The sequence below is a fragment of the Nelumbo nucifera genome, chromosome 4 (genome assembly GCF_055504915.1).
Source record: "Nelumbo nucifera cultivar China Antique chromosome 4, China Antique-T2T, whole genome shotgun sequence".
Taxonomy (NCBI): Eukaryota; Viridiplantae; Streptophyta; class Magnoliopsida; order Proteales; family Nelumbonaceae; genus Nelumbo; species Nelumbo nucifera.
This window is the reverse complement of record NC_142652.1, coordinates 67,375,763-67,482,074: the sequence shown is the minus strand read 5'-3', so window position 1 is coordinate 67,482,074 and position 106,312 is coordinate 67,375,763. Positions and strand designations below refer to the sequence as shown.

Sequence of the window (106,312 nt, the reverse complement as noted above, 5' to 3'; positions counted from 1 at the left end):
AAAGAAGAACCATCATCAAAAAGAATTTTTCCTTACGCAAAAGATATTTTTAACCTAGATGCAAATTGTATTTGATATCTTGCAATGGATGAAGCATTGGTTTGCACTCTCTAAAGCTTCATTGTACAAAGGGCACATACATGATCAAGCCCCATTCCCCTCTTAATCAGATTTTCGGTAGGTGTTTAGAGATATTATTGGCATTAGGTAACAACCTCTTGAAGTGAATTTATTAAAATCCTCTTACCAGAATCTTCTTCAACTAAAGGAGTTTGAAACTGAAACCATTGTAAGACCATTGAGATCCAATTTACAAGGATGTGAGTTGTTTAAGTTAAAAGCTCAAATGCTTCAATATTGAGACACATTAGAATAATGTAATATTAAAGAATTGCTAAAATGTAATTTTATTTACAGGTTGAAGCTATGGCTATGACTGCAATTATTAAGGAATGAATCCTCATTGATTATCATCAGCCCATGCTAAGAGTTTGCTAGTTAGTGAGTTAAGCGTTCTATATTGTTTAAATCCTTATTAGCCAAACAAAGATCTTTCATTCTCACTTGTATTTGGATTATTTTAGAATTTTGGCTAGTAATTACTGATAAAAAATCTTCCTCTATATGTTGACAAAGGATTTCTTATTTTCCAATATAGAATTTGCTTCTTTAGCTTATTCATTGTTTAGTTTAGGTGTTGGCCACTTCTAAAAGGCTCTCATCATTGTTGGTTGAGGGAGATTTTGCAAAAAGTATAATTTTATATTTTTTACACCTTGATGATTAATATAGTTATATTTTTATTTTACAATCAACCAAAAAAAGTAGTCCTTAAAGGCCATTATAAAAATGATGGTCTAGTTATATGAGGGGTCAGTGGTGGAATCAGGAATACTTTCTCTTGGAGGAGGGGGGAGGGGGGGGGGCAACAAGAAAATGAGGTGGAAGAGGTAGGCTGTAATAGGGAAATGGGGTGGGAAGGTTTGGGTTTGTATATAAATGGGCTGCAACTAGGGTTTCTTGGGTTTCAATTTGTTAAATTTTTAATGGCCTACCCCTGAGCTTGATGTACTTTAAAATCTTCAACTTGGGTGCCCAAGTTGCTGTTAGACAGTGTATGCCCTTAGCTCCAATCAGAATAATGTACCTTATGACATTTAATGTAAATGAATAAATTACATATTTGATTCATGTTATTATGGTGTGTTTCTATGTAATACCCTTAAACTGGACACATATGAGACTCGTGTTAGTTTAGAATCTTCACAGCCGTTGAATAGATCTAGGGAGATTTATCCTGATAAGGCTGATACTGATGTGCCGCCAAGTTGGTTGGGGTAGCTTGTCTCAGTTGCCAGGGTGAGACCCGATGTACATGCAGTGTAGGTTTACTTGAAACCCTGAACCGGACCAGAATTCCAATATTGCCCTGGACCTTGGTGATTAGTGGGCAAAACTGGAATGTTACACCTGACCCCTAGACTCGATTATGATACTGTACTACGTGTCGGATTGGGTTGTCTTTGATATGCCAATCAGTGAGATCCTTAGAGGGGGTCAAAACCTAGGTATGTTGGGACAGTCCGAGAATTCATCTGAGTGGGTGATCATAGTGACAAGATCAGCCCCTTTGTCGGACAAAGGTAATGATCGGGGATGCACTCTCTCTGGTGGAAACCAAAGCTGTCGGCAGCCGATTTCAATCATTGAAATTTGTTTTTGCAAAATATATTTATATAAAGAAATACATATATATTATAGTTTCAAAATGTTTGCAAAAGGTTTTAATTCCCAGGATCCATGTGAGTAGAGAGTGCAGCACTATTCCTTGGAGCCGAGGGAGAGGTCATCTCTTGTCGGGCAGTGTTTGATCATTATGGGCTGAGAGATTAAGTGTAAGACCATTGAGGGTAATGCCTGATGGGCTAATCTTGCATCTGCACACAGTCCTTGGGTTTTTATAAGGTGGCTTGGCCCAAGGATCACTTAGTGTAAGTGTTGGGCCCATTAAGAGCTCATGGTGATGGGCTCAGGGGTTCACTGCCCATAACAGTGAATTCGGCCAGGCCTTGTAACAGAGGCTAGGCTGAACCCATGTGGCTGATGTGTAGATCAATGTTTGGGTTCCACACCATATAAGGAAACCCAACTGGGTAGCAGTCTAGAAGGTTAGTGAGCACTTGGACTTATTGGGCCTAAAGCCCATTTTGAACTGGTCTAATTTATTAGTTAAAGAGGGGCGGATCTGGGATTTGGATCAGCAGATAGGATAAGGGATTATCCTTATCCACTCAGAGAGTCCAGATCCAAATAAGGATTTGGATCAGGAAGCTCTTAATGAGATTATGAGGGCTGATCTAATCTACAGATAAGATAAGGGCTTATCCTTATCACTTAAAGAGAGTCCATATTCAAATAAGGATTTGAATCAGGAAACTCCTAATAGGATTAGGAGCTGATCTCTTTAAGGCTATAAAAGGAGGAGGGGGGTGGACCATTCAATACAACATCTCATTACAACAGATCTCAGATCACAAAAAGAGAGAAGACAACTACAGTAAGACTACGCCATCTTCTGCTCTTGTGCCCTCCTCCTGTTGCCGCCATTGCCAGTTCGATCTCCACTGTAGGAGCGATCAAGAAGTGTTCTTGATATAAGTTTTTGGAGAAAAACTGATTTGAAGTCGTGCTCACATACCCTCCATCGAATTCTTGCTGAAGGATTCGGTTCTTGTGAAGAACCTGCTGATTCTGCTCCACTCTACGCTATGTCATCTTCAGTGGGAGCAATCTTTGGAGTTTTCCTTGGATGTGAACACCTTCGTTGGGAGTTACTGCTACTCCGTATCAGGTACATCCCTCTCCTACCTTTTGGTTTCAGATCTGGTTTGGTTCTTAGTTCAAGATTGATCCTTGAAAATGCAGATTTTCTAAAACAGGGAATGTAATTCCCACATGGGAGAGAGAGAAATTTTTGAAATTTCGCCCTACCTACCTGCAGGGTTCGGCTATCCATATGATGGATCTCTCATCCCTTCAATTACATCCGTAGATATGGACCTAACCTCCAGTATTTTGTGTATGAAGTGACCTTTCTCATATTTGAATCCATGTTATCATACTTGTCAGGCCATAATTATTGACATTAGTTAATAACCTCTTGAAGTGGATTTATTAAAATCTTCTTCAACTAAGAATAAGAAAGGAGTCTGAAACTGGAAGCATCCTAAGACCACTATGATCCAAATTACAAGGTTGTGAATTGTTTAAGTTAAAACCTCAAATATTTCAATATTGAGACTCATTAGAGTAATAGAATATTAAAGAGTTGCTGAAATTTAATTTTATTTACAAGTTGAAACTATGGGCTATGAGTGCATTGTTACTGTTTTAAATAAAAAGTTTGGGTCATGTCTTTTCTCTTTTTACAAGTTACCGAGGAGTTACCGTGGGAGCTGTTTGTCCAAGCAAGCAGGTCCCATTGGTAGGTTCCAGCTTTCCATTATTATAATGTCCACTTGTTTTAGAGATTGTATGTAACATGATGAACACATGGAGATATACTATTGTGTTGACGTTCTCATTAAAAGAATTTTTCCTTATTTACTGAGATCTTGCATTTTCCAACCCCGAATAAATCCTTCCATTGTTCCAGGTTTACAACATACTGCCCCAAAGATATTTTTAACCCAGCTCCAAACAAAACCAGCTATTGATTTTTTTAGTATTTTTGTTATATATCTATAATCATGGTTTTCAAAATCGGACTGGACCAGAAAAATCGGGAACCGGTCATTCTGTTTTTCCTCAAATCCGTTTTTTTCCTAAAACCGTTGATTTTGGTCAGCAAACTGTTGAACTGGCTGGTTAATTTTTCAATTTTTTTAATTTTTTAATTTTTTTAAATTTTTTTATTTTTTTATCAGAACGGGCCGATACTGCCCCAAACATATTTTTAACCCAGCTCCAAACAAAACCAGCTATTGATTTTTTTAGTATTTTTGTTATATATCTATAATCATGGTTTTCAAAATCGGACTGGACTGGAAAAATTGGGAACCGGTCATTCTGTTTTTCCTCAAACCCATTTTTTCCCTAAAACCGTTGATTTTGGTCAGCAAACCGTTGAATTGGCTGGTTAATTTTTTTAAATTTTTTTTATTTTTTTATCAGAATAGGTTCGGGTTGAATGGTCAGACCACTCGAACCAATAACCAGATCTCTGACCAATTCGATCACCGATTCGGTTTTAAAAACCATGTCTATAATCATATTAAAGGAAAAGAAAAACAATCTGGTGTTTATAGTTGCAAACCAAACCACATTAACTCCCCTACTAGTCGAGATTTGGATTTAATATAATTAGATTGGATCTGGTCTGAATTTGACTTGATTATAGCTGTAATTTTACCAAAAACCTTGACATCTCTTCACCAGATAACTTTATCTCCTTAAGTGCATTTTAAATTTGTTTGGGTTTTTAGAGAATTAACATGTTTTATTCATGATAATCTTTTATCTTTCTTTTCTCCAGATAATATATGCACACTACACAAGCATCAAAGTAAGTTGATAAAATTGTTTTGTACTAAATACCTTTTCCCAAATTGTTTTGTATTAAGTAGCTATGTAAGCTCACCAAAACACTACCAAGCATATATGCTGAAAAATTGTATAGTCTTAGATTTTTTCACCAACCATAAATTAAGACTTTCCCTTCCCATAAATAAATAAACTGCATTTTTTTTTCAGACAACAAGAACATGCATGACTAAATAAAAGCGTGAACTTACCAGGTAAGGTAATGTATGAAGCCAATGAGTTTGCTTCGTCCTACCCAACCAATAGTTGTTGAATTGTGCTCTATCACCAACTCCAAATTAACATGTTCCCTTCCAATAAATAAATAAGTAATATTTCACATTATAATTGTCGAACAATGAGGTAAATGGATTACATTAAACTTAGGGGAGCAAATGGATCGGATCATAACCTGAATCTGATCTTATTTTGTCGAATTCGGATCACCCCTGTTTGGATTGGATTCATATCACCCCTATTCGGTTTGATATATATTATATGTTTATAAATATAATATAATATATATATGTTATTTATTTATTTATAAATATATTTTATATTATATTTTTATAAATTTGCTATGTTATTTATTTTTTATAAAAACATGTATATATATTTTATTTAAATTGGTATATTTTATTTTTTAATAATTTATTAATTTGAAAAAAAAAATAAGTCAGATTAGATCAGATTCGAAGATCTGACTTACCGGTAGAATTCGAATATATCCTGATTCGAATCCAATCCGATCTGTTTGCATCTCTAATTATACTGGATTTTTTATTAAAAAGAAAAAGAAAAACATGTGAACTTACCAAGTAATGCATGAAGCCAATGGGTTTGCTTCGTCCTACCCAACCAAGAATCGTTGCACTGTATCCTAACAATGTTAATGGCGCTTAATTATTGTTAACCCACCGAGTAATGGTTGAAGCCAAGTCAATGGGTTTGAATCGTCCTTTCCAACGGACATTGCTCGTCTTCTTACTGTCATCAAACCCAAATCAGTGAACACTTAGCACTTCATCTCTCCCAAATGTCGAAAAAATGCAAAGATTTTTCTTTTGGTCCAATTTAGATCTTCTGCTATACTCTAGTGTTTGGGGGAATAACAAACGGCAACTGACAGGGCGTGTGAGGGGCGTTTTCAAAAGGGCAATCCTAGAAATATAAAATTAGGATGTCTTGAGGATTTTAGCCATTTTAAGAGGATAATCCTGGAAATTTGAAATCAAAGTGTTTGAAGATTCATCCATTTCTCATTTTTATAAATGGGTAAGATATTTATAGTGACAAGGAAACTAGAGATGGCAATTTTCCTCATCCTCAATGGGTATTCAACTTCCTGACCCAATGAATCAGGGATGGGGATTTGATGGTGTGCGATCTAGATACTCCTACCTGGAAGATGATCCGAACTCCAGTTGCGTGGCGAGTTGGACCAAGCTGCAAAATAATAGATTAGAGAACCCAGGGTAGGTAACCCGGCGAGGTCACTCCGATGCTTAAATCAGTTCTATACTATGGATGCGAGCTGAATACTTGAATGCTTGAATGCTAGTGATTAAATAATCACGTGTACCTTTGCCTTGGGGTTTGATGTCATTATATAGTGGAGTAGTCATGGGCCTTATGAAAGAGCTACTGGATCTCCGGGCTGTGCGGATAAGATCCATTCCGTTTTCAAAGGAGAGCATTGCATTAGTTGATAAGGTTTATCGTTTTCCGCTGATTCAGGCGAAGCTAGGATGAGTCTCGTCGTGATCTCGAGAAATTCGGGGTCCGTTGGGGAGGCTTTTGGAGTCGATTACGTGGTATTTTGGTTTTTTTAGCTCCGAACTGGTACTTCAGTTCTTTAATCCCGAACTGGATTGGGTGTTGAGGTGTCTCTACGCCGAGGTGGTTTTTGGGCCGAGGTGACTGAATACCCGAGCTCCGAATGTTGCGAACTAGGCTCGTTTGGCTGAGTTGTCACCCCTCGAGCAGATTGCGTCTACGTGACCCCTTCTTACTAGGTCGTGCCAAATCACCCTTCATCAATTGCCCCCACTCCTCGTGTCAGGGGTCCTAACCCGATGCAGGGAGTTCATGACGAGTCCAAGTGGATTTGGCACGGAGTCTAGGCGACTTGGAGGGCGAACTATTGGTCGGACCTGTTCAATCATCTAGCTCAACCATGAAATGACCCAGATCGCGTCTCGGTCACGTGCGGACGCCACACTATTTATAAATTTCGCGGACGCCAAAGGGCGTGGTCAACCGATTTTGTCCTCGAGTAGCGTGCAACCGGTTTTCATGGGAGCTGTTGGATCGCACAGATCTCAACCATCAATTGCTGGATGTGGAGGACTATAAATGGGGGGGCGAAGGGCCCATTATCCTCGCCATAAATCATGTAACTGAGCTTTCTTGAGGTCGCGTCAGAGTCCTTCAGCTCGCCATTCTCTCCCTTGTGTCCGAGGTCGTTATCGCCTTCTTTGGTGAGTTCGTCTTCTTTCACTAGTTGTTCCCTTTTCCTTTTCTTGTCCAATATGTCTAGTGCTATCATAGATAGGTTACTTAGTGATTCTAGCGAACCCGGGGGTGCCGAGGCGCGGTCCTCAACTCCTGTCGGTGAGGCTAGCTCTTCGCTAGAGACCTCCTCTTTAAACCTTTTAGGAGAAATGCCTTTACCTGACATCGGGCCATCTCGGCTTGAGGGACCCAAACCTCAGGTAGAGTGGTCGACCTTCGAAGAGGGGGTCTCGTCTTCTACTCAAGGTCAGGATCTAGACAACTTTGGCCCTTCCACGATGACCCTGGACAGGTTGTTGTCCTTGATAACTCGTTACCATCTCCTTGACACTCTTGTCTTCAGCATTCCTTTGGGTCAGTACCCTTGGGTTCACAACCATTACAAACTCGCGGTTTTTTAGGAGCAGCTCGTAGTTGGGCTGCGCTTCCCGCTCCACCCCTTCATCATAGAAATCATTAAGTTTTTTAACGTCACTATTGATCAGCTACACACGAACTCCATCCGTACCATTGTTGGTACGATCTCACTCTTCAACAAGTATAACCGACCTCTTACCCTAGACATCTTTAGCTCAACTTGTTCCGTTAAGAAGAATTCTTCTTGCCTGCACGGGGACACTCGGCAGAGCTACTATATCTTACCTCGCCCCGGGTTCAAGGTCCTGTTCGGTAACCCGAACAAGGTATTGGCCTGGAGGAGGACGTAGTTCTTTGTTCAGAACCCTAAATGATGGCCATTCCCGACTCACTGGCAAGTGGCCATTAAGGACGGACATCCTTTCTTAGAGGGACTTCGGCCTTGAGATGAAAGATTTCCTGGCCAAGGAGAAGCTTGTACGAGCTGGGCTGAGTCCTCTTGGTAGGCATCCACCTCGGCACACACATTACTTCTCTTTTTTCCTTTTTGCGCTTACTTCAATTCGCAACTAACATTTTTTTCTTCTCTTTTGCAAAAGCTATGATGGGTGTCGACGCCGCTAACCTTTTAAAGAGTGTTTAGAAGGGGAAGAAGAGAAAGGCCTCGAAGAGGTCCTGTCGAGAGGAGGCCACCTCTTCGGTTCTTATCGAGGAGGTGATTGAGAGTCATTACGCCTATGCCGAGGAGGCGACTAGGACTTATCTACCTATGACGAAGAGGGACTAGGACTTGTCTGCCTATGCTGAAGAGGTGACTAAGACTTATTGTAGTGCCGAAGTCTTTTTGTCAGCTCGGCACTGTAGCCCTTAGGCTTCTGGGAGTGACTCACAGTCCTCTCTCCAATCGGTTATCTTTTTTGACTAGTTCGGTGGTCATATAGACTTGGGAAAATTTTGCCTTGGAGTCACGGGCTCATAAGTAGTACCTTCTTAGGTTATCAATGTTCCATGCTCAAGGTACCTGCTTCATTTCCAAAGTCTCGAGCTCATATATGCCTTCCTCGAATACCCGCTTTACACAGTACGGACCTTCCCAATTCAGTCTGAGCTTACTTACGCCGGGCTCAGGTACCATAACTTTTGAAGAACAAAGTCACCGACACGGAACTGTCGTTTTTTGACCTGGGCGTTATAGTACCAAGCTACTCTCTACTGGTAGGCCGCGGTCCGAATGCAGGCCAGGTCTCGCACCTCCTTTACCAGGTCTAGGTTGGCACGAAGCTCGTCATCGTTTGTTTCCTCATCATAAGCCTCCAATCGTAATGTGGGTACCTCGATTTCTATCGGGATCACCGCCTCTGTGCGGTCTAGGTTGGCACGGAGTTTGTCATCATTTGTTTCCTCATCATAAGCCTCCAATCGTAATGTGAGTACCTCGATCTCTATCGGGATCACAACCTCTGTGCCATACATGAGGTTGAAGGGGGTCTCACCCGTCGTAGCCTTGATAGTAGTTTGGTAGGCCCAAAGGACACTGGGTAGTTCGTCCACCCACAATCCCTTGCTAAGCGAGCTTTCAATCCGTGAAGTATCACCCTATTAGTTACTTCTGCTTGTCCGTTCGCTTAGGGGTGTGCCACCGAGGTAAAGTTTTGTTGAATCCCCATCTCGACACACTAGTTTTGAAACTTAACATCTTCGAACTGCTTCCCATTATCGGATATCAGCACCTGGGGTAGTCCGAAGCGGCATACTATGCTTTTCTAGAAGAAATTCAGTATGCTATGGGTTGTGATCATTACCAGGGGTTCGACTTCCACCCACTTTGTAAAATAATCTACTGCTACAACCAATAACCTCCTTTGCCCTGTTGCTAGCGGGAAAGGACCAAGGATGTCAATTCTCTACTGTGCGAAGGGCCACGGGCTGGTAAGGTATTTCAAAACCAGCAGCAGGTTGGTGGTGGATGTTGGCATGCCTCTAACACTTGTCACACTTTTTGACGACCTCAAATGCATCTGCCTTCATTGTGGACCAATAATAGCCTAGCCTTAACACTTTTTGTGTGAGGGCTGTGCCCCCCAAGTGTTCACCACACAAGCCTTAATGGGTGTCATGAAGTACGTACTCAGCTTCTGAGGGTCGCAGGCAACACAGATAAGGGAGCGTGAAGGATCTTCTATACAACTATCCGTCTATGATAATTTACTTGGCTAATTGACGCTCTACCCTCCGAGGCACATTGCATTCTGCAGGTAGGGTCCTGTGGAGCAGATAACCAGCAAGTGGGTCGATCCAGCACGATTCCACTTGTGACACGAGAGTGACCTCTTCTCCCCCCTGAGAATGCTAGGTTGAGGTAAGTCCTCTATGTACACAGTTCGCATAGTGTTTGTGCTCATGCTCACTAGACGTGACAATGCATCGGCCTCAGCATTCTTGGACCTCAGAATTTGCCTGACAAAGCAAGAGATTAAGCTATGCAGGATCTCTCTGACTTTGGCCAAGTAAGCTACCATAGTTGGGTCACGGGCTTTGTACTCGTCAGTGACTTGGTTGACCACTAGTTATAAGTTGTTGCATACGATGAGGTGCTTTGCTTTCATTTCCCTTGCTAAGGTTAGCCCAGCGATCAACGCTTCATATTCTGCTTCATTGTTCGATGTCTCAAATCTGAACCGAAGAACGTACTCTAGCTTCACCTCGCTTGGGCCATACAATATCAGTCCTGCACCGCTTCCCTACTGGTTGGATGAGCCATCGACGTGGAGGATTCATGGGTCCTCGTCCCAGGTCGGTTCCACTCTGACTAGGGCTAGTGTCGTACTGGTTGATGCTCCCGTCATGTGAAAGAGCTCGGTCAACTCGGGGGTTGTTGCGCCGAACGTGCACTCTACTACGAAGTCTGCCAAGACCTGGGCTTTGATTGCTGATCGTGGCTCATACTAGATATCATATTCGCTCAGCTCGATGATGGACTACTTCATTAATCTTCTGGATACCTCAGGCTTGAGCAGAATCTGCCTCAGGGGTTTGTTGGTGAGAACAACGATAGTGTGGGCCTAGAAGTATGGGCAAAGTTTCTACGCTGCTATGACCAACGCATATGCTAGTTTCTCGATCTCCGGATATCTAGTCTCTGCATCCTACAAAACTTTACTAACATAGTAGATGGGTCATTGAACCCGATCCACTTCTTTGATTAGTACTAAACTAACCACTTCGTCACTCGCAAAGAGGTATAGCTTTAACACGTCCCCTTCTTCGGGTTGAGTTAAAACTAGGGTGGAACTTAAGTACCTTTTCAGGTCGTCAAAAGCAAGTTGGCACTCTTCAGTCCATTCGAAGTTCTTGCTCTTTTCTATAGCTTTAAAAAAGGGTAGGCACTGGTCTGCCAATTTAGACATGAAGCGGCTCAGGGCGGCTATCCGGCCAGTCAGCCTCTAGACTTCTTTTATTTTTCAGGGTGGTCTCATATCTAGGATCACCTTTATTTTGTCTATGCTAGCCTCGATGTCACGTCGGTTGACTATATAGCCTAAGAATTTACCCAAAGTGACTCCAAAGACGCACTTATCCAGATTTAATTTCATGTTATATCTTCATAAAATTTGAAAAGCATCTTTTAAATCATTCAATAAAGAATTTGAAAATTGGGTCTTCACAACCATGTCATCAACATAACATTCTACTTTATTGCCGATCAACGGCTCAAAAACTTTGTTTACAAGGCGCTAGAATGTTGCCCCAGCATTTTTCAATCCGAAGGGCATGACCTTGTAACAATATAACTCGAGCTCAGTTATGAAAGCGGTCTTGTCTTCATCAGCGGGATCCATCCTAATCTGGTTGTAACCGGAATAGGCGTCCAGAAAGCTCAGCAACTCATGCCCTGAGATTGCATCCACTAGGCAGTCGATTTTGGACAACGGGAAGCAGTCTTTAGGGCAGGCTCTGTTCTGGTCGGTGTAGTCGACGCACATGCGCCACTTGCCATTGGCCTTTTTCACTAGAACTGGGTTGGCCACCCAGCTCGGGTAATGGACTTCCCTAATGAAGTCTGCCATGAGGAGCTTCCCGACTTCTTCATCAACTACCCTCCAACGTTCTGGGGCGAGGTTGCATTTTTTATCTTACTGGCCTGACTAAAGGGTCGGTATTAAGTTTGTGAGTTATAATTTTTGGATCAATCCCGAGCATCTTTACCGCAAACCAAGCAAAAATATCTAAATTTTCAAGTAAGAAACTTACTAGCTAGGTTCGAAGTGGTTCACTGATCGAGGCACCGATCTGAAGAATTTTGACTGGTTTGACGGTAGAGACTGGTATGTGGACCGTTTCTTCTTTCAAGGAAGCTCGCTCATCGGTATACTCCACCGGTTGCTCAAGCTCGACGTCCTCTGCCAGTTTTGCTTTTCCTTTCAAAGCAGCCATATAGCACTTGAGGGATTCGAACTGGTCACCTCGACGACTCCCACCTAGTAATCAATTGGGAATTTCATTGCTAAGTAGTAAGTGGACATTATTGCACGTAAAACGTGCGTGATAAGCCGACCTACTATCGCGTTGTAGGGGGAGGGAGTTGTGACTACCAAGAACGTGTGCTCAAATCGCACAATGTTTGGCCACGTGCCGGCTTCCACGGGTACTGTAATTCAACCAAGAGGTCTAACCACCTCGCCACTAAACCCTATCAAAGGCGTATCTACTGGTTTTAGGTCGCTCTACTGTAGTTGTAATTTGCCAAAGGTCTCCTTGAAGAGTATGTCTAGTGAGATGCTTAAGTCTATTAACATGTGTTTCACCTCAAAGTCGTTGATCCATAACTTTACTACTAAAGCATCATCATAAGGGTACTGGATCCCGCGTGCATCGTCCTCTGTGAAGTAGATCAGTTCTTTGAGCCGAGGTCGCTTTGGCGGGTTTTTGTCTTCGTCCTCCAATTTGCGGACCGAGGTCTTCCCAGCTACCGATGTACATCCAACAATGATGGACCCACCGGTGATCATATTGATCACCCCATGGGTTGGTCTTTTCCCTGACAGCTGTCGAGGTGGTTGCTCATTTTGCTTGCTAGCCTCGGGGCCATTCCTTCTCTGGTCCCCCTGTCGATCTGCCTTTCGGTCTGCTTGCCCCCTCTCTTCTCGCAATATGTAATTCTTCAGGTACCCGCGGCGGATGAGTTCCTTGATCTCGTCGCGGAGATTCCTGCAATTCTCCGTATTGTGTCCATGATCTCGGGGGAAATGACAGTACACATTCGGGTTTCTTGTTGTCGGGTCTCCCCTTAACATGGGAAGCCATTTGATGAAGGAGGAATCCTTAATAGCCATTAAGATCTCTCCTCGCTTAGCACTCAAAGGCGTGTAGCTTGTTCTCTACATGAGCGGGATCCTAGAGCGCCAACCTGGCTTGTGCCCGTGCGAAGGGGACTGGCTTCTTGACTTGCTTCTTCCCCTGCTCGGGGACTTGCTCTTCTTTCTTTTCTGCCCACCATTGCTCGTCCCTTCATTCTCTCTCTTCCTCTTTTCCAGTGGTGGATTGTCAATCTTTTGTTTGATCTCCTCCTCGGTACCGATGAACTGATCTGCCAACTTAAGGAACTCAGTGATATCTTTCGGTTTGTTAGCTACCACGTGCCACTTGAACTCCTTATGGGTGATTCCTTTCTTTACCGCAGTGAGTCGCACCGCTGGATCGAGGTCCAGTATCTATAAGCAAGTATTGTTGAAACATTTTATGTAGCTTCTGATTGATTCTCCTTCCCTCTGAACCACGTTCTGAAGGCTTTCTTGCAACTTCGGACACTTCTTGCCGGTAATGAAATGCGTAGTAAACAGGTTGGCAAATTGGGACCAGCTTTTGAGGGATCCTGGTGCGAGGTTCCGATACCAAGTTCAGACTACCCCCCTAAACGTAGTGGAGAACGCCATACACATGCAGGATTTGTCATCCCCAGCTAGGTGCATCTGAGACTGAAAGGAATCCACATGATCGTTGGGGTCAAACGACCCGTCATACTTATCTAACAGGAAAACCATGAAGTCTTTCGGCATCAGAGTTGCTAGGAGCTCGGGAGACAGAGGAGATAACCGACAAAGCAATGGAGGCGCAGTTTTCGTTGCTACCAAGCTCACTTCTTCCTTTTCTTTAGCTTGCTCTACTTGCTAGCTTGACTTCACTGGAAGACTGTTTCTTGCCGAGGAGCGACGTGTCTTGTGACGTCGCCGCTGCGGCTTCTTCACCGGCTCAGCGTTGGTGCTGCTAATTTCGGTCTGATCTGGTATCTCGGCATCACTACAGACATTATCGCGAGATGGATCCTGGTTCCTTCTTGTCGGGTTCTCTTGGTTGTGGAGTTCGCACCGGCTATCACGAGGGACGGAGAGGTCCTGCCTCAAGTTCGCACCTCGAACTTCGGGCTAGTTGTTATCTCCTCGTGAGCCATTATTTTCCTGTTGGGAGTGTCGAGCCGGATTAGCCCTGTTAAGCCTTTTTCTAAAATTTCCTTACGAGACTGGAGGAGTGTGCTGACCATCTCTCCTCCCATGGGGTGAAACCTAACCCCTGGGAGGAACCAACACCTACGAGGTCCCCTCACCCCGATGGGGGGATCAGTTGACGTTTTGGCTAGTTCCAGGCCAATTCGGCTTCTGGCCCTGATGCAACCCTGGGTGCCGGGGTGGAATTGGCTGTTGGTTTAGCTACAATGATGGGAACTACTGTTGATACTACTGGTACAGATAGTACTGTTGGACTTGCTGCATCTGGATCTATATTGTCTGGACACACTGAACGAGGTCATGGAATTGGGAGTGCCTGATTCCATGAGGAACCATAGATGGCTCGGAGAAAGTTACGCCCACTAGGGCAAGTGGGACGCTCACTTGCGTAGTGCCTTGCGGTACGAACAATGATGGGACTCCTGAAGTTGTAAGAGGAATAGTAAACTAGCCAATGCATACCATAGGACCTTGGGGGAAGGTTGATTGCTGATCTTGCCCCCCGATGACGTTCATCTTGATTCTTTTTCTGGTGTTGCCAGAAGAATCCATTGGGATAAATCAAAGCTAAAACTGCAACTAAAATTGGGATGACCTTTCGATCGAATTCCCACAGACGATGCCAATTGATGGTGTGCGATCTAGACACTCCTATCTGGAAGATGATCCGAACTCCAGTTGTGCGGCGAGTTGGACCAAGCTACAAAATAATAGATCAGAGAACCCGGGGGTGGCTAACCTGACGAGGTCACTCCGATGCTTAAGTCAGTTCTATACTGTGGATGCGAGCTGAATACTTGAATGCTTGAATGCTAGTGAGTTAATAATCACACATACCTTTGCCTTGGGGTTTGATGTCCTTATATAGTGGAGTAGTCGTGGGCCTTACGAAAGAGCTCTGGGATCTCTGCGCTGTGCGGATAAGATCTGTTCCATTTTTTAAGGAGAGCAATGCATTAGTTGATAAGGTTTATCGTTTTCCGCCAATTCAGGCGGAGCTAGGATGAGTCTCGTCGTGATCCCGAGAAATTTGAGGTCCGTTGGGGAGGCCTTTGGAGTCGATTACATGGTGTTTCGGTTTTTTAGCTTCGAACTGGTACTTCAGTTCTTTAGTCCCGAACTGGATTGGGTGTTGAGGTGTCTCTACGCCAAGGTGGTTTTTAGGCCGAGATGACTGAATACCCGAGCTCCGAATGTTGTGAACTGGGTTCGTTTGGCTGAGTTGTCACCCCTCGAGCAGATCGCGTCTACATGACCCCTTCTTACTAGGTCGTGCCAAATCACCCTTCATTAGGATTGTTTTGGCAGAGCGGGAACAGGGAGGGGAATTAATAGGGTTAGGATCAAGGATGGGAAATGAGGTCCCTTCCCCACCTCGATCTGACCCCGATTATATATATATATATATATATATATATATATATATATATATATATATATATATATATGATATTATTTATTTTGAGGATCTAGGATCTTGCAAAAGAACCCGTTCTTGTCAAGAATCAAGTATGGAAGACAACTTTTATCCCCGACGGAGATTTATTCAACGTTTGTATTTTTATTTGCTTGTAAAACCGAGAAAAGTAATAATTACAATTGTTTATGACAAGTAGGTGCCATTAGGTATCACATCAGCATAACAGTGAAAAGCATTGGAGAAAGCTTTAAAAAGTAACTTCCCAAACGGTAGACATACACATAAATCGAAATCACCTTTTATGATTTTCTATGCGTACGAAAGAATAAAAAGAAAAATGATGAAGTGGCACCTATGTGGCAGCGTTTATTGAAAAAACGCCCATGCTTTCAAACACACGCGTAACTAATCCAGCATGTGTGTGTTTGTTAAAACTTAAAACTTAAAAGCATTTGATCGGTTGTATTGATTAACAAACGAAGGGAAAGAAAAGAAGAAAATGGCTAACCCACTAACCCTAAGACTAGGAGTTGGTTGCTTGGTTGGGCCGGCGGGTCAGTTTTTGAGGACCGGTCGCTAAAATCGAGGGAAAATGTCCATGCGCATACAGCGCATGTTAGTTAGATAAGAGTAAGCCCACTTCCAGTTCTACCTAATTCCCTATTGGGGTCCTACTCCTACGCTTTATCCTTTTTTCCGTAAGTGCAATCCACCTTCCAGTTCCACTATGGCCTCCGCACTCTCCTTGGAAATGGCGTCTCGTCCTGTCTTGCACCCTAAGGTTTGCCTCTCTCGCTTCTTCTTCTTCTTCTTCTTCTTCTTCTTCTTTCTTCTTCTTCTTCTTCTTCAGAAGCTTTTGAAGCATCCTCGGTATCGGTGTATTACAATCATTCCAGATTGTAATTTTTTTAGCACAACAGGTTGGGGTCTTCCTTAATTCCTGCTTACCTTTTTCCAGAAAAAAATAAAAATAAAAAAACTTCCAGTGCATGATTGTAATCTTATAGCTTGTATTCTCTATCTCTAGTGCATAATTGGGAATACTTTATCGCAGGGAGGCTTTAGCCGTGAAATTTCCAAAGTGTGTAAGCTACAAATGATTTCTCTGCTTCCAACTTCTCTGCCCAAGTGCTCTAAACACCCAATAGTAAGCTGTCCTGCAAGAGGATTGTCATCGCATTCTCTGTATGCATCACCCCTTCCAATTAAACAGAGTTCCAAGGTACCTTCAGTTGGATATCAGAGAATGGTGTGCACAAACTCCGCGGCAAAAGTAAGTGCTCTCTTTTTGGCCCTTAGTTGGAATACAAACTATTTCTCTAGGCAAGAGAACAGATAAGATCAGTAGTTAGTGGCGTCTCATTTTAGGATTTGTGTTGTTTATCTTCAGTCTGTTGTAATTAAGGTCAATGAAGAAATGCACTTTAGGCAGAAAGCAAGATATGTGTCGTCTATACAAAAGTGGCTTCTCAAGATGATATTGATTCTCTGTTTTCTCAAAATATTGGATAAGTAAAACTGAATACAGAATGATTTGATTTTGGCAATCGTTTCCCAAAAATGCACATCAACTTCAAAGTATCCAGTTATCATTTCTTACCTCAAGGTGGAAATTATTAAGCTCCAAAATCCAATTAAGTCTTGCTTTCCTTAATGTTTGATCCATTTGGCAGTTGTCTTGTTGAAATCAAAATATGTTTAGATGGATTTGACACCCACTTATTGGTCAGTATCAGAGAAACTAAGTCGCAAACTCCATACTAGGCTTTATATGGCAATTCCAATCTTTAGACATCGGCTAATTGTTAATTGACCTTTAGCTTCTAGGCAATCTTTAAAGGTGCACGGAAATTGTTTCATGATGATGGCATAAATGTCTAATTCTAAGAATCGTTCAATACCAAGGAAACAACCCACATCTATCATTAAAATCCTGTCTTCAAATGGATCTTATATGTTATTGTTCAACACAAACATAACATATGTGGGTAACTGCCTCAAAAATGTTCCAATGGTCTAAAAACATGAAAGTTAAGAAGAATAACAATTGATGGTGGAAAAAACTGTTACTCTCTTTTTAGCTTTTGCATTATTTTTCTATTATACAGCTATAATGTTGCATTTTTTCTTGGTTAGAATATTGCACTCTTTGTGCATTTTAGGTTTTTTTATTTCCCATGGGAATTTATTTTAGAGTTGGATAGTATATCTCAAGTGTTTTTTTGGGTACATTATATTACCAAACAATATATGGCATATTCTGCCCATCTGAAGTACTACAAGGCATGTAACTATTTTTCTTTTTTATCGCAATGCAGTCAATCTTGATGACTTTTATTCTGGGTGGTGATTTGGGCACATCCTGTTTTTGATAAATTGGGCATACCGACTAAGGGCCATTGCTAAATGGTAGCCCATGCTATGCAAGGTCTTGGGAGGGGTGCACTCAATGTGGACCTTACTTCCAACATTTTTTTTTTTTTGGGGGTTCATCCACTTCTGGACTCAAATCTACATTGTCATTTTACTATTGTGCAAAGCAACGACCACTAAGTTAGACATTACTATCAGTCAAATTCAAAAGATAAAGTACACATACATTATTCTTTATCATACAAATAATGCTACCTTTTGTCTTTTTCCACTGTTTTAGGGTCTAGAGCTGCAAGCGAAAGTAACAACGAAATGCTTCTTTGATGTAGAAATTGGTGGTGAGCCAGTGGGCAGGATTGTAATGGGACTCTTTGGGGAGGTTGTTCCAAAAACTGTTGAAAACTTCCGTGCCTTGTGCACAGGCAAGCCTTGTCCCTTTTTTCAGAATAAATATTTTTGCTTTGTGTTCAGGTAGTGGATATTCTAGTGGATTTATTTTCAGCATTTTTTTCTTGCAGGGGAGAAAGGATATGGCTATAAGGGATGCTCTTTCCACCGCATTATTAAAGATTTCATGATCCAGGGAGGGGACTTTACTGCAGGAAATGTTAGTTTTTCTTCTTCTTCCCATACTGGAAATGGATGGAAGCTTTTATTGTTTGTTGTGAAAACCTAAGATGATAATACCAATCATAGAAAAAGGGGTTTTGCCTCCTAAGAATAATGTTGTGGTTTTGAATGGTTACAGGGAACTGGAGGAATGAGTATATATGGTTCTAACTTTGAAGATGAAAACTTCACCTGTAAGTCCTAACCTTGCACTATCACTCAGCTTGCTAGGAACACCTAGACCTTGAGAAGTAGTCAGTTTTCTGGGTTGATTTACAGAGGTCTTAGTCCAATGCATTATAAAATATGTCTTCCACAATGTTGTTACATTTCCTTTCTATTCAATGGCACCTTTTGCTGGAAAGTACTCTAAATCATCTGTATGATTAGTATGGGATGAAGTTTCTGATTTCCTTGTTTTTACATACCTTTTTGCAGTAATCCACATTGGACCTGGAGTATTAAGCATGGCTAATGCTGGTCCTGATACAAATGGGAGCCAATTCTTCATTTGTACAGTAAAGGTAGCTGCAAACCTCTTTTCCCCTTTCTTGGGTGCTAAAAAATATTGCAACATCCCTTTTTTGGTTAATAATTAAACATTAGTAAGTTTTTCTTTTCTTATCTGTTATATTAACATTAGACAAAACTCTGCTCTTCATGTTGAATTGTTCAGAGATGCAACCTATTTCAACACTAGGTAACCAATTATTGCAGGGGAGCCTGCTCAAAAAACTGTAGTTTGCCTTAGGGTGGGATCATGTTAATCTCTGATGATTGCAACACCCTAAGAACATATGAAAGTACCTTATGATAGGATGGTCAAGATACAGTTGAATTTATGTCCTTGTTCTCTAGTTGTAAAAGATTGATAGACAGCTACTAGTTACCTATGCAAGAAAGTTGGAAATTCTATTTGACAAGTCTCATCTAGATCTTTTGTGCTGCTAAGTCAAACCTTTTTCTGGACTTACTACTTAGTGAATATGTTAAATTCAGAAAATGTGCATAAGTATGATTCTAAAGCCGGATCTAGTTTTGGGTAGGCACCCAAGGAATGGTCTATTGGTCCAGGTCCCATACATGAAAAACTTGTTCATAGCCTTAGTAATGGATGATATGTATGGTTCATATAATGGAATTTTTTATTAATTGGGATTAATAATATTGATTTGCATTTTGTAGACTCCATGGTTGGACAAACGGCATGTGGTGTTTGGACATGTTGTTGAGGGTATGGAAGTTGTGCGGAAGCTTGAATCCCAAGAAACAAGCAGATCAGATGCTCCACGGTTGCCCTGTAGGATTGTCAACTGTGGAGAGCTGCCTGTTGATGGTTGATTTGTAGTTGGTTCACTCTTCATCTATGACCTCAGAGTAGAATTTTGTGTTCAACCTATTTTGGATTTATTTGATTTGTTCAAGTGTCCATTAATGTTCAACATATGAGCACTATATTATCAAAATCTTGGGTGAAGGTGCATAATATGCAGATTGCCAGATTCCATATACAAATCCAGTTATATTTGAAGCACTCCACAGAACTACAATGCTAATGTATCTCTATTGAAGTAATTAATTCATACCAGCTTGAATTAATCTTTTTGAGACAATGAAACTTTGTTTCGCTTAGAAAATAAGAGAAAAATAAGTTGAGGGAAAGTTCTTAAAAGTCCCTCCACTTTTTTTCCTCTTATTTTGTACCAGTGTTTTGAAAACCGGATCGGTCTAGAAAAATTGGTTACCCGACTGGTTCTGTTTCACCCGAAAACCGCTTTTTGGCTAAAAATCGTTAATTTAGTCATTGAACTGCTAACCTGAGTGGTCGAACCATCAATCTAGATAATGGTTTTTGGCCTTTTATGTTTATTTTTTTTTTTTGTGTCAGAGTGGGTCATCCGTTTGGATGGGATGGTCAGACTGTTTGACCTGAGAATCGGACCCAGAACGGTTCCCTGTCTAGTCCAGTTTTAAAAACCTTGTCTTCTACGGTTCTACCAAATCAAACATAGCCTAGAATTGTGGACTGGATTATTCTCTTCCGTTATTTTTCGACCCGAGGTGTTTTTTTAGGAAACGTAAGTGCACTCGGAGTAACTAGTGAATGGTCTCCTAAAGTCCTAAGAGATGGAGAGTGTAATGTTGTGGTCAGGTACTTGGGGCCAGTAGAAGATAACTTATGAGAACCAAGATCATTTCCCTCTTGTTGGGCTGAAACTTGTATTTGCTTTGGGTTGGAATAGGACTACTGTAGAAGGGTACGACTATACGGTGGTGATTGGCTGTATGACTGTATAAGGGGACTATAGGGTAGTAATTTGTTCTGGATCCTAAGATGAGCCAATTACCTTGCTAATTAACTCTCTAGAAGAGTAAATAGGACTTATCTTGAATGGGGTGTAGCGGGTTCTGGGATGCAGCACAGAGGCTAAGGACTCGTGTGTATTGATTTCAGTTCATATATGGTGAGTATTTCTCTCCACGAAACATTCTCATTTCTCAAGTGGAGAGCTCTTTTCTTTCTTTTATGTATTGGATATCCTTGATTTAAGTTATTCTTTATTCTCTGGTATAGGAACAAAATGTACGTATAGCTTGGGATCAAAATGTTTCATGAGTCAGGGGAGTGCTGCACTAGAAAGCATTATATGGTAATAAAATACGTCCATAGTCCATTTGACCTCTGAAAATCATTGAATACCAAATTTCTAACCTCAGGCTCAGAGCGGAAGTTGCTGGGTTTTAGTGCGTTTGTTTAATGAGAAATAGCACAAGGCAAAAGCTTCCTGAAATGGAATAGCTAATGAGGAATTTGGAGTTCGTTTCGTTTGAAATGGCAAGGTTGTCATGTCTGCACGGGTTCATTGAAACCTCTCCTTGCTAGTTGCTATGCATTCATTCAACAATAGCTAAAATCTCTTTGGTAACAATCTGACAGGTGGAGAGTTATAGCGTCTGTGGATTGAGAGCACATACATGAGCAATGTAGAGACCTCCCAATCTGATGGGTGCTCTGGATTGATCACATAAATCCATGTCGCAGAATGGGATTGGTCATCTACATGGGCAATCCAGAGGTCCCCCAATGTTTTTAATTATAATTATCAGGAATTGATAAAAGGGAAAGCTTTGGAAACTAAGTAACTGACAGAGGTTTCACTTCAGACTAGGAATATTCTCCATTCCTTGTGAAATTAGGATATATTTGCATATGAGGTATTAGTACACATATAGAGACTAGGATTAAGTGAGTAATTTAAGCAAGGACAACAGTTTCAACAGCAGTAGATTGAAGGACTTGCTCCAGCTGGTCTCCTTCACCTTCCCATATCTCAGGCAATGCTTCTCTGATGTTGTGGATGCTGTTCAAAGCAAGGTCTGCTCCTGGAACCAATACTGATCTACCAACCTGTATTAAAGGCTCTTATACATCAGAATATTTATATATATTAAATCAAAAGGCCTAAATGTTTCTTTATTAACAAATTTAGGATAGAGAGTCTCGATTTGTAAATTGTAACATACACCTGTGTCTGTGTGTAGTACCACAGCTTAAAAGAAAGTTTGGGTTTGCATTGGGTTAGAAAATTTTCCAATTGATTTCAACCCCTATTTAAATTTTAAAATGGCTTGGTTCATCAGCATGGATAATGCCCAGGCCAAGCATCACCACAATTTGAACCAGGTTGGGATCTCAAGGTGTCATTATTGTTTAAGAGGCCCCTTTTCTCTGATAATTTGAATACTGGTTTTCATGATTCCATCGTTGTTTTGCAAAAGATCATATTAGTTTTCTGAAGATTGAGATAAAATTTTGTTCTTTGATACATATAAATCAATAATTCATGATTACTATCTTACAATAACTGTATGCAGTCCTGCCGCCTTTCCATTCGCAATATTTCGGGCACTATCATCAAAGAAAATCTGCCAATATAATTAAGGCATATTTCCTACCATCAGTTCCATATTGATAAAATAACTGAAGATTATTTTATGATGTACTTACAGTTTTCTTTGGATCAATTTTTGCAATCCGAATGGCAGCTTCCATGGCTTCCAGAGAAGGTTTACAGAGAATGCGTGACTTAGAACCTGAACCATTGCTATTGATATGACCAACAACTTCAGTATCGGATTCACTTTCTGTGGAGAATGCATGTTCATCTGTATCACCCGAGCAATTATCAGGTTCTAAAGGTGGATTAAGAGTTTCGAAGCATATAATGCCATCAAAACAATCTTCCACACCCAACCTTTTAAGAACCTGAGTTGCATGAGCTTTGTCTGCATTGGTAAAGATCTGCAAAAACCAATAGATATCAATACACTCAAACCTTGTATCTATTCCCAATCTCTAGATTTGATGATAAACACATCTTGTTTTTTTTTATTACACAACATACAATTTTACGTTGTGGAATGGAATGTAGAAGGTTCCTCAAAACTGGATCAGGCTTTAGGGTCTCATATGGCAATCTTCCATGAACACAAGCATGAAATTCATCATTGTCAAATTCATAGCCGAGGGCCTGCAAGAGCCAAATATTTATCAAGAAAGAAATATCACCATTACAATAAAGAGGAAAGGAACCTATTGCATTGACACTATGCTTGAAGCCACGTTTTGTGCTACCTTGAGACCAGCCATTGTTGTTCCATACTCCTGGTACAGTTCCCAACACATTCTAGGCACTTCAGATTCTTCAATTTTCAAGTGTTGCAACATATACTCTGCAATTGAAATTACTCAAAATCAGCAATGGCGGCACTTGATATCCTCATTACCTGATTACCATCATCATTATCATTGTAAGATTTACCTTCAATGTTCTTCCGGCATTTTAAGTTGAGACCACTACTCAAGGGATACAAGGTATCATCCATATCTGTAAACCAATCATGGAAACAACCATGAATTACAAAACAAATTTATATAAACTTCTAATTCAACGAAGAGTTGCTCGAATATGATTCAAAGGAAAACCCTAGTTCAGAATGAATCTTCAAACAATAATCAAAGTCTGCACTTCTGTTTCTAAGATCATCTGCTAGGATACAGGGAACCTACCAAACAGCAAGCACTCATACTTGGCTCCACTTGACCTGCCGGAAGCATCCATTTTCGAGAAGAAAACCTGTAAAATTGTGGCTTCAAACTCTAAGTTCTGCTGCTTAGGCTTCCAATTTCTGAATAAATAGAACGTTTAAAAGAACACACACAGAAGATCTCCTAGTAGATTCCGATGTTAATATTCTCACTTTGAAAATCGGTGGTGTATTACATACAGTAGTAAAGAAATTAAAGAGAGACAAGCTTTATGATGTGATCATTGGAGAAACATTTGAAAGAAGAAAATTAGGAAGAAAGAAGAGGCACAAGAATAAGACCATGTAAACCCATAAAGAAATACAAAGGAAATGCTTCCAATAACTACATAGACAGATATGAAATTCCTTCCATTATCCAATTCTCAGATGAAAATTATTAGTGAAACGAATCGGAAAATCTCATTAAATGTAAGAACAATTCAAATTTCCAACACATCAAAAGAAAAACAAAACACAAAAAAAAACCCCATTAAATGAAATAAAAAACAAAATAAAACATGGAGCTTGAAATAAAGAACATACCTTCACAAGACCTCCAAACGTAAACGTAAAACCAGATCTGGATGCACAATCCCATTGTTTGTGAGGAGGGCTATTTATAGGAAGCAGAAGACCCAAATGAAAAATGTTGGGGAGTGACACTTGGATAATCTGAGGTGTTGAGCATATTGTAATTGCCTTTGTTGTAGGATTGTAGGATCATGTATTCCCATTTCCAAATTATTTAAAGTGATATTACCTTTCTGTTACTAGTCGTTTTCTGCGATCATCGATATATTTAATCTTTCTTAAAGATCCCCAAGGCATCCACGGAGTTGGATTCTGTGTTGAAGCTTGAAAACTAAAGGTGTTTGTTTAATGACCACATGCGTGTTTGCCACCTCCATAAACTGTAATCGACTTTTCTTAATTTGGAACATTCGAGTCGAGTGGGACTCACTGAACAAAGTTGTTTCTTCATCTGGGTTTCCACTTTCCACAGTTTAGTTGGGTCCTTGGGTGGATAAAAATAAAATTCGTCTGCATTTTTCCCGGGAATCATTCTAAGCATTTTTTGTTCCTTTCTTTACGTCGAAATCCATGTTCTGTTATAAGTGATTAAGTGGGGAATTTGCAAAGATGAAGTTTATTTATGGTTTATGCTTTTTTTTGAATGGCATGTGGAGTGGAATGGAATAAGGCACGCAGGATGGAATAATAAACACATATCTCTCCATGGTCCACGCATGCAACAGTATTTCCCTTTACGAATTTAGGGTTTAGGAATTACAATCTAATGGGAAGCAATTTTAGGTGCAACAAGTAGATTAAAAAAGTTCGAATCATATCTTCTTCCACTTGTCAATAAAGAAAAAGCATTTTTGCCAAACTAGTGTTAATATTGTAGACAAAATGGGCATCAATTGTTACATGATTTAGGAGAACTCACCCCTAAAAGCTAACTGTTAAGAGGGAGGGAATCCAGACACATATACAACCCACAACAGCATCCCATACTATCAATGTAGGATTAATGGATCATAACATTCCACCACGCTCTGTAATTCGGGCGCTCACGCAGGCTGCCTTTGCATTAGTCCCCCTAGTCCTAACCGAACACTGTAATACCGATGTCATCACCTGTGCCGCATGATTGCAACCAAAAGGCATAGTATAGGCTCTGATACCATCTGTTATGTGACTTAGGAGAACTTACCCCTAAAAGCTAGTCGTTAGAGAGAGGGAACCCAGACACATATACATCCCACAACGGCATCCCATACTACCGATGTGGAACTAATGGATTGTAACATCAATTCTTAATACTCAGTAGTTTAGTAAGAGTACAAATTTATACAGTGCAAATACATATAAAATGTGAAAATAAGGTTTTGCACTCTAAATGTTTGTATTTATGCTCCTTCCAAACTGAGACGGTATTCCTACTGCTGCTGCTCTTTTTTTTCGAATTCTGTTTACAATATCCGAAGGGCTTGCTGTCAACTGTGGTGAGTAATGGCAGCACCTCGAATCTTGATAGCTTTCCTTTTCATTGACCCACCAACACACCAGTCATGAAGGAAACAAGCAACTCAACAAACAATACAAAGATGGCTGCTCAGCAAGGATGAGAACTGAGAAGTGAGAACGTTATTCAAAGATCAAACCATTGACACATGAATTCCATATGTCAGAAACCGGCGAGCCAGCCTCAGCCATCACGTTGAAATTGAATTGAATGACGGATGACCCATTCGCAGCAGTCGTACTGGTATATTCTATTTCTGCCAGCCAGCTGCGAGGATGGTGGATTAACCGTTACCAGTTACAAGTTTACAACCAAGCTTCAACATTTTCAACTTCAGAGAGAAACCACACAGATGGGCGTCAACGGGTCGGGTCCCAATCGAAACACCTTAAAATAGAACTGACCCAATTTTTTCGGATCTTACCTGATACGACGGCATTATAAGTTAATAACTATACCGGGTATTAATGCTTAGACCACTTAATAAAATGCTCCAACTCACCAATATATGGGCGACCCTGAAACAAGGTTCAAAGTATTGATACGTATTGGTTAATATCCATTAACCCGTGTCAGTGGCAGTGGCTTCCTGATACTCTCCTATGTCAGGTCAGCCACTGGTTCAGAAGGTAGTTGGGCATTAAATTGGCCCCTCTGAACTGATTTCAAAAAAAAAGTAAAATAAAAAAAAAAAAAACACCAATACAGCAAGCATATCGGCCAGTATCGGTACTTTGAACCTTGGCATCAACAACCTGCTACTCTCTTTTTTTTCGGTTTGTTATTTGAAATTGGGTTTATTAGGATGCACATGACACAATATTTCCGGTGTCGGTGATGAGTGACCATTGATTCCAATACGATAGAAACGGTGCAATGCAAATACATATCGATGGTTTGGAATGAACCATTTAAGGTTCATCTCTGATATCAAGAACTTGATTTTCTAAACACCATTGAACCTGGCAGTTGAAGCATTCCGCCCAAAAACCGGCCATGCTTCTGGTTTGATTTCAGGCTCAGCTTGCTATTTTGGTAAAATCCATGGTTTTTAAAAATGAACCAGTGATCAAACCGGTCAGGTGTCCGGTTACTGGCTCGAACGGTCCAACCATTCAACCCAAACGACTGGCCCATTCTAACAAAAAAATTAAAAAATTAGAAAATAGTCAAAACCGTTCGAACGGTCAACCAACCGGTTCAGTAGTTTGCTGACCAAAATCAACGGTTTTGAGAGAAAAAAACGATTTGAGAAAAATGGAACCGGTTAGCCTAGTTTTTCTGGTCCGACCATCCGATTTGGTCCGATTCTGAAAACAGTGATAAAATCTATTGATTGGATCAAAGAACTACTGACCCAAATGATTGGACCATTGACCTATTCAAGGTTGACAACGGTTTGTGGACACCCGAATGGCAGTGTGATAAGAGCAGAGCTATGGGGTGTGGTATGAGGATGCAAAAAATATTTAAAAAAAAAAAGGTAAAAGGAGGCTGAGGGGTTTTGTGAGCTTATAATGACATGAGTGCCTCACTGGGTAATACACCGGTTGGTTTAGAAGTTAAAATCGATGCAAATGAAAATCGGGATTATCGATGTAAATGCTTACATCTTTTTTTATCAAAGTTGAAGTTTACATCAATTATTGATGTAAAACTCATTCTGAGTGGAGAAATATTTATATCTCAAACAAACACAGGCTAAGGTAATGATACGCTATAATCGACTTTCAAACCATAAGACAACAAAGACCAAGTGGTCTCCGCTAACGGCTGGAAGCCTTAAATTTAAATTTGATGGTTGCTCTATTGGAAATTCAGGAATCAGTTGTGGGGGTGTACACTGTAGCGAGATAAAAATTGTAATACCTTATCAGTCTTTCAGGCCCAATCAAGGTTATAAATATCTACACCCAATACGTCGGTAGGGGCATATCGAGCAATATCAATCCTTTTTCTTTACTTTTTATAAGACCCTTCCACCCCTTGAACCGGTTAAAACCCCAACACACCCTCTGTAGGGGCGCATCAGGGTGCTCCCGATACAATACATATGGACCAATACATATTGATACTTTAAAGTTGATAAACGTTATCTTCTTATCCTTATCTGCTGATCCATACCCAGATTCGCCCCTATTTAATTAATCCAATTAACCCAGTTCGAAATGAACTTTAACTCCATTAAGCTTTCAGTCACTTCATTTTAATGCTAACTAACTTGGCTCTCTTTGTATAGTGTGGGACCCTATTATTGATCTACACATCAGCCACATGTGTTCGATCCATTCTTAATTACAAGACCTGGCCGAATTCACTGTAAAACACACTAAACCCCTGAGTCCATCACTATAGACACTTAATGGGTCCAACATTTACACTAAATGGTCCTTAAGTTCAACCATCTTATGAAGGCCCAAAGACTATGAATAGATGCAACATTAGACCATCATGCATAACTCTCAATGGTCTTACACTTAACCTCTCAGTCCTTAGGCCCAAGCCCAATGATTATAGACATCTCCATTGGCTACAAGATACAGTGTTGCACTCTACTCACATAGATCCCGAGAATTATAACATTTTGCAAACAAGTTGTGAAAACATAATATATAAATATATTTCTATATAAATATATTTTGCAAAACCAAATTTCAAACACATTTGAAATCCACTGCTGACAATTTAGGTTTCCATCAGAGAGTGCATTCTCCAATCATTCACTTTGTTTGATAAAGGGGTTGATCCTATCACTATGATTAACCACTATGGTGAATTTTCGGACTATCCCAACATACACACGTTTTGACCCCCGCTAAGGATTTCACTGATTGGCATATCAAAGACAGTCCAATCCGACACCTAATGTAGTACCATAATCGAGTCTAGGGATCAGGTATAACATTTCGGTTTCGCCCATCTATCTCCAAGGTACAGAGCAATACTAGAATTTTGTCTGATTCAGAGTTTTAAGAAAACCTACACTACATGTACCACAGGTCTCACCCTAACAGTTGAGACAAACCACCCCAACCAACTTGGCGATACATCAGTGACAGCCTTGACAAAATAAATCTCCCTAAATCTATCCAATGACTATAAATATTCTAAACTAGCACGAGTCTCATTAGTATCTAGTTTAAAGATATCACACAAAAGCACACCATAATAACACGAATTAATTATGCACTTTATTCATTTACAATAAATAACAATAAATGCATCAATCTGATTGGAACTAAGGGCATACACTATCTAACATATCGTTTCTAGAACTCCCCGATATAGGGGTGTATCAGGGTTCTAACTGATTCAGGGGGTGGAGGCTTAAACCAACTCCCTTGAACCGGTTTTGAAAAAATTAAAAAGAAAGTAGCGATATAGCCCGATACACCCCTATCGATATTTTGAGCCTTGTAGCAAACTAATATAAGCCAAAAATTAGTTCTTCAAAAAAGGAAAAAGCAAATTCACCTTTCACCTTAGAGCATGGTTATCTAGACAAACATTATCAAATAAACAAACAAATATATATAATTTATCAAAATAAATTAAACAAATATAACTTAACTTTCTCACTCTACGAAAAATAAAAGAACTAGGCATTTCTAATAACAGAAATGAAAACTAAGTGCAACGCTTTCACTATACACCATACAATATTGTCCCTAGCATAAATATGTGAAAATTTGAAATTAGACATTGAACTGAAACAAAAAAGGTTGGACTGCCGACATGGAATCAACGGGAACATTTTAACTATAGTAGCCAACGAAACAAAACCACCATTACAAAACACTAACCTTAATGTTTCAAATACACAATAAAACTACTTCTTTTTGCCACCACCTGCCTTCGATTTCTTGTTTGTATTTTCCTTTGTCACTGTCTGTTGTGTTTCCTGCCATGATATAACAAGAGAATAACATAAAGCACAAAAAAAGTTGCAATAAACACAAAAATACATCCCTGGGATGTTGAAACAAAATACAAACAGGAAAATGTGAAGGAAAAGGCAATGAATATGAAATGGCCAGCCCTAATTACCGACTTACTCTTTCCATACTCTAAACAAATATCAACAGCTTTCTTAACATCTTTTTTATAACAAACTTTATTGTTATAAAGTCTACCCTGGAAGTGCTCGTGCAATATTGGTATCATCATCATATCATCAAAGCCTTGTCCCAGCTAAGGTAGTATCGATACATATCGCATGGTGTCATACATATTGAATTGGAATCAAAGGTCACAAAAACACAAAATACTAGAGTTGGGGGATATTTATCCTAACAAGCCTATCTGTAAATATCAATCTGATTTTTTATTTTTAATAAGAGTATCCAATGTTCAAAATGCATGATATGCAATTTTTGTGTAATGTACGTATAGATATTTTAAATCTTGGTCCCAACTATATGAGGTCGGCTAAACTCACAGAAATGCCCTTGGGCCAAAAACAAAATAAATGAATATAATACAATGCAATTGTAGTAATAATATTATTACAGGATAACTGTCTAATTGCCCCTTTCAGCTTTCATACTACCCATCAAAATGATGTGGTAAGTTGGAAAAAACATCAGTTTGTCAACTATGTAGTCATGGCAAGCCCAGGTAAATACACCAATGATTTGGGCAAAAGAAACTGAGGAAGACTGATAGCACTTTAAAGAATAACATAGCCAATAAAGTGGCAGTCAACCTCCATGTATTTGTTGCACTTGTGGAATATTAGATTTGAAGCAGTGAGAATAACATTCATTTTATCAGCATAAAGAGGTCAGAGATCGAAACTCAAAACCAAAGTCCTGAAAAAGACCACAACCATTCTCATAAAAAGCCAATGGCCATTCAGCTTCAAAAACAAAAAAGACTTGGGCATGGTTCTTGTTTGTACTTCAAAAAGGTGAGGGAGACACTGAGATACACTATCTTCTCATAGAGCATTAACTAGCCGAGAACAGTGATTTAAAAGGTGTGCCTAGGCACACAATCTAGGCGCATTTCATGTTTTTCACCTTGTCTAGGCCCAAGTGCAGTCCATTTGAAAAGGCACACACCTAGTGCCTGGTGCAGCTTGCACCTTAGCTTAGGCATGTGCCTCAGTTAAACTTTGTGATCTTTGAAGCATTGTGACTAGGCATGGTGCTCAGGCATGTGCCTCACTCGCTCACCTAAGCTTTGGGAACCCCCTGTTTTCTAATGTTGTTTCTTCATTCTTCTTAGCACAAAACAATTTTTAGAAGTGTTTAGATGGTTCAGTCAATTCCAGTTCAGAGAAAAGGGAAAGAAAGAAGAGAAGAGAAAACCATCAAACTGAGAAGAAAAACCTCTCCCAGCCGACCACAAATATATACACTTATCTATTCAGATTACAATGTCCAATATGCCCCTACTTAAGTATGGGACATTTCACTTAAAACAAAACTAAACTGACAAAGCACAACTCAAGATATGAGAAAAAGACAGAACTGCCCCTACTCAGTGGACTCTAACAATAAGGAACTATAATTAAAATTATAAAACCATTATCTTCTTACAGATTAAGAATTTAAGACTCTAACATGGACTTGTTTGAGCTTGTCTCAAGGAATTGGGTACAAAGGGCTTGTAGAATTAGGAATGAAAGATGTTTAATATCACATTAGCCATTTGAAATAATGTGTTTGGGAAAGAAATAAAGAGATTGAAAATTTGACAATGCTTGAATTGTTGAGTGCTTGAATATGTTTTATATGTTATGTTTGGTTTTATTTTTTGCATTTCCACTTTGAATATGTTTTATATGTTATGTTTATGAATTTTAATTTGAAATAATAAGATTTTTAAAACATTAGTTTAAAATTAAATTGTACATTTTTAATTAATACTATTTTTTAATATTTTCTTGATTTATTTTGAAATTTTTATATTTTTGAATTATTTTGCATTTTTTATTTTTTTAAAATTTGCACCTTGCACCTCAAGTACAAAAAAGCCCGTTGTGTTTTTAAAACACCGGAAAAGAAAGATTAACCATCTTTCGCTAGTACCCTAATCCACTAACAAGGTAAGAGGTGGCATTGAAATTTGTCTCACTGCTTTATACAACATAATAATAACAAGGCATGCCGCATTGAGATAAAGATAGACAACTCTAGCCTTCTCTAAAGCATTCCCTTACAACTGAGCCCAAAACAATTGATCCCTATTAACCCCTCATTTGGCCAAAGCATCACCTATATTATTTTCTGATCTTGGAACCCATTGAAACTTAACTAATGCTTCTAATGGTGAACTTAAACTTCTTGATCTCGTTTATGTATGTCCAAAGGACCCTCTCCTTGTTCAGTATCCAAGCAATTACCACCTTAGAATCCCCCTCTATAATTAACTTGTTGAGCTGCATTTCATTTGCCTTCTGTACACCCTGCAACACCACCAACAACTCAGCCCTTAATGTGGCACTTCCAATTGGTCACAAAAACAAAGTCATTACATGACCCCCCTTCATCTCTATAGACTCCCCCTACCCTGAAGGCCCAGGGTTCCTAACACTGCTACAATCAAAGTTTTGCCTTACAAATCCCTTCTCTGAGGTGTCCATGATTTGTAAATCTTGTCAACCACTGCTCCCCACTTTTGGATGATATCCTCAATTGTGAAAAGTGAGAAGCTATCTAATGATATCCTCACTTCCAACACAGTCCAAAAAACTACCAAAGAGCAAAGGGGAGAGATATTCTCTCTTAATCTCCCACAGAAATTACTCAAAATTACAACAAAGCCCAAAAACATTGATCTTACCACCCCCTTTTTAGCTAATACATCAGCAAAGACTCGGCACTTCTTTTTACTCATTGCAGTCTTACTTCCATTTGGAGATAAGGACCAATTTGGTCTTCTCTTTTGAAGCAAATCACAAGTATTGATCTTCCCATGAAAGGCGTAGCAAAAATATCCCACTTTGAGGGGACCAAGTTTATTCAAAATCTCTTACATTGGAAACAGCTGCAAGGTGGAGAAATGAGACAAAACCTGATAGAAAGAGGCACAAGATAACGTACCCAAAGGATTGGGTGTCCATATACACCCATCAGTTTTAAGAGGGTCAAGGGAAACCTCTTAAAGAATTCAACAGATCAATAACCAAAGGGAATTCTGAATCATAAATGCCTATTTTGAAGCCGAAATCACAAACAAACCTGGAAGCAGAGAAGGAAGGAGCTATGAATGGGGATGCCAATTTCCACCCTACCCGGCAGGTACCCATCCCTACCATCCCTGATGGGGCGGGTTTTTTTGGTTGATGAATGGGTTTTGGGGTGGGGACATGTTTTTTGATTTTACAACCCATACGGGTAGGGTAGGGTGGGTTACAGTATTAGGCTAAACCCAACCCTCCTCAACCCGCACATTGCAATTACTAAAATATCCCTAATGCTTAAAATTAAATTACTGTTGTAAGGCACTCAAACTTTGTATAAATTAATATTGCTTTGAATGTTATGTGAAGGAGATAATCAATAACTTACATGTTTCAATCAAATAATTGGAAATTTTGATATTTGTTAATGTTAATTTTCTACTTTATTACTTACATATAACAGGAAATAACAGAAAATTAGATGTCGGTTTTAGACCCAACCACCCCACCCTCAAATGTGGGGAGGGTAGGATCGGGGAGTGTTTTTGCATTTTTTATGTGTGGGGAGGGTTTGGATTTTGAAAATCCAACCCACTGCAGGTTTGGGGAGGATATGAATTGTGATGTTTGGGGATGTGGGGAGGGTCTAGAATTTACAAAACGCTCCCTAAACCCGCCTTGTTTCCACCCCTAGAAACAAAGCTAGAAATAGGCTTCAATATGAAAGAGGACAAAGAGTACAAGGAAGGGGACCTTCCAAAACTTAGTTTTGTTGCCAGAGCAAAGATCATACCTTATACACTAACTGAAGATAGAGAGAATATCATGCATTGCCTTCCAAGGAGCAGCCCCAAGTCACCCTAGAAATTAAGCCAACATCCCATGATCCCAACCATTGTCCTTCAGCCCATGAACTCTAACCAACACACTACACCATGTTTCTCCTCAAGAGGTGATATCCATAACCATTATCCTAAAAGTCCCTTATTTCTTTTACCCACATCTCCTGCCCAACCCACCCCCATCCTTGGCATACATTTTGCCAACAGGGCTTGACTGCTTCTAGAGATAGAAAGGAGAGTGAAAGAAGAGAAGGGGAGAGAAACAAATGAGAGAAAAGGAGAGAGTAGAATTGATCTCCTCCAGTTGGCCAGATCTATTTATATACTTACCTAATCTACATACAAAGACAATACTGCCCCTAACTAAATGCTGCAACAGTAACTTAAACTTGGACAGACCTGTAAATACATAATTAAAATAAAACAAAGTAAACAGACCAAAATATCCCTAACTAGTTGACCAATAGAGCTACGACAATCTTTAGTGCAGTTTTTTTTAATAGAAACGAATGTATTGTCATAAAACTCACAAGGTAAACATGTTCAAGTATGGCCTCATAGCGTTCAGGCCCGTAGAGTTAGGCACTAGCCACACTACACAGCAAACGATCCTATATAATAGGGATTTATCCTCAAAAAACAGACAAAACCTACACTACACATGCTTACTACCATCAACCAATGCACCTTTGGGTAGACGAACCAAATCAAGACCTGCATTTCAGTATCTACTACTTCTTTCCAGGGTTTCCTAATAAATGCCACATTGACAAATTGGTGCTAAGATCAGTGCTTGTAAAAGTTCTAGGACTAGTTTGAGTGCCATGAGCAGCATGATAAAATATAATTCAATCATATAGATATGAAGATGAACAAAGGTTAGTGTTCTCAACAACAAACACTTTTGGAAATTAACAAGTTAAAGAGGAAGTTTCCTTCTTTCTCATGCCTATGTTTTATAAAGATACCTGCACCATTAGAATCTACTTTCATATTAAGCTTCAATAAGCATGTTTTCCTGAATGCCCTTTCCATTTGTATTCTATGATACAAACAAGATTCTGTGGTCTCAAAAAATTGTAAAGTGATCATACACCTGATGAGATCAAAGGAACAGTTTTCATGTATGTCCACCAAAAAAAAGCAAAGCACCTTTTATATCAATACATGTATTGAGATGGAAACAGATATTGGTTTAAGAAGAGGTTCACCAAGGTTCTCAGCATAAGGAGCTGAAGCAGACACATCTGGAGAATGGCCCCGGTTGCTTAGAAACCAGATCCAGAGTCAGCAGGTTCATGCCGCGAATGACTTTGGGGCTCAAGTGGGCATGAACTTGGAGAGAGAACATCTTAGGCTTGAGTATTGGTCTAGGAGTTCCAAGCATGCATTTGTTTTCCTGTCACCGAATGTACCAAAAATCAACTACATCTTTTTCCCAAAAGACCTGAATAAGATTTCAACTGCAGATTCTTTCCAATGTTTTAACACAGGACGAGATCCTATACTGCCTTAGTCCAACCATGGAGCTGATTAAGTTAAAGATAGCAAACCACGTGAAACATCTAGTTTGTCCATGGTTCAACAGATACCATTCTTAGTAATTCTCCAACTCTAATTTTGTTATATTGCTCTTACTACCCTTTATTTGAAAGATAGGTATTCTATAAAGGAATAGATATAGATACATTATCCTGAAATGATTTTTCCTTGGTTGTTCACCTATATCATGCCCCACATCAACGATATGCTGTAGAAAGGATTGCATGATTGAACAGGTCTCAGTTTTGGTTCATTGGCCAACTCTAGTACCAATTCATTGCTCTTCCACCCCTTTATTTGGAAGATAAATAATGTATAACAGAACCAAATTCACACAAAGTGAATGAGGGAAGAGACTCTAAAAAGCAACACCACAAAAAACACATAAGGAAAAAAAAAAAACTGAAACAAGCACCCTCACAGCACACACAACACCCTCCAACAACAAAGGCAAAAATTTACAAGTGAGGGTAATGACCACATCCAATCAGTGCAAGATCCACAATCTGGAGGAGTTTGTGATTTAAAAAGGTGTGCCTCACAGGCGAGGCACATTTTAGGGTATGTGCCTCTTTTAGGTCCTAGGCACAGCATTTTCAAAAGGCACACCTGGTGCGCCTAGGTGTGCGCCTTTTAAAATTTTTACGCTTTTTTTGTTTTTTAACCTAGTGGCTGGGTCGGGGGCTCTGCCCCCAGACACCCTATTTGTTAATGTTGTTCATTCTTTCATCCTAATAAAATATCTTCTTAAAAGGCAATTAAAATTATCTAATTTTATTTTTTGTGTGAGTATTAAGAACTTAAGACCCTAACATAGACTTGTTTAGGCTTTCCTTGAGGAGCATGGTAGAAAGGCCGCTCATAGAATCAGGAATGCAATATGTTTTACATCACATTAGCTACTTGAAGTAATGCATTTGAGGAAAGCATGCAAAATATATTGACAGTCAAAAGGCATATTGAGCTTTTGCATGAAGACCTGAGCAGCCCGAAGCACGTACTTCCATGCGTCTTTCCGTGTCTTTCCGCACGAGAATAAAATGCGAAAGACACAAAAAGCTTCATTTGGAGCTCCCCAAAATGGGCTTTTCACGCCTTTTCGGTGCTCCAGCTTTTGGCGGCTAGATCTTCCACAAGCCAAACAGAAATAGACCGAAAATCAGTCTGCCCGGCTTGTAAACAGCCGAAAGACCACGCGGAAAGACGCACCAAATGGGCCCTTAATTTTGATTTAAGCAGCTTGGGAAATCCCGAAATTTTAGAAATTGAAGGGGTGTGTATGGATGATGAGGACAAGTTGGTTACATTATATGCAGGCTCAATTGGTGTAGGGGATTCTTTTAAGGGCTGAAGTTATGACAATGCTCGAGGGAGTACAAAAGGCAAGAAATTTGAACATTAGGAAACTAATCACTAAAGGAGACTCCAAGGTGGTTGTGGGTTGGTTACAAAGTAAAGAGGCAAAGTTGTGGAATTACAAGAATGAAAAAAGAAATTCAGATGCCTGACAAAAAAACATGGAAGTGAGGCTGCATTGGATCAGAAGAAGTGCCAACTCCTTGACCATTGCTTTAGCCAAACAAGGGGTGAGGAGAGATCAACTTTTTTAGGACATAGTTGTAAGCAAAAAGAAAGAATTCGTGGGGGAGAGACATGACAGTTTATCTCTCTATGACTGTATTCTCAAGTTTTACGTACTCGATTCATTTTTCTATTAATGAAATTCACTGTTACTGATAAAAAATGTTAAAAGTATGACGCAATACAGGTTCAAAACTTGTTCAAAATTCAAATTAGTACTGATGGATGGATAAAAATATATAGATATAAACAATACCTTCCGCTTGAGGGGTACAGATGTGCTCACAACTGGCTTAAAGAAGGATTCTAATCTGCAAAAGAAAACAATAACAACTAGGAATGGGCTCAAAAAGGAGAATTTCTGTGCAATAATTTTTTTGTTTCTAATTTCCGTGCATTAATTTTCATTCAATCAAGAATACTTACCGGCCCTGGGATGACTTGTTCTTGGCAGCTTTTATTTTCTCTATTGCCTATTCAAAATATAAACAAATGTAAATGATGGATCATTTGTTTTTGATCTACAATAGGACCTGACAGAAAATATAGTTAAGAAACGTGTAACCAATGAAGAGCTTACCTTTGTGACTCGATCATTATTGAACCCATTTTCATTCACCAGAAAGTTTATGAGCCCCTAAAGATGGGTAAAAAATGATAATCTTCTAAGAATACAAAATGTTGAAAATCATTAAAATCAATAGAAAAAACCCTAGCACTCACCTCTTCGTCCGGAGGAGTCCATTTAAGTTCTAATTGCTCACCATCAGCGGATACTAAAGGTTCTTTAAAAAGACGTCGAGCCTCTAGATAAGGCCAATTCTCAGGTATTTGATACCTACATATTCAGGCAAAAGTGACTGGCGTTAGCAAAGAATGAAAGACATGGAAAAGTGAGGAAAAATACAAAACAAAAATATCTAGAGGTAATTTTTTATTTTTTAATTTTCCTTTGCAAAGCATCACCTAGACATCAACTAGGCAGCCACCTAGGCATTTTTGAAGCTTACCACTTATGTGGCCAACCAGGGATGCAGATATAAACATCTAAGTTGGGGAAAATAAGTAATCGTGTCCCGTTTTATAATTGATACGTGTGCAATCCATTTGGATCATCATAAGTGTATGCAGAGCTAAAGATTAGGTTCTTAATCCCTGTGCATCAGGATGCTATTCAAAGCTTGTCATTTCTTCTGAAGCTAAGATGCAATTTTCCATTAAACCATTTACAAAATTTAGTTTTTGTAGTTAAGTAGATTATAATTGAGGGTGGGCCTCAGCACAACGGTTGGATTCCTCCATTGCGACCTGGGTGACAATGGTTCAAATATTGGAAACAGCCTCTCTGTATGTGCAGGGGTAAAGCAGCGTACATCTACCCCTCACCAGATCCCGCATTGGCGGGAGCCTCATGCACTGGGCTGCCCTTCAGTTAAGTAGTTTATAAATAACATGTATTTACATAATACTTTTCTCATGTTTGGATATGTCTTCAAAACCCAAGAGTTTTTTTAACTCACACCAATTTTCTGCAAACATCCTGAGAACTAGTTCTTAACCTTTAATCAAACCCGTAATTCCTAAATTTCAACCAAAACCTCAGTTACCTTTTAGCATAGCGCCTTACTATCCTTCATCTGCAACTCAATCCCTAAACAACTAGCAAATTCTTTAGTTTTCACCTGATTCTTTAACCAATAAGCAAATCATTTAGCCATCCACACCAAGAACTATCCAATTTGTAGGTGTTGATATGGCAAAAGTGTGATTCATGGAAATTTAGGCTGAATTGACCCCACAGTATATTGGTAATTTTATTTGTAGCAAGTAGAGTCTGGCCTAAAGAGTCATGTCACTATAGTCTTAATAATGTTTAAATTTTAATAGCTATTGGATAAGTAGAACAGTAGTTATAGTGTCCTTTTGGCCAAAGGAAACTAATGGTAGAATTGCAATTGTGAGTTTTCCTAGTCCTAACCTATGTTGAAAGACTAGGACCAGACCAAATGGTCGGACCATTCAACCCAGGAACCAGAAGGAATTCCGGTTTTCATTTTTCTGAAAAACCAGAGGAAACCATTGAAAACCAGCTGAGTTTCAACAACCTAGCCAGTTTTCTACAACCTGCCCAGGTCGTCACCAAGTCATTATGAACTTTAAAATGCAAATAGAAAGATTTGAACTAAAGACCTCCTAATTACATGTGTTAGCATGCAAGTTTATCTATCATGTTTTGTGTGCTAATTTATGTATCTTTAATGTATATTATTGATTAAATACACACACACATATATAAGGAATAAAAGGCAAGTAACAAGACTTGAACCCTGGTCATTTATATCACAAAGCAATATCATAACCATCTAGCCACCACTTATGCTTACACCATAAATTTCAAAACCTATTAAATATGGTTTTTATGCAACTCGCAGTCAAACCTTTTGACCCATGACCCGGCAAGCATTCCAGTTTTGTGTCCAGTCTGAGTATTAAAACATCGGTCATAAGTCCATGGTCTGGCCAACCTTAAAGCCTAGAGCTATGTTTTTAATAACAGAAAGGGAGTATGATGTTTTTAGTAAAACCCGTGCTTGTGTTTGTGGTAAGATATTCCTATAAACTATAGAGTGATTATAGGTTCCTGTGTTTAAATGCTTGTCAACCTAATATTTTTTTATCAGCAAAGAGAAGTTACTTATCTTTCTTAACTAAAGAAAATAACTTAGATCAATATTTAATATTTAACCATTGCATGGAGAAATGGCCCCTTCTGGAAAAGTACATGTGGTATACAAGAAAATGAAAAGATGACAAGAAACCAATTACAAAACAACCCCTTTTTAACACCCAACCATCAAAAACACATCCATCATAGTTCTCAAAACTTGAGCATCTGTACATACACCAAACCATAAATCTCAAAGAATAGAATATTTCAAACTAAACCATAAGAAATACATGTAGAATATTTTAAACAAATAAATTTTGAATTAAAGGATGAGAAGCACCTCTCTTTGTTAATGTTCTCTATTATATTCTCTATAGAACCATGTTGACGAATGAGCTTCAAAGCAGTCTGTCCCCCGATACCTGGTTGATGTACAGGTTTAACAAAAATGTGATATTTCACAAACAAAGTAAATTGCAATAACTTCAGATGAACCATTTGTATATGGTAGAAGGAAATTGAAGTACCAGAGAGATAGCTCATGTCTTTATGATGGAAATGCTATAAACACAACCAAACAACTGAAAATTCTAAAAAGTAATCAGATAACTAGATTATTAAAACTTGCTAGTAGGATGTGAAAAATGCATAATCTACAATTATTATCCCTATCGAAGTTTATTTCTTTTTTATGCATTTTGTCATGCAACCTCTGTTCCATTTTTTGTCAATAATCTGCAATTATACATATTTTTTTGGGTACAATACATGGTAAAACAAGTAAAATGTTGATAAACTAAAATAGTGTAAGTAATTTGCAGACAACATTACAAAGTAAATTTGACCATCTACATGTCAGAAAGCATGTATCCATGTTTGCATTTGTATAATTGGACATATTTTTATCAGAAACAACACTGAGAACCATATTGGTTAAGCTTGAAGGCCTGTTCTTTTACACTGTAAAAGGGAGGGGGAAGTTGGTCAATGGAGAAGTTGACCAAGCTCCCCACGTTTTTTTGCAGGGACTGTAGGGCCCACAAAAATTTTCCCTCAGGTAAATTTTTGGGCCCATTTGACCCAAACAGTTGAATCGCTGACCTGCAATACAGATGGAAAAACAGTTCTGTCTCCAGATTGGTTTTTAAAACATTGGATCAATGGGCCTTCAACTCTTGTTAAGATGCACCCAACCACCACATGGTTATCCCCCTTCATGAGCAACCCTTTCCAAGCCAAGGCATGTGCCAGCTTTAAGTCTTGGACTAATGCAATATGCAAGAAGTTGTACCTTCACTGATGCTTTTTTTGCCTGCCGTCCTCAGAAAACCAAGTACAATGTCACCAAAGAGGTCCCTAAAACTCCACCTACACATAACAGACCTTGATTTCCAAGACAGCGTCCATCAAAAGTATTATTTTTTTGGTGCCCATTGCAGCCTATGCCACAACTGCCAGCAATTCCCTAGGAGCAAAATCTGACAAGTCCGAAGCCCTTTCCCAAAAAACTAGGTCTTCCGTCCCCAAAAGACTAAGTACAATGTCACCAAAGTGGTCCCTAAAACTCCACCTACACATAACAGACCTAGAATTTTTTTGATAAAACATAAGAACTTTTTTATAATGGGAAGATCTTCCAGGGATGCAACAAGAGACTCAAAAGAGTTTTTTTTTTTTGAGAAGAAAGACTCAAAGAGATTGCATTAGCTTAATTTATGTCCTATTGGATTTATCTATTGAGTTTGTGCAGATATGAAGGCCATACTTCAGGGCCCCTTATTGATGGTTTCCATTGGATCATAGCTGGTGAAGGTGGGGTGGGAATTCTTTTATTTAATCAATAACAGTAAATTTTCATTAAAAATAAATAAAAGATACAAGAGAACACAAAGGTGAGGTAAACTCTCTTAACTCTCTCCGAGATGATAACTGATTAAACTAAATACAACACAGCCCAGAAAAGTTGCTCTCTTCCCACCCCTTTTTTTGCCAAAAGGATCAGCAAAAGAATTAGCACCTCTTTTCTTCTCTCATTAACATGGTTCCACCAACCAATCTCCTCCTTTTGCAGCCAGCCCACTACCAACTTTGAATCACCTTCATTGATCAGCCTCCTGATATTCAATTCCTTTGCTCTTTGGATAGTCCATGGTCTAAAGGTGGCAAACAAGAACCTGGGCACTTTTGCATCATGCTCAAGGCAAAGGCCCTGGCTTCCAAAGTGAAGATCTCATTTAGATGGATCTCAAGATCAACCAACACTTTGGCAGAGAACTTGTGTTGCAGCCACTTCAGCCTACCATGCCCAAGCCCAAGAGCCCCCAATAATCCAGTTACAAAGCCACCCATTTCGCAACAGTTCGTTATAAGACAGAGGGGACCAGCAGCCATGGCAGCAGATCTAATCCCAGAGTTAGTTACCTCTGCACATGGGAATATCTGATTCTCACATTGAGCCACCTGAGCCAGTATAAAAGGCTCCCAATTTTGTAATAAAGACATGAATAGAAACCTTTCTTCTTCCTCTATCTTCTTTGCTCTCAAGAGGCAAGTCTCCCTCGAAGAGGCTACCGTGGTAGGCGGTTCCTACCAGTTGGTATCAGAGGCAGGCTACCGCTTCCAATGCCACCGACATGAACTACTATAGACAACGAGTGGGTCAATCAGATTGAATTGGATTTGCACCAGGTGGTCACTGAGCTGAAGGAACTTCAGGACCCCCATGTCTGCCATGGCCTACCAACAACAGAGGAGGGAGTCCAGTCATTGAGATGGTGAGATGGAAAACTGGAACTACCACGAGGGGAGGGGCGGCGCACCACTTCCAAGCAAGGTAACCCAAATAGATTTTCCAAAGTATTTAGGCGAGATCCCATCCCCTGGATCTTCAAGGCCAATTAGTATTTTGAATACCGCAAAATCCCTTCACACCAGTGAGTGTCACTCGCTTCCATCCATTTAGACGGTGATGTGATCCTCTAGTTTCAATGGTAACGCCACTCCCTGAAGGCATGGGAGATCCATCATATGGATGGTCGAACCATGCAGGGTGGCTGGGCGAAATTTCAAAAATTTCTTTCTCCCATCTGGGTCCCTAATTTAGAAAAATTGCATTTTTCAAGGTTCATTCTTGAAACAAACCGGACCAGATCTGAAACCAAAAGAGGGAAATGGGTATACCCGATACGAAATCAACGTAAGTAACTCCCAATGTAGGTGTTCACGCCCAAAGAAGTCACCAAAACCCACCTCCACTAAATATGACAGCTTATGGTGAGGCAGGATCATCAAGGAGGTTCTTCAGCAAGAACCCCAAATCTTCAACAAGAATCACGTAGGGTGTGAGCACGACTTCAGATTGTTTCTTCTAGCAAGAAATAATATCAAGATCTAACCTTGATCAATTCCAAGAATGGAGATCGAACTGGGTAGGGGCGGCAAGAGCTAAGGGAGAAAACTGTAGAATGTTGAATTTGCTTAAACTGAGGAATTCGCCCACTTATTTATAACCTTCTTTGGATCAACTAACTTGATCCAAATCTGATATTTGGATCTGGACTCTTATGTGGATAAGACATATCTTATCCTCTTGCTGATCCTAATTAGATTATAAACCTAATTCACCCCATTTAATTAAATCACTTAAACCCAGTTCAAAATGGGCTTTAAGCCCATTAAGTCAAATGTCTCACTTTCCCTTTTAAATACTGGCTAGTTTGGCTCTCTTTGTATGGCGTGGGACCCTAGCATTGATCTCCACAAAAGCCATTGGGTTCAACCTAGCCTTTGTTACAAGGCCTGGCCGAATTCACTACTGAAGACAGTGAACCCCTGAGCCCATCAGTATGGGCTCTTACCAGGCCCCACATTTACACTAAATGGTCCCTGAGTCCAGCCACCTTATGAAGGCCCAAGGACTATGGACTTATGTGAGATTAGCCCATCAGGTAAAAAACCTAAATGGTCTTACACTTAACCTCTCAGCCCATAATTATCAAATATTGCCCGACAAGAGAGGACCTCTCTCTCAGCTACAAGGTACAGTGTTGCACTCTCTACTCACATGGATCCCGGGAATTAAAACCTTATACAAACATTTTGTGAAACCATAATATATATGTATATCTCTATATAAATATATTTTGCAAAAACAAATCTCAACAAGTTTGAAATCAACTGAGGGTAGTTTAGGTTTCCATTAGAGAGAGTGCATTCCCCAGCCATTCACTTTGTCTGACAAAGGGGTTGATTCTGTCACTATGATCACACACTCAGGTGAATTCTCAGACTGCCCCAACATACCCAGGTTTTGACCCCTGCTAAGGATCTCACTGATTGGCATATTAAAGACAGTTCAATCCAACACCTAGTGTAGTACCATAATCGAGTCTAGGGGTTAGGTGTAACTTTCCAGTTTTGCCCATCTGTCTCCAAGGCCCAGGGCATAACTGGAAAATGGTCCGGTTCGGAGTTTCAATCAAACCCACACTACATGCACTTCAGGTCTCACCCTGGCAGTTGAGACAAGCCACCCCAACCTTCTTGGCAGCACTTTAGTGTCAGCCTTGGTAGGATAAACCTCTCCAAGTCTATCCAACGGCTGTGAAGATTCTAAACTAACACGAGTCTCATTAGTGTCCAATTTAAGGGTATTACACAAAAACACACCATAATAACATGAATCAATTATGTACTTCATTCATTTACAATAATGGTCAATAAGTACATCAATCTGATTGGAGCTAAGGGCATAACTGTCTAACACTCCCAACCGCAGGTGGGCCAGAGTTCATTGAGGCCCTACTACATTTGTGAACTATAACGAGCAACTTACCAAGCTGAAACAAACTGGAAGAGTGATGGAGTATCAACTGGAATTTGAATGTCTATCTTCTCATGTTTTCAGGTGGCTAGAAACAGTACTGGTGGGTTGTTTCATTAGGGAATTAAGAGATGATATATGCTTGGAGGTTAAGGCGTTACAACTGTTGACAGTCATGGCAGCAGTGGGCATGGCCAAACTACAAGAACGGTTAGACCAAATGAGGAGGATTGACTACTCCATCAGCCCAATCTTGAAGAACCCTCCTAAGGCTGAACTGGTGGTCCATAAGCCTGTGTTTGAGCCCACAAGGCCCGCTTACCTCGTCCCATTGTACCTTTTAAGAGCCTTTCATGGGTCGAAGCCTAATGCGAAAAAGGTCTATGCTACAATTGCAATGATAAGCTTGGGTTGGGCCACAAGTGCAAGGCCCAATACCACTTGTAACTAGATGATGAAACCCCTGATGTGGACCCCTTCATACCCACAGATGGGGAAGTCAATCCGGTGGGCCCTAACCAAGAAGTTGATATCTCCCTCCATGCTCTGATAGGAATAGGTTCTATGCAAGCCATGCGAGTCATAGGCAATTTGCTAGGAAGGCCCATAGCTATTCTCATTGAGAGTGGGTCAACAATGAACTTCATCACCTGCCTCATGGCCAAAGAACTTGGTATGATACTCCAACCCACTTCCTCTTTTTTAGTTCATGTGGCCAATGGACAAAAAATTACATGTGACAGTATCTGCAAGAACGAATGCCTCTCCATCCAAGGACAAAAATTCTAGGTAGACTTGCACCCTTTAGAATGCCCATAGCTATTCTCATCGAGAGTAGGTCAACATTGAACTTCATCACCCCCTGGAATTCTATGGTCTTGATTTTATCTTAGGGGCAAGGTTCTAAATATTGATACGCCTGATACGCTGGTAGGGGCGTATTGGGCAGCAATATTGGTACTTTTTTTAACTTTTTTTTTTCAAATCCGGTTCAAGGGGCGGTTTATGGTTCCTCCACCCCCTAAACCGGTCAAAACCTCGATACACCCTCTATAGGGGCATATCGAGGTGCTCCCAATACGATACGTATCGGCCGATACGTGTTGATTTTTTGAACCTTGCTTAGGTGTGCAATGGCTATGTAGCCTTGGTCTAGTGCTATGTGATTGGAATAATATGACCATGGATTTCACCAAGATTTCACCAACAATGAGGTACCTTGCCACTTACAGGTCTGCATCCGGCACCCCTAAACACCCTAGCTTAGGCCTCTAAATCCTCATGCCAGCCCCTATTTATGTACTTGGACTTATAACCCACTTCCCCCACTCTTGATAACCTCGATGAAGCCTTCCCCCACTTCACCCACCAATAGGCTCTCTAAGATTTGCTGACCCAATTCAAGGACATTTTTGGAGAGTGCATCGCACTACCCCTACCCAAGCCCAAGACCACCAAATTCCCCTCACAACTAATGCCTAACACTATAGATACACCTACTTTCAAAAAATGGAAATTGAGAAGGCTGTTACCGAACTCCTGCACAAGGGCTACATTCAAACCAGCACCAATCCCTTCTCCTCTCCCGTCCTATTAGTCAAAAAGAAGGATGGACGAGTATCCCATCCCCATTATTGATGAACTCTTGGACGAGTTGGGGTCTGCAAGAGTGTATTCCAAACAGGACTTACATTCAGGGTATCATCAGATATGGTTGTACCCAGAGGACATACCCAAAACTGCTTTTCAAACCCATGATGGCCACTATGAATTCTTGGTCATGCCACTTAGGCTTATGAATGCCCCCTCCACCTTCCAATTTATCATGAATAACCTGTTTAGACCATACTTGAGACGGTTTGTGCTGGCATTTTTCGATGACATCCACATCTATAGCCCAGATTGGCAGGCCCACACCCACCTAGAGCACTTGCAACAGGTATTATCAGTTCTGCGCGGAAACCATCTGTATGCAAAGCTCTCTAAGTGCTCTTTTGGCCAGAGCAGAATCCACTATTTGGGGCACAAAGTACATGAGGGGAGGGTCACAACTGACCAAGAGAAAGTGGTGGTCATCCAAGATTGGCCAAGGCCCACTTCGGTGATGGCCTTGTGAGGCTTTCCAGGACTCACGAGCTACTACAGGCGGTACATTCAAGGTTACGGGCTCATAGCCACACCCCTTACCCGCCTCTTAAAGAAAGATTCATTCATGTGGGATGAGGAAGCTTAGAAGGCTTTTGGTGCACTCAAGGCTACGATCACTACACCTGTTTTGACCCTCCCAGACTTCTCCCAACCTTTTGAACTTGAATTTGACGCCTCTGGTATGGGTGTGGGGGCAGTACTAATATGGCAGGGAAGGCCCTTGGCCTATTTCAGTAAGGCCTTATCTTCTACTCACCAGGCCCAGTCTACATATGTGAAGGAGCTGGTGGCCATTGCGTTAGTCATCCAAAAGTGGAGGGCCTATTTGCTAACCTGGCAATTTGTCATCAAAACTGACCAAAGGAGCCTCAAATACCTCCTAGAGCAATGGGTTCACACTCCGAAGCAGCAGAAGTGGCTCAGCAAGTTAATGGGCTTTGATTATCGAATTGAGTACAAACCAAGCATCACTAACCAAGTGGCCAATGCTCTCTCCTGGGTGAAAGAACTGGCCCAGCTCACTTGCTCAGAACCAACCTACCCTTTGTTTGAAGCCATCCGGCAAAGAGTCGAGGAAAGATCCCATACTCCAGTTGATTAGAAACCAGGTTCAAGAAAAACCGGCCAAGATAAGCGTGTACACTGCTATTGGGCCAGACTTGTTATTCAAGGGGTGTTTCATGATTTCCTCCAATTCAGCCCATATCCCCGATCTGATGAAGCTTTTTCATGATTCCAGTCTGGGGGACACTCAAGAGTTTTGCGCACTCTTAAGCGCTTAGGAAGCCATTATTAGTTTATTACTGGCCAGGTATGTGTTGGGATGTCCAACAGCATATTGCTGAATGTGGGGTATGCCAACAGTAGAAATACCAAGCCCAATCGCCTGTTAGGATTTTGCAACCGCTCAGAATTCCAGATTTGGTATGGGAAGAAATCTCCATGGACTTCATTACATGTCTACCTCGTTCAGCTGGAAAATTAGTGATTCTGGTGGTGGTTGACCGGATAATGAAGTATGAACACTTTTCAACTCTGCCTCACCCATACACTGCTGCCATGGTGGTTGAAGTGTCTGTAAAGGACATGGCCAAGCTGCATGGGACCCCCAAGTCCATTGTTTCTAATTGAGACCCCTCCTTCCACAGCCACTTCTGGAGGGAATATTTCCTGCTGCATGGTACCAAGTTGTTCCATCCACCAATTATCACCCGCAAACTGATGTGCAGACAGAGGTTCTCAAATGTCCGGAAGCTTATTTGCATTGCTTTGCAGGGGAACAGCCCAAGTAGTGGGCTCACCGGCTCCCAAGGGCTGAGCATTGGTGCAACACGACCAATCAGTCAGCCACCGGCATGACTCCATTCAAAGCATTGTATGGACATGATCCACCCCCTATACTCCCCTATGAGTTGGGAGCCACTAAAGCTGCTGAAATAGAAGCCACACTAACTGCCCAAGATGAGATCCAGAAAATTCTCAAGGCCAATCTATCTAGGCCCAGTCAAGGATGAAGGCCCATTATGATACTCATCACCAACACGTAGGAGTTTTTTTGAAGAATAAAAGAAAAAAAAAATTATTGATAAAATAAAAAGCAGATTACAGCACTAACAAAAAGAAATACTGAGAACCCCCCCCCCTCCATACAGCAATGCTTTCAAAGAGACAAAACTAACAAAAAGAAAGATTGAGAACCCCCTGCCTCATACATTGGTTAGTCTTCAGGATCAAATGACTCGTCCTACTACCCGCCATCTTCCTCATCCCAAACTTTTTCTTCTTTTCACCACAGCATCTTCTTCAATTTCTCTTTCCTTTTACTCATTTCAAATTTTTCTAAAGCTCTTCTAGTGAACTCTTCACCTCCCCAAAAGAATAGCCTTAAACTCCTGCCAACTCTAACCTCCCTGTCCACCAAGGTCTTAATCTCCACTTTCTCCCCATCTTTATCAACTTGTTGAGACAAAGTAAGGCTACTCTCATCGACTTGATCTCCCTCTTCCTTCTTATCCCCTGACCCCGGTCTAACCTCTGGCCCTTCTTTTGTCAGGGTCGACTTTATCTCCCCTACGACAACTTGAAGCCCCCCCCCAACTTAACCTCTTCCTTTTGTACACTCTCTTATATTTGTTGGAAGGACCTGCCCAATCAAATCGTCTTTAAGCCTCGAGAAAACCTTAGACACATGGACAAGGCGACACTTGCTTGTCTCTCTGGCTTTTTTCGCTCCTTCAATAGGTCCTACAGCACCTTCCTTGTTCACAACTCTTCTCCACCCTAGATGTACTCCAATCCTACCAACTGAAATTTCAAACTTTTGGTAATACTCGCAGTCTAGAGATGAGTTAGTTTTGTCATTCTTGTCCGAAGCCTCTCACACAACCTCATCGCCGTGTTCAGTAGTCACACTCTTAGCGTTGTCCCCTCCACAGCCAGACCTACCTAACATTGCTTCCTTGTCCTCCCCTTCCCACCTCGCTAACTCCTTCGCTACTTCCCTAGAAACCACCTCCCTTCCTTCCTTCTGACCTTCTGAATCTTCTGAACAAACAACCACTTGGACCTCCTCCAGATTCCAATGTCTGTGACAACGAAATCACCAAAAGAAATAAACTTCCCAGCTTGCTGATTAGGACTTGTCTTCTCCTTTTTCCTTTCATCGCAGTGTTCTCTTAGATTAAGAAGTTCAATGAATCTTCCACATTGATTACTCTTCTGAAATACTTCACGAGCAATCTCAGCTCTCAAACTCCAAAGCCCCTTCCCAAAGCTTTCAAACTGAAATGTGCACCTAAAACTTCGAGATTGCTTGAATTTTCTCTTGTTTGAAGCCCTTAATTTGAAACGATGCTTCATAGAGAATTCTCCAGCATTATTGATGAACTTTGTCTTCGAAGCATGGCCCACAATCTGAGTCAATAGTTGACATCATTTATACCTAAGGTGACCAACATTATACCATAGATGTTGACAATAACTGCCTTTATATCGTTAAAAACATTGATTTTTTTCCTCTTTCCAATTTCTAGATCAGTAACCATCAAAATGGTTTATTAGAATGTTTAGAAAGAATTCATTATCATAAATGTATGCCTAGTACCGCTTTTTTCCATTAGCCTTAGCCCTTCATACAATTTAAACAACCCTTTCCTAGGGTACTAACCCAGTACAACCGGCTTCTTGTTACTCCCTATTTAGCCAACACATAAGCCAAGAAATTGGCAGATCTCAAAATCCACTTATAAACAATCAAACTTTACCTTTTTTCAAAAAATAAAATCCACTTATAAACAAAACGCAGCTCTTCTACCAGTTCATTGATTTTTCTCATAATACTCCTATATTTCCAAGAATCTATCCAATCTCTTATGAGCTGCCACACAATTACAATCAAGTCTCCTTCCACCATGAAATTAATATAGCTAGATAGCCAGTCTTGGCCCATGACTAACTGCGAAAAGTTCAGCTCAAATTGAGCCACCATGACCTTATAGGTCCTGAAAATAGGGCTAGCATGTCGCCTAATAGCATCTTTGAATGAACCACCTAATCCTAAAGTTCTTATATTTTCTAAACTAGCATCTCTCAAAATATAATTTGGAAATGCACCTATTAAAATTTAGGGTAAATAACAAACACCCACCCTGTACTTAAAGGGTTGTGAGATTTAGCCCCCCAAACTTTGTTTTGCAACAAAGAGCCTCCCCGATACTTCTAGAATCCCACACTTTGCCCCTGATTAGTTAATGGGATTAACAGTGAAACTGCAATCACCAAATTGTGCATTGGACCAAAAGTAACAATAAAGAAAATTACAAAACCACCCATTGTAAAGAACAAAGTTTAATGATCAAATGCTCATTCAAGGGATTAAAGATGAACTGCTTGTTCATCAGAACTTCCATGAAAGGCATGAGTTACCACCAAGGCCCCGTTCGCTTTTTGGTAAGTTACTTACCCGGGTAAATGCAATTACCTGGGTAAGTTTTTCCTGGGAAACACTTACCTGGGTAAGTGCATTTACCCATGTTCTTTTATTTCTCATGTAAATAAGGCAATGACCATTTTAGCCGTAAAAATCTATTATTAAAAAGGGCATTTTTGTCCCATTCAAGTGTTGGCAACTTTCCCCCTAGGTGGGAAAGTTATTTACCCACCTAGGAGATGGGTATCACTTACCCGATAAGTGATACCTAGGAAAATAAACTTTCCCTGGTCCCCACATAAATCTGAAAAAAGAACATGGGATTCTTGGTCAATGGGAACCAAAATCCCATTGACCAACTTTCCCCCCTCTCTCAAAATCCGAAAAACACCCCCCGAGTACCAGCCTTTGTTGAGAGAAGCATGTAAACATTAGTGTTTTAGAAAAATTAAGTTAAAAGGGAAAAAGAGTCTTAAAAAATAAAATCAAGGCAGTTTGGGGTTTTAAAAATGTATAAACCTCTACATGACAGTCACATGGGTCCATGTATATAACTGAGAATGGTAATGGCAAGGGGCTAAGTACTGAAACCCAAAAGTACAGGAGGCCTTTGTTGCAAAACAAGTAAACAAGTGCAGGGAGTATGTCACAACCCCCTAGATAAAGAGTAGGTGTCTATCCAGTTTTTACCTCAATTTATTTTCATGGATTTAAGGGCTGGACGCAACCAAGGGATAGTAGTGATGTTCGCTCTTGTGGATAAGGATGTCACCAACTGCCAATTCCTGATAATATTGTCAATATAAAAAAAAAAAGTCGTTGAAGCACAACAATTGTTGTTCCCTCTTTCCTTAATAGTGAAATTTAATTTCATTTTCAAGGAATTTTTTTCACTGATTGATCACACATAAAAAGTCCATCACACATCAATTATTGTCACAGTAATGATACATGAACTCGTGATAACCATAAACAGAACCATAGAGGTGAAAACCTGAAAACTAACATCCCTTCGCCAACTGATATACTGAGGTAAGAGGGGTAGAGGTCCTACAAATTCCAGATCTGGCGGTGGGCTTTGTGGGTTAAGGGGGGCTTTGGTAGATTAAGGATGAAGAAAATAGATGAAAGAACAAGTAGACAGCTTGCTGTCTAAGAATAAGCAAGAAATTATAAGAAAGAGAAGAACTATTGTTGTTATGGTAACTACTAAATAGCAAAGAGATAGATCAATTGAAAGAAGTGCTAGAGAGAGAGAGGAGGGAAAAAAAAGAGAATTTCCTAGCAACAACCAAAATTATAATGATTCTATCTATAGACTCGACTTAGACTACAATTTAGGCGGTGTTTGACAACATGGTTGCTTTTGTTTTTGAAAACAAACAACTGCCATACCAGTAAAAATAATATAATTTTGCTCATGTGGCAGTTGTTATTGTTTTCAAAAACAAAACAAACCATGTTGCCAAACAACCCTTTAGATTACAAAACTGACCCAAATCAACCTCTACTTGCTTCAAAACTAAGACAAATCCACTGGTGACCTATAGGGACACTTAAACAAAGACTAACTCCTGAAGGACCTAAACAACTCTAACAACACTTTCCTAATCCTAGTAAAACTGGTTTAATGTAAAGACACCAGAATTTACTAAAAATAGTAAATCACGAGTTTACTAAGCATAGTAATTATGAGAATTGCTATGAACAGTAAGTCCAAAAGTTACCATAAATAGTAATTTCGAAATAACAGTAAATTTATGGAAAACTTAAAACCCCATTCTTAAAGACACAAGCAACTAGAAAATAAATACAAAAAAAAAACAAACAATACCAATATCAACCAAAAATTCTGAAATTAGTGTAGGAATTTTTATGATCAGTAAATTAGTGTAGGAATTGGAAAACTGATTTAGTTCCTATTGGTTCTTTCCTTTTTTTAGTATATGCATCATATGCATAAACTCAATTACTGTCAGAGTAATAACCATACATGCACCCTTGATAACCACAAACAGAACCATAGAGGTGATAAACAGAAAATTAGCATCATTTTACCAACTTATAAGCATAAGAATCACATCATACCTCGAATACTGTCACAATAATCACACCCACAAAGAATGCACAAATCAATAAATTGGTCCATAGAGAGGTTTAGCTCCTCCAAAATCTGAAACAAAAGCAGAACAAGAGGCAATCAATTTAAATTTTAACCAATCAGTGATATTTTTCTATGTTGTATGCACCTTTGAAACCTCAAATTGCATCACAGGTGTTTTTCTTGAGCTTGGATCCATTAAATGACGAAGAAACCTGGGAGCTCCAAAAGTTAGGGAATCCATGTCTTCAGAAGCCACAGCATAGACCTAAAACATCAAAAGATCTAACATAAACTCCTACTATATCAAATACCATAAGTAAATCCAAAATTGTGATAATCATATAGGATGCATGCCTTCCCATTTTTGCAAAGTGCAGCACACTCGGCCTCTGCTTCCGATGGTGCCTAGAGAACACAAAAAGAAATGAAACATTATGTTATGGAGCAAAGATGAATGCTCAACATATACAATTAAAAACAAAAATGAATTAAAAAAAGAAAACTCATCAACAAGAAGGAACATTTTTGCATACAAGCACCACTGACAAACCCAACAAGGGCAATTAGGTTATGTGGTGATGATTGATGAATAAGCACAATAGTTCTTGGGACAACATGGAAAGATTGGAGTAGCAAAATTCTTAATGGAAATACACATTCTAAAAAACGAGCAATCATTGAAAGCATCTCAATGAAAGTGCTACATTTTTTATCCATTTTCTAAGGATGACATCCTTAGAAATTGCTAATGGGTAGCCTCCTCGTCAATAGCATGACATCCAAATCCACAATCTCTTTGCATTTTGCAATGATGCCGGTTAGCAATTTACTCAGGACCCATAGGCTATGGGAACTCTACAATACAAGAGCTGAGATACTAGTAGTGTTACAAGGACTCTGGCTGGAAAGATCACTGAAAGTAAGAGATGATAGAATGGTAGTGGGTCAGTTAAAGAACGACAGTCAAGGATCACGACGATATAGGTGCACTGTGAGGGAAATAAGAGCTATGGCAAGAGAAATAGAAAGTAACTTCTCTTGGGTTCATACATAAGCAAACAATTTGGCTGATGCTAACCCAAAAGGAGTAAAATTTGTCTCATCTATTTTAGAGATTATTGGAGAATGAATGTTGAATTGTAAATAGACAAAAAGAGAAGGGTTAGGTGGCAGATACTAGCGTAAAAATTTGGGATGCTTGGCATGATTTACATAAACCATTCTTCATTTTTATCTAAGAAAAAAGCTAACAGTTACCAATAAAAAGGGGCAATGAGTTAATTAAGTACATCACCTCAATTACAGGTACACCCATGAGTCTTAGAAGTTTCTTGCAGTCTTCATTGTGCTGCTTTGTTACCTGCAGAAAACAAACACCACAAGCTCTCATCTGCACAAGTAACCATTTCATTTCTCTAAAATCTATTCAGATCCTTTGTAAAGTTTGTATTGTTCAGACATGCTAACCAAGGAAGAGCACACAGGACCAACATGCATTGGGGGTAACCAAATGGAGACCTTGCCAACTATAATCTTAGCATAAGGGTATATTTGGGTTGGTAGCAGGGGCTACCAGGGATCTTTGGTATACTTACATTCTTTTTTCTATAACTAATAAAATTTAACAGTTAATAATCAAAAAATTTGTATTGCACTCTATCATTATGAGAGAAAAATATCAAATTTGCAGTAGCCACCATGCCTACACGATCATATGAATAGTCGTTGTTTTTCATGGAATGTAGAGTAATTCTTCTCACTACCAATCAAAATCCTGAAATGCAGAAGCAATATCCCCAAAATGGTTACTGCAATAGTCTTAAACATGTGGATGGAAGCGGAATCAGGTGAAGATGGTAAAATTGAGGGGAGGTTAAAACATATAAAAGGAAAAAATATATCCCATTAGAGGAGAATAGAGAGGAGGGGATGGAAGTGGAATCAGGGGAGGAAAGTGAGTCTGAACTGATGATTGATGAGACCCATATAGTAGAAAAGACTTGTGACATCAAGAAAGCAGTGAATATGGGAGTGAAAGTCAGCAAAACTCTGGATCTGTTTTTCCTAGGAGGGGAAGAACTTGCAAAGGAAGCATTCAGGTCTGCGGAGGATACAATCAGGAATAACGAAAATACAGTAGCTCCAGTAGTTAATTGTAATTGCGATAACTCACAATGCAAGAGATGGAAGCGAATGCCGAAAGTTGCAGGGAGATCACCAAGGAGCCAGAAGGAGAGGTTGAGGGGGCGGTGGTTTCAGATAGGGATCAAAAGTCTGTGGGGAAGTCTGAATAAACCGTGGGAACTCTAAATACAGTCAAAAGATTCAAAACTCAAAAGAATAAAAGAACTCAACAGCAGATCCCAATTTCTAAGGTTTTCACGAGGTTAAAAGGTGATCTATTTGGTGTTGGGCCTAACAAGCTCATCAAAAAACCCAAAACAAAATAGTCAAAGACGACAAGAAGATTGTACTCAAAAACTGAGAAGAAGAATTAAGGTGTTTGGAGCTGATCAAAAAAAAAAAAAGAGTTTAAGTGTTTGGAGTTCCAGTATGAAGTTGGGTGTCTTACTGGGGTACTGTGGGCGTTGGGCTGGCTAGGATGTTCTGGGTTTCTTTTGTCGTTTTTTGTCTTGTTTCTATTAATGTTTGTTTAGGGGTTATATCTAGTTCGGTTTAAACTTTGTTTGGCTTTGGTTCTGTTTGTTTGGGTTTGTTTATGCCTCTCTGGGATTTCTCATTGGGTTGGTCTTTCTCTAGAGTGATTGTTTATCACCTTCCTTGTATCTTCTTTTTTATTTCAATAATATTTTTTCCTTTATCTTTTTTTATCAATAACAACAGCTTCATTAATTTAAAAAAAAAAAAAAAGAGGGATTATGGATACAAGAGGGTAGATAAAATATCTTAGCTCCCCAATAACAAAATACAAAGAGAATACAAAGAGAAAAAATTAAAAACTAGCCCAAAAGACAGACTCCCTATTCACCCCTTGCTTGGCCAACCCATCCGCAAATGAGTTGGCACTCCTCTTCACCCAGCTGTATTGTATCTCAATGTCCCTACTCAGCAATAAGAATTGTTTCCTTTCATTGTTATAGTTCCACAATCCACTGTCCTCTTTCTTCAACCAGCTAACCACCACCTTCGAATCACCTTCCAAGATCAAATGGCCAGTATTAAATTCCTTTGCTCTTTGAATTCCTTCAAGCACTGCAAGGATCTCAGCCCTAAGAGTCACCTTCTCCAATAGGGCCAGAGAACAAAGCAATAACATGCCCTTCCTCATTCCTGAAAACTCCTCCAATCCCAAAGGGCCCTGGATTCCTTACACTACTGCCATCAAAATTCAATTTTATAACACCCAAGGGGAGAGAGGACCTAGAGGGACAAAGAGTCCTCTTGCACCTAGCAGTGGAAGCAATCTCTTTCCAATTTCTTAGCAAGTCATCCATAGGAAAGTCTGAAAACAACTCCAAAGATTTTAGCCAGCGGACAGCCCTTAACAGGATTAGGTCTGACAGTTCTTCCAGGGTTTTTTCCTTGTCTGAAAAAATACGTGAATTTCTTTCTTCCCATAGTGACCAGCACACAGCTGCCCTAATACTCCTCCACATAGTCTTCCCTTGCTTCTTAGGCCATCTAAAAAAAGGAGAGAACAAGCTTTGGACACTCTCCGACGGATTCCAAGAACACCCAAAGCGGGAGAAAACCCACTCCCATACAGTTTTAGTAACCTTACAAGAGACCATGAGGTGGTAGCCAGAGTCCCCATCTGCTTTACAAAGAGCACATCTATTAGGAAGTAGACAATAGTTGGGTCTCTTTCTCTAAAGTAAGTCAAATGTGTTTATTCTTTCCAGGAACATTTCCCAACAAAAAAAACAACTCGAGGAGCTCTCCACCCTCGTATCAGATTCCTCGAGTCTGCTCTATGGATCAATCTCCCAAGTACATCAACAATCAGGGTGAAAAGAAAAGGGGAAAGAGGATCTCCTTGTCTTAGACCTCTCAAAGCAGGAAAGTAGTCAACCACAGTTCCATTCACCAAGATAGAATAATGATAAGTCCTGACACAGCCCCAGATCCATTTACACCACCTGTCTCCAAAACCAAAACTCCTCAAAACCTCCAACAAGAAAGACCAATCAACAAGGTCATAAGCCTTCTCCAAATCCAATTTGCAAACCACTCCCTTCTTCTTCAACTTCCTAAAGCTCTCCAAGCTCTCATTTGCAATGACGATCTGATCAGTGATCTGTCTTCCCTTCACAAAAGCACCTTGGTTGGAAGCAATAATAGAGGGAAGCACCTTCTTTATCCTAAGAGACATCACTTTTGCAATAGTTTTGTACAAGCTAGTCACCAGACTGATAGGTCTAAAATCCTTTGGTTGTGATGCCTCTTTCTTCTTTGGGAACAAAGCAATGAAAGTTGAGTTCAAACCCGGATTTATTATTCCCCTTCTGTGGAACTCCTCAAAAACTTATCTAAGATTGTTCTCCAAAATATCCCAACAATCCTGGTAGAAGGCTATTGTGAAGCCATTTGGACCCGGAGCTTTTGTCCTATCCATTAAGAATATTGCTTCCTTTATCTCCTCCATATCAAAACTCTTTTCTAACCATTCTCTCCTCTCTGCACTTAAAGTCGGCCAATCCAAACCCTCCAACCACACTCTCCCATTCAAAGGCCTTCTAAATATAGATTTGAAATGGTTTACTAGGCCTCTATAATTTCTACCGGGTGGGACAAAATTGCTCCATCAACTTCCAATTTAGAGATGAAATTCTTTTTTCTCCTCTCATTTGCCACTGAATGAAAAAACCTTGTGTTTCTATCTCCCTCCTTTAGCCACTTACACCTGGATGTTTGCCACCAACTAATTTCCTCCTTAACCAGAATGTCCTCCAATTGCCTCCTCAAAACTCATCTCAACTTCCTTTCTTCCTCTCCAAAGGAACCTCTCTCTTCCTTCTGGTCCAAATCCTCAATCTACTCCATCAAAACTTGTTTTCTCTCTTCTATTCTTCCAAACTCCAGCCTATTACACTCCTTTAATTGTGATTTTAGGAATTGGAGTTTCTCATGGAACCTCATTCCCTCCCATTCTACTACCAGATTAGATTGCTCCCACCACTCTCTGATCTTCTCAATGAAACCCGTATGAGTCAACCACATGTTTTCAAACTTAAATGGGGTAGAATCATCACCTCTTAAATCCTCCTTACCCAACACTATAGGCCAATGGTCTGAAGTAAGTCTTGGAAGAGCCCTAGAAGTTAGATTACCCCGATGTTCCTCCCAATCTGTTGAGAACAAAAATCTATCTAGCTTAGAGCAAATTGGCCTGGATTGAAGGTTGGACCAAGTGAAGTTATTATTTAGGAATCGAAGTTCTTTTAGTTCAAAAGAGTCCACAAATTGGTTGAACTTCCTCATACTTGTTGTCACTCTCTATCTAGGGTTGTTAGTTTCCTCTATAAATCTCACTACATTAAAATCCCCTCCCACAACCCAAGGTCCTTCCCATAGGCCTCTAATATCACTCAATTCTTCCCATAATTTCTCCCTCTACCTACAATCATTGGGGCCATACACATTTGTTAGTACCCATTCATACCCATCATCCACCTGTCTGAACTCTAGGGAGACAGAATGATCTCCTATTAACTCCTCCACACTTACTAGTAATTCTTCTTTCCACAAAGTCACAATCCCACCTAAGGAACCCCACGAGAGAGCAGCCACCCTCTTTATTCCCATAGATCTCCACACACTCCTTGCCCATCTGCAGTCAAAATCCATTCTTTTGGACTCCTGAAGCATTACCACATCCGGGTTAAACTTCTTAATCACCTCTTTAATTGTTGTTGTCTTCCTAATGTTGCCCAATCCCCTCACATTCCAACTTAGAATTCTCATTTTAAACTTTTAACCTCAACCCTAACTCCTCTAAAATCTATTTATACCCTTTTCTTTTATCCCCCTTTCACCTCAAACTTCTTATCCCCCTCAATATCTCTTTTCAATCTCTCCACTTCATTCAACTTTCTCTTCTTCATCTTGTTGTCCTCTTTTTTTTTGCATATAGGCTTTTAGGTCATTCGGATTTTTCAGCTTGCACCCCAACTTTTTCACAAACTCTACAACCGACTCTTCTCCACGGGTTACCTCTTTTTCTATTATTGCACTCTCCTCACTCCTACAAATCTTCTCATTCCTTCACTCATTACCTCCACCAACAGCCCTTTCTGTCTCCTCTATACTCCCTCTCTGCAATTCCTTCCTCTCCACTTCACCCATTAACTTCTCAATGATTTCCCAAATTTTTGTCTCTCTGCAAGATTTCTCACCCACTTCCTCCCCTTGTAGACTCACTGTGGCTTTCTAATCACAGGCCTCCGACTCTTGGTTAAGAGGAGAATTTGGAACAAGGGATACAGAGCACTCATCAGTAGAAAAAACTGAATTGACAAAGTTGAAGGATTTACCTGAGGCCAACTGAGGGATGTGAGGAGAAGGCAAAGGAGGACAAGTGATTGTCACTTCCTTTTTTTGAAAACTTGGAGCACACCATCTCTCCGGATTGGGGAAAATTAATCCTTGTCGCTAAATCAACACAAAGACCTCTTTTTGAACCCAAGTATGTATTTCTCTGTGCAGTACTCTTGTTCAGCTATGAGAAAGCCCGAGCAACCTCCATTTCAGCCTCTTGCAAAGCACTAAAACTTGGGAGGGGCTCAGCCGAATTTAGGTTAAGATCTTCTTTGTTGCATGAAGGACTTTTATTCATAAGCACCTCCCCCACCTCCTTTTCCTCCCCCAATGAACAAGAGATCCAGGTTGAAAAAATCCCTATTTTGTTCCTCTGAAAGATCTTCGTCTTCCGCACTACCTAAACTCTCACAAGCTTCTGAGTTTTCATCACTATCAGAATTTGAACCGCAACTAATCCATCCTTGGTCAGCCTCTTCCTTCACTTCTACTCTGTTTTGCAAATAGCGCAGGTTTTGGTGATTCGAAAGGTGGTTTTTCTAATCGTCGCCGGTCGGCCGTCGTACCCAACTCAGAGGTCGGCTTCCTTCTGTCATTCTCGCCTTCTAAGCCCCTTCACAGTCGAACCTGCAAGATCAAGCTTACCCCGCCCCACGTGATGACTTAAGTTGTCACGTGGGCCTCTTAATAAGCCACCCGGAGACCTTCAACGCACACCGAATGAACCAGCCGGCTCAGTCTTCATTAAGGCTGGTTCAAAAACAGTCTTCTTAAGGGAGATTCCCTAAACCTTACCCTTCTAGCCACGTCAACATAGGACGGGCCACCCTCTAAAAGCGCCCCAACTTCAAAAAATTTTGAATTAATAGCCTTAATAGGAAGGCTTCGAGACTTGGGGCACCCCTACGATTGTTCCCCTTCCTCTTTCACTCGCCCACGCGCAACTAGCATTACCGCCAATCCCTGAAGGCCACGTGTACACCAACCTACATACTCGTCAGCTTCTTCAACCTCTGTTCGTCTTCCCCAGAGTGACGCTCAGCTTCTGAGGCTAACCAGACCGTGTACCAAGAATCTTTTGAGTGGACTTCAAAGGCACGCGGCAAGTGTTCAGGCTCGATCCCTACAACCTTAAGTTCCACGGCTCGTAGGTTTCACAAGTTAGCCTTGAAGGGATGAGAGATCCATCATAAGGATGGCCGAACCCTGCAGGTAGGTTGGGTAAAAATTCAAAAATTTCTCTCGCCCACGTGGGAATCACATTCCCTATTTTAGAAAACTGCATTTTCAATGATCAATCTTGAAACTAAACCAGACAAGATCTAAAGCCAAAAGGGAGTGGAGGGTTATACCTAATACGAAGTAACAATAACCTCCAATGAAGGTGTTCACGCCCAAGGAAAGATCCAAAAGCTGCTCCCACCGAAGATGACACGGTGCAGGATGAAGCAAAATCAGTAGGATGGCTCTTCAGCAAGAACCTGATTCTTCAGCAAGAATCTAATGGAGGGACAGTGAGTACGACTTCTGATTACCTTTTCTGCCAAAAGGTAATATCAAGAACCCATCTTGATCGCTCCCACAATGGAGATCGAACTGGTATGGCGGCAATAGCAGGAGAGAGCAAGAGCAAAAGATAGAAGCAGTCAAACTGTATGCTATCTACTCTCTTAAATCAGCAGACTGATGGATTAACTGGAGGCTCGCCCTACTCCTCTATTTATAGCCTTAAAGAGAGGTTCTCCTAATCCCATTAGGAGTTTCCAAATCCAAATTTTGTATTTGGATTTGGACTCTCTTTAAGAGATAAGGATAATCCCTTATCTTATCTGCAGATAAAGATCAGCCCTCCTAATCTAATTAGGGACAACCCCTTATCCTATTTGTTGATCTAAATCCCAGAACCGCCCCTCTTTAATTAATCTCATTAAGCCAGTTCGAATTGGGCTTTAGGTTCATTAAGTCCATATTCTCACTTATCCTCCAAATTATTGCCCAATTGGATATCCTTGTATTGTGTGGAACCCAAACATTGATCTACACATCAGCCACATGGGTTCAGCCCAGCCTTTGTTACAAGGCTTGGCCGAATTCACTGTAAGAGACAGTTAACTCCTGAGTCCATCACCATGGGCTCTTATTGGGCCCAACATTTACACTAAATGGTCTCTGGGTCAAGCCACCTTATAAAAACCCAATGACTGTGGGCAGATGCAAGATTAGCCCATCAGGTATTACCCTCAATGGTCTTACACTTAACCTCTCAGCCCATAATGATCAAACACTGCCCAACAAGAGAGGACCTCTCCCTCGGCTGCAAAGTACAGTGCTGCACTCTCTACTCACATGGATCCCGAGAATTAAAACCTTTTGCAAACATTTTGAAACCATAATATATATATGTATATCTCTATATAATTATATTTTGCAAAACAAATTTCAACGGTTGAAATCGACTGCCGGCAGTTTTTGGTTTCTATCAGAGAGTGCATCCCCGATCATTCACTTTGTCCGACAAAGGGGCTGATCCTGTCACTATGATCACCCACTCAGATGAATTCTCGAACTGCCCCAACATACCAGCTTTTGACCCCCTCTAAGGATCTCACTGATTGGCATATCAAAGACAACCCAATCCAACACCTAGTGTAGTATCATAATCGAGTCTAGGGGTCAGGTGCAACATTCCAGTTTTTCCCATCTATCTCTAAGGTCTAGGACAATACTGGAATTTTGGTCCGGTTCAGGGTTTCAAGAAAACCCACACTGCATGTACCTCAGGTCTCACCCTGGCAGTTGAGACAAGCCACCCCAACCAACTTGGCGGCACATCAGTGTCAGCCTTGGCAGGATAAATCTCCCCAGATCTATCCAACGGCTGTGAAGATTCTAAACTAACACGAGTCTCATATGTGTCCAATTTAAGGGTATTACACAGAAACACACCATAATAACATGAATCAAATATGTACTTTATTCATTTACATTAAATGTCATAATGTACATCATTCTGATTGGAACTAAGGGCATACACTGTCTAACAAGCCTCCAACATAACTCCACCGAGAGCACTGACAATTTTCCTTAGGATTTGTTCGTTCAAGAGGTTGAAAGGAAGTCCCAAAAGTTTGATCAAGAAGCTGCCATCTCTTGGCTCTACTTCGTTGCAAAATGGAGCCCAATTCTGAACCTGTATCAATCTTCCCTCTAAAAGGACTGCTGAAATTCAGTTTCTTGTCGCCAATATCTAATATAGCTTTCTTTTCAATAAAGGGCAATAAGACTACATCTTCTTGTAAGCCAGTCTCCCTACAACTACTTCTAAGACCTTTGTCCAGTCTTCTATTGCCTTATCTGCCAATAAAACCATCCTATTCTCCCAACTACCTCTCCCTTCTTCAATAGCTATTCACCGGTGTTCAATCGAGCTAGATACCAAAACTTTAGGGCTTTGCACATTGCAGAGCTCCGGAGTACAGAGCTCCTATCAGGTTCTTCTGCCACTGTCCCTTCGACCTCCAAGAGAAAAGCCTGAAGATTAAAAGCAAAAGAAGCCCACCCTCTCTGCTTCTGGCATTCCGGAATACACAACACTTGCCTTTTGTTATTGTCAAAATACTCTGTTACCATTATAAACCACCCATTTCCATTCCTCTTTAGCACTTATTCGAATCTCTTACTCCCACAAGACATCGAGTTTCTCCATCCTTCTTCCCGTAATGTATTAACAGTTCCGTCCACAAAACCTTTCAACCACAAACACACCTCCTCTGGTAGAAGAATTGTCGCCTTGCTCCATTCTTCGGTTTTCAAGTGAACCTTCCGCTTTGTCCTTCCCTGCTCGAACTAGAAGTTTTTGGCTTCAATGATCAACTCCAAACGCCATTTCCCTGCCAGCTTGAACTTTCTCTCCTCTCCCATGGCTCTATCCCCTAGATTGTGCTAATTATCTTGTCTGTATTCTTTTCTTGTTTGCTTCATGCATTACTTGGATGATCCTTGATTCCTAGGTCATCCGCCCAACTCTTTCTTTCCCCTGAATTCAAAGATTTTAACTCAGTCCCTTGTGATCAACGAGCCAGCATTCCCAAGAACACCAATTTCCCTTGGCAGCTCCTAAAACTAGTTCCATGTCAATGTCGGAACTCTGAATTGCATCCTTTCCCAAGAGCACCAATTTCCCTTGGCAGCTCCTAAAACTAGTTCCATGTCAATGTCGGAACTCTGAATTGCATCTTGGGTTTTCTTAGAAGCCTCAAAAATTGCTGACATCGCAATCTTCAGTGCCTAGTCTCCAACCTTCTACAAGATTGGTAACGTCACATTGACTCCCGGCTTCAGAGTATCAATCACAACCTGAAGAACGTGCTGCGAGAACTCCAGAACTTACCTCCTGTACCTGGTCAATGGGTGATTTGTTTTTGGAAGGCCCTTGGGTGATTACAAGTCCTCTATGAGCTGGAAAAAAAAAATAATTCTCTATGAAGAATCATTAGCCACAACAACTCTTCAAGTCCCAATGCGTCATTGCCCTATATTCCACCTCAACACCAAACCCAATAAATTTTTTTCCTTTATCTTCAAAAAATATAGTCTTAAACAAGTATTTTCTATTCCAAGAAAATATTTCACCAATAACAATTTTCATTAATCTTTTTCTGTTCGGAGACCAACCAACCAAGAAAGCAATATATTACTAAGCTACACAGGTCCAACCAAGAGTCAGAAATTCTTTAAGAGCTTTGATCCCAAAGAAGAAAGATGCCACCCAGCCAGGGGATTTCAGACCCATAAGCCTAGTTACTAGTATCTATAAGATAATTGCCAAGGTACTATCTCTGAGACTTAAAAAGGTACATCCCCCTCTCATCTCCCAGTTCTAAGGGGCCTTTATCCAGGACAAACAAATAGTTAATCAAATTTTAATTGCAAATGAATGTGTGAAGGCTCAAAAAAAGCTAAAGAGGAAAGGAGTGGCAATCAAGTTGGACTTGAAGAAAGCCTATGATCTAGTGGACTTGGAGTATTTGATTAATATCGTGAGGAGGTGTGGTGTTGGGGAATTATGGTGTAAATGGATTAGAGGGTTGTTAGCAAAAAAGCCACTTTTTTGTTATAGTTAATGGTTTGGCAGTTGATTTCATTGAGGGGTTTCAAGGTCTTAGACGAGGTGATCCACTCTTTCCCTTTCTCTTTACATTGGCGGCCAAGGCCTTAAGTAAGCTGATCTCAAAGGCCAACTCTATGCAGTTGTTTAAGGGTTGGATAATAGGAAGAGAAAGAGTTTTGGTCTCACACTCAATGATTTAAAAGGCATGCCTGAGGCGCGCCTAGGCACATAGGCAAGGCACACTTTTAGGGTATATGCCTCGTCTAGGTCCTAGATGCAGCCCTTTCAAAAGGCGCACCTGTGCTTGATGCACATCATGCCTCAGACTAGGTGTGTGCCTTTTGAAAATTTGACGCTTTTTTGCTTTTAAGGAACCTAGCGCCTCCCCCCCCCCTATATACCACGCCCCTCGAGGCAAGCCCAAACAAGTCCATGTTAGGGCCTTAAATTCTTAGTTCTCACACAAAAGATAATGCTAAAGGTGTTTATTCATTCATTCATCCTAATAAAATATCTTCTTAAAAAGCAATTAAAATTATAAAATCATTATTTTTTGTCTAAGAACTAAGAATTTAAAACCCTAACATTGACTTGTTTGGGCTTGCCTCGAGGGGTGTGGTAAAAGGCAGCTCGTAGACTCAGGAATGTAATGTGTTTTATAGGGGTGAGTATTGTTTGGTTAAAACAAAAAAATCGAACCAAAATTTTCAGTTTCAGTTTGTTTGGTTCGGTTTTTTAGGTTCAGTTAATTCAGTTTTAAAAAATTTCGGTTTCAGTTTCGGATTTCAGGATTAGAAATTCGGTTAACAGAATTAACCGAAATTTATTATATACATAATATAACATATTATTATTATGTAAAACATAATATATTATAATATGTATATAATATAATATTATATATAAAATACATTAACATATACATATATTATAATATACATAAATATATTAATATATAATATATTATGCATTAGTATAATATTAATAAAATTCGGTTTTAACTAAAATAACTGAAAAACCAAACCGAAAAATTCGGTTTCAATTTTTTGATAATTCGGTTTCGGTTCGTTTTTATATTTTATAAGCTCGGTTTTTAAAAGTTTGTTTATTCAGTTCGGTTTTTAACCGAATAAACCGAATGCTCACCCCTAGTGTTTTACATCACATTAGCTATGCAATTGAGGAAAAGAGAGATTTTGGGTTTAGATGCTTGAAAATGTTTTTATATGATTGATTTTATTTTTTAATTTTCGTTTGAATACGCTTTACATGTTATGTCTATGTATTTTATTTTTTTTTTATATATTATTGAAGGGCTACACAACGGGGGTAGCCCATCCCAACCCAAGTGCAGGAGGGATTCAATCCCATGTCTCCGCTACAACCAACAGAAGACTTTACCAACCAGCTGGTTGGAACCTTGCTTTATGTATTTTAATTTTAGATAATAGGCTTTTTAAAACATTTATTTTAAAATTTAAGTTTACATTTTTTATTAATATTATTGTTAATTTTTTTTTTGCGTTTTTTTAATTTGCCTTTTTTTATTTTCTAGCATTTTTTTGTATTTTTGTGCCTTGCTTCAAAAAGGCACACACCTCACCTTGCAACTTGGGCACAAATTGGCCCCTACACCTTGCACTTTTAAAACATTGCTCACACTTGTAGTTTGCAAATGACATCCTTGTTTTTTGTGAAGGGGAAGGCAGAGAGGGGGTAGAAAATCTGCAAATAGTAGTGAAAGGATTTCCAATTTGAAAATCAATTGGTCTAAAAGTTGATGGAAAGCTCACAGGACTTTGTGGAGGTGACAAGGTGGAGGAAAGCCCTGAAAGTGGAAGCTAAAGACTTTACATTTGAAGAAATAAGAATCAAAGGGTGTTATAGTGTTGGGATTCTTTGCTGTAAATTAGCTATAATTTAGGCTACAAATCAGGTGTAATTAGCTATATAATTGTTTCCTTATTTAGAATAGATTAGGCAAGATTTTCTCTTTTAAAATAGGAAACAAGTCCTAACATTTAGGACTCCAATTGTATATAAAGACATGTTCTGCTGGAATAAACAAATAGGTTATTCAAACCTAATTATTCACATGGTATCAGAGCAACCCTAGACGCCTCCTGTTCTTCCCACAGCCGTCCTAAGTCAGTTCTCTATCTACTGCTTTTCCATCAGCATTCTACATTGCTTATTCCAGCAATATTCATCAGCCATCCTAGCCTTTATCTCATTCCCGACAGCAACATCAAACACCATCCATGACAAACACCAACGAATCCTCCTCCTCAAACGTCGAAACTGTTATGTTCAACAGAGACTTTACAAACTACTCATTCACACCCATCACCATCTACAAATTGAATCGCCACATCCAATGGTCTCAATCCTTCATGTTTCATATCCGCAGCAAGGAGAAAGAAGATCATCTCACCAGAAATATCACCAAACCAGATGAAAAAGATGCTGGTTATCGGATTTGGAAGAGAGATAACAGCCAAGTTATATCTTGGCTAGTGAATTCCATGGAGCCACACATAGGAGAAAATTTTCTCCTATATGAAACAGCTGCAGAGGTCTGGGAGGCTGCAAAAGACACTTAATCTCATAAAGACAACACCCCCGAACTGGTGACAATTGAGGGCATCTTGCATGATCTCCGACAAGGTGATTTATCTGTGACCGAGTATTACAACAAACTCCATCAAAGCTGGCAGCAACTGGACGCTTTTGAAAAATATTCCTGGGATACTACCACTGATCTCAAACAATACAAGAAGATAATTGAGAATAAGCGGGTCTACAAATTTTGCTTGGGACTAAATTCAAGTCTTGATGCTGTAAGAGGAAGGATATTTAGCACAAAACCGCTGCCAAGCTTACGTGAAGCATTCTCTGAGGTCCGAAGGGAAGAGAGTAGACGCCATTTGATGCTGGGGATGGAAAAATCAGCTGCTGGTGGTGAGTCATCAGCCTTGGCTGCCCCAAACCAGCAGCAGCCACGCAAAGGGGGAAGGCCATGGTGTGAACATTGCCACCGCCCTGGTCATACCAAAGAAACCTGCTGGAAACTCCATGGAAAACCTGCTGATTGGAAGCCAAAGACAACAGCAGAGAAGGAAATTTGAGGCAACATGGCTGGCAGTTCAGAGCAACTTGCAAATTTTAGCAAAGAGGAACCTGATGGACTGAGAAGGCTGCTGCAATCACAGAAAAATCCACCAGTTGTTGGGTCAGGTTCCATAGCTCAAAAAGGTATCTTTCTTAAGGCTTTGACTGTAAAACAAGAGCACTATAAACCTTGGATTGTAGTCTTTGGTGCTTCCGATCACATCACAAAAGATAGGCGAGTTTTCCACACATATTCTCCTTGTAATGAAACTCTCACAATTAGAATTGCAGATGGTTTTTTGGCAAAAGTTGAAGGAATTGGTTCGGCTGTGGTATCCAAGGAGATAACACTCAAATTTGTTCTATATGTTCCTAATCTAACTGCAACCTACTCTCCATAAATAAAATTACCCAAGATCCTAACTGTATAGCTAGTTTTTCTCCTTATGTCTGTGAATTTCAGGATTTGACCTCGGGGAGGATGATTGGCAGTGCTAGGAGTCATGCTGGGCTCTATCATCTTGAGGTTCAACCAGATTTTGTAAGACAATCTCATCTAGGAGTGAGTGAACCTATTTCTTGTCACAATAATTCTTGCGTCTCTGTTAGTGAGTTGAAAAGTGAAAGTGAGAGGTTGGTGATGGTGTGGCATTACAGGTTAGGTCACCCAAGTTTTACGTACTTATCCAAACATTTCCCAAGTTTACTCAGAAATAATAGTGCTACTTCTTTGCAATGTGAAATTTGTCAATTTGCAAAACACTCTCGCATTTCATACCCAATTCAGCCATACAAAGCATCGAAACCTTTTTCTATGATCCATAGTGATGTTTGGGGTCCATCTCAAGTTCCAAATGTCACAGGAGCTCGGTGGTTCATCTCTTTCATAGATGATCACACACGACTCACATGGATTTTTCTCATGAAAAATAAATAAGAAGTTCCTCAAATATTTAACAATTTCAAAACAATGATTAAAAATCAATTTCAAACTTCTATTCAAATACTTAGAACTGACAATGGAAGAGAGTTTTTAAACTCTAATCTTGGCTCATATCTATCAACTGCGGGAATCATACACCAAAGTTCTTGTGTAGATGCCCCTCAGCAAAATGGGATAGCCGAGAGAAAGAATAGACACCTTCTGGACATTGCCAGGTCTCTGTTGTTTTCATCAAATGTTCCAAAACGTTTTGGGGGTGAGGCTATACTTACAGCAGCATATCTAATCAATCGACTTCCATCCAAAGTACTAGATTTTTCCACTCCAAATCAAGTATTTTTACAACACTTTCCTCAAAGTCGGCTGATTTCCTCTCTTTCGCTAAAAATATTTGGGTGTATTGTGCTTGTGCATATCCATCAACAACATCGAACCAAGCTCGACTCTCGATCCACCAAATGTATCTTTATAGGGTACTCTCCCAACCAAAAGGGTTACAAATGCTTTTGTCCTAACAACCAAAAGTTTTATCACACCATGGATGTCACATTTTTTGAAACCAAACCCTATTACCCCAAAACTGATATTCAGGGGGAGAGTTCTAGTCAAAGTCAACCACAAGAATATCAATTTTTCTTTGATAGCATAGATTACACACCAGAAACATCGAAAACACCTGAAACACCATCTCCAAGTGTCCAAATTGAACCTGAACCGGAAACACCTTCTCCAAGTGTCCAAATTGAACCTAAACCGAAGCCAACTGATTCTGAATTTCCCGAGATAATTGTCTATCACAGAAAAAGGGGAGAACCGAAGGAATCAGAGACTTTAGTAGATTCACAGATACTGCAAGCATCTAAAACTGAGGTAAAAATCCCTACATCTGGCTTATAGACTGTGGAGGAAAATTCTACAGATACTAGTTTAAGTGATCATGATAATTCCGATGAGAACCTACCCATTGCACTCAGGAAAGGGGTGAGAGAATGCAGAAGTAGGCCATTGTACCCTATTGGCAACTATGTGAATTATGAGGGACTATCTTCATCTTACCAAGCATTCACCAGCAAAATCAATTCTATCTCCATTCCTGATTCAATCCAAGAAGCCATGGCTATCCCAGAATGGAAGAAGGCAGTTAATGAAGAAGTTAATGCTCTAGTGAAGAATGGTACTTGGGAAATTACTGATTTGCCTCATGGAAAGAATGTGATTGGGTGCAAGTGGATCTTCACTGTAAAAACAAAGGCAGATGATAGTATTGAGAGATACAAGGCTCGGTTGGTAGCTAAGGGATTTACTCAATCCTATGGCATAGATTATGAGGAGACCTTTGCTCCGGTTGCAAAACTCAACACTATTCGGATACTTCTCTCTCTTGCAAGAAATTTGGATTGGCCCCTCCATCAACTAGATGTCAAGAATGTGTTCTTGAACGGGAATCTAGAAGAGGAGGTCTATATGGACATTCCCTAGGGACTACAGAAATCATCAAACATCAACAAAGTTTGTAGACTAAAGAAGTCACTTTATGGTCTCAAACAATCACCCCGAGCTTGGTTTGAGAGATTTACCAGAGTTATGAAGAGTAATGGGTATATACAGGGACAGTCTGATCATACAATGTTTTTCAAACATTCTTCAGAAGGACTGATTTCTGCGTTGATTGTCTATGTTGATGATATTGTTCTAACAGGGGATTATACTGAGAAGTTTCCAAGAGTCAAAGAATTTCTAACTAGAGAGCTTGAGATCAATGACCTAGGTAAACTCACATACTTCTTGGGAATGGAAGTGGCTAGGTCTAAGCGGGGCATTGCAGTTTCTCAAAGAAAGTATGTACTGGATCTTCTTAAAGGAACAGGTATGCTTGGGTGTAAACCTGCAGAGACACCTATGGAAACTTGGTTCAAATAAAGAAAGTGCTCCTGTAGATAAGGGAAGATATCAAAGGCTTGTAGGGAAGTCGACCTATCTCTCACATACTAGGCCTGACATAGCATTCTCAGTAAGTGTTGTTAGTCAGTTCATGAATAACTCTACTGAAGAACACATGACAGCGGTGTACAGAATCTTGAGATACTTGAAAATGACTCCAGGAAAGGGACTGTTATTCAGAAAAAAACTCAAGTAGGGAAGTGGAATTGTATTCTGATGCAGACTGGGCAGGCTCAATCACAGATAGACAATCCACTTCTGGATATTGTACCTATGTTTGGGGAAATTTGACAACATGGAGAAGTAAAAAGCAAGCTGTGGTGGCTAAGAGTAGTGCAGAAGCGGAATTTCGAGCTATGGCTCATGGTATTTGTGAAGGAATTTGGGTGAAAAGAGTATTATCCAAATTGAAGATACCTTCAGAGGGAACAATTCAGCTACTGTGTGATAGTCAATCTGCCATCAATATTGCTAAAAATCCAGTTCACCATGACCAAACCAAGCATGTGGAAATAGATCGGCATTTTATCAGAGAAAAGATAGAAGGGAAAGTAATCAAGCCTGTTTACATTCCTTCTAATCTTCAGACTGCCGATATCCTAACTAAAGCACTTCCAAGGGCGCATTTTGAAGATCTTAGTTGCAAGTTGGGTATGATAAATATTTACAACCCAGCTTGAGGGGGAGTGTTGGGATTCTTTGCTGCAAATTAGCTATAATTTAGGCTACAAATCAGGTGTAATTAGCTATATAATTGTTTCCTTATTTAGAATAGATTAGGCAAGATTTTCTCTTTTAAAATAGGAAACAAGTCCTAACATTTAGGACTTCAATTGTATATAAAGACATGTTCTGTTGGAATAAACAAATAGGTCATTCAAACCTAATTATTCACATATAGCTTGAAGATAAGGGAGTTGAAGAAAGCTACAGTTCTGGTGGAAGGCTTGGAGATAATCGAATGGCTGAAGGTTTTTTTGCAAGAAGCAGCAACAAAAGGAAATCAGACATACTGGAAGGAAAATAACACAAAGTCTGGCAGGAGATATGTGGTGGAAAGTAAACAGAATGCAAAAGGTTTATTCATATCTCTTTCATAGTTCTTTGACAAAGGAAGGAAACAAATGGTCTGCTTCCCTGCTGGAAAAAAATAGTCAAGGATGGCGAGGAGTGACTGAGATCTTGACTGGCATTTTAGATCGAAGGAACCAAGAAACAAAGAAGATAGTGGAAGCTGCAGAAGTAGTTGAGGGAGTATTGGTTGGGAACTCACCATCAATTGAGGGAGTGACTCTTAACCAGGACTTTCTAGCCATGGCAAACAGCAACAGCAATCCAATACTGAATGTAAATTTCAGCAAAAATCACTGGAACAATATGTTAGTGGTTGAAGCTAAAAATCAGATTAAGGATTGGAGGAAGATTGCAGACTTGTTGGTTAGTAAGTTGGGACTGAGGAAGACATTTATTTTAACCCCTTTTGACAGTACAAAGGCAGTGTTTGATCCTCTTCAAAACATGATGATGGAAGTTGAGGCTCTAAGCATTCAAGAGAACAAGGAGATCTGTACTTTGTAAGTTTGTAATAGATGGTTCCCTTCATCCAATTCGAAACCTTTTGCCATCAAAGATGGAGTGGTAGTCAGGGTGATTGGGTTGCCTTTCCACCTGTGGAAACATGATGTAGCAGTTTCCATTGCGTTGTTATGTGGAGCTCGTTTGGTGGGGGAGTTCTGGGAAGATTTGAGATCTGCTGCTTTGCTGTTAAATGGAGTCAAACCAGAGGAGATACCTAGGAAGATTACTCTTCAGGTTGAAGGACTGTCTTTACAGGTTTGGTTAGCTTCCTTAATTGAAGCTTCTCTGTGGTTAGAGGCCAGACAGGAAGAAGATGTATGGGTGGAAGAACAGGCGCTGCACGGCTGCTTACGATTGAGATTCAGAAGATGGAAATTTTCATTAAAATAGGCAAGCAAAACTTCGACTATCCAAAAGATATGGGCAGTGAGGAAGGTCAAATATGTAGGCTACAAGGCAAGGGACTGACAGGAAAAAAAAAAAGATCCTTTGCTGAAGTGTTAGTTTCTGGAGCCAAAAATTCAAACAAGCAACACCATTCATTTCCAAGAGGAAAAACCAGTCTGGCCAAGGATTTCGAACCGTTTATTAAGAGGATTGAGCCGTCGGGTCAAGCTGAAAGGGGTGGCTCTTTAAAAACTCACGTGACTGAACAGTTAAGTGGGGCTAGGCTTAACATTTCGTTTGGGCCTTCTCAAACAGGAAATTTTCTTACTGAACCAACTGTAGCTGGCCCATGTCTTAAGTTATCACATGAGTTTTTAAAACCACACGTGACTGAGGAAGGATTGATGCTAGACAAGTTTAATCATCTAGCATCGTCCTCATTGGGCTCTTCTAAGGCTTTGAAGAAGTCAAACCAGAGAACAGGTTCGCTACAATGGGTTCCTTTGAAAAATCTGTTGCAACTTTCCAAAGATCGTCACAATCCAAGGTCAGTTCGACAGCATGACCTTGACAACGTTGAAGTAGAGCTGTCATCTGAAGCTGAAAGTGATTCTGGTTCAGACACAGACAACACGATCAGTATATAGGAAGTGTAAATCTGCAAGATTCGAAGAACTTGTGGGAGGACGAAAGTTTAAACACTGCTATTCTATTCCCAGAGGAGGAAATATGTGTTTTGGAAGGATGTGGAAAAGGGGAGGAGCAAAATAAGGTGGAAGACAAGGCTGACAAGTTAAAGACTTCAACAACTGATGCGCCACACAAGGATGAGGGGAACTTAGCAGCAGCTTTAAAGGATGATCAGGGTACATCTATTCTTGCAAAAAAAAATCCTTTCCAGAAAACAGGCAGGTAAAGAGTTTCGGTTTGGAGGGGCAGGATTCTTCTCTGAAGGTTTACAAGAAAACACCCAGAAAAGAAAATGCACTAAAGCCTCCTTCGGATGTAGGAATTGATAAGGTTTTGATTGAACCAAGTTTACCCCAACAACCAAATCAAGCAGAGGGAAGGAACTCTGGTCAGAATTCTATTACTGATATCCCAACACAACGCGTTGACCTTTCCCCTCCTATCAGGCCAGGTATGTTTGTCCATTCAGGTTTTGTTAGTAGTCGGGGTTTTGTCCCTGAAACAGGTACCTTGGCATCGCAGTTGGAGAGAACAGCCGGAGATGAAGGAGAAGAAGTTGAAAGGGTGAGGTCAGAAACAGAGGAAGAAGTTTCATTGTTAGAAAAAAGAGAGGTGGAGGAAGTGGAGAGAATTTGGGAGTAAATCTGTGTTTTGTTGGAGGAATATAAACAGACAGAGGAGTTGTTGGAGGCAACGCCAAAAAAAACCAGAACCCCTAGGGTGTTGTGAGAAGAAAGGAAGAGGTAAATCAATGATGTTATGAAAAGAAACAATTAACAAAAGCAAAAAGAAAAAGAAAAGGTCCAAGGTGGAAAGACTAATTTCGGACATAGAAGAAGAATTTAGTGAAAGAGGGAGAGGAGGAAAGGATGGTGTGGAGGGTCTCATTCTACAACCGAGTTGATGAAGATCATTAGCTAGAATGTTAGGGGTCTAGGAAGTGTGAGAAAAAGGAGGGTGATAAAATATCTGTTAAAGAAGGAAAGGCCCGGCATTGTATTGATATAGGAAACCAAACTAGATGATCTAGATAAAAAATGGGTTAGAAGCGTGTGGAAAGCAAGAGGAGTGAGTTGGTGCTCAACTCCCTCCTAGGGAGCCTCTGGGGATGTGGTAGAACTATTAGAGGAGCTGATAGGTAATTTTTCTGTATCATTAAAGTCCAAGATGGTGGAGGATGGTATCATGTGGGTGTTAACCAATGTGTATGGGCCGAATAATTACAGAGAGTGGAATGAACTATGGGAAGAGCTCTATGGAATTCAAGGAGTATGGGAAGGCCCTTGGTGCTTGGGTGGAGATTTCAATGTAATAAGGTTTCTAAATGAGTCAAACAATCCCCAACAGTCTATCACAACTAGCATAAGGAGGTTCAATGAATTTATCAACAGTTGTAATCTGAAGGAGTTCCCTATGCTACAAGCTAACTTCACTTGGTCCAATTTCCAAGAGAATCCATCTTGTTCAAAACTGGATAGATTCCTTTTCAATGAAAGTTGGGAAGCACACTAGAGGGGTTTCGTGGCTAGAGTTACCTCAGATCATTGTCCCATAGAGCTAGGCCAAGAGACCTATGGGATTGGACCTAAACCCTTTAGGTTCGAGAATATGTGGTTGACACACCCGGACTTTGTGCATAAAATGAAGGAGTGGTGGAGAGAAGAGATTAGGGGAGTGAAGTGAAGTGGAAATGGGTTAGATTGCACAAGAAATTAAAGAGTCTGAAATCCAAAACAAAAGATTGGAACAAGGAGGAATTCGAGAAATTGGATGAGTTAAAAGCCAGATTGTCAGCCCAAATTGAGGATTTAGATTCAAAGGAACATCAAAGGACCATGAGTGCACAAGAAAGAGAACTGAGATGGAAGTTGATGAAAGATTTGGAAGAGGTTCAGTTGAGGGAGGAGATATCTTGGAGGCAAAAATCTAGGCATAAATGGATCAAAGAAGGGGATGGGAATACCAAGTTCTTTCACGCTATGGCAAATGAGAGAAGGAGAAAAAATTTTGTGGCCAAGATTGAGGTTGAAGGAGTAGAAATTGAGTCACAAGAAGAGATAGCCAACTGCTTTGCAACTCACTTCAAATCCATTTTGAGTAGGCCACTAGAGAAACGAGTGAGAGTGAAAAATCTAGATTGGCCAAGTCTATCAGCCGTTGAGGCGGATTGGTTGGGAAAAAAAACTTCAAAGAGGAAGAGATAAGACAAGTTGTTTCGCTATGGACAGGTCAAAGGCTCCTAGTCCAGATGGTTTTACCATGGCTTTCTATCAAGAGTGTTGGGACATTATCAAAGAAGATTTGTTTGAGGTGTTTAGGGAGTTTGAAAACAACCATGTGATTAGTCGCAGAGTTAATGCCACATTCTTAGTTCTCATCATGAAGAGATTAGATGCCAAACACTCTAAAGATTTCAGTCTGCTAAGTTTGGTGACTAGCATCTATAAGATTGTGGCAAAAGTGCTTTCTATAAGGATTAAAAAGGTCCTCCCATCTCCCATTACTCAAACCCAAGGAGCCTTTGTACAAGATAGGTAGATTATAGACCAGATCCTTATAGCAAATGAATGTGTGGAGGAAATGAGGAGATCAGGCAATCAAGGTTTTATTTGTAAGCTAGACATTGAGAAGGCCTACGACTAAGTGGATTGGGATTTTCTATTAGAAGTGCTAAGAAAATGTGGATTTGGGGATAAATGGTGCAGGTAGGTGAGTGGATGCATAACATCTTGCCAGTTTCCAGTTCTAGTTAATGGAGGGATCAAGGATTTCTTCCCAGCATGTAGAGGGCTTAGGCAAGGAGATCCTCTTTCACCCTTTTTATTCACACTTGTGATAGATGTGCTCAAAAGAATGATTTCTAAAGCAGATAGGGAAGGGCTAATAAGTGGTTGGAGGATAGGCGGGAATAATGTCCTAGTGACTCATCTTCGATTCGCTGATGATATCATCATTTTTTGTGAAGGGGGAGACTTAGGGAGAGTGAGGAAGCTAAAAGATCATATTAAATCCTTTGAGTCTACTTCAAACCAAACAATTAACTTTGAAAAAAGTTGTGGTGGGAATCAATTTGGAAGTTTGGGAGGTAGAGGCTATAGCAGGTTTTCTAGAGTGTTCCATGTCTAATTGGCCTTTAACCTACTTGGGTCTTCCGTTAGGAGCTAACCCAAAAGAAAGTCGGTTTTGGTATCCAATTGTGGATAAGTTTGAAAAGAGGTTGGCTTCTTGGAAAAAAAGTTACATTTCAATAGGGGGTAGAGTGACCTTGATTAGGGCGACACTTGCTAGTCTTCTGGTTTATTTTCTTTTAGTATTCAAGATACCCTCAAGGGAAGCCAAGAGGCTAGAAAAGGTGATGACGGATTTCTTGTGGGAGCCAGGAGAAGAGAATGATCATTTGATTAGGTGGGAGATAGTCAGCAGGAGTAAGGAAGAAGGGGGATTAGAATTGAGAAACCTAGTTCTTAAGAATGAAGCTCTACTAGGGAAGTGGCTTTGGAGATGGCCATTGGAGAGAGAGAGGTTGTGGCACAAGGTGGTGAATAGTATTCATGGCTGTTCGCAGAACGGTTGGGATGTCGGGGTATCTCGACGGGTGACTTTTGCAACACCCTGGAAGGCTATACACGGAATCCTTCCCCATTTTCTCAATCTGGTCAGGTATGATGTTAATTCTGGAAACAATGTTCTTTTTTGGGAAGACATTTGGGTAGGCAACCAACCTCTTAAAGATCTTTTTCCCTCTCTTTACTCTCCCTTTTATAGGGAAGAGTCGGTTTCCAGTTTTATTTCCTCCTCAACTTCTTTTGTGGTCCTAAACTAGGATTTTGGTTTCCGTAGAGGGTTACATGATGATGAAAGTGCTTGTGTTTCAGAACTGTTGTCTTCACTTGAATCTATTTGTTTAGATCCCCTCAAACCTGACACAAGAATTTGGACCCCTAACCCGAAAGGCTTTTTCACTTGCTCCTCTTTCTTCAAGTCCCTTTGCCTCCATTTCAGCACCCCAGAACTTCCCAGTTAAAGAATTCTGGACTACTCCCACTCCCCCAAAAATTGCTGCTTTTTGTTGGGAAGTTTATTATGGTAAGATTAATACCTTCGAAAACCTGCAAAAGAGGAGACCAAAATGATGTTTATCCCCTAATTGGTGTGTTTTTTGTAAATCTCAAAATGAGGATTGTCACCACTTACTGATCTCTTGCTCCTTTGCTATAGCTTTATGGAATTGGAGTTTTTTGTTGTTTGAGTGTATGTAGAATCTGCCATCTGATACTAGCTTGTTGTTTAGTCCATCTTTGAATGGCACACGAAGAGAGGGAGAATTATGTGGAAGGGCATAAGAGCAGCTTTGTTGTGGACATTTTGGGAAGAAAGGAACACCAGAATTTTTTGTGAAAAAGAAAGGAGCTTCTCAGAAGTTAAAGATGTACTCTAACAAGGGCAATTCAGTGGCTGAAAACTCTAAAGCTCTTTGATGCATACTCTTTTGATGACCCATGGAGAAGCTAGTTGGCAGTGGCTAATACTTCTACCAGGAAGGACAGACATGTGGTTAAATGGATGCCATCATGGGAGGAGTTTATTAACCTGAACTTTGATAGAAGTAGCCGAGGAAATCCAGGACCTTCAGGCATAGGAGGAGTGCTGAGAAACAAAGACAGCAGCATTATATTTTTGAACTCAGGTCCTGAGGATGTGAGAGACTCTTTAAGGGCCGAATTACTTGTTGTTGTACAAGGAATCCAGCTTGCATATCAGCTAGGCATAGAGCATCTGATTATTGAAGGGGATTCCCAGGTGATAGTGGGTTGGCTGAAGGATCCGGACACTGTGATCTGGGGTTTTAGAGATCTTCTCAAAAAGGTTAAATGGATAACAAGGAATATGACAATCAGAGTTCAGTGGGTAGGCAGATCAGCAAACTCAATGGCTAATTCACTTGCAAAACAGGGGGTTCTTCGGGCTACTTTATTTTGGGCTTCTGTGTAATTTCTTTTGTACTTGTAATTCTATAACTAGTTTTAAAAGAAAGGTCGCATCTCGTGCCTTTCCATGGGTTGCATGTAACTCTTATTGGCTAGTTTAATAAAATCTTACTCATTTATCAAAAAAAAAAAAAAGTTTAGTGGCTGGAACCAACTTAGAATATGCTGATTGAGAGCAATGGCAGATTTGTTGGGATGTGAGAAAGGAAATTGGCCCCTGTGTTATTTAGGATTACCGCTTGGTGGCAACCCTAGGTTAATTAGTTTTTGAAAACCAATAGTGGAAAGGTTTGAGAAAAGGCTAGCAAGATAGAAAAGGAATTAAAATTCATTGAGAGGGAAAATTACATCAATCAAGCCCACCCTAGCAAATCTCCAGCGCACTACATGTCAATTTTTAGGAAGCCCCAAGTTGTGGTAAGAAGAGTTGAAAGATCATGAGAGACTTTCTTTGGGATCCTGGGGAAGGGAAGAAAGATCATTTCGTTTAGATGGGACAAGGTGATGCAACCGAAGGCTAAAGGGGAAACTGAGTATCGGAAATGTTAAGTTGAAGAATTCGACTTTGTTAAGTAAATGGCTTTGGAAATTCCCTAAAGAAAATGAGAAGTTTTGGACTAGAGTAATTTCAAGTATCCATGCTGCTTGCAGAAAGCTACTCTGGCTGCTCCCTGAAGGCCATCCATGGCATTCCTCTCGTGTTCCTCACTAACATAAGGTATGACTTGGCTTTGGGCCAAAGAAGTAGGTTTTGGGAGGATATATGGACCGGGGATGCCCCCCTATCTGAGGTTTTTCCTTCTCTCTTTGATCTCTCTTGTTTCAAAGGAAAACCTATTTGTGATTTTATCAGCCCATCCTCCTCCCATTCAGGCCTGAGTTGGAATCTGAGCGTTACTAGAAATCTGAGAGAATCTGAAATTTCTAGTGTCTCTACTGAATTTTTTTTTTTTTTGAGAAAAAGTAAGGTAATTGTATTAATGAGTATAACTGTAAAACATAACAACCTTCGGTCCACAAAAACTCCATGTACAGCCAGCAACTATACAAAAAGTCAACAAAAACTGGTCTCTCCAAAATACATACAAGAGACCTCCAACTAAATCAAGAAAACAAAAAATCCATATTAAAATATTGATGGTGGGGAATATGCTTAAAAGAGTCCTTGGCTGACAGCCAGGAATGTAAAGTAGCCAATGCCCGAACCACCAAAAATCCTACTATTTCTTTCTTTCCACAGGACCCAGCACACTAAATGAGAGATCGTACACCATAACACCTTACCCCTGTTACTTAAGCCCATCAACTTCCAAGAGAAAAGCAGTTCGGCTAAAGACTTGGGGTAGCACCACCTAACATTTAGCAGGGAGTAGAAATGACAGAACAGCAGATGGGCAACCTCACAATGAATAAATAAGTGATCCACAGATTTGTCTTCTCCATTACACATCACACAACTTGTGGGGGGCAACACCAGTCCCCTCCTGATTAACTGCTCCTTGGAGAGACATTTACTATGCACTGCAGTCCAGACCAAGAAGGAGACTTTAATAGGAATGTGAGGAAGCCAAATCTCTTTTCAAGGAAAAGCCTGAGCTGAACCAGCATTCAGATTTGAATAAAAAGACATCACTGAGAAAATCCCATCCTTAGTCCATTTCCAAATTCTGGAATCTTGCTGATTTGGGTTCAGATGATAGTCCTGAAACGCTCGTAACAGCTCTAACAGATCAGAGAATTCCCAATCATTGAGATGCCTCCTAAACTTTGGACACCAGAATCCTGTATTTCCCCGCCACTCAAACTGATCTGCCACCATCACATCCCTGTCTTCTGCTATCAGGAATAGCGACGGGACACTCTCCATTAGGGAGGCACCATTGCACCAGGTGTCTTGCCAGAAACTAATCCTATTGCCATCCCCTAATTTTAGCCTAATCCCTTGGATAAAATGAGGATAAACCTTCTCAATTCCTTTCCAAACTGAGCAACCAGCAGACGAGGGTGCAGGTCCAGGGTCCCATCCATAGTTTCTAGTTCCAAACTCTTCCGCAATTATCTGCCTCCAGAGAGCTTGGGGGTTAGAATTAAAGAGCCACAACCATCTACCTAGGAGAGCAGTATTTACCTTCCTAAAGTTTCTCACTCCTAAACCCCCTGCCATGACAGGTTTGCATATGGATTCCCACTTAACCTGATGGATCTTTTGTTCACCATCCTTCCCACACCATAGGAACTTCCTTTCTAACTTTTCCATCCTTTCAGCCACCTGTGTTGGGATTGGAAACAGAGATAAAAAGTGAATAGGTAGATTTTCTAGGACACTTTTCAACAGAGTGATCTTAGCTCCCTTGGACAAATACCTGGACTTCCAACCCCCCTACTTCATCTCTGTCCTTTCAATCACCGGGTCCCAAATAGACTTGGAGTGACATTTTGCTCCAACTGGAAGACCCAGGAACCTGAAAGGGAGTTTTCCCACTTTACACCCAAGCTCCGCAGCAAGATCCTGGATGTTGTTGACCTCCCCAACTGGAATAATTTCACTTTTCTGGAAATTTACCCATAATCCAGGGATCACCTCGAACCATATCAGAATCATCCGAAGATTACTTAACTGCTCCTTTTCTGCCTAAACAAAGAATAAAGTATCATCTGCATACTGTAGTAAAGGGACCACAGTTCCTTCCTCTGCCACTCTAAAACCTTCCACACAGCCTTCAGCCGCAACTCTTTTAGTTAATCTAGCTAAAGCCTCCACCACACAGATAAACAGCAAGGGAGAGAGGGGGTCTCCCTGTCGAAGACCCCTCGAACTTCTAAACAAACCAGAAGATGGCCCATTCACAAGTATAGAAAACTTAGCAGTAGATATCATACTCTGACCCAATTCCTCCATTTCTGGCCAAAGTTCATTTTCTGCAGCACCAAGTCAAGAAACTTCCAGTTTACATGATCGTATGCCTTTTCTAAATCAAATTTGCATACCACCCCATTGCTGCCACTCCTTAACTTCGAGTCTACCAGTTCATTAGCAATAAGAACACCTTCTAATAATAGTCAACTGGGCAAGAAAGCCCCCTGCACCCCTGAAATGATCTCAGGAAGTACCTTCCTCGTTCTATTAGCAAGGGTTTTCGCCAGAATTCAGTGTCTCTACTGAATTCAGTGGACATGGGGGTGGTGGTTCAGATTCAAGAGTGAAGGCCCTTAAGTATTCAGGGGTTTTTTTCTTGCAAATCCTTTCTGAATTCTCTTGTAGCCACCTCCCCCTCTCCTTCTTTCCCTGTTAAGGAGATCTGGTATCAGCCCATCCCTCCAAAAGTTGGTGCTTTTTTAAGAGTAAGAATAAAATGTTATTAAAACAGAATCAAGGTACAATTAGATCAGGTGTCTAGGTGACACCCCGAGCAAAATACAACATTACAATTTTGAATTTCTAACACTTCTCAGAAGTTATCAGCAAAATCTGAAAATCCGATATATTCAAATTCTGGTAAAGTGATGACCCAGCTTGTGACAAGTTTGCCCACTAAAGCCACAACCTCTTCAGTCCTTTCTTTTCCTTCAAACAGCCTCCTATTTCTTTCCCCCCACAACAACCAACAAACTGCAAAGAGGATACAGCAACTGACAATCTTAGCTCTCAAACTTCCTCTAAACTTCAGCCATGAAGAGAAAATCTCTGTTGAAGTAGATGGATGGAATATAGGCATCCCAAAAAGAAAACAGAAGAAACTCCAGATGCAGTTTGCTAGGTGGCATCAGTAGAATAAGGGGTCTACAGTTTCCTCATCTGATTTAAACATGTAGCAGTAGTTTTCCAAACAAAACCCCCTACTTTTCAGATGATCTATTGTGAGGATGCTGTCCATTGCAGCCAGCCACGCAAAGGCTTCAATTCTTGGAGGAATTGGGTTGCCCCAAATTCCGTGCACCTGATCATTTGTTACACTATCTTCAATGAGTTTCAGATAGAAAGACTTCACCGTAAATCTTCCATCCCTACCCTCCTTCCACCATAGGCCATCTGCACAATCAATGGACACCCAAATCTGCTCCAGCCTTTCCAGCAGTAGAACACATTCCTCCAACTCTTGGTATCTTAAGGGTCTTCTAAACTTAGGACTCCAAACCATCTTGTCGCCACTTTACTTCCAGTGATTTAAAAGGCACACCTCAGGCGCGCCTAGGCGCACAGGCGAGGCGCATTTTGGGGTATGCGCCTCACCCAGGTCCAAGGCGCACCCCTTTCAAAAAGCACACGACTGATGCGCCTTGTGCCTCAGCCCAGTCATGCACCTTTTCAAAATTTTGCGCTTTTTGCATTTTTTTGAGTCTAACGGCTAGTTCAAACCCTAACATAGACTTGTCCGGGCTTGCCTCGAGGGGCACAGTACAAAGGCGACTCATAGAATCAAGAATGCAATATATTTTACATCGTATTAGATACTTGAAGCAATGCAATTAAGGAAAAAAAGAGATTGTGGGTTTTACATGCTTGAAAATGCTTTATATGTTTGCTTTTATTTTTAAATTTTCATTTGAATACACTTTACATGTTATGTTTATGTATTTTAATTTTAGATAATTGGTTTTTTAAAACATTTGTTGTAAAATTTATGTTTATATCTTTTATTAGCATTATGTTTAATATCTTTTGAATTTTTGCATTTTTAAAAATTTTTTGGCATTTTTTTCAAGTTTCCTGACTTTTTTTATTTTTTAGCTTTTTTTGTAGTTTTGCGCCTTTCTTAAAAAGGCGCGCGCCTTGCCGCCTCAGGCGCAAATTGGCCCTTGCGCCTTGCGCTTTTAAAACACTGCTTACTTCATAGCATTGGGCTATAGAGACCTGATGTTCTGTCAGTCTGTATAACATTGGGCATATCTCACAAAATTTCCCAACCCCACTCCAATCATCCTCTCAAAATCTCACGTTGGGAAGTGTTTCATGGCACCAATAACACCTTTGATTTTCTTAAGAGGAAAAGACCAAATTGGTGCTTGTCCCCAAGTTGGTGCTTCTTATGTAAGTTATATGGTGAGATTGCCTTTCATCTTTTAATTTCCTATCCTTTTGCTAACTCTATTTGGGAGTGGTTTGAATCTCTTTTTGACTGTAGATGGGTTCCCCCTGATAATCTGGAAGTATTTTTAGCTCTCACATTTTCAGGTGCTCCAAAAGAAGAGGGATAATGGGGAGATGCACTAGAGCAATAGTGGTCTGGACAAATTGGAAAGAAAGGAACCGAAGAATCTTTGAAGACAAGGAGTAAGGAAGCTTTAACTGAGGTTATAACCTTAAAGGAGGACTAGTTTGGGCTTCGAGAACCCCCTATTTGGTAATGTTGTTCATTCATTCATCTTAATAAAATATCTTCTTAAAAAGCAATAAAAACTATAAAATCATTATCTTTTATGTGAGAACTAAGAATTTAAGACCTAAAGTTGACTTGTTTGGGCTTGCCTCGAGGGGTGTCGGAGTGGTACAAAGGCGGCTTGTAGAATCAGGAATGTAATATGTTTTACATCACATTAGCTATTTGAAGTAATGCAATTGAGAAAAAAGAAAAAAAAGAGATTGTGGGTTTTATATCCTTGAAAATGTTTTATATACTTGATTTTATTTTTAAATTCTCATTTGAATATGCTTTACATGTTATATTTATGTATTCTAATATTAGATAATAGGTTTTTTAAAAGATTTATTTTAAAATTTAAGTTTATATTTTTATTAATATTACGTTTAATAATTTTTTGATTTTTTAAATTTTTGGCTTTTTTATTTTTTTTATTTTTTGTGCCTTGCTTGAAAAGGCGTGCGCCTCACCTTGCGCCTTGCTCTTTTATAACACTGGGTGGCACATTGGGTGAAAACCTTAAAGCTTTATGCTGACTTTAAGGTAGAAGATTTCTTCAGCTCATGGGGAATAATTGCTGGCTCTTTCTCTAGAAAACAAATAGTACATGAGGTCTGGTCTCCTCAATGTGCTTGGTGGAAGAAACAGAACTTTGATAGTAATTGTATGGGAAACCCTGGCCTTTCGGGTATTGGTGGGGTCACAAGGGAAGAAGATGGAAACATTCTAGCCATGTATTCAGGTCCTGTTCAGCATGGAGATTTGATGAGATCAGAACTGATGGCAGCAGTGTATGGAGTAATATGGAAGCTAAGGAATGAGTTCAGGCACTTCAAGCAGATATCGAAAGACATAATGATCCAAATAAAGTGGGTTAGGAGATCCACAAACAGTATGGCTGATGGTTTAGCAAAACAAGGAATTCAGAGACAACCCATGCTCTGGGCTGTTTTGTAAATAGTAGGATAGTTCTTCATGGGTTTCTTGTTTCTGCCCACAACTCCTTGTTGTATATGTTCTTTTTAATCTAATGAATCAAATTTTGTGTTGCTGATAAAAGAATTGAAAAAAAAAAAAAAAAGCTCTTAGCTCTTTATGGACTTGGATTTGCAAGAGAAAGGGAGTGGAAATGATCAATTGTTGGACACTGTCAAGTCACGATTAATCAGTTTCTATTGAAGATTGAAGGACCTTGGTGTTTTAATACGTAAAACCAGAGAAGCTTTGTCATTATCTACCAATCTGAACTAGTAGGATATCTGGGTTTGATAATAGCTTCAAAGATAGCCTAGCTAGATAAGGAGTCAACAAGAGTGTAACGGATTGAGGGAAGCTGGGTTCATGAGTATCATTTGTAATTTTTTTCATTCAAAACAGTTAGCCTTCATTAAAACAACAGTTAAAACATACAATGTCAACCACTCAAAGCATGAGTGTTGACCCCATATTTTATTTCAAGGTTTACAACACAGCCCAAAAGATATTCTCCTTAAGGGTCCCCTGCTTTTCCAAAGTATCAGCCAAACCATTGGCTGACCTCCTTATCCATTTGAAAAGTACGCCAGCTTCCCTTGCTAAGCAAAAATTCTCCCTCATTTGCTGTCTAAAAGTCCAAATCCCCAAGATTTGTTGTATGCGGCCATCCTATTAACAATTTAGAGTCTCCCTCCACCTCAAAATTGTGAAGCCCCATTGCTTCGTCAGCCTCAGACCTTGAAATAAGGCCATAACCTCAGCTCTTAATGGATCACCCACAACTATTGGGACAGAGTATAGTGCAATCAGCCTGTCCTCCCTGTCTCTGAATGCTCCCTCAACTCCAGAGGGATCCAGGTTGCCCAGAGAACTCCCATAAAAATTCGTCATTTGTAATTTATTTGCTAGTTGATCAACTAATGTTTTGTCAGCCTATGGCTGTTGAGTTCCTGAGTTATGGATCACCCACAACTATTGGGACCGAGCATAGTGCAAATCAACCTGCCCTCCCTGTCTCTGAATGCTCCCCCAACTCCAAAGGGATTCAGGTTGCCCAGAGAAGTCCCATAAAAATTCATCATTTGTAATTTATTTGCTAGTTTATCAACTAATGTTTTGTCAGCCTATGGCTGTTGAGGTCCTGAGTTACCTACATAACTCTCTGGAGAGTAGGATATCAGCATATTCTCCTTCTACAATGCAATAAAATAATTGCTAACGATTAAAAAGACAACAATGAAAGGTTTGCACAAACTTACTCAGTTTTGACTAAAGAGAACATACAAACTCAAATAAAGGAACTCTGCACATGAACATCCCATTTTGCATTTAGAATCCCAATCTTAACAATGTAGCAACCTCCAGAAACCCATATCCAGATAAAAAAACAATCCAGGTTAATCAAATTAAGCAAAAAATTGTGAGCATTTAAAATCTTATTTATTTTACCCCAGTCAGGATATTTCAGCCAACATTGGCAAGTCTGCAAAGCCCAGTCAGAGACTAAAAAGGATACAAGAAAGCAAATGAGGAAGTAACACAAGCCACAAGAGCAGATTTCTGTATAAAAAGCTAAATAACTCAAAGGTTCCATATGTCTTCAGAAGTTCAGATTGCAAACTTGTCAAACACAAGAACTTCAAGTGAAAAACCAAACTTTAAAGTCCAATGAAAATCCTAGAAGTTGTCACATTCCAATCACAATGCATTTGAGTAAAAGTAACTTCAACAGCTGACTCAAATATGTTGTATATTCCAAGCATCCAGTTTTCTGGAATAATAAATTGTTGTAATGTACTACAGATGAAAATTGAGTATCGAAGAAGCAAGCTTTAGGAAAGAGGAGGGAAACCTTCACTGTCCGCTTACTGAACTTCTCAATATCCTCCTTGTCTCCAGTCTGCATTATTAAACAAAAAAAAGTAAAAACATTAAAAAAACATAGAAATTTTATACGACACGGATACTTCTACATACTGAACACCCATGTCAGGTGCGATACAGACCCCATAAGAAACAGGATATTGCACAGGCAGCCCTACCATATACTGATATACTTTATAGCATTGTTTATGAGTGCATGTACTTCATAGCATTAACACAACTGAAAGACATAAAATGCACCATGTTGAGTCTTAACAGATCTATTACTAAAGAAATCTGTACATGTTGTACATGCAATTAAATTTGGAAAGATACGACTATATGAGTATTGAGAAACTTAACCTACAAAGTCCCAGGAGAGAGAGAGAGAGAGAGAAATAGAAGCAACATTATATGTTATACTCATACAAATGTTGTGGGGTATCTAACCCCTAACTAACATGATTGATGAAAGGGAAGTTGGTTTTTGATTTAGAATATCAGTCTATTTGAACTTTCCACCATCAAGCATGGAGGACAGACAGACATGGAACCATGATCCTGAAGAAATATAGTTCAATCTCTTCTCAATCCCTTGTTGAGAAATAATAAAGCACCTTCCCAATCAATTTCCACGAGAAGTTATTTCTCCCAACAAATAGATTTTCTTTTCCAAGTGGATGGAAATTCTAATAAAATTTTGATCATGTAATCGTTCCTAACTCCACATCACAAGTCTACAAGCAGAATGTAGAGAGACTGGGCCGAATGGGCCCTAGCCCATTAGTGTCTTTCTTATTAGTTCTTTCATGTTATGTTTTCTTATTGAGCCTTTTCTTTATGGGCCTTTAGTTCATTTTATGTTTTTCTAAGTTTACTGCTGATGTGGACGCCTACTTAAGGGCCTCCTTGTAATTTATGTAAGTTAAGTATGTTTTATAAAAGATAAGAGTAGGGAAAAGATGAGACATTCGAACTCCTTTCTTTCTCCCTTCTTCTGGATGTCTCCTTCTTCTTCTCTGATTTCTTTTACTTTATTCTGAAATATTCTACTGATTTTATTAGTTTTGAATCACATCTCAGAATATGGAAACTTGCACAAACCAAGCCTAAGCTTGATTTTTAGCTCATTCGTCTAAGCAAATGGAGCCAGGTTTGGGCGGTTTTGGCTCAGCTAAATCTTGGCTAACGTAGATAATATAATATATATATATACGATGTATAATAAAAATATTGCATAGAATAGATATAAATGTTATAACTTTTGTTAATTCTATTTTCTTTTAATGTCTAATTTTTAAGGCCTCAAAACATGAGCTCTAAATTTGGGCTGCAATGGTCCCAGTATCAAAATATTACCTAAAATAGTCAAACCTGAGCTCAAGTATTAGTTCACAAACCTGAGCAGAGCTGGGCAAGGCTCAGCACAGCTCATCCCAACTCAACTTGTTTACACCCCTAGGCACCATTAGTTTCAAACCTATTGTTTATATCCTTCAAAAGTCAATGCAGATTTCTTTTTAAATTATTATCATCTCCTATATGTTGGAGTATACAAAAAAAAGGACAAAAGAGAACATTTTTAAGACAAAGCTAACAGAATCAAAGATTTTTCATTTAGTTTCAAACCTATTGTTTATATTCTTGTAATTTATGTAACTTAAGTATGTTTTATAAAATATAAGAGTAGGGGAAAGAGGAGACATTCGAACTCCTCCTTTCTTTCTCCTTTCTTCTCCAATCTTCCTCCTTCTTCTTGCAGTCTCCTTCTTCTTCTCTGATTTCTTTTACTTTGTTCAGAAATATTCTACTGATTTTATTAGTTTTGAATCACATCTTGGTTCTCTCTTCCCTTTCCTTTTTTTTCTTTTTTTTCCCATACATCTTTTTTTCTAATTGAAAGGTGTATGGAGAGATAAATTGCTGATTATTCAGAGATCTTGTTTGCTTAGTTGGTAGAGGGTTTGGAGAGTTAGAATCTGGCTGAAGATTGCCAAGAAAGTGGGACTACAATTTTTTTTCCCAAAACCCTAGCCAACTAGAGAATTTCCAATTACGAGTTGGAGAGGCTGTTTGGATGTGGCGCTCAAAGCTTGGAGGGTTCTTTTTTATCTCCAAAAGTGGGCGGCTGCAAATGGAAGTCGTTTGGATAGCTCTGGTATGAGCGGCTACCTCTTCTCTCTTTCTCCCCGGAAGCCAAGTACGGTGAAACCCTAGTTTTGGGGCTTTTGAGTGCTCGACTGACCTTAGTTAGGTTTATAAAGGTTAAAAACATTGTTTTTTTTATTTTCGTTTGATTGATGGAGCAATCTAGAAGTGAGGTGAAGCAAATCCCGATGTCGGGGGTTGGTCACGAAGATTCCTTTTTTACAGGAATGACTACAATTAAACTTGATGGAACAAATTACCTTGCGTGAGCACAATCCATTAACATCCATGTCTGTAGTAAAGGTAAACTAGGGTTTCTAATGGGTAGTAAGGCGAAGTCGGATGAGTCTGACCCTACATATGAGAAATGGATGCAAGATAACTACACAGTTATTGGGTGGTTGGTAAATTCTATGCAGCCCCATATAGGTCAACACTATCTGTGGATGACTTCAACCAAGGAGATTTGGGATATTGTGACAGAAACATATTCTCAGAAATTAAATGTTGCAAAGGCCTACAAACTAAAGAGTGGTGTGAAAAATTTAAGACAGGGGGAGAAGAGTGTGGCTGTCTATTATTCGATGTTGAAGTCATTATGGCAAGAGATAGATGTTATGGAAGCATTTGTATGGGAAAGCACCAAAGATGCAGAAACTTTCAGAAAATTTGTTGAAAAAAACAAGGTTCTTAGGGTCCTTACAGGACTCAATCTTGAATTTGATATTACAAGGCAGGATATCCTGGCCAAGAATGAAGTGTCACTTGCTTAGGCATACTCTATGGTGAGCAGTGAAGAGAGCATGTGACAAGTACAACAACAGATCCCACCTCCTCCAGAACATTTTGCACGTGCTGGAATAAAACCAAAGGGGCTAAATGAAAAAAAGGAGGTGATATGTGAATATTGCAAGAAGCCGAAACATACTAAGGATTCTTGTTGGAAGTTTCATCCAGATCTTCTTCCTAAGAGGTTTCGAAACAACAACAACTTTAAGAAGGGTGGTCAGTCTAGAAAGCCCGAGAATGCAAATGTTGCTACAGTATCTGAATGTGAAGAAAAATCTGCATGGAACAGCTGGCAGCAGTGAAGGCAGGATTTGAGAGATATGGGAAGTTGATAAACCACTTGGAGTCTACTATTGCATCTTCCTCCTCAGGCACCCCCTCTAAATCTGCTTTTGCCCATTCAAGCATTCGTACTTCTACAAATCATGCTACAACCTCAGGTAGTCGTAGAATTCCTTGGATCATAGATTCTAGTGGGTAGAGAGAAGATTTCTCTTGCCGATGTGCCATTTGCTCCCATCTCTGGCAAGGGGAATATTAAAGCCTTTGACTCACTTGTATTATCCTCTGTCCTTCATGTTCCCAAACTTAGCACTAACCTTTTATCTGTTAGTAGTTTAACAAAATCAATGAACTGCAACATAACCTTCTTTCCTACTTATTGTGTTTTTCAGGACCTGAAGTCTCAGAGGACAATTGGGAGTGGCCATGAGGCCAATGGGATATACTTGTTGGATGTCTCTAATCAAAGTCCTAGGTTACCTGGTGGAGTAGCTTTGGAGTCTGTTTTATCAGAGTCAGTTAATAGAGTCTTGATATGTCATTTCGGATTTGGTCATTTGTCTTTTTCAGCTGAGTCCTTTGTTTCTAGAAATGTTTAATGGAATATCCCTATCGAGTCTTCATTGTGAGTCATGTGAACTTGCAAAACATTGTAGACAATCTTTTTCAATGAGAAATAAAAAATATGTTTTTCCTTTCCATATTGTGCACTCTGATGTGTGGGGTCCATATCATTTACTTGCTATGGGGGGTTACAAATATTTCATTCTTTTCATTGATGATTTCTCTTGTTACACCTGGATTTACCTTATGAAATTCCAGGATGAAGTACCAAATATTATACAAAAATTTCATGAGCTTATACTTACCCAATTTAACACTCGGATCAAAATATTCCAATTTGATAATGCAAATGAATATTTTGAGAAGAGTCTTTCCTCATATTTTGATACCTTCGGAGTTACTCATCAGAGTTCCTGTTCCTACACTCCTCAACAAAATGGAGTGGCGGAAAAGAAGAACAGACACGTGGTTGAGGTTGCGAGGAGCCTCTTTTTTGCTTCCCATGTTCCTATTAAGTTTTGGGGTGATGCTGTCCTTACAGCTACATACTTGATAAACTGAATGCCTTCTCGGGTTCTAGGGTTTAAAACTCCCTTTAGCTTGCTTTGGATGCACTTGCTATGTTCATGTTCACAGTCATCAAAGACATGAGTTTGAGCCTAAAGCACACAAGTGTGTCTTTTTGGGATATGCCTCCACACAGAAGGGGTACTGCTGTTTTGATCCAGTTTGTGGCACTCGCTTTGTTTCTAGAGATGTCACATTTGCAGAGCCAGTCCATTTCTTTGGTACTTCTCTTGAGGGGGAGCACTCAAACGAGTTGTTTGCATTGTCACCATCTATTCCTCTTCCAATTCCCATTGAATCTTCCATAGAGTCTACTCCAATTGAGTCATCTATCCCTACTCCCCCTCCTCCTCATACTCATTCCCCTTCTTTTCTTTCACATCCTATTATCTAGAGGTGGTACCAGAGACAAAGACTTAGAGACATGCAAATTGTTTCCACGCCTTCAGATGTGCCTCTTGCTCCTCCCATCACTACTGAGATAACAGGTCAGCCCTCTTCTACCACTTCAGATACTTCCCCTGACCTTGATCTCCCTATTGCCCTTCGCAAAGGCAAATGGAAATGCACAGCTCATTGTATTTCCAAACACCTGTCCTACAGCCTCCTTTCCCCTTCCTACTATTCCTTCATTGCCTCTATTTCCACACATGTAACTCCCCGGTCTGTCCCATATGCCTTATCCAAACCAGAATGGAGAGATGCTCTGATGACTGAACTAGATGCTTTGCATAAAAACAATACCTGGAAAATTGTGGATTTGCCTAAGGGAAAGGAACCGGTTGGTTGTAAGTGGGTGTTTACTATTAAGCATCATTCTGATGGTAATGTTGAGAATTATAAGGCTGTTTGATTGCTAAAGGGTATACTCAGATGTATGGTATTGACTATTTAGAAACTTTAGCTACTGCTTTTGACTGGCATCTTCATCAGTTTGATGTAAAGAATGCCTTTTTGAATTGAGACCTAAATGAAGAAGTCTATATGTCTTTACCTCCAAGGGGGTATGGGAAGGAGATGCAAGAAAAGGTTTGTAAACTGAAGAAGTCTCTTTATGGCCTTAAGCAGTCAGTCTCCTAGAGCCTAGTTTGACAGATTCTGGGCTGCTCTTGTTGCTTTTGGATACACACAGACTCAGTCGGATCATACTTTATTTGTTAAGAGGAGAGATTCCTTAGTGACCCTCCTGATTGTCTATGTTGATGATATTGTGGTTACATGAAATGATACTCAGGAAATTGTTCATCTCAAGAGTTTTCTTAACACTGAGTTTGAAATTAAAGACTTGGGAGAACTCAGATATTTCTTGGGAATTGAAGTTGCCAGATCTAAAGATGGTATCTTCATTTCTCAATGGAAGTATGTTCTTGATCTCCTTGCAAAGACTGGGAAATTGGGGGCTCGACCTGCTTCTATTCCTATTGATCTAAATCATAAGTTGCCAGCGACTGAAGGTGAACTGTTGCCTGATAAGGGGGTGTTCCAAAGACTGGTAGGGAAGTTACTTTACCTTTACATGACTCGGCTAGATATCTCCTATGCAGTTAGTGTAATCAGCCAATTTATGCATTCTCCCAGAGATAGACATTTAGCAGCGGTTGAGAGAGTTCTGTGCTATCTAAAAGGGACTCCAGGGAAAGGTATCTTATTTGCTAAGCATGGACACATGAAGTTGGAAGCATACACTGATGCTGACTGGGCCGGATGTATTGATGATAGGAGGTCTACTTCAGGTTACTGTGCTATTGTAGCAGGGAACATTGTATCGTGGAGGAGTAAGAAGCAGTTTGTAGTGGCAAGATCTTTAGCTAAAATGGAATACAGGGCAATGACACATATAGTTTCTGAACTTCTGCGGTTGATATCACTTTAACATGAATTGGGTATAGACTGTGAGAAGCCAATGATGTTATATTATGACAACCAAGCTGCTATCAACATTGCACACAATCCTGTTCAACATGACAGAACTAAACACATTGAGGTTGACAAGCATTTTATACGAGAGAGAGCTGCCACAGGAGAGGTCTGTCTACCATTTAATGCTTCTGAATAACAGTTGGCTGATGTTTTGACGAAAGGTGTTCCTAAAGAAAACCTGATTCATAATATAAGCAAGCTAGGCATGATGGATATCTATGCTCAGCTTGAGGGGGAGTGTAGAGAGACTGAGCCGAATGGGCCCTAGCCCATTAGTGTCTTTCTTATTAGTTCTTTCATGTTATGTTTTCTTATTGGGCCTTTTCTTTATGGGCCTCTAATTCTTTTTATGTTTTTCCAAGTTTAGTGCTGATGTGGACGCCTACTTAAGAGCCCTTGTAATTTATGTAAGTTAAGTATGTTTTATAAAAGATAAGAGTAGGGAAAAGATGAGACATTCAAACTCCTCCTTTCTTTCTCCCTTCTTCTAGATGTCTCCTTCTCTGATTTCTTTTACTTTATTCTGAAATATTCTACTGATTTTATTAGTTTTGAATCACATCTCAGAATATGGCAACTTGCACAAACCAAGCCTAAGCCTGATTTTTAGCTCATTCGTCTAAGCAAATGGAGCCAGGTTTGGGCGGTTTTGGCTCAGCAAAATCTTGGCTAACATAGATAATATAATATATATACGATGTATAATAAAAATATTGCATAGAATAGATATAATTGTTATAACTTTTGTTAATTCTATTTTCTTTTAATGTCTAATTTTTAAGGCCTCAAAACATGAGCTCTAAATTTGGGCTGCAATGGTCCCAGTATCAAAATATTACCTAAAATAGTCAAACCTGAGCTCAAGTATTAGTTCAGAAGCCTGAGCAGAGCTGGGCAAGGCTCAGCACAGCTCATCCCAACTCAACTTGTTTACACCCCTAGGCAACATTAGTTTCAAACCTATTGTTTATATCCTTCAAAAGTCAATGCAGATTTCTTTTTAAATTATTATCATCTCCTATATGTTGGAGTATACAAAAAAAAGGACAAAAGAGAGCATTTTTAAGAAAAAGCTAACAGAATCAAAGATTTTTCATTTAATAGAGCCACAAATAAATGTCATTGCAAATATAAGTTATTATCAAGTTTTGAAGTTTTAATTTTGATCCCCCTTAGTAGTTTAGACTGCAAGCTAAGTCTTTATCCGAGGGAAAAGGTATTATCTAAGAAAACTGTGTTTGAGGTTTAGATGTTTCTATAACATGATAAAATTTTACTTTATTTATAAATAAACCAAAAAACTGGCTACAAGAAATGTGTAATTACCTCTATTGCCGTTGCTAAATCCTCGGTGGCATCTGCCCTTCTAGAGTAACTGTGGTATAAGTTCAAAATACAAATATATTAGAGAAAATGATACAGGAATAACAACCATACATTTGATCAAGTGCAGCCCCTCAGTGGCATCTGCCCTTCTAGACTGTGGCATAAGTTCAAAATACAAATATATTAAAGAAAATGATACAGGAATAACAACCATACATTTGATCAAGTGCAGCCTTTGCTTTTAAATCTCAGTCGATTTATGTGAATTCTGTATCTTAAGGGGTACATTACTTGCTCAAAACTTATTCCTTTAAAGAGTCATGTAACTTCAAGCATGGTTTAAAGTTTTGGCTTCATTGGTCATTTCAAATCTGCAAAATCTATAAAACAAAAAAAAAATTAAAAAAAATTAATAAGAAAACCTTTTATCCATAAAACTCTTAGAGATAAGGTAATGCAGGCAGGACCTAAAAAAACAACAACCGGACTGTCTACATAAACAAATCGATAGGAGGTTAAAAATCTTAAATAGGCATCAAGGAGAACATCCATTTTTATCATTAAAACTAAGTGTCCATAAAAAACAAGTAAATCTCTTATCCCGACTCTTTCCCTTTGAGGTTCTTTAAAATCATCTCTATCTTGAATTATGCAGCCAAGGTATAAGCACAGTTGTCAAGGCATCGCCTAGGTGCCAGATGCCCTTGGCTGGGTGCCTTGCCCAAACACCTTGACTTAGGCCATGTTTGGGAGTGCTTATGTTAAAAATAAGTGCTTATTTGAGTGCTTGAAAACAAGTGCTTATTCGAATAAGCACTTATTTGCATTTGGCACCCAACTTTTTCAAGTGCTTATTTAAAAAAATAAGCACTTATTTCATATTGGGTGTTTGGTAGTCTTTTCTCCAACAAGCACTTAAATAAGCATTTATGACTATTTTGTCCTTCACTTTCTTTCAAATTTTCAAAACATACCATTATGAAATAACGTGTATAAAAACACTTTTAAAAAAAGTACTTTTACATGAAAGCACTTTTATAAAAGTACTTTTACAAAAGTACTTTTATGAAAGAACTTTTTACGAAAGCACTTTTAAAAAAGTACTTTTACGGAAGTACTTTTATAAAAGTACTTTAATGAAAGCACTCTTATAAAATTCAACTAGGGATAATTTTATAAGTGGTAATTTAAAATTCAACTAGGGATAATTTTGGAAGAAAAAAATTGAATAAGTGCTTATTGTATAAGCACTTAAAAAAAGCTGGAAATTTGGGCTTAAAAAATAAGCCCTTATTTTTAAAATAAGCACTTAATTCAGGTTTAATTCTCAAACATCAAAAAATGCTTAGTAGTGTGGTTCCGGCCCAAATAAGCAATTATTTTTAAGCACTCCCAATTCCCAAACATGGCAGGCACCTTATTATAATATCATTTATATTGTTGGGTCTTATAAATATGTGTGTTAATACATCCTATTATATACTATATATCACTTATACTTTGTTTTAATGTTTTACTGTTGAAGTATAGAGAGGTTTCTTTTTCTTCTACTCTCTCTCTCTCTTTACTTTCTATCTTGAATTTTATCATATAAAGTTAATAACCTTCTTTATGTTGAGACACAAATAAAGGGAATACAAGTGTACAAGAAAAGGCCACGCTAGCCTTTAAAGAATGTAACTAACAGCAAACCACTAGAACAAACTAACAGCCAACCACTAGAACAAACTAAATAACTAACAGCCAACCACTCTCTCTCTCTCATTCAGGAGGCAGGCTCCCTCGAAAGAGTCCCTAAGTTAGGCAGTTCCTAACAAGTTGGTATCAGAGCCAAGATGCCAAGCACAAGGTCATCCGCAATGGAGAACAGAGTGGACAACATGGAAGGAGAAATGCAAAAAATATCGGCTGACGTCAAAGAAATCAAAGAAAGCTTTGCATCCTTGCTTGAACGACTGGCACAGGCACCACCTTGCGCCGAATCAGGAAGAGTGCAGTGAAACCAGTCATCGAAGCGGATCAAGAACAGCAAGAATCGAGTTTCCCATCTTCGCAGAGGGAGATCCCACATCCTGGGTTCTGCGAACAGAAAGATACTTTGATTACCACGACACACAAGGACCTGATCGTGTTCCATTAGCTTCTGCACACCTGGAAGGAGAGGCGATCGTCTGGTACCAGTGGTATCGGCGACGGCACCCAAGAGCCACATGGGCAGACTCCACTGACGCCTTAACCATGCGATTTGGAGTCTCAGCTTTTGAGAACTATGATGAAAGCCTCGCTAAGCTACGACAGACCGGCTCTGTCCAAGATTATCAGATGACGTTCAAAAGATTAGCTATGCGCGTGCAAGGCTGGCCAGAAAATGCGCTTGTCGACAGTTTTGTTGGTGGACTCATGGAAGAATTGCGGCTAGAGGTAAAAGCCATGCAGCCCACCACCGTTCTTGAAGCAGCAGCATTAGCTCGACTACATGAAGACAAACTGAATCGGGCAAGAAGGATTAATCGACCTCTGGGAGCTGCGATCAGACCAGGTATACCAAACCCAGAACCAAGCATCTTGGGTAAACCAGAGCCCAGATCAGAAGTAGGAATCACAGGCAAGGACGCCAACTCTGGTTCAGGCCCCGGCTCAGCCAAGAGGTTAACCTGGGCTGATATGCAAGCCCGACGGGAAAAGGGCTTTTGTTATGCATGTGGAGACAAATTCAGGTCGGGCCATCGCTGTAAGATCCCTCAAGTTTTCTTCCTTCAACCTGAAATCGAATATGTCGAGCAATCAACAGACATTGAAGAGCCAATGGACAACCAAGAATGAGGGCAATAAACAAAGGAATACCCGGAAGTATCCCTACAAGCCTTGACCGGTCTTGCTTCTTCTCAAACTATGAGAGTAACCGGACTGGTAGAAGGGTGCCATGTGTCAGTTCTGATAGACAGTGGCAGCACCCTCAATTTCATTACCCAAACATTGGTCAGACAACTAGGGATTCCGGTCCAACCATGTACAGCCTTCCGGGTGCACGTAGCTAATGGGAGCAACCTGGTGTGCGACAGTACGTGCATAGAATTAAAGATGAAGATACAAGGACATGAGTTCGAGGTAGATTTGCACCCCCTGGAAATCAGTGGAGCAGATGTAGTTCTTGGAGTCCAATGGTTAAGGCAACTAGGGCCAGTGATATGTGATTAGGCCCGTCTCACCGTGGATTTTCAAGTGGGCAGCTCACAGGTGCATATTCAAGGGCAGCTGTCCAAGGGTCTAGGCCCTATTAGTCTCGCCTCCCTAAGGAAACAGGCAGCAGACCCAGCCGACATCGTTTTAATGCAGATAGACTCCCACGGGAATAGCCCCATTCTAGCCCAAGGAAGCAGATCCGAAGAAGGCCGCACACAACTACAACAGCTACTTCAGAAGTTCTCAGTGATCTTCTAAGAACCTAAGGAACTACCACCGAAGCGTGCCCATGATCATTGCATTCCATTGCTGCCCAGAACTGCACCCACAAATGTAAGGCCCTATCGTTACCCCTATTTTCAGAAACTAGAGATTGAGAGGCAAGTGCAAGATATGCTTGACAGAAAAATTATACAACCCAGCCAAAGCCCATTCTCCTCGCCAATATTACTTGTGAAAAAGAATGATGGGACATGGCGGTTTTGTATAGACTATAGGGCTCTGAACAACATTACTGTGAAGGATCAATTTCCCATACCGGTAATCGATGAACTACTAGATGAACTCGGCAGGGCCACCATATTCTCTAAACTAGACCTGAGATCGGGATATCATCAAATTCGGGTCCATGAGGTAGACATCCACAAGACTGCCTTTCGTACACACAAAGGGCATTATGAATTTATGGTTATGCCGTTTGGGTTGACCAATGCACCAGCTACATTCCAAGCCCTTATGAATGACATATTTCGACCCCATTTGCACAAATTTATACTCGTTTTTTTTATGATATACTTGTATATAGCGCTACATGGGACGAACACCTAGTACATCTACAAATCACCTTGGAACTGCTAAGGACTCATAAACTCCTTGCAAAGGAGTCAAAATGCACATTTGGACCGATACAAGTACAATATTTAGGGCACGTGGTCAAAAATGGCATTGTAGCAGTAGACTCGGAAAAGATCACAAGCATGATAAATTGGCCCCGACCTCAAAATGTTAAGGAGTTACGAGGCTTCTTCGGTTTAACAGGGTACTACTGGCGATTCATTAGAGGGTATGGACTGATTGCTGCCCCCTTGACAAGTTTACTTAAGAATAATGGGTTCTGCTGGACTAGGGAGGCCCAACAGGCCTTCGAGACACTCAAAACAACTGTCTCATCCCCACCGACGCTCGCACTTCCAGACTTCTCAAAGGACTTCATCACTGAATGTGATGCGTCAAGCCAAGGAGTTGGTGCAGTCCTCATGCAAGAAGAAAAGCCACCAGCGTTTTTCAGCAAAGCAATGACAGCACAGAAATGGGCCAAATCAGTATACGAACGCAAACTGATAGCAATTGTTCTCGCAGTTCAGAGGTGGCGGCCCTACCTTCTAGGAAGGAGGTTCATCATACGAACTGACCACCAAAGCCTGAAATTTTTGTTGGAACAGTCCGTACTATCCCCGGAACAGCAATGATGAATAGCCAAATTACTTGGCTACGATTATGTCATTAAATACAAGGCAGGGCACGCTAACAAGGTGGCGGATGCACTGTCACGCCAGCCACAACTATTTCCATTACTTCTTACGGGCCCAACATGTTCCATCATGGGTTAGCTAAGGGAAGAAGCTGAAAGGCACCCACAACTGAGCAAGTTGCGTTCACAAGTCCAAGAGGACCCTACTAGCCACCCAGGGTACACAGTGGAGAATAACTTGCTGTTGTATAAACGTCGAATGGTGATACCACAGGATTCAGCCCATATTCAGCAGCTTCTGGAAGTATTCCACTCATCCCCAGCAGGAGGACACTTAGGGATCCTGCGCACTTACAAGAGACTAGCCACCCAATTCCACTGGAAAGGCATGCGGAATTCGGTCCAAAATTTCATAGCCGAATGTGCCATTTGCCAGAAAAATAAGGCAGATACCCAGTCTCCAGCAGGACTGCTACAACCACTCCCAATTCCTACACAAGTGTGGGCAGATATATACATGGACTTTATAACGGGGCTCCCCCTTTCCTATGGCAAGTCCGTCATTCTCGTAGTGGTTGATAGATTCACCAAATACTGCCATTTTCTCCCTCTGTCCCACCCCTTTACAGCTTCCATGGTGGCTGAGATTTTTACTAAGGAGGTGGCACGACTGCATGGTACCCCTAACTCTATTGTCTCAGACCGCAACCCTATTTTTATGAGTCGTTTCTGGGCAGAACTTTTTCGACTACAGGGAGTGAAACTCTTCAAATCTACCAGCTACCACCCTCAAACAGATGGGCAGACTGAGGTGGTCAACTGGAGTTTGGAAACCTATCTAAGGTGCTATGCAAAGGATAGGCCACGTCAGTGGCTCAAGTGGCTTCATTGGGCAGAATGGTGGTACAATACCACGTATCATAGTGCAGCAGGAATGACTCCCTTTCGGGCTCTATATGGACGGGACCCACCTCCCCTACTCCCATATGAGAAAGGGTCTACAGCAGTAGCAGCAGTAGAAAAGGGACTGCTGAGACACAAATAAAGGGATACAAGTGTACAAGAAAAGGCCATGCCAGCCTTTAAAGAATATAACTAACAGTCGACCACTAGAAAAAACTAAATAACAAACTAGACAAGTGGATTAGACAAGTGGAAAGGCTGGTATAACAGAATTGTAACAGTAGTATATAAATAAGGAAAGGAAGTTAGGAGGGTATTATCGATTTGGGAATACAGTCTCTCTCTCTCTCTCTCTCTCTCTCATTCAGGAAGCAAGCTCCCTCGAAAGAGTCCTTGAGTTAGGCAGTTCCTAACACTTTAGTTGCTAATTGATATGAAACTGCTCTATTAAATACTTAATATAGTAGTATTATTTTGGAAAATAATGGAATTAATATATTTAAAAGATTTTTATCTTTTAGATATGATGGTTTGCCATATTTTTAGAGGAAAGTTAATTTTTTTATCAATGAGGAAAGTTAATGTTCTTAATAAATATAATTACTATTTTTTCAATTAATATGCATGCTGACTGGTATATAAAAATGTAGGGGGAACTAGCCAAAAGTTAGTTCTTTATATTACAAAATTCTTGTCACCTAGGCACCCCGACTAGGCGACTAGGAGACCCAGTGTTGCCTAGACGCCATGACAACTATGGGTATAAGACAAGAAATATTAATTATTATTACCCTATAGTAATAATCAAATTATTACTAATTAATTATTTAACTAAACTTTTAAGAATCTTTATATATTCTGAAAAAAAAAATCCAGTCGGAGTTGTTGATTCAAAAGTCTAGAATCATTAAATCCAAAATACTTTGTCTTAACTTTATGCCAAAAGAAAGTTCAAATGATTTTTACACCTTATGATTGTTTCAAATTGCTTCTGGAAAATCTAATTAAATTTCTGCAGTATTTTGTCTAAGTTGGATTTTTTACACATAATAAAATGAAGCTTTCACAGATATATCAAAAAAACTCTGAAATCTCTGAGAAATATTTGATTATTCACAGATCAAATTAAAGTATTTGGAATATTTTTATTCCAGAAGGTTTCTATTTCATCCCATGGGGGAAATGGAGAAACTTCAGGGAAACTTCAAGAAAAGTTCAAGAAATTGTTGGTTTTAAATAAAATCATGTGAACTTTATGGGTATTTTCGTTTAGTAAATTATTGGGTGATGTTTTGGTGGTTCAAATTAAAAGAAACAAGCAGTTAGGTATTGGAAGTGTGCTGCAATTTTGGGGTGTAAGATCAAGCAATTGCTGATAAAGACCTACCACATGAGAGTAACCCTTGATATGTTTCCTTTTGGGAGGGGGTAGTTGAAAGATTTGCCAGAAAATGGACAATTGGTAAAAGAATTACATTTCAAAAGGTGGAAGGTTGACCTTAATTAAATCCACCATGTCCAACCTCCCCATCTATTACTTGTCAGTTTTTAAAGCTCCATCAAGAATTGTGCAGAGAATAGAAAAAATAATTAGGGACTTTGGGACCCAGGAAGTGATAAGAAAGACCAACTCATGAATTGAGGGGAAGGTGTGTAAGCCTAAAGAGGGGGTAGTTTAGGTATTGGGAGGGTGAAGGAGAAGAATTTGGCTTCAATGGGTAAATGGTTGTCGAGATTCTCTAAGGAAGAGGATATTTTTCTTTTTGATTATTGCTAATGAAGAAGAGACATTGTGGCATTTGGTAATTAAAAGAATCCATGCATTGCACCCTAATGGGTGGGTTGCAGGAGCTGAAGAGTCAAAATTGGAATTTTATGAAATTTTATGTATTTTTGGACAGTAGGGGTATTTTTGTCATTTTGCAATTTCCTGTTGGGTCCAATGATAGGGTTTAATTTGTCTAGTTATAGTTTATTTATGTTTAAAATTTCAGAGTCATTGCATAAGTAGGATTAGAGTTATTGAGCCTTCTTTGAATTGAAATAGAATATGACGGTTTAGTTTGAGTCCTACTAGGATTATTGAGTCTAACAGTTTGACTCCTAGGACTAGTATGAATCTAACAGTTTGACTCCTAAGATTATTAAGTTTAAAGTCTATAAATATGTATGGACATTTTACACAAAGGCAATGAAGTTTATTGAGTTTTCTTCAGTTTATGCTAACTATGGTGAATTGGTGAGTGATTCCATTGCCCTAGAGTGATTCTAGGCCCCATGTGAGTGGTTCCAGGTTTTTTTTTCTGATGAATGAATATAATTTATTAAATCAAAAATATATGGCAATACAGGAGACCCAAGAGGAGGCACGAGTTGTTACCCCTTCTAACAAGTATTACATCAAATTAAAACAGAATTGACCAGAAATAACCAGAACTAAAATTACAAAGCAGCCCAAAATAAATGTTCCCTTGAAGCCCCTTGTTTAGCTAGCCCATCCGCTAAGGAATCTGCTGATCTTCCCACCAAAGAAAGGTAACAGTCATGTTTCTTGTGATCCAGTTGACTTTCCTTAACATATCTCTATGTCGCCACATAGCTGAATCTGGTTCTGTCAGCCATCCCACAACAATCTCAGAGTCCCCTTCAACTACCAAGTGCTGAACTCCTAATTGCTCTGCAATCTGAATACCTTGTACCACCACTAACATCTCAGCTCTATTGGAGTCTCCAATGATTCCAGGTATTTTCTTTCTTCTTTCCCTCCATATTTTATTATTTTCTCTCTTATTCCTCCAAGAAGCAATTACAGCCATCAACAACCACAAAATTCTGATCAAAGAAGATATTCAACATTCTCTAAGGACAAGAACTAAGCTGGTCCTACATCAGTGGGACTCGAATCTTGCTAAAAGCTCTACTTTGAAGAGCCCTTGGGAAACAGTTTTGCAACACATAAGATATCAGAACCTTTCTAGCTCCATAGTCAAGCTCTGAGAAGATACTTGGTGTGCAAATTTTGCCTTCCTCCAGACCTTTCCTAGAATTTAAAACCTGTCAAACTCTAAAAATAAACATATTGCTGAGTTGGTATCTTTTGATGGGAATGGGTTAGTTTGGAACTTGGGTTTGAGGAGAGCTTTGAAGGTCTAAGAAATGAGTGAGACAACATCCTTGCTGAATATACTTCAAGAGGTGAAACTATGTATTTCTGGGTTGGATGAGAGTGTGGGCACCAAATGTCAATGAAATTTTTACCTGTGCATCCCTTTTTCAAACACACTACCAACCAGTTGAAAAAAACCTGTTCCCACTTAAAGAAGTTAGGGATGGTCCTAACCCTCCAAAGGTTTTTTTTCTGTTGGGAAGCTGTCAATAAAGTCACTAATACCCTGGATGGGCTCCAAAGGAAGTGGAAAAATGGTATCTCTCGCCCCATGTATGTGTTCTTTGTTTGAAGAGTTGGGAAAGCACCAACCATCTTCTTCTGCATTGTGCTTATGCCTCTCAGATGTGGGAACATTTTTTTCTCTTTGAGAGGATGTGTTTGGGTGGCACCAACAGAAGTCAAAGATCTATGCAGCATAAGCAGGTTGATATGCACTACAATTTACAAGGCGAAAATTTTTATGGCAATGCATATGGGGTGCCGTTCTATGGGGGCTGTGAATGAAAGAAATGCTAGAGCCTTTGGGCATGAAGTATATAAGATTAATTGAGTACACTATGATAAGAGTTTCTCATTGGGCTTGGTGTGATGAGTTCAAAGGAATAACCCTACATGATTTGCTAGGAGGGTGGAAAGTTGTTGCTGACTATCAAGCTATAAAACGGTAAAACCAGAAAGGACTGTGGGGAGAATTGCACCAGCATTGGGCAAAATCAAATTCGACTTTGATGGATGCAGCCTTGGGAATCCGGGTGAGTCAGGCATTGGGGGAGTACCAAAGTAGTTAGGGATCACTAGGGGTGGACATGAGCCAAGCTTTTCACGAGCTATTCGAGCTCAGGTCAGCTCATTCTAAATCGAGCTTCGAGTCAAGCTTGAGCCTGATATATAGGCTCATTTGCTAATTGAGCCGAGCTTGAGCCCAATAAAGCTCGACTCATGAGTCTCGCGAGCCTAATCAAGCTTTTACACATATATACATATATTATACATATAAAAATTAATAAATATAAAATTATTATATGTATAATATTTTTATTTTTTATATATATAATAATAACTAGTTTTTATAATTCTTGATTTTTTATATGTTAAATAAAAAATAAATTTTTATATGTATATTTTTATTTTTATAAAATGTTTGGCTCACTATCGAGTTCGAGAGCCGAGCTCGAACTTATGAGCTTTTAACTCAAGTCAAATTCAATCTCAAGTATCTAGCTCTAATTGAGCTCGAGCCTAATGGTTTATTGAAAAGCCAAGCTCAAATAGCTAGATATTCGGCTCGAGTCCACCCCTATGGACCACAATGGACAAATTCTCCTAAGTTTAACTGGCCCTATTGGGTAGGGTAACTCCTTAAAAGCTGTCTTCTATAATGGGGTTGTCCAAGGCTTCGGAGCACTCTGTAATAGATTGCACTTGTTTCCCTTTATCTTGTATTGCTCTATTTCTGTTGTTCAGTCTATGACTCTTTGTCATGAGCAGTCTGGAGTTTTTTCATGAATCTTTACTGTTGCTTATCAAAACAAAATTCAAAAAAAAAGTGCTTTTACTTTCTATTAGTTTGATACAAAGAGTTGACTTCCAATCACTATAAGGGAGTCAAGTATTATTTCTACTAGTAAAGAAGTTGTTCTTATGTGCATCTGAACCCTAGAGAACCAGGAAAATTGATTTTAGATTTGATCTTCATCCTTTCCTCTGTCTAACTTTGATTTGCTTGCCAGTTTCTTCCTACAGGTGTGTAACTGCAACTATAGTATTCACTATTGAGTAACAATAGCCCAAGATAAACCATGAACCCTATTACCATCCGTATAATCAAATCAAATAAGTAACAAAGTGCCATTGAAATGGAAAACATACCGCTTTGCCAGCTCCTGCTTCTTCAAATCAGGTGGTGCCCCATCAAAGACATAACTAATACAAAAAATAAGAAATTCAGCTAACTGTTGCATTGTTACATGATATGAGTGACTGGAACTGTCTATTACTATTATATGGAAATACTGAGGAAAAGGAAACAGTGACAACTTACACAGGCTTCATTCCAGCTTCAAGAAGCCTAATAGTCCGAGTAAACATTCCTTGCAAATGACTATAATGCATAACAAAGGAAAACATAATGTACCAAATTTTAAAAGCTGAAGTCAATGAGAGAAACGAAATATAATATTAGAGAACAGGAGTTAAATTAATTCAACTTTTTTTCCTTCCTGCAATTGAAGTTCACTTAAAAGGAAACTCTAATTCCTACCTCGTTACTTCGCCAGCCTCATTTGTGAGCATTTCGGTCCCACTCCTCCCAACGACAATCTGGATTATCAGCATATTTTTACTTTTAGAAAGCACTTGAATTTTTTCTTTTCCCCCTTGGAATTGGGGAGTGGTAAGACGACTTTAGTTATGCTTTAAAAGACAATTGAAAATATTTTGCAATTTGGGTTGGAAGTTACGGACGAGGAACTGGTAGATGCTCATACTAGCATCAACGGCGACCTTACGGCCAAAATAGCTCTCGAACTTCTGCTCTTTCATGCACTTGGGAGCATTGTCCGCAAGAAGCTTCGTTAAACCCTAGCATCGAATACAGTGAACAAAAGAGACATGGAGTTCTAGGTTGATTGAATCTAAAGCAAACATTGAAGCACGAAGTGATAATATGTTATACAAAACGAGGGGAAAAAACGAATGCAGATAAGCGGACAATTATGAAATTAAGAGGGGTAGGTGATAGGAGAAGAAAAAGCACCTTTATACCCATCGAGGTGTATCAGTGCAGTTTATACTCTCGTTCTCCTTAAAGGATATATTCCTTTCCTGTAAAAATGGCAGTTGACAAAATGGTTAACGGTACAAAGGATATTCAGAACGCTAAATGTTCTTATTAAAGAGTTTGAACTTCTGTTGTTGGAATCAGAAAGCCATGGATGGATTAGACAAATGATGAAGAGAAGGGTTGGCTAACTATGGTTACTCCTTGCCTTGCCAAGAAGCTAGACGAAAGAGAAGGGTTTTCCCGCTTTCTTTTTCGTCCAGGTGCAGGGAGAGCTACTCCAACGCGCACTACGAGCCGTTTGACAACAACAGGCCGATAGGGTTGAAAAAATGATGATGGACCGGGCCGGGACAGATTCTGTACCTGTAAATACTAAATAACATATATCCAGATAGTAGTGGGGACCTGTTTGATGCATTGTGTAGCCATTTTTTAAATTATCCTTGTGGTTTGGCTAACTGACTAATTATACGCTTATTGTTCCATGAAATTATTATTGTCATTAAATATTGATGGAATGGTTGAAATATCCATTTTATCCTTTAAGTCAAATTACTTTATTCACCTTCGTTATGGATTCCATCAATATGTTACCAAAACGTTTCCTTTCGGTTCTTCCCCCGAAATGGGGTTTTCTCGAGTGCCCACCAATCGATGACAAACCCGTTCCCCTCTTATGACCTCGGGCGATACGTACTCTTCTGTGCCCCCAAACGAGTTGGATTGTTCTCCTTTAGAGAAGCTTGGTTTTTGGTGGCACACTGATAAAACACGGGCTTAACTTTGCTTTTTCAACCTTTTCTCCGTAATTATAGACACAAGACGAATCAAATTCTGTTGATGTTTGTTGGCTTTGACTTGATGGGGTTTAGCATATGGGATGTTGGAAGGGTTATAATCCATCATATGGATAGTTAAACCATGCTAAATAGTTGGACAAAATTTCAAAAATTTTCAAATCCTTTTGAGAATCGAATTCTCTGTGTTTTGAAAAATTGCACTTTTTATAATCGATCTTATACTAAACTGAACCAGATTTGAAACCAAACAATTAGGGAGATTTATACTTGATACAAATACCACAAACGGAAATCTCAAAGTAGAAACTCAAAACAATCATAAAACCAGCCTCTACTGAAAATGGCGCAATGTATGAGTGAAGTTGATTCAGCAATACAATTTTCATCAAAACTGCAAGCCAACTGCTTGGATCGAACTATGGAAGATGAGCCTGAAATTCTTGTAAATTTTTCTTGAAAAAAATAGAAGAAAACTGATCTCTAATAGTCATTGATAGTTGATGTCGAACTAGGAAAAAACTAGGAGACAAAATGGCGCAGAGATAACTATAAACTACAAAAATATGAAATTATCTTAGACTGGTCTACCCCCTCCTATTTTATAATCTCTTATGGAATTATCTCCTAATCTAATTACGAGATAATCCAAATATAAATAAAATCTGGACTCTAATTAGAGGTATACTTTATTTTCTTATAAGATTATGTTCTCCATACCTAAAT

General features: G+C 39.8%; 3 protein-coding genes across 7 annotated transcripts; 1 reads left to right on the top strand and 2 right to left on the bottom strand.

The window, feature by feature from the left end:
- Positions 1-15,997: 15,997 nt before the first annotated feature.
- Positions 15,998-19,891, top strand: LOC104585598 (peptidyl-prolyl cis-trans isomerase A1). 2 transcript variants are annotated; one of them, XM_010242533.2, is made up of 7 exons: positions 15,998-16,156; positions 16,430-16,648; positions 18,029-18,170; positions 18,267-18,355; positions 18,497-18,551; positions 18,796-18,881; positions 19,543-19,891. In XM_010242533.2, the coding sequence occupies exons 1-7, from the start codon at positions 16,103-16,105 to the stop codon at positions 19,696-19,698; spliced, it is 801 nt and encodes a 266-aa protein (XP_010240835.1). In that variant the 5' UTR covers positions 15,998-16,102; the 3' UTR covers positions 19,699-19,891. The 2 variants fall into 2 exon arrangements, with proteins under 2 accessions (XP_010240835.1, XP_010240836.1); XM_010242534.3 differs by having other exon boundaries at positions 16,152-16,295.
- Positions 19,892-21,511: 1,620 nt separating this feature from the next.
- On the bottom strand, positions 21,512-24,116 carry LOC104585595 (Haloacid dehalogenase-like hydrolase (HAD) superfamily protein). Its single transcript, XM_010242532.3, has 8 exons — positions 23,992-24,116; positions 23,429-23,495; positions 23,181-23,246; positions 22,994-23,091; positions 22,764-22,889; positions 22,367-22,660; positions 22,219-22,284; positions 21,512-21,766 (listed from the first exon to the last, which is right to left on the bottom strand). The coding sequence occupies exons 2-8, from the start codon at positions 23,478-23,480 to the stop codon at positions 21,614-21,616; spliced, it is 855 nt and encodes a 284-aa protein (XP_010240834.1). The 5' UTR covers positions 23,481-23,495; positions 23,992-24,116; the 3' UTR covers positions 21,512-21,613.
- Positions 24,117-29,067: 4,951 nt separating this feature from the next.
- On the bottom strand, positions 29,068-105,132 carry LOC104585594 (5'-3' exonuclease family protein). 4 transcript variants are annotated; one of them, XM_010242529.3, is made up of 19 exons: positions 104,995-105,132; positions 104,763-104,830; positions 104,471-104,587; positions 104,268-104,326; positions 104,049-104,108; positions 103,877-103,930; positions 93,282-93,330; positions 85,675-85,722; positions 53,536-53,601; positions 52,596-52,646; positions 52,387-52,506; positions 52,226-52,310; positions 39,580-39,661; positions 37,295-37,409; positions 37,152-37,208; positions 36,998-37,044; positions 36,828-36,882; positions 34,660-34,847; positions 29,068-29,378 (listed from the first exon to the last, which is right to left on the bottom strand). In XM_010242529.3, the coding sequence occupies exons 2-18, from the start codon at positions 104,772-104,774 to the stop codon at positions 34,668-34,670; spliced, it is 1,257 nt and encodes a 418-aa protein (XP_010240831.1). In that variant the 5' UTR covers positions 104,775-104,830; positions 104,995-105,132; the 3' UTR covers positions 29,068-29,378; positions 34,660-34,667. The 4 variants fall into 4 exon arrangements, with proteins under 4 accessions (XP_010240831.1, XP_010240833.1, XP_019056067.1 ...); XM_010242531.3 differs by lacking the exon at positions 34,660-34,847; XM_019200522.2 differs by lacking the exon at positions 104,995-105,132 and having other exon boundaries at positions 104,763-104,992.
- Between the last annotated feature and the right edge of the window lie 1,180 nt (positions 105,133-106,312).

What these genes read in the sequence shown, in the direction of transcription:
- LOC104585598 (XM_010242533.2), top strand. Translation starts at nt 16,103, where the DNA reads ATGGCCTCCGCACTCTCCTTGGAAATGGCGTCTCGTCCTGTCTTGCAC. An exon ending in GTCCTGTCTTGCACCCTAAG is followed by an intron (nt 16,157 to 16,429) that starts GTTTGCCTCTCT and finishes ACTTTATCGCAG; the next exon opens with GGAGGCTTTAGCCGTGAAAT. An exon ending in GGGACTTTACTGCAGGAAAT is followed by an intron (nt 18,356 to 18,496) that starts GTTAGTTTTTCT and finishes GAATGGTTACAG; the next exon opens with GGAACTGGAGGAATGAGTAT.
- LOC104585595 (XM_010242532.3), bottom strand. Translation starts at nt 23,480, where the DNA reads ATGGATGCTTCCGGCAGGTCAAGTGGAGCCAAGTATGAGTGCTTGCTG. An exon ending in GTATGAGTGCTTGCTGTTTG is followed by an intron (nt 23,247 to 23,428) that starts GTAGGTTCCCTG and finishes ATTGGTTTACAG; the next exon opens with ATATGGATGATACCTTGTAT. An exon ending in CCATTCCACAACGTAAAATT is followed by an intron (nt 22,661 to 22,763) that starts GTATGTTGTGTA and finishes TGGTTTTTGCAG; the next exon opens with ATCTTTACCAATGCAGACAA.
- LOC104585594 (XM_010242529.3), bottom strand. An exon ending in GAAGCTGGAATGAAGCCTGT is followed by an intron (nt 103,931 to 104,048) that starts GTAAGTTGTCAC and finishes TTTTTGTATTAG; the next exon opens with TTATGTCTTTGATGGGGCAC. An exon ending in CTGTACCCCTCAAGCGGAAG is followed by an intron (nt 34,848 to 36,827) that starts GTATTGTTTATA and finishes ATTCGGTGACAG; the next exon opens with GAAAACAAATGCATGCTTGG.